This window comes from Colossoma macropomum, unplaced genomic scaffold (genome assembly GCF_904425465.1).
Source record: "Colossoma macropomum unplaced genomic scaffold, Colossoma_macropomum, whole genome shotgun sequence".
Taxonomy (NCBI): domain Eukaryota; kingdom Metazoa; phylum Chordata; class Actinopteri; order Characiformes; family Serrasalmidae; genus Colossoma; species Colossoma macropomum.
This window is the reverse complement of record NW_023494791.1, coordinates 9,077,736-9,221,914: the sequence shown is the minus strand read 5'-3', so window position 1 is coordinate 9,221,914 and position 144,179 is coordinate 9,077,736. Positions and strand designations below refer to the sequence as shown.

Below are 144,179 nucleotides of genomic sequence, written 5' to 3'. Positions count from 1 at the left end.
TCTTAGCAACCACCTGGGACAGCATAGCAGTGACCTACCAACACTTTAGTAACCACCTGGGATAGCACAGCAATGGCCTAGCAAGACCTTAGCAACCACCTGGGATAGCATAGCAATGGCCTACCAACACCTTAGCAATGACCTGGTATAGCATAGCAATGACCTAGCAAGACCTTAGCAACCACCTGGGATAGCATAGCAATAGCCTACCAACACCTTAGCAATGACCTGGTATAGCATAGCAATGGCCTACCAACACCTTAGCAACCACCTGGGATAGCATAGCAATGATCTACCAACACCTTTTGAAGTGTTATTAGCTGGCTTTGTCAAGCCAACTCAAAGTTTCCCTTTCAGGTTTTCACCTTACTTTAGTCTGGTGTGTTAAAGGAACACTCCAGTATTTTTCAACCTAATCTCTATGTGCAGCATCTGTAGCGTATGATCGACTATCATAGACAATCATTTTGGCACATTTTGCAGTATTTAGAAAAGAGCAGAAAATACATTTGTAAAAACATATTTATAATAAAAGCCAATGGGCAGTTATTAAATTCCATCAGTAAGTGTTCATGCAGCTAGTTTACCAACAGGAATCTTTTCCATAAGGAAGAATGATGTTGGGTAATTTGTTTCGTGTCAGAATGCGAGAAATCCTTATGGAAAGGAAAAGTGAAATGACTTTTTACTGTGTTACTCAAGTGCTTGAAAGTCAGATAAAGCTTCATAGGTACAAACCTGACATTCTCTCTCACTTGTCTCATCCAGGTGTTGGGATAGCAATTAAAAAAGAAAAATGCTGATTTTGTGTTTTTACAGGACTGTAAGATGTGTTGTGAGTAAGCACCTGATCTGAACATGATTGAGAAGGTAAGTTTGTTTGGCTCTGGCAAGCTTTTCTGCTGACTAGGCTAACTCTAGCTGACATTAGCTAGGCCCAGAAACAGTGACAATATGAAAACTATAGAAAAAGTAGCATGTTTGCACATCGTCCACTGAGGAGTAAACACCTCATCAGCATCTAATGTTGTACCAGCTATTAGCTCCTCCGAAGAGGCCACTTTCATTACTCACCCAACATGAAAACCTCCAATTTTATGTGGCTATTTTTTAAAAATAAAACATATTTAAAAATTTTAACCTTTAGTGCTATTATTTAAAAAGTAAGCCTACAGCTCGGCACTAATTTTAGTCAAAATCATTTTTTTCCCTTTGTTGTTTTCTGCAGTTTACCAGTTCAGTCCATTACGACTTATGAATCGTCGAATATCGAATGCAAATCTTTAGTTTTCAGTTGTTTTTTTTTTATTCAGGAAACCACGTCTAAATTATTGTCGTTGGTAATCAACTTTGTGGTAGAGATGTGACAGACAGAGATTAGTTGGCTGGTTTAAATGATGAAGTAAGTATTCATGCAGCCTCTTTCTGCCACCCCACCACTATAGTGACCATTCTACCAGTGGAATGGAAAATGACTCAGATATTTTTAATTAATATGATTTTTAATTAAATTAATATGAATTTTGAAAACTTTTGCTGTATTTAAAGAAAAACAAAGAAAAACATTTGTGAAAACTCATTTATAATAGAAGCCACTGGGCCGTTGCCAAATTCCACCAGTAAATGTTTATGCAGCTAGTTTACCAACAGGAATAGTTTTCCAAAGGAAGAATCTGTGGGAATAAATCACTATCCCTAATGATGTAGGGTAATTTTTCATGTCGGAATGCCAGAAATCCTTAGGGAAAGCAACAGTGGAATGGCTTTTACTGTGTTACTCAAGTGCTTGAAAGTGGGATAAAAATTTGTAGGTACAACTCTGGCATTCTTTCTTATTTGTCATTCTACCAGTGGTAAAAAAATCCGTTGTCAGACTAACTAGGACACTGTTGGCTCTCAATGAGTGAAATGTGTCTAGGTTGAGCTGCTAGCGAGCAACGAGGAGTAAAAGGGGACATATGTTCCTCTGAAAACAGTCCACACCTCTCCCCAAATACGACTGCGCTGCGATAAAACGAACAGCGCAACTGCAGCTGAACCCAGTTTGCTTTTGGTTTTGCGAATCATAAACATTTCCCTTTAAAATACATTATAGCAAAGTTACTGGAAAAAACATACATAGTTCAACTGAGGGACCTCCTTCAAAACAGGCAGGAGTTGGATTTTATGGCTACTGTTAAAACTAGTTATGCTAAGATTACAGAGCGTTTGTGTACTGATTGCAGTGAAGTGAATGTGAAAGGCTATATGCAGAGTGTGGTGTTGATTGTAGAGGAGAGAGTGATAGGCTATATAAAGTACGTGTGGGAACAAAAGTCCCTTATGCGGCTTTGCACTGACCCTCTCTGGCCCTTTGTAGCCGGAGCAAAGCCTGATGGGATGTCATTGCTCCTTATGCCTACAATAAACAGAGCCTTGGGCTGCCCTGAGGAACTGCTACAGCGAATATGTGTGCGTGTTTCTGTAAGTGCGATCCAGAAGTAGGTCTAGTCTATCATAGTGTCAAGAAAACCTGAGCAAAAGAAACCAAAATCATAAGCACGGCCAAAGATGGAGGCAACACCCTCCTATTTCAGCACAGAGCGTTCAATCATACTCCAGATCCAGATCCAGAGGGGGAAAAAAAGATCAAACGTGTTCCCCAAAACACTAGAATGCAAAGTCATTAATTACAGAAAAGAGAAGAGGTCACTTAGAACAGTGAAAATAAATGAGTGCCATATTCATAGACTCCCTTTCATGGTTAAAGAAATATAAACCAGATATAGTAGAAACAGTTCGATCTGGTTTATATTCAAAACAGCAGACTACCAGTCGGCCGCTTGCGGCAGGATGCAGCTTACATACCGATCGGGCCTGCAGGAAGGAAGTCTGGACTGCCAGTGGACTGGAACCTGCAATCCACCGAGCCACCGAAAGCTGGACATGAACCCCCTGACCAGTTGCTGGTTACAAGGGGATTGAAAAGCCAGAAAAGCACCTCAATCGGATCAAGTCTGTTGTTTTTAAGTAATGCCAATGCGCAAATATTGACTTGCTGTTCTCTGGACTATAGCGGAGCGCTGTGTCAAATTAGCAGCTTGTTGTGTTCAACTGGCTTTAATTTACTATTGTGGTCATTCAAGCAGTGACGTTGATCCTGCTTCTCTGTTTGGCCTTCAAAAGCAATGTAAACAACTTAAATGCATTTGTGTACATGTGCACGTGTTTGCTCTATATACACTGTATGCCTGCATTTGTGAGTGAGTCCTGGTTCTCAGCTGTGCAGAAGAGATCCTGCTAGACCATCCAGCAGAACAGCACAGCGTCAGGCTTTATGAGGTTCTGCTGACTTTGTCTTGTGCATACAACAACAGTAGCTACGTTTCCAACCAAAGGATTCTTTAGGGGAAAAAAAAGTTTTGACTTTTTAAAAAAGTTTGCTGATGTAGGTTATGGAAATTTTTTGAAAAGTGATTGTTTAAATGATTTTTTAAAAACTTTTTTTCCATTTATCAGGCAGAAAAAATGATGCCTGTTGTGTTCTGAGCAGTGCTGGGGGGTGATGAGGCACAAAGTCACACATTACAGTTAAGTGATTACCTTTCTTTTTATCAAAGCAGTGTAACGCATTACAGTTTAAATCACTGTGATCACTTTACAGGGTCCCACCATTAGGGTAGCCCCCCAACAGATTATCTATATTCTTAAAAAACTGTTCTTTAAGGGTTCCTTAGTGAAGACAATGGTTCTATATAGAACCATTAACACATTTAAAAAACAATTTGCATGCTTAAAGCATTCTTTGCAACATGAAAATGTTCTTCAGATTGATGGAGAATGTGTTGTGTATGGCTTTATGTAGAACCTTTTTAAAAAATAGTTCTATATAGCACCAAAAGGGTTCTTCTATTGCTTCATGCTTGACATCATATCAATAGCAGAACCATTTTGGTGTTATATACACACGTAAAAAGATGGTTCTTTGAGGGTTCTTTAGTAAAGAAAATGGTTCAATGTAGACTCATGAACACTCACAGAACCCTTTACATGATTAAAGGGTTCTTTGCACCGTGAAAAAGTTCTTCAGTTTGATGGAGAATGTGCTGTAGATGGTTCTCTATATGACCTTCTTGAAAAGGGTTCTATGTAGCACCAAAAAGGGTACGTCTGAAGCAATAACAGAACCCTTTTCAAATAGGTTCTAAACAGAACCATATAGAACACATTCTCCAACAATCTGAAAAATGTTGTTGCGACGTAAAGAACACTTTAATGTTCATGGCTCTAAATAGAATCATTTTCTTTATGAAAGAACCCTTGAAGAACTAACTCTTTTAAGGGTGTAGAACCATTTTCAAAAAGGTTTTATATAGAACCATATACAACACATTCTCCATCAATCTGAAGAAGCATTTTACCATGCAAAGAACCCTTTAAGCATGCAAATGGTTCTTTGAATGTTCATTGATTCCGTATAGGAACAATGTCATTACTAAAGAACCTTTGAAGAGCCTTTTTTTAAGAGTGTATATATGTTCAAATGATGACAAACCATCTAGTGAAACTCAGTTGATTCTCAACAGTGTAGTGTTTAGGGTTAGGATTAGGACAAGAATTAAGTTTAGGACCAGGTTAGGGTTAGGATTAGGTTCTGGGTTAAGGTTAAGATTAGGGTTAGAACTAAGGGTAAATTTATGGACAATTAAAGTGACTTTACTGGATATTTATTTAAATGTAAGTTCAATGCTAGATAAGCATTTGTAAAGCATTTACAGCGGGCTATCTAAATAAAGTATTACCTGCATTTAAAACATTTTTCATTCTCTACATATAATACGTGGCTGTCCTTGAACAGAATTTCTTCACAAGTGTGAATTTGATCAACAAGAAAGTAATCAGCACTGAGAATACTTTTCCAGGAAGTAAAAAGTAAAGTAACCCGATTACAGTATGAGAGAAGTAATTAGTAATTTGTGATGGATTACCTTTTTTGAGTAATTATCCCCAACATTGCTTGCAAAAGCCTAAAGTGGAAACATTTTTTCAACAGTTGAGGTTTTCAACATTTATGCATAATTTAGTGTCATATGTCTTCTAGATGACCCTCATGTGAGTCTTACAACACAAACAAGCACAAACAGCATGGTGGAGGTGAAGCTGGACTGAGGAGGAGATGAGAGCATTTTTAAAATGAATGATGCCACTTTTTGGCTCTTACAGAGACAGGTGGCCAGAAAAGACGCCAGCCTTGCTCTCTTGTGTAACAGTTCAGATAGAAGAAAAGCTGCTTTTTTTTAAAAACAGTTTTCGTTTTATGACTTGTAATTTAAGCAGAAAGTCAGTGGGAGCATCACTAACGACATACTTCATGGCAGCATACTGTGAGATCCATTTCTCTCTGAATGTGACTGTGCAGCCTAAATATAAAATATTGTTTCTGGCCCACTAGAGCTTGTAGTGTTAGAAATAAAGGTTCTGTGCAGGGACATTTTTCGCTCATCAAGGTGCAAACAATGTTAATGTTCCCGCAAAGGTACAGCAGCGGTTTTAAGGTCCCATTGTGTACCTTAAATAGGTTTTTCCAGGTGAACAGTACATATTTGTACCTTTTCATAACCGAATGTTTTAAAACAGAACAGTAAAATAAAAAGCCTGGAGACGAGACGGGGTGTGTGGAGTCAGTACAACTTAGAAAATATAATTTCGATGGATTATGGTACAGTTATGATCACTGACTAAAGGTACTGAGATGTAACCTTGAGGGTACCACCCCAGTGATAAGAGGGATACTGCCCCAGTGACAGTTTCATAGCTTTTTTTCTGAGAGTGTGGAATCAGATTTAACTGCCAGGACAAGTGTTATACTCTTGAATATAAAGCGTTATAAAAGGGAAAAAAGTTTTAATTGCTCTAGAATCTTTACATTGTGTGGAGATGCTTTAAAATTTAAAAATGTATTTCACACTCACACATCACATTTAAAAAGTATATTGAAACCTGAATATGGCATTGCTTGATTGTAAGCTTGTGTTTGTCAAGACAAGGTTCAGCTCATTCTCATCAGGAGAAGACAACTGCAGACTGTCTCTCCTGTCTCATGACAAAGCAGTGAGCCACATGTTAGAGCTGAATGTTCAGTATTTTCCTAAAAGTGTGCTGAGGTGCTGAATCGAAAATGCTTCATGTTCAGGAGTGTGCAAACCAGACAGGCTGGGGATGGTGGGCAGTATGGCAGGGTGCAAGCAAGCAAGCAAAGTTTATTTATATAGCGCTTTTTTACAACAGGTGTTGTCACAAAGCAGCTTTACAAGGAAATCAGCATTACAGAAAGAAATCCAGGTCTGAGCCCCCATGAACAAGCCAGAGGCGACAGTGGCAAGGAAAAACTCCATAAGAGCAAGAGGAAGAAACCTTGAGAGGAACCAAGACTCAGAAGGGGAACTCATCCTCCTCTGGTTGACAACAGATAGCAAAACATTGTTAGTATAAGGTATTGTAGTACACAACGAGTGCTGCACAATAACAACTAGCCTATTTGTTCTGACCAATAGAATCCATGAGAAAACAATCAATTGTTTATTCCTGCCTTCTGTAGGTTAACTGATTCATGAACAGACTGAGACACATATTTATGCTTTTTTTTAAAGTAGCTATAATTGAGAAATAATGGGCTCCCTTACCTTTTTATCCCAAACACTCCCACAGCGTAGCATAACCAGACGCCTGGCAACCCTACTCATATATAGGTCAGAGGAAAAAATGAAGATGCAAGCTTTAGACACCAAACACATCTTGACTGATTTACTACATTTGTGGCCAGAGGGAAATTGAGGATTTGATTATGGAGTTAGATTTAAGCCAAAACATATTGTATTCATGAATTGTGATAAAAATGCAAATGTAAAAAGTGAGTTAAGTGAGTAATTTTGGGATCTTGGAGCATCACTTCCATTTTCAGATGTGCAAATTTGCATTTTGCCTACATTTTGTACTTTTCATTCCTTCAGAACAACTTGTACAAGTTTGTGTTTACTATGTACAAACGTTTGGCAATACTGTTGCACAGCTACAAGAATCATAACCATACAGTGTTCCGTGAAACCTGTATCTTACTTGACCTGTATCGTACTTCCTTAACTACTTAAGTCTGAAAGGTAGATGGATTACAGTTTGTGTACATGAAAGCAAAAAGGCAGATATGAACTTTACCCACAGTCTTTGTGATACGCTGATTTGGATTTACTTACACAAGTTTGTGTCTCATTTCTTTACATGCAAACTTTCGACAGTGCTGTTGCACATCTCTCAGAATCATAACTGTACGGCCCAGAGAAGTGTGTGAAGCTGGCAACTATGGTCACTCCGTGTCATGATTGCTTGACACGATAAAAGACTTGTCCTTGTTCAATCATAGAATTTGTAATGAGGAGAACTGCCACTTGACTATGCTGTCTGGATTGGTCAGACACTAGAGGGCACTCCAGAGCGAGTCCAAAATGAATGGGTTCGTTTGGAGATTTCATGCAAAATTGTAATTTGTAAATAATCGTTCACATTTTTTGCCATTTTGCCCCATTCCCTTCATTCAGTAAGGACTTTTGTGATGCCCTCTTGCATTTTTCACAAACTTGTGAGAGTTAATCTGAATGAATGTATCACAAAGATTGTGCATATCTCCCTTTGTTGCTTTCACATACACAAACTGTAATACATCTACATTTCAAACTTTACAAGATACAGATTTCACTGCACACTGTACGGTTGTGAGTCTTATAGCAGTGCTTGTTAATGTTAAGTTTGTACATAACAGACTGAAACACAAACTTGTACAACTTGATCTGAATGAAGTTAAAAGTCCAAACTGTAGGCAAAATGTAAATTGGCACATCTGGAAATAGAAGTGAATGCTCTACGATCCCAAAATGACTCACATAAGTCACTTTTCAAATTAGCATTTTAATAAATTTACATTCAAAAGCTGATAAATGCCTTCAAATCGCTACTCACAAATCCATTTTGGCTTAAATCTAACTCCATGTTTGATGCCAAACTATCACTTTAAACTTAAGGGTTTACGAAAAATCATTAAGTTTTTCTCAATGCAACTTGTGAACTTATGAGGTAGTGGAGTAGAGGGAGAGAGAACAAAGATAGTAGAGTCAGAGGGAACGCTGTCATCTCTGGTTCTGATTTACAGGAATCCACGAAGCCTGTAAAGTTGACGCTTTGTACGCACTTTGGTTTTGCATTTAAGCTGAACAAGGCTTGTAAAATACGAACGCCCGCAGTCTGTCCAAGAAAGACAGCACCGTGACTCATCAAATCATCGATTCCAGCAGTTATTTATACGTCCTAGAATTGCTATTGTGCTCCCCTCCCAGACAGTTCACTTTTATTGACATTTATGGTCCAACAACTCCTCTGTTTTTCCCCGCAGAAGCCCATAAACACTGATGTCTGTGCGCAAACTCGTCTCTCTGTGGACAGAGCACGATCCTGTCATGAGAATTGTATTTTTCATTTACTCAGAAAGGCTAAATGCTTTATTTGTGGACGACTTGTAAAAACAATAGGATTAGTTTAACTAGATTTAATCCAGAAATCCTAGATTTAATCCTGGAATGTCAACACTGGGATTCCTGGACATTAGGCCCAATTTATTTATTTAAAGTAGAATCACACAAACCTCTTGTTCTCAGCTTCTTCCACTGTGTGTCTACCATGTGTGCAATTTTCCATAGAATATTACAGGCATCTCCAAGTCCAGAGCCTTCCAGGAGCTGCTCTGAGCGTATGTTAGTGGGTGTGATGTCGGTCAGTAACCCCAGGATTTGGCAGGAGGACATGGGCCGTATATGACGACAGCTGCTGCCTGTTTAGAGGGTGATTTATGCCTGCATGTTGCAGATCGCAGGCCGATATAGAGCCGTTCCTGTCCGGCTGGAGAGGAAACTAGATGTGCTGCGCTCTCCACTGCAGTAAATCAAACACATTCCCCCACCCCACTCCCCCCTGCTATCTCTGCCCTGTCCAAAGTCCAGAAACTCCTTCCCTCCTCATCTCTGGAGGAGAGTTACACAACTCTCTCCTGTTTAAGACTCGCCACCCAATACAGGAATTCACTTATAGTTCAGTGATTGGATATATTAGAGAAATATGTCCAAGTGTATCCAGAAGACCCTCCTGTTTAGTGAGGTCATCTGCTTTAGGGGCACTCATTGCTGACACAGGTATTCAGTTGCTCAGACAGCTTGTATAATTTCCAGAGAAAAGCACTGACCAGTAGAATGAGCGCTTCAGAACAGCTACATATGAGCTTAAGGTCACCATGCCCAATGCTACACATCAGCTAGAGAGGTACGAAGACCCCCAGCATTGGTCTGTGGAGCAGTGGAACTGTGTTCTCTGGAGTGATGGAGCTCCATCCAATACCTTTGGAATGAGCTGGAGTGATCCAGAACTGACCATCCAACATCAGTGTCTGACCTCACTAATGCTCTCGTGGCTGAATGCAATCAAAACCTCACAGTAATGTATCAACATCTAGTGCAGAGCCGTCCCAGATGGATGAGCAGGTGTCTACAATCCAGTGAATTACTGGTCGTATATTTCAGCACCCTGTGTCATTAAAATGACCAGTAAAGTCTTGCTAATTAACTGCTGTTGTGCTTTTGCAGCCTCTGCATAATCTGCACATACACACAAACACACACACACACACACACACACAAACACACACACACACAGCTGTGTGAATCCCAACAAGAGTCTCCTGCACATCAGCACTCAGTGACTCACTGTGTCCACTGCTTGTCTGGCTGGAGTCCAGTTCCAATGCCAGCTTTTCCTCCCTCTCTCCCTCTTTCCACACACTTGCTGGCTGCTAACGGTCAGAATTAGAAACGTTTATTAGCCAAGTACATTTTCACACACAAGAAAGGCTGGGGAGAGCTCACACAAAGACAAAAGAATATATAATAAACATGTAAAATGTAATTAAAAAATAAAATGAAAAAAAAAAATTAAAAGTAAGGTGCAGAAGTCAGAGACCACTCGTCCTGTACTCAATTTCCAGTGAAATGACAGTATTCAGGATTCAGGAGATATTTCAGAAGTGATTAGATATGAGATAATCCACATGCACAACGAAGGAGAAAGTCAAATTAAAAAATAAGTGAAAAAACAAGAGCTTCTAAAACAGAGTTCAGAAAATGATTAAAAGCTACAGAGAAAACGGGGCTCCTAACAACCACCTACAAGACCTGGTAGACACCAAAACTGTCCCCATCAGATAAACAGCACCTAAAGCTTTCATCTTGGAGAGAGAGGAGAAAATCAAGCTGCTTCAGATCTGAAAACATCCACAGGTGTTTCTGTCCATCCTTCCACTGTGAGAAGACGACTCAGCGCTATGGGTCTGAAGGGATGTGTAATCGTTGAAGAAGCTCTTACTGAGAAAAGGAGACAGACACATCAAACAAAGAAGCTGCTGGCATCCTCAGCACAATGGACTGACCACCAGGAGTCCAGACCTCAACATCACTGAATGTGTTTGGGATTATGTGCATCATGAGAAGCAGAAAGTGCAAAATCAACTTCTAAGACTGAACTTTGGAGGTGTGGAAAGAAAATCCTGCGGATTTCATTGGAAAACTGAAAGCTACTCTAAAAAACGAACAGAATCAGTAATAAAGACAAAGAGCAGACACACAAAATACTGAAAGAAAAGTGATATTACCTTTAGGTGTTGATGCTTCTGTGTAATGTTCTGTTAAATATAGGTTTTCTTCTTGTTTTGCTGATGCCAAAATATGAATACTGTGCATGTTTATTTATGTAATGATAAGAAGTCATAATGTCTTTTTGTTACAGTTTTAATGTTAACTATGTGACCACTAATAGCCATTAAAATCCCTTTAGTGAAGCCCCTTAAAATTCGAGGCTTGTTATACACTTAGTCTTATTATTCAGTAGCTACAGAGATTTCAGTGCAAACTGGCTGAGTTATTCTTATGTTATAGAGGTGTGTAATGTAACATTGGGCCTGCTGGTGGGTCCAGGGTTGATATCCAATTAAACCTATATTTTCTAAGTCTATGAATAGTGCAGTGGTGTTGGTGGGATGGCACAAGCCCCCCCACTGAAGCTGGTAGTTGACAGGCAGAAAAAATGACTCACATGCAGGTACAAAAGGCTACACTCAGTAACAGGTTTGACAGGAGTTGTGAAATAGCATAACCCTGTAGCATTAATGATATGCTCTGGTTTCTTTGGCTCTCAACAGTAACGTTGATTTTTTAATAAATCCCAATACATGAGTGAGTAAACTATTTATTATATGCATTTAGGTGTGTTTACTATGTACCTCCTCCATGGTAAAGGGTGGTAAAGGCTGGGTGGCCCTGGACAGAAATGCCAAGAGGTTTTGGCACCCAGCTTGCCCAAACCCTGGCCCAGAGACCCTCACACATGCCCGTGTCATCACATTGAGTGTCACACCCTCTCACATATCCCAGGAGCTTAGCAGGACATAAAGGCAGATGAAATGAAACAGATGCCTGTCTGAGAAAAGGGATGACGAAAGCAAACGCGTGCGCACACACATGCACACACCGCATTGCCTGAAATATCAGCTCCTCGCTGTCTTGTAGGAGCTCAGCAGTTGTTGGAGACAGGAAGTCTTGGCATTCTGACAGAATGAGCACTCTGGAGGATGAGTGGGACGCTTCTGTCATCGCGCAGATTAGAGACTGCATTACCCAGGAGTCACTGGGCAGGCATGGGGGAAAGCCAGATGTGTGTGTGCAGCAGGAGGGCAGCTGCCCCAACTGACCTTATTTCCTTCTCAAGAGGATATTTCCTGTCTTTCACTTCCTGGGTCCCCTGCTGCTTCTCCGTATGAGCATAGCTCCAGAGCTCAAAGGCCATCCTGTTTGAGACTAGGGACGTGCGTTCTGTCTAATTTTGATATCCGAGCATCCGCAAGAGTCGCACTACAAAAAATGGTATCTTGTCAATGAAGAATTATCTTAAATATAGTCGATAAACCTAATATTTCTCCTGTTGAGATGGTTATAAGCTTAATTTAAGATCATTTATCTTATTTCTAAAGATTATTTACTTGTTTTAAGTGAATTTGTTATGTAAATTTGTCTCACTATGTTGGCAGATAATTATGCTTGTTTTTAGAAATGTGCTTGAAACCAGCAAAATGATCTGCCGGTAAAGTGAGATCATTTTACTTGATTAAATCAGTAATAAGTTAGATAATCTTATAATAAGTGCAAAACCATATCAAAATGGGAAATATTAGATATATTGACTAGATTTAAGATCATTTCACTTGACAAGATTTTTTGCAGTGTGGTTATCTGGTTTACCAAGCATAAGGAAAAAAACAAGTGCTTCAGCCAAAATTAATGTGTGAACAGAGGGCTACTCTCTTCTGTGCACTGTCAAAACTTTTTTTGGGGGTTTTGATTTAGAAAAAGTTGATAGGGCACTCAACACATACTGTTGTTCTGTTAAGAACTGTTAAATAAACAAAATTCAGTTACCTAAACATTTTAAGGCAGCCTTTACACTAAAAATTTTAAATATATATATAATTTTATAGTGTGATAGCTCTGGTGTTAAGAGGCTAAAAACAGCAGCACAAAAATTAGCAGCAATGAGAAAAAAAAATTGTCATTCAAAAAAGCAGAGGGATATCAGTGGTTTTCATGTTTCATGAGTAACGAAGCCTCTTCAGATGTGAACTAGATCTACAGCTAACTTTGTCATCTTGTGTTGAGTAACTATAACTCAGCAAATTTTGGTACTAGATTGTGGCAAAATCTGACAAGTATACACCCCTCTAAACCCACCCCAACTTCCTCTAGCTCATGCTTTTTTCAACGTCTGAAGTATAATTGGTAACATATCAGGGTAGCTAGTGAAACCATTGTTAGCTAACGGAACTGTTTATCGCTTGTGAGAGGTAATGTTTATTTCAATTGCAAGTAAGATTATTTCCACACATCTGCATGCATAATTGGAGGTTTTGGAGACCTTCAGTCTCGCTATCTTGTGTTACAGCCATGGCCTAATGACAAACTGACTAGCGCACCATCACCCCTACCTTGAGTTCTGTCTTCACAGTGCATTGGATTGGTTTAGAAATGTCACACTCAGTTTGTTCCCACAATGATGAATCTACATTTCCGCCTACATTTACGGAAATTTCTCATAGGCTGTATCTAAAACTGCATACTACTGTTCAATGCATACTAAACTGATGAATGCACATGTAATAGTTATGCTTTTGTTGGCATACTGGTGAGTACTGTATTAAGCAGTTTTGTAAAGCCATGGTTGTCCCACAGACATTCTTATTGTGAAATCACATCTGGCCCTGTGAGACTAAATTATCACAAGACTGCCTTCCTGTTTATAGAATTTCTCTATAGGAACGAATTCAGCTAATCAGCAACTGATAAACATGACTGGAGCTACACTATGTTTCCAAATTATCCAGACATCCCTTCTAATGAGTGAATTCAGATATTTTAAGGTGCACATATTGCTGATACAGGTGTTCAACTCCACACACACAGCTCGAAAAATCTTCATAGAAAAGCTTTGATCTGGAGTAGCCACACATGAGCATGAGGTCACCATGCTTATTGCCAAGCATCAGCTAAAGGGGTATAAAGTCCCCCAGTACTGGGCTGCGGAGCAGTGGAACATCAACCTCACTAATGCTCTCGTGGCTGAATGCAATCAGATCCAGGAACAGCAATGTTCCAACATCTAGTGCAAAGCCTTAAGAGGAGTAGAGAGTGCTACTGCAGCAAAGAGGGGACAAACTCCCTATTAATGCCCTTGATTCCAATGTGTACAGTATGAATATAAGATATTCAACCATTCAGTGAGGCGCAATCACAAATACAATCAACATAAAAGTTTTTCTTCTTAAAAAATGAACCAAAGTTGCCTTTAATTTCGGGGAACACTGTGTGTCTCTGAATTTCATATGGTATCTTCATAAATCCTTCATAAGTAGCATCAAAAGTGTTTCATTAAATGCCAGAGTCTGATTCAGAGGGACTGAAATGAGAGCTGGTGGGTAATAGAGTTGTGCAGCTGTGGTGTCTCTGTCCCCTGTGGTGAGGAGCCCCTCCTGTGATCTGATGAAAAGAAGCCCGTCTCCAGCTCATTCATCATTCATAAGGTTTCGCACTGTTTTCTCTGCTTAATTGGAATCATCCTTCCTGCTAATGCAGGCCACCAGCTTCCCCCTCTCCTTCTGATTTACACCCTTTCCATCCTCATTCCTCGCCCGCCTTCAGCCTTTTCTTCTCCTTCATGAGCTGAATGTCTCCAAAAGCCATGAGTCAATAGACCAATCAACTCTTCATGGGTTTCGATAAATATGTCGTGTTTCGGAATGAGCCGTTCAATCCTTCTTCTCAGTATTTCACAATGTGTTTCCTGCACTGTCTGTTTTTCAGCAGATGTTCAGTTCATTTTTGAGCAGATGCTCAAAAGAATGATTAGAGTCTTATATGAAGAGAACATTGCTCTCCAGACACATGAGAGAAACCATGACCTCAGTCCCTCTGCCATGTTGTGTAGTGTAGTGCAAATACTACAAAATGCCAGCTAGCTTTACCACAGACAGTCACAGTGAGAGCACTGATAGACATGAGCTCAAGTTCATTTGTGCTCTTACACTGTTTTTCTATATTTAATAGAATAAAACTTTCAACATCATTTAGTGAATTTATCATGTTTGCTGAATAATACTCAATAACAAGCCTCACAGCAAGAAGGGCCTGGGTTCGATTCCCCAGCCGGGGAATTTTCTATGTGGAGTTTGCATGTACTTCCCCATGTCTGCGTGGGTTTGCTCCCACAGTCCAAAGACATGCAGTCAGGCCAGTTGGACATGCTAAATTGCCCCTAGGTGTGAGTGGGTGTGAATGCATATGTCTGTCTGTCTGCCCTGCGATGGACTGGTGACCTGTTCAGGGTGTATCCTGCCTTACACCCAATGACTGCTGGGATGGGCTTCAGCTCCCCCCGCGACCCAGAAGGATAAGCAGCTTAGAAGATGTGTGTGTGTGTGTGTGTGTGTGTGTGTGACTTCAGAGGTTAACCCTACATTTTAGTTTCAATGCAGTTACCAAATTAGCGGTGCTCATCTCTGACCTCACAGGGGTTCGATTACGATTCTTTAGGAAATGATTTAGTGCATCATTAAAATTTCACCGCAACTAAATTAAATTTTGTTATTTTGATGAAATTGGGCAGCATGATGGTGCAGTGGGTAGTACTGTTGCCTCGCAGCAAGAAGGTCCAGGGTCCTTTCTGCATGGAGTTCGCATGTTCTCCTAGTGTGTGTAAGGGTTTCCTGCCACAGTCCAAAGACATGCAGTCAGGCCAACAGGACGTGTCAAGTTGACCCTAGAGGTGAGTATATATGTCTGCATCTCTGCCCTGTGATGGACTGGTGACCTGTCCAGGGTGTTTCCTGCCTTCCACCCAATGACTGCTGGGTAAGGCTCCAGCTCCCTCGTGATCTAGAAGGATAAGCGGCTTAGATAACGTGTGTGTGTGATACAATCAATAGTTATAAACTGAATATTCAAAGGAGAACTGGAGGAGCTATTTGCATTTAACTTGGGATAATAAATGAGTGCATGTTCTATTGAATATGATTATATTTGATGATAATTGATCCCATACCTCAATATACTAAATGATGCCGCTGGTGATGTGTGCATCTACATTAAAAACAGTGATTTTGAATTTTTGCACGTTGCACAGTGCTGAGCAGTGCAACCTAATATTAAAATAAGCATGATTGATTGACACTGTATTTTAGACTACACCCCACCCCACCTGTGTTCATGGCTCACTAAAACATTATCAAGTTTTTATGTGGCAATGCTTTAAAGAATGTAAAGTTCTCATGGATCCAGGGATTATACACACATGGAACATTAGTAAAGACAGCTAGAAACAAGTGGCATACAGACAGACAGACAGATAGATAGACAGATGAGATAGCTTGTTAGCTTGGTTGTGCATGCTAGGTTACCTTTAATGCTGTTAGCTTTTTGCTAAGTTGCTCAGAGAGGAAGAAAATAAGGCCGCATGGACCACATAGCATTGTTAAAGCTGTGTGGAACAACAAGCTATATAACATCAGAGTACAATCGCCAGTTTGTTTCAAAGCATCATACATTTCTTGAGTTGCTGAGGTACATTTAGAAAGTATCTAAAAAATGTACCCCTTGAATTTTTACCGACAACTGCTCTTTCAAACTAGCCCAATTTGGCAGTAAAACCACAAATCTGGCAACCCTGCATGATATAGCACAGTTTTTCTGCTTGCTGTAGCATCCCTGAATGCTTAAACCTCTGTTAAAGACCATAACTTTTCTTAAGCTTTGCGCTAGCATTGCAGGGGTGTTGCCCCCCTAAAATTAAAGAATGGGGGTCAAAGCCTCTCTATTGCTAACACAAAGCTTGAGAAAAGCCATGGTTGACCCAATGCCCCCACAGAATTGGCACTTTTGTTTATAGGACTTGATTTGTACATGTATATTTTATGCCCACAAGATCAAGATTAGCCTAATTAGGAAGAAAGGACTTGGGTTCTCTGGGACTTTGATTAGTATAGAACCATTACATTTTTGGCTCTTTAAGCCTTAAAAAGGTTCTTCATATTCACATCTCATTTACAGTTCTTTAAAGAACCACAAATGTTTTTAGGTGATACAAAATTGGTTCTTCTATGGCATCACTGCAATGAACGTTTTGTCACCTTTAAGATGGTAAAGAGAATGATTCTCACTTTGCCATCCTACTGTGATGGTTGTGCTTCTTATTTGGAGAAAGCAGGCTCAGGTCTGTGTACTCTTGCATGTCTCAGCTTTAGTCATAAATCAACACATGTCTATCTTGGCAGAGCTGGGCAAATATTTAGACATGGATTCAGCAGCAGTTCCTGAAGCAGGTCTGGAGATGTATGAACTGGGGGGCAAGGAGACGGAGTACTGGAGATGACTCGTGTACCATACATACTCTCTGTATATAATGTATCCACAAAGATGATGTAGATAAAGGGAAAGATGCTTTGAAAAGAACCATCTGTGCTCTTAAAAATAAATGTTCCTGAATGGTTCTTGGCTTGGATGTACAGTTCGAGGAAAAACCGTAAATGAATGTAGAACTTTGACATGTAGACATTCTTTAAAACCCTCAAATTCATGTATCTTTACAATAAATAATTATTTAAAGGTGGATTCCACAGATTTGTCAAGATGTCTGTATAATCCAATGATTGAGATGTATTTTTTTTTTCTTTTTATTGACATGGTTTACTGACTGGTTGTCTTTACAGTGGTGGTGACAGGAAGCTGGGGTCACAATGTTTACAACACAAATCCAGCCATTTTATTTACTATCCAAAACCACCAGTGAACCCACACGTGTCATTTGTAACATTTTATATTTTTAAATGTAATATTGACGATGATAATAGTGATAAATATGAAAATAATAAGCTTTCTTTTTGGCAACTATTTTTTCGTGTAATGTATCTCTTCATGTATCTTCAAGGATTTAAAAATAAAATTTAGACCATAAACTTTATTTCAAATCTTTTGCAAGCAATAGTCTCAGACATCAAGCATTCATAACCATTTTGTGCAATATCTTTCTGTGAGAGAGTTTTCAGAGGCCTTCGTCTGGTTCCTATCACCACCACTGTGAGCAATTCTGACCCACTTTCTCTATAATGGAGAATTTTACATTAAACCACTCTGAATGACTTTGCTTACATTTTAATTTAATTATGCAGAAATGTAGAAAAATTGGTGGAATTTCCTTTTAAAGAACCATCCACTGAAAGGTGTTCTAAGAAACCCAAATTGGTTCTCCTAGAGCATCTTTTCAGCACTTATTCTTAAGAGTGTATTGTGTAAGAATTCCTTTCTCTCCATGCAGCTTCAAACTCATAAGCAATTGCTCTGATACAATTAGGCCATCTTTAAAATAGCCTTTGCGGCGCAGAACCAAACTGTTTCAACCCTTCGAAATCTCCCTCCGACTGCGCCGTGACCCCGCTCAGCGTGAAGACATGAAAAAGCCGAGATTAACCGAGGATGGAGGGTTTGAAGCTGGAGGCCAATCCACAGTAATCCTTTGAAAACCTCGTGGCCAGGCTCCAAAACATTCCCTCTGCAAGCCCTGGTAACCTAGCAATAGCATGCCAACAACACCTCATTGCGTTCAGAGGAGCGGAGGAGAAGTCACCCAGCTCGACGAGTAATTAAGTGCGAGAGGGAGGGAGGGAGGGAGCGTGTGATGAGGAGGAAAGAATGAGAGAGTGAGAGGTCAGGGTTTTTTTTGGAAATGGCTGCTTTCACCGTCGACACTAAGCAGAGGCGGGACGTGAAAGGGAGCGTGGCGGCCAACTGAGTAGAGCAGCCAAATCACGCCTCAGCTCTCCATGCCTTTCCATTAGCAAACGCTGGCATCAAACCGGTGCCCACAGCTCATACTGAAGTGGAGCGGCTTTTTAAAGACACTGCAGTTTCTATCCAATCATACTGAGTTGTAAGCAACAATATCAAAGAATTCATGTAAGGAGGTGTTGTGGATGTGATGTGTAGTACTGGGGAGCATTACTTTAAAGAGTGACCTGTTAAATTGGTTACAGTGTGATCTGAAAACCCCTCTGCAATGCCTCCAGTGACAGAGAAGTAATGCAATTAGACATGCTTTTTAGCTTCAGTATTATGGAGCAGTGCTTCGCCCTTAGGTGTTCAAGAAACTAGAAGTTCTTTGCAGTTAACAGAAACTCCTCCTCTGGATATAAGTTACATTTGGCCCTAAGCTCACATAAGGTAAAGTGAAAATATAGAACTTAGTTAACCCTCCTATTATTTTTAAGCCCACTCAATCTTTTATATCCTAAATAAATGACTTTTTTGTGATTCATGATTTTTTAATGGGGACAACTGGGTAAACATAAAGATGACATGATGATGTGTTTTCTATTTTCTGTACTTTTTGGGATCGATTTGACCCCAGGCTGTCTTAGCTGTATAAAACATAAGAAACAGCAACATTTTACACACATTTGTTTTGGTTGTTTTGGATGATATTGAGGTCACTATAACATACAATTTTATAATCTTCAAAAAATTCCCCTCAGCTTTAGGGCCCATAATCTAACAGAACCATGCCTGTAGAAGTGCGAGAACCACTGAGTTCATACCACATGGGGAGGGGGGGAGGGGGTGGGGGTCAATATTTACCAGAGGTCTTAATTGCTGCTGTCAAATTGACCCCAATGATAAACGGTGTTAGTAAATTTGAAGATATGTTTAATACAAGTGATAACAGGGCTGCCCAAAGTTGGCTCATAAAAACATATGATATGATACAGAAAACTACCCTAACCCCATCTGCTCACCCAGTGAAAGAACAAACATATTTTTGTACTACATGTGCCTTATTAAAGTTTTAGGTTCCTATAACCCCCTAAAATACCAGGATTCAATGCTAACTGGCTGAGCTATTCTTCGGTTATAGAAGTGTGTAATAAAACTTTTGAGGGATTAAAATTATATATTTTTTTAAGTATTTAAGTAATAAAATGATGTTTGAGTTCATCTGTCTCTTTGTCCACCATAAACACTACAATTTACTCCCCCAAGAAAAAAAAAAAGTTTTGGCACTTTTGCATCCCAACAAAATTCTAGAACATTTCTGTGGATTCCTTAGAATTTTCAGAGGGAGAGAATTTGTGATAAAAAATGTTTTAAAACAAAATATTTCATCATAGATCAAGGAAAACGGCAAATACACTTTTATATGAAAATAAACCAAGGGATAGAAGGGATAGGACCACGGGAGCAAACATCTCTGAACACTATGGCCATTATAATTGAAATGTTGAAAAATTATACAATAATTCACGCAAAAATAACTATGAAAAAATTGCAAAAAATATATGTTTACAATTTATGTTTATAATTTATGCAAAGAAATATGCAAAAATACTGATACAAGGAATGAACTGAGTAGCACAACTACTGATTTTCACTGTCATCAACAAAGATATAAGTTTGATTCCCTCAAAGCAACACATCTTTATATTTATCATTTAATATTGTTTTACAGTGTAGATACCAGCGGGGAACCCTCAGGCCTTCTAGGTCTTCAGAGAAGGCCTAATGATTTCTGTGAAATAAAAAATGCATTCTAATTTAATATATTCATGGCGTTTGTTGTATTCAAACTCTGCAAGTAATATACTACTCATTTTATTTCATTGTTACCTTTGATTGGGAACAAAAGAGTTAAATTCTCGAAACAGCCGATGGACGATGATCTGATTAGGATCATTTTTTCTCTCATGGTATCCAGGTAGATACAGCCGAGTGAGCTCTTCCATTGGTTAGGACTTCAGAAGGTGAACTGAAGGCCTAATGTGTTATATTAGCCACTATCACTATCAATATTAGGAAGTGACAGAGCAATCAACCAATCATTTTTTTGTTATACAGTATATGGGAAGAAAATTGTCACTCTGGACCTTCTGGAAGTCAGAGATACATCACTGTGAATACAGTGGTAGTCAAACCAGCTTTCAGTCAGACATCTGAATGAGCCAATTTAAAACTGCGACAAAAGTAAAATGGATGTTAATGTTTGTTACAAGATTTTTTATTTATTTATTTTTTTATTTTATTTTTACCCGATTTTCTCCCCAATTTAGTCGTCTCCAATTCCACCTGTTACAAGCTTTAAATAAAACATGGAATGTCTTTCACAAGCTTCAAATGTCTGTTTGTAGCTTTAAAAATAAAAATGTGCATCATCAATAGCTTCGCACATAGTACTAGAATCCCTTAGGGGTGCAAGCACAAATGAGCATTATTGGAGAGGGTTTTTTTTCCTCAGTTTCGACTGAGTTTTGACATTTTTTGGCCAAAAATGAAGGCCTTGCTCACAGTTCACCACTGGAATATACAATACACACACCTTTACCTTCACGCTCTGTACCTAGCATGGATTAGCTGGCTCTTATAGTAACTCTGCAAATAACAGGCCTGTAAGAGGGCAGTGCCAGGCCCATCTGTGGAGTGTGTGTAAGTGTGTGTGAGTGTGAGAGGGGGTGGCGTGTAGCTAACGGGCCCTGACGCGCAGCGAGGCGACAGCTTTCAGAACCTCATCCATCATGCCACGGGCCCTGCCACACCAGCCAGAAACATGGCCACATACCACTCAGGGCTATTAGAAACAATCCCTCAACTCACACGCACAACTGCTGCCGCACTGTTCAAGAGCTCCCACCAGAGAGTGCAGACAGGGGGGCCTCAGCATGGAGCTGCGTCAGGGGGCTCAATAGGAAACCACTCGACTGGGGCACACAGTTTAAGTAATGGTAGTGTAAGTAATGGCATTTAAAGCCGCAGCGAGGGATTTCAAAACAACAGTGGTGATTTTCCTTCACTCGTACAACAAGCACTATATTTCAGTCTTTAAATGAACAGACAAAGCTTTGAGCTGAAGAATCTACAGCCAAGAATACCTTTAAAAACTGAATTGTTTTCTTTATTTTTGCAGTTTCCTTTGCTTCCACAGGTCAGTAGAATCATTAGGCATATAAAACTATGCAATTATTTGAATCACCCTCTTGGTGCTTTTAGCAAAGCACCATTTTGAACCTTGTATGCTAAACTGTATTTTAAATCATATGCCATAAACTTACAGTGAGCTAGAGTACAGCCTCCGCATGGCACAGACAGTTACAATCTGGTTTTAAATAACAAATAAACCCAGGCTGAATCTCGAATGGCTCCCTACTCTCCATATAGTGTGTAATGTAAATGATAAAATTCTGGCTTCTACATGGAAAAGGGGCACAGTTTGTCCAGTGTGGAATCGAGCACACATGGCTGAATCCCAAATGGCTGTTTGTTAGATAGATTATGCACTGTTTGTGTGCAGGAGCCTGTATTTAAACTCTTACGTAGTGCACTATGTTGGGAGTAGAGAGGCTTTTGTGATTTATCCTCAGTGGGGAATGGGACATAATGCTGTTAGCTTGGTGCTAACTAAGACTGGAAATCTCATAGAGGCACTAATGGAAATTAGCATTGTGTTTGTGGTAGTAATTCGGTGAGCTAAAAGCAAAGGCTTTGCATTAAACAGTGCTATATTATGATATGCTCATTATTAAATGGCTGCTTCACAATAAGAGCACACTCTGAATGAATTACATTTATTGGCAGAAGAATTATCATGGTTGTTATTAATAATAACAATTTTACGTTGTCCACCATTTTATAAAACAATAAACCACTTGAGGCAGTACGTTACAGTGATTTTATCACAGGTAAGGAGATTTTAGGGGGTTCTGCTTTGCTCTGCGCCTAATAACTCCCTCACCTACCTAATGATAAAATCACTGCCTTTTGTGGCTTATTGCATTAAATGTAGGCTTTTAAAAATGTTTTGAAAGGCTAGATGTCCAGAAACCTTTTAAAGGGAGTGTGCAAACCAATATATAAGGGTAAAGGATACTGGTGCATGAATAGTGACCTGCCAGCATCCACTTTGACTGCTCACTCTGTAGGCATATGTTAAGATCCTGTGGAGAATACCGCATTCCCGAGTACAACGAGGACACTTGTGCAGGCTCTGGCACCGCGAAACAGACAGCGCAGTGGCCAGTGAAAGCGGCGGTGTAATGAGGAATTTCACGGCTGCTGCAGGGCCTGGGTCAGTGAAAGGTCTGGGCTGGGTGACCAACACTAACCACTTGGGAGGCCACTATTGTCGCAGTATAAAGGACACAAGAGGTTACATCATCGTTACACAGGCGGCCCATAGCACCCGCAGCTGTTAGTGTTGTCTGCATCCCTCTCCTGTCACTCGTTGCAGTGGAGCGACCACATATTTGAATCGCTGGTTATTGTTACACTCGCTGGAGGGGTGAGTTGTTATAGTAGTGTCACGTTTGATTTATCTTCTGACTTTCTGCCAATGGAGCTTGGCATGGGCTTCATTTTCTGCTTTCTGGAAGTGATTTATAAGGGAATTGTCTTTTGATGGAGCGTACAGCTGCTATAAAGGCACCTGATTGAGTTATTTCTCACAAAGCAAACTACACATTCATCCATTCATCAAATTTACTTGTCATGAAGCAAGCGCAGTTTTCCTTTTTGTCTCTCAGGCAGTGGACTGTGGAGGGCTGCAGGCCGCTGGGATGTATCTGCAGCTCCACGCTCTGTGACTATATGGAATGTGGCGTTGGTGGGTTGGAACGACTGTCTTAGTTGCCAGCAGTCTGCTTTGGACCCCTTTGTTGACTTAACACAACAGTAATTTCGAAAAATCACAAGACTCGAAAGACCCAAGAATAGACTTTTTGCAAATTTTGCATTTGTCCTTATCTTAGTGGCAAAATCATATTTGCAAACCCTTTTTAAGGAGTTCGATTTACTTATTATTATTTGTCTTGTCCAGCCTAAAATGCTTATTGGGAATGATACACTGTTCATCAAAAGCTTGAGGATACAAGCTTTTCAAATCTTTTTTTTTGTCGGTTTATGATAACATGTTAAGCTGTTCAGATACTTCCATTTGTTTTTATGAAATACTTCAAAATGCTAAGCTTGACTTGATGATAATGCATTATTCCACACATTATATCTCCCTGTTGTGATCTCAGTGCTCAAACCTTTCAGTTGTTTACACCTTCCTTTGAGCCAAAAGGTTTTCAGTGTGCTGTTGACCCTTTACTGCATGGTGTTGCGCTATGGCAACAATGATTAATTTTCATTTACAATGTAAGAGGAGTTTTTATTTTCTTCTGTGAAATTGAAGTTTTCCTGTGTAACATGACATACTTTTATCTGATCACACACCTTCCTTTTGCAGTCTTGCTTCTTTTTTCCACTCGTCACATACTGAGGCCTGGTTTCTAAAGCGCTCTCAAAGTGTGTGTGTAATTCGGTATTTATACACAACAACTTCAAGAAACACAATCTGTGGGAGTTTACAGTTTCTTTTTCTTAAATGAAACCAGTTTAGATGCTATTGGTTTCATATAAAACGATAAAACATAATTGTTGCCATATGGCAACAGCATGCAACAAAGAAACTGCAATCTGCAATCTGTTAAAGGACAGATTTGATATGTCAATTTTCACATTTGTTTTACATTACAATTTGATGTGTTAAAGGTGTTTTATCAGTATAATTATTTTCATATATCTATCTGTATTTCTAAAATACTATTGCGTAGATGGGCTTTATGCACATGATTTTTTTCCATGACTGGATGATGAATGTGGCTATGTCCTATGGCACTATATTGGTTCACTCCCCTTGCGGAATACAGCAATGCTGTCATCTTACAGTAAATATTTTACCCCAAATGTTCTATTAATTATGCCATTTTTGGCAGAGAAATCATTAAAACTATCAAATCATCATTTGGACAAAATCTGATCTTCATACACTTTGAAGATGAAGCTAAACGTGACAAATAGCAGATTGAGGTTAATAAAACTTTTATTTTCTTACTTTCTCACTTTCTCACAGTGACACTAAAAATCTAACATAATTAAAAACTTAGAAAAGAAGGCATGGTGTCCCCAGACAGCAGTGTATGTGTGGGTCAGTTTGTGACCGTGGGCTGTTGAGTTCCTCTGTTATGAGGTCTGTTATGGAACCAATGTCGTGCACTTTATTATTTCAGTCCTTTTACTCTAATTGCTCTCAGGCTTTGCAGGCCACTTGTTCCAGACTGCCATGCGCTGAAGCAAACTGGAGGGCGGCTTTTCTGGTGGCAGAGCAGGCCCCTCATGCATGAGGAGGCATGACGGGATGATCAAACGGTGACCTGCCCAAGCATTCCGACCCCCTTTGTCCTCTCGTCTTATACAAACACAGCCCCCCAGCCCCTTTCAGATGGCAGAGGACAGATAAGCTCGCCTGCAGCAAGCCATGAGAAACGGCTGCTCTCACAGGTGGAGAATCCTCAGGAGCTGTTTAAACACTCACTGCTGGGATTAGTGGGAAGTTCACTGACCTGTTTCAGCATAATCTGAACCATGCTAATGAAATTTAAAGTGAGTGTTAGGCAAAAATTATATTTACACAATTTTACTCTTACCCCAAATGTAGTTCATCTGACAAGACATGTTTGGCACCTGTTTGTGTTCTTACAGCCTCTCACTTTCAGCAGATTCACCCTGCATTTCTCTCTGCTTCAGTTTTTCTCCCTACTTTATTATTTCGCTCAGCTTTCATTACCTTTAATGGGCCATATTCTACATTTTCTTCTATTTAATTTTCCCTATGAGGTCCATTTGTGTGGTTTGACGTAGCAAATTTGGCACATAATTAATTTTTACGTTACAATTTTCCAACTTCTCTTCATCCCTTAGAATTAAACAGACTCTGTTTATTACTGTGCCTTTAAGACTGATATATGATAAATGAGCTCTGTTGTGATTGGCTGCTCTGTATTGTATTGTGTTCTATGTAATGTGTTCTGTAAAGAAATAGAGTTTTAGGATTAAACCGATGAAGGCTAACATTTCACTATAGCAACACCGTTCAGTGGGAAAACTTTTATGAGAAAATGTATGTAGAGTAAAAGCTTCAGACCACAGATTATTTTCTAACAGTGCACTGTTTTATATTGTTTTATATGTTGTTTGAACAGGATTTTGTTGGGCTCAGGTCAGTTTTGGACTCAAAACTTGATGATTTGAGTTGGGTCAGGCTCTTACAGAATTTTGTCAAACTCAAACTAGATGGGTGACTCAAAATGCAATGCTGGGTCAGGGCTCAGAGTAAAGGTTCTCTTGGCTGTTTTCAGGTTCTGACCAAAATTTCAGCATGGGCTACCTTTTAAAATTAACAAAAGTTTATAAGCTCCCCGGATAAAAAATGAGTCACCTTGCGTATTTAAGGTGGCAGTAACTTCAGGCTCCTGCAGACGGTGTTGCACAAGGATAATCAGGCTATAAATACTTGTGGGGTGTGCAACAGAATTCATAGATTGAGAAGAGGTGGTACAGTGTAGTGAATGTCTCGTTTGATGTGTGGAAAATGGGTTGCAAAGCAGTAGTTAATGATTAGCTAATAGGAGTAATTGCATTTGGTGGCCAAAGGCCATAGTGTAAAGGAAGTAGCTGAATTTGCAGATGTATCGAAGCATACGGTCATACGGGTCTACCAGCATTGGTAAAATCCCAGTCTACAGGAAATTCTTGTCAGAATTGTGGCCGAAAGATGAAACTGACAGAGCGGGACCATCAGTGAGTTTCATAGCTTGTTAATAAAAATTGCTTCCCTGCAGAGTGTTCTTTCAGAAATTGGTTGTGAAGGACCTGCATTGACTCACAAGCTCTTATATTTAAAACATACGAATTACAATTAAAAGCAGTCTGGTAGGTGGGTTTTAAGCACATTTTGTGGGCTGGGGAGTTTCTCAGGGTGTGACAACTCTGAATTCAAGTAGCTTGTGGGGCTTAACAACAGAGGTGCTTCCTTCTATCTTTATAATAGACAACAGCATGTTGTACAGTGTCATAAACATAAGCAAGTCTATTTAAGATTATGTAACCCCTTGACACAGTTTGAGCCACAGTGTGTGATGATTTAGATATACAGTTTGCACAGTGCTAGTTTGTAGCACACAAGCTTCTATTGCTTTTTGTCTATGTTAGCCTCATAGCTAAAGTAAAAGAGCAAAGTTTGAACACAGAACGTGGCTGATCAGGGAAAATTGTGTGAATTTGAACCAGCTTTACATTTGAGGCACATATCCTTACTGCACGATGTGGAAAAGCCTATAAAAGATAATCTATTCTGAATTGTTTCTGTGGATCTGTGCAAATACGTGTGTGTGCTAAAGAGCGTAAGAGATTGGATTCTCAGTGGTGGAACACTTTGTTTGTGTATGTGTGCTCAAACCACCTGTGAGTCAGCTGGAGACTGGGGGAACTCCATAAGCCAAGGCTGAGGCACCACAGGCCACCACAAAGCAGGGCCAGGGCTTTGTGGACGGAGCACCTGGCTGGATCAGCCTGCTGAGAGATGCGTTTGGATTTATTGCTGTGAACGTGGGGAGCCGCGGCTTACGTCCAGACCAGGAGCAGTGGTGATGATGCAATCCTGGCTGAGGATCCAAACACTGCCATCCATAACTAATCATCTAACATCAGTACCTGACCTTACTAATGCTCTTGAGGCTGCAATCAAATCTTCACAGCAGTGTTCCAACATCTAGTGTAAAGCCTTCCCAGAAGAGTAGAGGCTGTAACTGCAGAAAAAGAGGGACAAACTCCCTGTTAATACCCCTGATTTCAGAAAAAAACACTGGATGAGCTTTTGTCTAATAGTGTATAATATGTAAAGATATATAAACCATTTACCATCATCATCTTCATAAAAAAGCACCATCATAACAAATTTATTTTGTTTTTTATTTAAACACCAGCTCCTTTTATACTGAACACCTCATGATCCACTTCATAGTAAGAACATTTTTTTTTCTTCTATATTGTTCTTGAGATATGAAGTTTACATATAACTATGCTATAATGGGTGTAATATAGATTTTTCAGTAATGAGAAACTACACATTCGAATCGAGTCAATTCAATGCGTCACCTTTTTCAGTGTAACGCTGATCTAGTTGCAGGCTTCTTGAAAAGCAAGCGACCTTGTAGTGAGTCAGCATTCTCACTCTTAAGAGGCTGAGATGGTCGAGACAGATAAGGCCACGGTCCGAGAGGGGTCTGTTAGTCAAGTCAAGTCAAGTCAAATTTATTTATATAGCGCCTTTTACAACAGATGCTGTCACAAAGCAGCTTTACAGAAAATCCGGGTCCACGCCCCCAGTGAGCAAGCCTTGGTGACAGTGGCAACGAAAAACTCCCTCAACAGGAGGAAGAAACCTTGAGAGGAACCAGACTCAAAAGGGGAACCCATCCTCCTCTGGTCGACACCGGATAACAGCACAGACACAAAACAGTATAAGTGTATACAGTTTTACACCACTGTGCAGTGCACCGGCCGCACCAGTCACGTCAGACCCTCTTAGGACAGGCAGCCGCTCAGCTCAGGGAAAGAGAGGGGGAGGGGGGAAGAGGGGGGATAGGGGGGAGGGGGGGATTAAGGGGGACATAGTTAGACCTGGGCAGACAGCCGTACAGCTGACTATTTACATTTGATTTTTTTTACAAGCTCTTATATTTAAAATTCTTTGTTCATTTTTAGGTTCTGAGCAATCGGCCCTCATCTACATTATATATCTAGTACTGTGCAAAGGGCATCTGAGAAAATAGCATGGGAATTGAGAACAATAAGCATTAAAACCAGTAAAAAAAAATGGAATAAATACAAATAATTAAATAAACAAAATTATGATTTTATGTATCAGTGTTATTTCCAGACTTCTCCTTGAAGAAGCTCAGTATTTAATGTGACCATCCATTAGTTTGACTAATCAACACATTAAAGTTTCCATATCAGGGAACAACAATTATTCCTCCTTTTCCTGAAATAAATGAGTTTGATGTAAAATGTTAACATTTTAACAAGTTTCAAAATGTCTTATGACACATTTACATTTATATCTGCCTTTTCATCCTACATTGAAAAAGAACGGCGCATGATTAAGTTCACATGATTAAAATGAGTTACATCAACACAGTTCATGCCAGAAGAACTTAAACTTAAGGATAGCAAATATGTCAATGCAATATTTTGTCACTGTCAGATCAAAACCTTCTATCTCCAAAAAACAATGTTGCAGGAGAAGGACAAACATTCTTAACATTTAATGGAAGCTAATGCAACAACCATTTGTATTCAGTTCAATAGGAAATTATGCCACAATGTACAGGGCAGCCAGTATTTTCAAATTATAGAAGAATAAAAACACAGCAAAAATGGAGATGCAAGGTTTTGTCCCGACAGCGTTATTTTCTTTGTGGGCAGCCACTTGATTCCATCATAAACCATTTTTCCCAGTTTGCAGGAGATTAGCTCTGCCCACTCAGGTTGAAGTTACAAGGAGTGTTTCAGCCCAAACTGTTTTTGAATAAGGCACATTTTACATTTTATATCAATCTTAAAGGCACAAAAAAGAGCCTGTACAATTTATAAAGGGAGGATAAAGGAAGGTTTCGACTGCTTTTGCTACATAAAACCACACAAATGTTTCAGCTGGACCTCAGGGAAAAAATGCATTAAATTACATTAAATCGGCTGTGCTGAAATGGTGTTAAACATATCCATACACTCTCAGAAATAAAGGTCTGAAACTGTCACTGGGGCAGTACCCCTCTTGTCACTGGGGTGGGACCCTCAAGGGTGCATCTCTGTACCTTTACTCAGGGAACGTAACTGTACCATAATCCATTGAAATTATATTGTCTAAGTTGTACTGACTCCACACACCCCGTCTCGTCTCCAGGCTTTTTATCTTAGTGTTCTGTATTAAAACATCAGATTATGAAAAGGTACATATATGTACTTTTTACATGGAAAAACTTATTTAAGGTTCACAATTGGACCTTAAAACCACTGTTGTACCTTTGAGGGAACATTTACCATGTTTGTACCTTGATGAATGAAAAATGTACCTGCACAGAACCTTTATTTCTAACAGTGTAGAGTAACTGGAGTGCACTGAGAAGTCAGAAACCAAACTCTGTGTGTCTGTATTTCTGTTTATTTGTACTTATACAATGTGTATATACTGTGTTTACTGGCAAAAACACACAATAAACACTTTTAAACTAATCTTCCTGGCTGTGCCGTACTGTGCATGCTGCATTCTCTCCCCAGCCTGCTTGCAAATAACCTGAAGGTACCAATATTTTTCATGTATGATAGAAAAATTACATTGAGAAAAAGTGATACATTAAATTGACTTGATTCAAATGCGTCATTTCCACATAGATAAAATTACATCAACACAGTTTACTTGGCAATAATTGTGATAATATATATAATTAATGCAAAACTACACCTGCAAGTCTAGTCAGTTCAATGCGTCACCTTTTTCAGTGTAACACTGATCCAGCTGCTGGCTTCTTGAAAAGGAAGCGACCTCGTAGTGAGTCAGCATTCTCACTCTTAAGAGGCTGAGACGGTCGAGACAGATAAGACCAGGGTCTGAGAGGGGTCAATTAGACCTGGGCAGACAGCCGTACAGCTTGGAGACCTCTGACCTCTGACTGCCCTATCCGTCCGGCTCACATTCTCCTGATAAAGACGAGGAGATAAGGAGGTCAACAGGTCGCGTCTGCAGGGAGAGCGAGAAGAGAGGACAGGAAAGAGAGTGAGATAGAGAAGGAAAGAGAGAGAGAGAGAGAGAAGGAGAGAGAGAGAGGTTCAGGTGAACCTATCAAACACAGGGTTATCAGTGCTGTCAGCGAGGATTCTCACAGTGATGTTCTCTGCTTGTCTGAGTCTGTGAGGAACACATGTAACACATGTTGGTGCCTGCACTGATATGAGCTCAGATAAACTGTGTTAGCCCACCCACCCCCAGCGCCCCCAACACACATACACATATAGGTCATTTCAGGTTATTCCGGTTATATGTTGTTCTCGGAATTCAATGCTATAAACAGGAATGTTAAAAGCCTAATACATTGTATCTTGTGTACATTACACAAGACAGTGTACATTCTGTGGCAGTGGATCTGCTGGAATATGATCTCATTTCGCAATCAATATATGAATTATGCTACATACATGCAATCTTGAGGGAGATAACTGACCAATACATTACTGTAAATAAATTATTACATTACATTATTTATCAATCATTAGTATTCAATTAAATTTAGTACAATTCAAATTTGTTGAATTATTTAATCATTTACTTTATTTATATAGCTCTCTTTACAGTGGCCATTGTTACAAAGCAACACTACAGAAAATCCAGGTCCAAGCCCCAAGTAAACGTCCCTGAGTGCAACAGTGCCAAGCAAAACTCCCTAAGAGCAAGAGGAAGAAACCTTGAGAGGAATCAGGACTCAAACTCATCCTCCTCTGGTCAACACTGGATAGCAGGTAATAAAAGAGCAATATGAGTACATGAATATACAACAGTGAATGTAGAACAAAGAAAAGTGGTGAGTCTGTCATTGGACAAGAGTATGTAGATTAACCATTGATACCAGATGACCACTTTTAGAGGCCTATCAGACTGACACAGGAAAACAGATCGATGAAGACCCGTGACTGCTGTTAGAAGCCTGTCATGATGACACATTAGTATGAAAATGTAAAGATTATGGAAAAAAAGACACATTATCTAAGATTGAACAGTTGTCGTTAACATTCATACAGGCACCAATCTCATCAGAAGGTTGAGTGGGGCAAGGAGGTGACTCCATGGTGGTTGAACCCAAAAAAACCCACCCAAAAAAAGCAAACTTGAAATCTTAAAATATCTTCTAGTGTCTTATAACTGAATAAAATAACAATTATTAATATAAATGATTCCAAACTTTTAAACAGTAGTGCAATATATTGCTACTCTCAGAACAAAACCTTGTATCTCCATTTTGTCATTTTTCAGTTTTTGACATTATTTAAAAATGCCTGTTACCCTTTACATTGTGTGTAAATTTCATGATGAGTGGATCCAAAGAATCAGCTCAAAATTCCTTGGAAAAACGTCTGATTCAATGGACTTACAGAAAAATTAAAGTAGGATTTTTTCCATCTCCTGTAAAGTTACCTTTTTGGGAATACAAGGTTTTGTTCTGACAAAAGGTGTGTGTGTGTATGTGTGTGTGTGTATGTGTGTGTGTGTGTGTGTGTGTGTGTGTGTGTGTGTGTGTGTGTGTGTGTGTGTGTGTGTATATCTGTCACTTCAGCAGATTCAAATCAGCCAACAATGTGTGTTTGTGTGTGAGAGAGAGACTGAAGCAATGCTGTCACGGCTTAACACAAATTATTTCTGACTTAATAACTTTTTTTTACCTTTTATATAAAACCTCACTATACAGTGTGAGATTTCCTCTGGCACCAGGAAGTTGGAACTGAGTTCTACTTCTAAATTAACAATCAATATTTCCAAACAAGCTCCTGTTCCAACTCCAACGTCACACATTTTCACAAGCATCCAAAACACACACACACACGCTTCCCATAACGGCAGTGACGCAGCACGGCAGACTCGCCTCAGTTAACCTCTCTCTGGGTGGCATGGCCGGGGGCGCTGAGTACAGTGCTTGGCCCCCCTGCCCCCGGCCCGTTCTGATTGGTCCTCGTAGAGATGCACTCACCCGTGCGGCAGCCAGTGCCCTCCTCAGCATCAGATATGAGCCGGGGCTTTTCCGTCCGCATCCAGCTCTAAAGCATTCCTCCTGTGCGCGGAGAAAAGGACAGGCAGACAGAGAAAGGAAAGAAAAGGTCTTTTCAGGTTGTTTTGGGCACTGCCCGCCTCACATCCGTGCTGGCGTTCCACAAACAAGCTTTCCTTTGTTATGGACGGCCGTGGCTTGCCTCTGCGCAATGGTGGCTCCTTTTGTGGAGGTGCATTCCTCCCTCAGCCCACTGTCTTCTGCTGCCTCGCCACTTCAGTGCTGTACAGGCTTTGGGTAAACATGCCTGAGTCACTTTCTTCAAACGAATTGACTTCAGTGTCACAGACAATGGACATTTTTCTATTTGCTGTGAAAGCCTTTGATATAATGACTGAAACACATGGTCAGTCTGATTTATTATAGCTCATGGGACATAACTTTACATGCTGAACAATGACAATTAAAGGAGAATTCCACCGATTTTTTACAATTTCTGTATAACTGAATCTTTGAGATGTCATTGAGAGTGGTTTGATGTGAAATGCTCCGTTCTGGAGAAAAATGTTGATTTAGATTTTTTTATATTGGTGATACCAGGAGTCACAATGTGTACAAGACAAATGTAGTCATTTTATTTACTGTCCAAAACCACCTGTTAACCTACACAGGTCACAGTTTTATATGCAATGTTCATAAAGGTTCAACACCCTACATCCCATGTATCAAACACAAGGCCCGTAGGCCAAGTAAGGCCCGTGACACAGTCCTATTCGGCCTGTGAAATTATTTTAATTTTCTATTAATATTAGCCCATTTCATCGTGAGCTGCACTACAATCCCCAGCATGCCCTGCAATGTGATGTGCCTCTATGGGACAGCATCATAAAAAGAAAAGGTGCCAGGTGTCTTGTTCGAGCAAACAGGCAGGTTAAAAAACCTACCGTACATTGGGGACTTTATTTGAATAGATGATCTACAGATACTTAAATCATTAACAATCTTTCTGGTGATACTCTGTTGATTATCAACAACATTATGGTTAGGATTAGGTTTAGGAGTAGGTGTAGGTTTTGCCTTTGAGATTAGGGTTAGGTTTAGTGTTAGGGACAGATTTAATAGAATCTTTCACACTCAACTTCTGTTGCATTTAATAGAAATTTATTTGAAAGTTAGTTAAACATAGACTGAGCATCTACAAAGCATTTACAGTGGACCATCCAAATAAAGGGTTGCCCACAGCTGGCCCACAGATTTGTTGATATTTGGAAAAAGACCCTTGTAGTGGTTGAGTTTGACACCCCTGTCCTTCATGTACCCCTCCACCATGAATTGACTTAAAAAAAAGTTTTAGGCCAAAACTTTATTTTAAAACTACCGTCCAACAATATCTCAGGCATCAGGCAGTATATTCATTATCGTTCTGTAGAGGGAGTTTTTAGAGGCATTAAACTCTTCAGATGTCTGGTTCCTATCACCACCACTGTAAACGACTCTGACTTATAGTTTCTCTGCAACAGAATGTTTTATATGAAAACACTCTAAATTACATTATTTACATATTAACCAGTCGATTATGCAGATATTTGGAAAAATCAGTGCACAGAAAAGAGAAACCTAACCCATGTACTGGTGTACGTTTGGCATTAGAGCCCAAACACAAGATTTCATTGTTGTAGTTTAAGCTTCATATGTTCCATTCAGATTTACCACCATATATTTAAAATATATTACATCCACAACTAAGAAGATCCACTTGGAAACACCACCAATCTGTGTGTTCAGAAACCTTCTAATCTGTTCTATTAAAACATGAAGAAAAAACAACTCTAGAGGAAATGTAACCTGCTCTCACGCTCCACTGATTAGAATAGACTGGATTACCGAAGAACTGAACCATAAAGGACCTGATTACGGTAATGACCCCATTCATTATGAACATTGCTGTATTCAGTGAACTCATTTAGACAAATACAATGAAAGCAATTACGATATCTGTCTGCTCTCTCTCTCGCTTTCATTTCATATCCTTTTCTGTCTTTTCTACAGAGGGTAAGAGAGTCACGAGGACCTGGCAGCAAGCCACCTGACCTCTAAACAACCTCAGTGAGAGAGAGAGAGAGAGAGAGAGAGAATGAAAGTGATAGACAGAGAGGGAGTCAGGATGAGAGAAAGAGAGTCGGAGAGAGAGAAAAGAGTGAAAGACAGCCAAAGAGAGATGAGATCAGAGCCACCATTCTTCTCGGCTTTACACTCTCGCTGCTACACAGTCCTGTTGCCTTTTCAGCCCGGCGCCTGCAGGGTTCAAACGTTACAGGATCAAAGGGCAGAGACTTTTACCCTCCAACACTCTCCCTAACTCTCTCTCTCGCTCTCTCTCTCTGTCTCTCTCTCTCTCTCTCTTTCTCTGTGTTACTCTGTTCCCATCTGCTCAAACTTCACCCTGCAGTCTTCACTCTTTAGCTAACAGGAGCTCACAGTCTCTCTAAATAGGCCTTTGTCTCTCTCTCTCCCTCTCTCTCTCTCTCTCTCTGTCTGTGCTGTGATGCCCACTGGGTCAGAATCCAGTTCCTAATCTTGTCAGTCTGACCTGGGTCAGTATCTTTGAGCACTCATATAACTGATAACTGACTAAATGCTCTGCCCACAAATGTGTTGTAGCATGTGTTGCCAGGTTGCCAAATAAGAAATTATAGTGCACAACTGGTGCACTATAGTTTTGGTACAAAACTATTTAATTACTCAAATCAGAGCGCTTCACTATTGAATTACAGTCACTGCATCACATTGAGTTTCCAGTTAAAATGCTGCGCTACTGAAGCTACATTATGGTGTGGTAGATAATCAAACTATGCAGGTTGAAAATGACAATGAATTTGCCACCATGCTAACATTAACTTGAATACAGGACCAAAACGTTTTGGTTAGCTGCATAATCCAGCTTCAGTAGAACAGCATGTAAACTGGAAACTTACAGACTTTCTAATAAAGACTTTGGTGATTGAATAAATCATGCTGAATAAAATTAGATCTTATCAAACTTTACAACAGTTGCTATAAAACAACACATCTGTGACCGGGTCACTCGTTCAAATTTTGATAATAAAATCTGAGTAAGACTTTAAACCTCATGTATACTAATGCCTGCTGTCAACAAACACAGATGTCCTTGGTTGTAACTTACACCAGCGCACCAGTGGATTCCTCTCACATGCCCTGCACTCATTGGTGAAGAGGATTGGCTGGAATGCAGCTGGAGGTGCCAACATGGTCAAGCAGGCCTGCTGAGTTCTTATGGTGGAGATAAGCGAGGCCTGGGTGGAGCTGCTGTTGAGTCGTTGAAAGCCAGCAGAGACTGGCATAATCACCTACAGTCTTAGAAGACATTTGACATCAATCTTAGACATAATTATGCTTTCTACACCAACAGAAAGATAAACTGAATGCATTATTTTCATATTAATAAAATATATTATATGCCAATTATTACCAAGCATAAATAAACTGAAAGGCAAAATTTGGTTACTGTTTAATATATATATATATATAATATATATATATAATATATATATATATATACACACAGTGGTGTGAAAAAGTGTTTGCCCCCTTCCTGATTTCTTGTTCTTTTGCATGTTTGTCACACTTACATGTTTCAGATCACCAAACAAATTTAAACATTAGACAAAGATAACACAAGTAAACACAAAATGCAGTTTACAAATGAACATCTTTATTATTAAGGGAAAAAGAAATCCAAACCTACAGGGCCCTGTGTGAAAAAGTGATTGCCCCCTGAAACCTAATAACTGGTTGGGCCACCCTCAGCAGCAACAACTGCGATCGAGTGTTTGCGATAACTGGCAATGAGTCTTTTACAGCACTGTGGAGGAATTTTGGCCACTCATCTTCGCAGAGTTGTTGTAATTCAGCCACATTGGAGGGTTTCCGAGCATGAACCGCCTTTTTAAGGTCATGCCACAGCAACTCAATCGGATTCAGGTCAGGACTTTGACTAGGCCGCTCCAAAGTCTTAATTTTGTTTTTCTTAAGCCATTCAGAGGTGGACTTGCTGGTGTGTTTTGGATCATTGTCCTGCTGCACAACCCAAGTGCACTTCAGCTTGAGGTCATGAACAGATGGCTGGACATTCTCCTTCAGGATTTTTTGGTAGACAGCAGAATTCACTTGTACGCCAGATGTAATGGGACGTATACCTTCCAAAAAGTTTGTCTTTTGTCTCGTCAGTCCACAGAGTATTCTCCCAAAAGTCTTGGGGATCATCAAGATGTTTTCTGGCAAAACTGAGACGAGCCTTTATGTTCTTTTTGCTCAGCAGTGGTTTTCGTCTTGGAACTCTGCCATGCAGGCCATTTTTGCCCAGTCTCTTTCTTATGATGGAGTCATGAACACTGACCTTAACTGAGACAAGTGAGGCCTGCAGTCCTTTGGATGTTGTTGTGGGGTCTTTTGTGACCTCTTGGATGAGTCGTTGCTGCGCTCTTGGGGTAATTTTGGTCGGCCGGCCACTCCTGGGAAGGTTCACCCACTGTTCCATGTTTTCACCATTTGTGGATAATGGCTCTCACTGTGGTTTGCCGGAGTCCCAAAGCTTTAGAAATGGCTTTATAACCTTTTCCAGACTGATAGATCTCAATTACTTTGTTTCTCATTTGTTCCTGAATTTCTTTGGATCACAGCATGATGCCTAGCTTTTGAGGATCTTTTGTTCTACTTCACTTTGTCAGGCAGGTCCTATTTAAGTGATTTCTCGATTGAGAACAGGTGTGGCAGTAATCAGGCCTGGGTGTGGCTAGGAAAATTGAATTCAGCTTTCCAAAGATGTGATAAACCAGAATTAATTTATGTTTTAATGGGGATGGGGCAATCACTTTTTCACACAAGGCCCTGTATATATATATATATATATATATATATATATATATATATATATATATATATATATATATATATAAATATATAAAAAAATAGGCAGGAGGCAGGATACACCCTGGACAGGTCGCCAGTCCTTCACAGGGCAGACAGACAGACACACAACATATTTCAAAGTATCTTGAAGCAAAGAAAACAAAATGGACTCTTAAATCAAGTCAAGCCTCACCTCTCACTTGCAGCCCACACTGTCTTCATCAAGGCACAAACAATCCAAATGTTCCCTCAATTCAGTACCTTAAAAACGTTTTTCCCCTGTGAAAAGTCTGTATTTGTATCTTTTCAAAACCTAATGTTTTAAAACAGAACATTAAAACAAAAAGCCTGGAGGCGAGACGGGGTGTGTGGAGTCAGTACAACTTAGAACATATCATTTCAATGGATTATGGAGTGACAGTTTAGTACCTTTCTTCCTGAAAACCAAATTGAAGCTTTTATTTTACGTATTACTAGAAAACATAGTTATGTTTAGAACAGTTGAAGGTAAAAGAAGAAATGGACGACCACCAACAAGATGGACGGACACTGAGCACTATATAGTCATCTTAAATCCAACTAATTCAATAAAGCTGATTGTCAGCAGCTGATTTAAGAAAATCTAACTTTGTTTCTCCTTATGATTAACCATTTTTAATGATTTTTTATTTTGTTATGGCTCAGCATTCCCTCATTCCCTACTGTGTCAGTATTAAATTTATGGGTGCCATTTCACAATAAGACTACCTTTATAAAGGGTGTATGCATAGTTTTACCTTAAAAAGTATTAATAAACAGTAATAATGCATAAAATGGGCAGCAATGTGCTGTTATGTCTGATAAATATGAATATCTGATGAAGCTGACAGGTTTCATGCTGACTGGTAGAGCAGACAAAGCAAGACAAGTAACCAGCAAGACCTGAGCTTGAACAGTAGATGAATGTGGGCTCACTATTTGGCAAATAACAGATCACTGTGGCTCTTTTTATTTATGTGTTAGAACCCAAACAAAACCTTACAGTCATTGTCAGCAACTGACTTAGAATGAAATAGCCAATCAGAGTAAACATCATTTAAAAGGCCTGTCAGTATCTCTGCCTTTAAACAATACTTTTGCTTGATTAAAATTACGAGCAGCTGCTGCTGTTTAAAAATCCAGAAACTACTCGGTAGAAAGAGTTTAAAAACATATGGCTCAAATAAAATCTTCACAAATAAAATATAAAGCTTGCAGAGCTGTTTCTGAATAAAACTCTGGTCTTTGTTGGTGAGATCCTTCTGCAGCATAGAGATCTTTATCTGTCAGTTTCATATTAGCGTGATTAGATGCTTCAGCAGATTGCTTGCTGAGTTTAGGGTGTTTGCTGTGATCACTCTGCACTGCTTATCTTCACAATCAAACTCGTACAGTGAGCTGGAGCAGACAGCACAGGCACAAATTGCATACAGTGACAGGTGTGAAATATATGATTTAAATGTCTCACATGTATTTAATATTGCTCTGAGATACATAAGTTACACCAGTAAGGGTGACAGAATCAAACTGCACTTTCGCAACTAAGAGGTCATATAAGGTTGAAGATTTTTCTGTTCTACCATTCATGTCTTTGACGAGGGAAGTGTTTCTGATCAGGCCGTTCGTCTTGAGCCCTTAACGGTATGAGCTACTGACTCAAGCCACCGAAGAGTTAACGTAGTGCCAGAAAATGATTAACAGCGACCGGAAGAAGCATAGAACATCCTCAAAATCGTGACAGCTAGCTTCTAATTATCTATTTAGCAGATCCAAATTTGAAAAAACCCGCCTCCTGATTTCTTAGATGCACTGAATTCAGAATGACTACAGTGGATTTCTTTAAACACTGTCTAAGTTTGATTCATTTTGACATCAAGCTATAAAAAAATACTTTTATCAGGCCATTATGGTAGCATTTCTTTCTTTCAAATCTCTCACTTGTAGAGAACATTTGCAGCAGGTTGGTCACCAAGGTATGTTAAAAGTTGCAGAAAAATGCAGGAAAAAAGCCAACCCAGCCTTGTGGCCTAGGCTGTTTAGCTTATGCAAGCCATTCTCTAGCATTACCAGCATCACCACCTAGCTTTTAGCATACTGCCTGTTTGATTCCAAGCACAGAAGTATAACAGTGAGACTGTATCGTACCAAACAGGTTGTTTACAGATGTGACGTCTATGACGGTTGTGGTTCAGACCTCTTCCTCAAGCGGATGAATCTGATGATTGTGAGCACATTGAAAGAGTATTGAAACAGTACTCAGTCAAAACTTGGTGAAGGCTGTGTCTTCAGAGGATGAATTATCTGCTATTGTCATCACATCTTCATCAGTATGTTGTTGATTTTGCATTTGAGGCCTAAACATTGAGCCAGACCTTCTTTCTGAGCCTGTGCCTGAGACATTAATACATAAAGACTCCCACAAAAGTAGACCTAACACCTCTAGCTTTTAAATTATCAATTTCAGGCTTTACACAGTGACTCACAGCAGCATATGCACAGCATATTTTAGTGTTTTTATCACCACCTGACTCAGTAATGCTTCCTCTTTCAACTTTAAGAGAAAATACTTCCATGGTGCAAAATCTTTAAATCTGTAACTATAATGTGATTACAAGAATTTAAACTGTCATGCACTATACTGCTTTCCCAGCTAGCAGGGAACGTAACTTTGGATAATGTTATGTACAAGTTCTAATAATGTTTAAAGAAAATCTTTTAATCTGTTGTTCAAAGAACATTTTAAGGATGTTTAGCATTTCAAATAATGCTCCTATAAGGTTACATGTTAACTACAACATTTTAATAACATTAAAACAACATTTTAACTGCATCATTCAGAGGATGTTTCAAGCATGTTGTCAGGGCAACAGATTATGTTACATGATGATGTTTTTAGGGAACGTTCCCAGAGGAACATTCTGGGAACAAAAAAAAAAAAAATTCCCGCTGAAAACATTAATAGAAAATGTGGGTAATATTCTCAGAATGTTTTTAGAACAAAAACTATGTAGCTGGGTTGTAATATGAAAAAGTAATCACGTTAATGTAACAGGTTACTTTGCTCTCCCAACACTGTTCCTCAGTAATACATTTTTGCCATCTTTTAACCTAATAATTAATAACTAATTTACTACCACAGATGTTCTCACTGCAGGTTTGTTCTAAGTAGTTTGACTCTCTGAGAGATGTTTAACCCTTGGTGGTGTTGATGTGTTAGTTACTCAGTGGTCTGGTGGACCCATCGCATTATTGTTTTTTAAATCAATACAGCCATAACAATTTATGTAAAAGTACCAGATGTTTAAAATATCACAAGTGGCCAGTGTAGGGTTCTCCTTTAGCAGCTGTAGCCAGTCAGCAACCTGTCCATGTTGTCCACCCTCACACACACTAACATATAAAAACACATACACACACGGACACACACACTAACAGCAGGCCATGTAGGCCATGTAGTGAAGGGACACAGCACCTCCACACTTTTATTCCCCACCGGTTCACCCAACACTACATGTGTAATATAAAAGTGTGGGGGGTGAACAGTGTGAAGTCATTGAAAATGTGTTATTTTATATGTTCTTCACAGAAAATGAGCAAAGGACAAATAATCTGAGATTGAAATAATAATAAATTGTGTAATTTTTTTATTTTGGTAAACATTGAAAACGGGTCCCACAGACCCCAACACCACACAAGGGTTAATCATTATCACTTTCCTGGAGTGTCCAGTGGTCAAAGACAGCCCTGTTATCTGTTCTTAAGGATGTAAACAAACATCAAGCCTCATTAACCAAACGCTCCTCCATTCTCTGAGAAACGTCCCGTCTGCAGTTTCAGACAGGAGTGTTCGCTCTTGCTGTCTGAGAGACCGTCTGAGAGAACAGAGAGAGGACAGAGGTAAGCAGGTGGAGAGGGAGCGTGCGGGGGCGGATGTATGTGGGGGGGTCATTAGAGGGTTGAGGTGAGTGTTTAGCAGTGCGTCTGTCTCTCGTTAGAGCCCCTTACGGCTGACCCACGGCCCCCTCACTGCTTTTCTTCCTCTCTCTCTCTCTTTCTCTCGCTCACTCTCTCCCACTGCCTGGGGCTGCACCTCAGGAAAAAGTCCTAATCCCTCAGGGCAATAAAACACAGATGCTGCTCTCTCTCTCTCTCTCTCTCTCTCTCTCTCTTACACACACACACACACACACACACACACACATCTCTCTCTGTCCTTCCTTCTCTCTCTTTCTCTCATCTCACTCTACCTCACTCTCTTTCTTTCCTCCTTTACTCTCCCTCTCCATCTTCTTCTCTCTCCTTTACTGTCTCCCCTCAATCTCTCATTCCTCTCTCTCATTCTTTCTGCTTCTCTTCCCCCTATTCTCTTTTCCTTTCTTTCTCTCTCTTTCTTTCTGTTTCTCTTCCCCTTTTCTCTTTTCCTTTCTTCCTTTCTCTTTGCTTTTTTCTGTTCTTTTCTCTCACTCTACCTCTCTCGTTGTCTCTCCTCTCGCTTTTCATCTCTCTTCACCCTCACTCCTTCTTTTACTTTCTCTTTCTCACTTCCTTTCTCTCCTCTCATTCTCTCTCTCCCCCTCTATCATCCTCCTTCTCTTCCCTAACTCTACCTTACCCATTCTTTTCTCTCTGCGTCTTACTCTCTCTCTCTCTCTCTCTCTCTCTCTCTCTCTCATAAATCTTTCATTCAGACATGCACTTGCACTGTTACACATAAACACAATGGTGTGTCTAGATGTGTGTGTGTGTGTTTGTGTGTGACAGAGAGAGAGAGAGAGAGAGAGAGATAGAATGAGGGCATATGGAGCACAGCTGCTGGTAAAGGCAGGACAAAGGCCTTTGCTGAGGCCCAGTTTGTAGTGCGGCTTTACCTGTTTGTGGAGTCGCTTCATGTATAGCTCTGCTGGATCCTGTGGGCTAGGAGTGCCTCTCTCTCTCTCTCTCTCTCTCTCTCTCTCTCTCTCTCTCTCTCTCTCTCTCTCTCTCTCTTTCTCTCTCTCTGTCTCTCTCTCTCTCTCTGTGAGAGCAAGGTTAGCTTACTATTAAACTTCTCCTGTTGCTTTGTATATAGGCTGAACTGCTACTTTGACTCCAGTTTCTGCTTTCCCTCTGAATGCTGGGAGAGGACGGCTCTGGTGCTTCACAGCGTCTACTTAAACAATAAGCCTCATGTGTTACAGGGATTTTATCATGGCTAAAGCACTATTCAATGTGTTATAATCACATTGCCTTGAGTGACTTAATGCATTTATAAACAAAATACACCAATGTCCAATAAATGATCTATTATTAACAATAATGTCTATTAACAATTCTTTCAACAAGCAGTTTGTTAAAGTCAATGAGTGCGTTTACATGCACTTAATAATCCGACAACTGCAATAAATCAGATTTTGTCAGTAATCTGATCAACGCATTTACATGCACTTGAGTAATCAGATAATGTAAAACTCTGGGTCTGCATGAGTCAGGCAGAGTAATCAGATTTCTGCTTTGCAACCAGCAAATAAACTCACAGAAGAAGACATGACGTAAACATAACGTAAAACTCAAACTTTATGCTGTGGCTTTAAAAAAAAAAAAACATTGCGTCACTTTAACTGAAAATATGAACATACATCATCTAGAAGATGAAGAATATTTAAAGCTCTTATTTCATCAAGCACGTGTTTGGTTTCATTGTCACTCCAAAAGTGTTTCACTGCGTCTAGAGGCAACACCACTTTTTTTTCCGGTCTGTTTTTGCACATGTGCAGACTGAGAAATCTGAAAGAAATCAAAGTAAGAGTTTACATGCACTGCGAAATCTGATTACTGGTCCACTGTAGATGCTTTGTAAATGCTCAGTATATCTTATCTTATATAAGTAACATTCGACTAAATATCTATTAAACGTAACTGAACTTGAAGTTGCATGTGAAAGATTATATTAAATCTGTCCCTAAACCTAAACCTAAACCTAACCCTAACCTCAAGGGAAAACCTACACCTACTCCTAAACCTAACCCTTACGATAATGTTGTTGATAGTCAACTGAACATCACCAGAAAGCTTGTTAATGACTTAATTATCTGTAGATCATCTATATGGGACCATCCAAATAAAGTGTGACCCAAACCTGCAACAGCAAAAAACAGCCACTGAAATACTTATACTATTAAAAAAAATAGGCTTTATATAAAACAATAGGCTAGGTTTTTTGTTTTTTTAACCTGCCTGTTTGCTTGAACTAGACACCTGGCATCTTTTGTTTTTATGGTGCTGTCCCATAGATACACATTATGTTGCAGTGCATGCTGGGAATTGTAGTGCAGCTTATGCTAAAACAGGCAAATATTAATAGAAAATTAAAATAATTTCACAGGCGGAATAGGACTGTGTCACAGGCCTGACTCAGCCCATGGGCCTCGTGTCTGACACATGGGCTCTATAAGATGATATTTGATCTGCAGTCTGTTTGGACATATTCCGAGGAAGAGTGTTGATAGCAGGACTGCATCAGATTCTGAATCTGACTTTGTCCTTAAACAAGCTTTTCATTATGGCAGCTGTGATGGTGGAACAACTAAGCAAACTGAAATTAGACAGAAAATAACAAAATATTATAATAATTTGCAAAAAATGGGCCATGCAATGCTTTACATACTGACTGAAACAAAATGACATTCAGGTCAATCTGGCAAAACTGAAAAGGCTAAGCTGAACCTGATATTGTGACGGTTTATGGCTCTAAACGTAACACAGAGGGTACTACTGTTTTGAGTGGAAGGATTTGCCAACATTAAAGCACATTTGCTGCAACATTCAGGCTTTTTTGCTTTACTTTGTTCTTTATTTTGCAGAATGGTTGTGAATACTCACCCTCATGTGCTATTGCAAATCACATCACAGCTGCAATGATCTATAATCACAGCCATTATGTTCTTCGCGATAATGCACAACATCGAGTGTTATCTTGCATTTTTACAGCGGCTTTAAACATGGCTCAGCCAATCCGATTTCAGAAGTGGATCTGTCCTGTTTTATCATGTTGAACGAGTAGCTTCAGAACAGTAAACAAGTGGTCTCTCTTTGGCAAGGACACACACACACACACACACAGGGTTTAACAGCCTCCCTTCTTCTAAAAGGTCACAAGGCTCTGGGGTCAGAGGTCATGCTACTTAATGTTCCTCTAAAGAAGGCAGACAGAAGGAGGAGGGGTCTCGCTCGCGCTTTGCTTCTCCCTCACATGCACACACACATTCATTCAAAAGTCTGCCATCACTTCCGATCATACTGATTCTTTTTTTCATTTTATGTACAAGTACTTATATAATGTGGACCTAAATATTATAAAATAGACACCAAAATGTGTCTATTTAGATTATTATTTATTTTTTTATTTTATTTATTTATTTTATGCATTTATTATTTATTTAAAAATCAATACATTTAATATACACAGAAATACAGAATACATTAAACACATGTATTATTGTAGTATTTCTATATTTTTATAGAATTTATTTAATTTATAGAATTTACTCTACAACTACGGCAAACACTCCTCCCAGCCAAAACAGCCATTAAGTACAAGATATTCATTTTCAGGAGATATTTCTGAGGAACATATGAGGAAGGAAATGTTAAAGGAAAATAAGTGGAGTTTTCAAAACTGGAGTTCAAAAATTGATCAAAAACACTGAGAAAGGGGAGCTCCCAACAAGTGTGCAACACCTGGACAAACAAAGAAGCTGCTGGTGTTCTCAGAACAATGGACTGACCAACCCAGAGTCCAGACCTCAACATCACTGAATGTGTTTGGGCTTATTTGGATCACAAGAAGCAGAAAATGGAACCAACTTCTAAGACTGAACTTTAGAGGTGTGGAAAAAACATCCCTGCAGATTTGAAGAACTGAAAGCAAGTCTCCTGAAAAGAATGGAAGCTGTAATAAAGGCAAAGAGTGGACACACTAAATACTGAATAATGTGATATTATAAGTGGTTGTTGAGGTTCCCGTGTAATTTCTGTTAAATGCATGTTTTCTATATGTTTTAATGCTTGTTTTAAACAAATGGAGGGTGGTCTCTGACTTTCCCAGAGCACTGCATAAAGAAACATTTAGATTTTATATATATTATATATATTAAACTTACAGCTTTCTCAGTAAGTAATGATTCATCTACAGCTCTGTAGATTATCATATGACATTACAGTTATTTATAGCTTCCTGCAACCAAGTTCACAGCACTGATTCCATACTTTTGAATGGTTGTGTACACACACACACATACACACACACCAAACATGTGACATCCACATGCACTGATACACACATACTCAACCATGCATGCCTGTCCTCTTTTTTAAAGCTGAGTGCTGCTGCTGCTCCTCTTGGCCCACGTCCGCCCTGGATCGGCCCTCTGCTGGCCCACAGCTTTACGAGGCTGTTTCAGGCAGTGACCCAGTGCCAGGCCAGATGCAGTGAAGACCCGTGCCAGCCCTCCAGCCCCGCTGCCTCACAGTCCAACTACTTCCAAGATTGTAAAATTGTGTTTGTTCTCACAGCAGAGACACACATACATTTGCTTTCTCTCATCCTGTTTTTTTTACTGAAGAACTGATTAAAAATCAGCAACACATGTAGGAATCAGCGCAGCTACTTACGTGACATGAGTAACGTGAGTTCCATTCCCTTCACTTGTGGCATATATGTGCATGTGAGTGGCACAATACCACATAAGAACCCCTTTTGTTTCCCTAAAGAACCTTTTAATGTTAAAGAACCATCACTGTCAATGACATGTGAGAGTGTGAAGAACACATATTCTACATTTTTCTTCTGTTTGTATTTCATTTGTCCACTTTTAATGTTTGTGTTTGTTTATGTACCAAAAGCAATCATAATTCTTCAAACATCCTTCGTTTATTTTTACATAAATGATTACATGTTCACTTTCCAGCCTCTCTTTTTCCCTTTTGGCTCACTTTGTAAGTGATTCAACTTTCTGCAGTTGAATAAAGATAAAACAGAGACTATTTTATTTGGGAATAGCAATGAGAGGCGCAGACTAGCTGCCTATCTGGATTCAAGAGCCCTAAAATCTAAAGAACTAGTACGTAACCTTGGTGTACTAATGGACTCTGATCTTAGTTTTAGCAGTTGTGTTAAAGCAGTTATTAAATCAGTATTCTATCACCTTAAGAACATCAACAAGATCAGAGATTGTCTGACTAAAGCAGACCTGGAGAAACTCATCCACAGCTTTATTTCTAACAGGATTGATCACTGTAATGGTCTCCTAACTGGACTCCCAAAAAAACAATCAAACAGCTTCAGCTGATTCAGAATCCTTACACTGGCTACCAGTCTGTTACAGAATAGACTTTAAGAAACTATTACTGGTCTATAAATCACTCAATGGTGCAGGACCAGCATATTTATTTCATATGTTGCAGCGATATGAGCCGAGCAGAACTCTCACATCATCAGGAACTGGTCAGTTAGTACTGCCGACGGTGATGACTAAACATGGAGAAGCAGCGTTTGGCTACTATGCTGCTCTTAAATGGACCCATTGTGAGCATTAGAAGAGCCCCGACTCTGGACACATTTAAACGCAGACTCAAAACGTTCCAATTTGCGCAGCTTTCAGCTCAGTTTAAACACTGTTAGCATTTCTAGCTCCTTTTCCTCTATAATGGCACTTTTTGTCATCCTAATCTAATTTTTAATTTGATTATTTAACTATCCAAATTTCTAGTTTAATTTTTAATTTAATTTTTAAATCTATTGTTTTAATCATGTTTTTAATTTCTATTCTCGTTCACTTTTTTTAACTATTTTCTGACGCTTCATTTGTAAAGCACTGAATGACAGTAATGTATGAAAGGTGCTATATAAATAAACTTGCCTTGCCTTTATATTTAAACACTGTTTTTGTTACTGTGCCTTTAAGACTGATATCTGTAAATGATATCTGTTCTGATTAGCTGTGCCTCATTCAAAAAGCAGTCCAGGCTGAAACACTCCTTATGACTTCAGTGTAAATGGGCGGTGCTAAATAATGAATAATTGAATGTATGTTTGTGACATCACAAATACAATGAATTGACAATAGGCTGTGTTTGCAGCTATGTTTCCTTATTTAGACTGTATGGAGGGGAGTGAATGGCATGTTTAGAAATGTTTACATAGTACATCTTTAAAAAAAAAAAAAAGCGGGGAAAATGATAACAATTTTCTGTGCTAATGGCCCTTTAGAGAACCTCCGCAAAATGTAGTGTGTATGTGCATTATGTCTATATATTACATTTTTTCCTAGAATTGTACATCCATGTATTTAGGACCTGTTTAAAATGTATATAAAACAGTTTCCATGGAAAAAACGACCACCACAGCATCGTAAAGCCATAAGACTTTTATATTTTCATACAAAAATATTGCTTTCATCAACAGTGTCATTATATACATCATTATTAAAGCCAAAGCTTATGTACGTGTTGACTTCGGTTTCATTTCATTGCTTTCTCTGAAAGCAGAGAATCATTCAGTCCTTCACCTGTCAAGTAAAAGCTTCACATTTCCTTGGGAAATTCATAGACTGAGAAATTCACCTTGTTCACTGTGTTACAAGGGGTCATGGACACAGCGGGCACAAGCTTGGATCTCCACTGAAAATAAGACCAAATGGACACAACACACACTGACACTGATTATCACATTTGGTCAACGAAAATCCATTTGCAGGATAATACATTTCGGCTTCGTCTCCATGTTTTACAGTAACTTTCATATATTTCATAGTTGCTCTACAGAACCACCAAAAGTCCTGAATCCTAAGTTGTACCATTTCTTTGTACCATACAAACAAACCCCTTAAACGATTTGGAATCAAAGTGGAAGTTCTATTTTAAAGTTCAGCACAAGAACAAAGACCCTGTTAGACTTGAAAAAAAAGTGCTGAAGACCTAAGAGAAGAAGGGAGGGGAGTACAAGAGAGAGGACGTGCAGATATGGGCTGTACCAGACACACCTGAGATGTGCAGACCGAACCTGATGGGTCATAAAAAAGAAAGGATGTCTTTCTTGACAGGTTCTTGATGTGTGTTTGACCATGATTGAGAAGGTGCAACACTAGGGCTGCACAATACGGACAAAAATGCCACGTTGCAATTTTATTTCTACACATAACCCTGGCAATATTCTTTGCAATACATTAAAGTTTGTGTTTTTTAAAGAAGTAGTTCACACGTTGTGGGAATTCTGGTGTAGTTGGTTAGCCAAGACATGTTTAGCTCCACTGCAAAGGAATAGAAGCAAATTTCCAACAACAAACATCTTGGCTGACTGTCTATATGTGCTTAAATTGTTTAAATTTGGTCAGATAATTGTTACACGTGACACGATTACATTTAAAAATGTTTGTTGATTAACTTCATTTTGGGCATCCAGGTCTAAAATAAACATGTCACACAACTAATTGGGAATCCGGTGGCGTCAACCAGTCCTGACTGCTAGCCTAGCCACTGATCCTCAGGCCCTGGCTGTCAATTCTATTGTTATTCGGCACAAAATGGACACCAGACGGCACATTTTAACCCTTTTAGTCGCAAACAAGAAGCCAAGCTGAGGTAAGGCGTCTAGAGAGCCAGGTAGCTACCTTGCTAATTTTAGCTTTTAGCTTGCCGTCTTCCATTCTTTCATTTGAGTGACCCATTCTCTCCATTATAATGAAAATAACTGACACAATTACACAGTTCCAATAAGATATTTGGCCTCCCAGCAATAACGTTATCCATCTAGCTTCCTTCAGCAATTGCCAGCTAGTGGAAAAAACCTTTCAGCCCCCACCTCCAAAAATCCGCCCTAAAGCAGTTGTATTATTTCAGAAGTTCCCCCAACCTTCAAGTTCCATCACCAGAACGGGGGGTTTCCTACTATTTAAACTGGGAAATCTCGCTCTAGAGACTACTGCACCACTGTGTCCCTTTAATTCATCAACATACCCACAGAATACTCTTAGCAGGGTAAGCCTTCTGTGGTATCAATATTTGAAAGGTACCTAAACAGACATGCAGGTAGAAGTCCAGCCTGAACATTTAGCCCATTTGAAACATTCATGTCCACGTTCAGAACCTCAGAAGAGGAGGTTAAGCTTCAGACAGAAGATACTGATATTGCACTCTGGCGGGGCCTCAATGTGGTCAGCTTCCTCTTAGATCGTTCAGAGGAACGTATGGAGGAAGGAGCGTGAGGATGAGTTGACCACACCTTCCTCAACTCAGTCCCATGAGAGACGATCAGAGGGATGGACAGCGGTCCGGGACCAACCTCTTCATCTCTCTCTCTTTTTTTCTCTCTCCCTCAGCTGCCCAGTTTGATGTATGTTAGCTTGCCTTTAGCCGACGTCATGCTGGACGAGCCCGTCTTGAAGAGCGCAAGCTGGTGTCCTGCAAAAAAGAAGCAGAACAAGAGACGAACTGTCAGAGAGAAGCGTCCACTGCCTGAGAACATTCCTTACAAATGAGACATCAGAGGAAAGAGAAAGACTACAGTGTGGGAGGAAGACGTACGAGTTGAGACACAAGGGAAAGATGTGGAGGGGTCGACAGAGGATGACGATAGGGAAAATGCAAAAAACAGAAAATTGAAAGCAAAGAAGAGCATATTAACTCCTTAAACTCTGGACTTGTTATTCAGTTACTGATACTTAAATCATATAGTGCTGTAATTACACTGTTAGAAATAAAGGTGCTGTGTAGGTACATCTGTGTTGTAGGTACAACACTGGTTTTAAGGTCCAATTGTGAACCTTAAATAAGTTTTTTCCAGGTGAAAAGTACATATTTGTACCTTTTCATAACCGAATGTTTTAAAACAGAACAATAAAATAAAAAGCCTGGAGACGAGACGGGGTGTGTGGAGTCAATACAACTTAATTTCAATGGATTATGGTACAATTGGTACAATTATGTTCCCTGGCTGAAGGTACTGAGATGTACCCCTGAGTGTACCACCCCAGTGACCGTTTACTACCTTTTTTCTGAGAGTGTGCTATGAATTATTCAGTCATTATTATAATAATAAAAACAATTTTACAGTGAACACAAAATATTTCACAAAGTAGACAAAAAAACAACAATGTTGATGAAGCAACATTGCAGAAAATTAAGCAATGAGCCATGAAGCCGAACATTACAGTGATTTGGACACTTTTTACACACTTTATTTATGTACATGTTCATTTGACTAGGGGTCGGCAATATGACCATATTTATTGCTACTGTGATACGTTACAATCTACTTTTCTAAGCATAGTGTGGATATCGTCAGTATTGTCAGGCCTGTTTAAATGGATCTATTTCAGTGCTATATCTGAAATATTCAATAACGTTTTTGTATTTGTGATCATATTTTGAAAATGTATCACTACTGCTTCTTTTTTCTTTGTTACAACTTGTCATACCTGAGAAAAACAAAATACTGTGGTACGTATCGTATATTGACAAAATGTCTCGAAGCATTGTGATTTTATATTTGCGCAAAATAACACCCACTCCTGCATTTGACTCACCTGAATCATGTAAACTAAACGCACCATTTTTTCATGTAGTTCCGAGAAACAGGAGAGAAAATATGAACCTGCTGGCCAGTTCTTACATTTAAAAAAGTCAGGTTAAAAAAAAAGAGAGATGAGAAATGAGGAGGAAGAGAGTGTGTCAGAAGAAGAAGAGAGAGACGGGAAAAGAGAGAGAGAGAGAAAGAGGGGGAGGGTAGAGGAAGAATGCAGGACCGGTCTGTTCAAGGCTGTTTCAATAAAGATTAGTGATCGGCGTGCTGATGTGCTGCTTTCAGGCCGTGCTTTAATGAAGTGGCTGTGCGCTGCTGAGAGGGGGAGAAGAGGAGGAGCGCAGCGGAGGGAGGAAGGGAGGAAGCGACTGATGAAAGACGAGCGCGGAGGGAAGGCGGGAATGACGGCCGCAGCGCTGTTTGATCAGGAGGCCGTCTGTCAGCACACAGCCTTTACTGAACACGCTGAACACCGAACCATTTTATAATATCTGAACTACAGACGCTTCCCGCACAGAAATGAACGCTCACAATTCAGCTGGGCTTCTTACCTGTCCAGGTGCTCTGATTGGTCAGGACAAAAGCTCTGCACTGAGCGTGGCTCTCACAGACCCCGATGGCCTCACGGACGTCATAGACAGACAGCATGCATCCGTCGTGCTGATATGATGGCCAGCAGCGGTAGTTCTCTCCAGGAATCGAGGCGTCCACCACCCGTTTATATTCTGCTGGAAAAAAAAGAAACAAAGCATGTTAGATGAGGGGAAATATAGCAGTATGGGAAGATAACTGCTGGAAAAAATGATTGAAATCGGACAGATGTTCAGATTAAGATTAAGTTTGATGTTGTACGTTTCAAAATGTGATGTTCACATGCCAGTCCATATACGGAAACTAAAGCCTTGGGTACACTACACAACTTAAAATCTTAACAGATTATAAAAGACTGGGCATCTCACATTACCAGTTTTTTTTTTTTTGGACGACTGAAATATTAGATCACACACTACTCAACTTTTAAGCTGTGGCTGAAGCAAACATAATTCTAAACTCTTGTGAACTCTCGCAAACTCTCGCTTATTTCTCCCATTACTTGGAGGTCCAAATAAACAAACGGAGCGGCTCTGCGGATGCAGTAAAAAAGCAGCAGGCATATGTGTGTAAGTGAGGCTCATGGATTTGAAAATGTAATAAGCTGCAAAAAACTGTTTTTGTGATGTCGCTGAAAACAATTCATTTGCATATATTCACATATTCAGCCTACAGCAGTTTAGCCCTGCTCACGTCCATCTATTCACGCTGAAGTTAAAGGAGTGACGCACAATACAGGACAGCCTGTACATGTATCAGTCTTAAAGGCACAGTAACAGAAATCAGTTTCATCAAGGCATAAAATACTTTCATGTAAAAATGAACTATGACTGTTTTTGGTACATAAACACACACAAATGTCTTAAGTGAACATCAGATGAAAAATAAAATATATGAAAAATGTAGGGTATGGGCCCTTTAAGTATTGTATACAGTTATAATGAGCACTACGGGTGTAACACATATTTTCAGGTTTAATATGATTTTAATATGTGTTATCATGTTAAAAGTGTCTTCATTCTACAGAGATCTAATTCTAAACTACACAGTCTGGTTTGGCTCAGATACATATAAGATTTCAAACAGAATTTTTTCACCGCCTGCCGTGCCTGCACTCTAACACAATAATCTATCATAACCTCTAGAATTTAGCGGGTTGGAACAGGAAAAAAGGCCAATCATTTGCATGTGGATAAGCATAAGTCCTGCCCCCTCCCACCCATTTTACCCTGATAGGATGCACTCAGATGCCTACTTTTGATAATTAACAGTGGTTTCTATGAAAGACAGTAAATGAGAGACCCTAAAAAGAGACCGAAACTGTCTGAATTTTTTTGATACTGTATTGAAATTATTACAGTCAATACCAAAGTTCAGTCCATTAATTTTTTAAATACCACTTTGGTCTAAAGGAGCAGCGGAACACATGAGACTTTACAACACACAAAAGAAGAAAGTATTCCTGTATACAGAAAATCTTGTGTGCGCAGATCAATGCGTGGTTGCTACAGCACAGGACAAGCTCTCTCATTGTGTGAACTCGTTAGGAGTGTCTACAGACTGCTGTTGGTCTGTGCTGGACACAGAGACATTGTAAACGCCACTCATCGTGACCCCCGCCACAATGCGTCACCAGGCAACCACAGCTCGAGAACAGAAGAAAAGAAGATAAAGAGAGAGGAGGAGAAAGAGGCAGATAAAGAGATGTGAGGATGAGGAGCCTATAGAAAAATAAACTAACCACCCTCTCAATGCCGCCCACAGCGCTCTCTCCATCTGTTACCTCCCTCCTTCCCTGCTAACTCCCTCCATCTCTGCTAACTCCCTCAAAATGTTACCTGGTATTTATCCTGGCTATATCAGTACCTCAATAAATCCATTTGTCAACAGTCTTTTCTCTTACTGGATCTACTTTTTTTCAATACTGTCATCGCATTTAATTTTATCTGTAAAGAACATGTCTAGCCAAAACTTTAGACTGGGTTTACAGTGAGACTTTCATGCAACTTTGATTGCTTGAAACTTACAGCAACTAAACTGCACTTGAGTTGCATAATGTAAAGTGTCCTGCAACTCACTTGAAACGGAGTTGCAACAAATGCAAGCATTTCAACTTTATGGAACAAGTTTAATGAAACAGCCAATCAGGCCAACAGCACATCACATGAGCATGTCAAATGACATACTTTCTAACCATTGATTTCACTGGATCAGTATAAAACAGGAGACGTTTTACTGGGTGGATAAACAGAGACTGCACCCTCCCTACCAGTCTCAAGGGTGACACCTTTTCATCAGTTTCCTGAGCCATGACAACCAACGTATTTTCTCAAAGGTAAAGTAACAAGCTGTGTTAACCAGCCAGCTAATGCTAAAAGCTGTTTAACGGCTGCCTGTGCCATAGCTAGATAAATCTGCTCCTAGCTTGACACCTACTTTTACACTGAGCACAGACCCATTTGGGATCCAAAGGGTGAAAATTATTACAGACGAGGAGAGCGAGATGAGCTCCTCGATTAACTTCTTGTGCTTCTGGGGCAGGCTGACTGAAACATCAGGTAGGCTATAACTGTAATGGCTACTTAAACAGTACAAATAAAAAAAAAAATTAAATGTATAGTAAAAAACACTAGACAGAGAAGCTTTGTGTAACTGTCATGTTGCACTGCAATTATATTGTGGGCAACTCACAACATGCAACTAGTTGCATGAAAGTTTGACTGTGTAAATCGAGCCTTAGGCACGTTTAACACATACTTCTTCATCTTGCTTTTCATTTCTGTACAGTGAAATAAGCTATAAAAATGACACCAGAAATAAATATGTGAAAACAAAAAGGCTACAAAAAGGCAATTATCAAATGAAATAGCAGTTAAACATTTTGTGCTAAATACATATTTTCCAATAGAACTAAAACTGGGTAAACAGATGCAACATCTTTTAGAAAGTGTCTAAGCAAAGCAAAGTAACTGATTTGACTATTTCAGTGTAGGCCTGTTGGTCTGTTCCACACCATAAGCTCTGTATGATCAATGCAGTCACGTTGATGCATTGCTCATGTCGTGCACAGATAGTATGTGTGAAACATGCCCCAGCATAATGCAGAATGCTGTTCTGAATGTGTGTATGTCCAACCAGAAACTTTTACAGCGCATCCAACAATAAACACAGCATGGAGCTTTTTTATACAGTGATAGGAAACATGGCAGCATAAGATTAAAGATTGGGGTCGAATTAGCATTAGCAACAAAAATCATTTATTTGAACCCAATCTTCCTGAAGTCTCATCTCTCACTTCCAAGAGAAGGAATTTGTCTTCAGCCTGCTGCCGATGATGAATACACTGTGGGTCAACAGTCGCATTTGTCAAAGCAATAAAGTGGAGAAAGATTAGGCAGTGGTCTTAAGGATAATCGTTTGCTGTTCTCTTCTTGACCAGAGGAAAATATTCAGTGTATTCTGAAACATAAACCAAGAAAGAAAATCAAACAAGGATGGATGGTGGAGAAACAGGCCTCTGTAACTCGGCCAACACTCACATCAAACTGGCCATGCGGGCCAACTCTTAATGGCTGGATGCTGCACTAAATCATTGTTTTTTTTTTTCTAAAATAATGGAGAGGCTGTATGTTTCTTGTCATGGTGGTTCTATGTTTTCCACAGTGATCTTATTTATGCTGAGATACACAAAAGTGACCTGATATTAAAACTTTGTTTACGCAGAACTCCACTGTAATACACAGTTCACTGGAAAACCTCAATAAAGCTATGTCCACTCTAGACCACTCTACCTACATTCTACTAGAAGCTAAGAATGGCTTTACATGGTGAAACTTTCATGCAACTTGCGTGAAAGTTGCATGCAGTATAATTGTAATGAAGTTTGACAGATACACAAAGCAATTCAAAAACAATGAAAGTTGCACGCAACACATTTGAATAAACTGCTAGAGAGTCAAATTAGCAGCTCATATTTCTGATACACTGTATCGTTCCTAAAGTCACACACTAGGTGTTATGTACATATTTTTATTTTTGTTTTTAAATTGTAAATATATTTACTTATTTATATGGACTTCATATACTTTTTCCAGTTGTCATTTAGGTTAATTTTTCAATATCTATATTTCTACAATGAATCCAGGTATGCAGATCACCGTAACAGCAGGTTAAGAAAGAATAAACCATTTAAACAGCTGTTAGCATCAGCTGGCTAGTTAAGCCAGCTAGTTTCAGAAAGATTAGCTTTGAGAAACTCACATTCGTTTGTAGTCATGGCTCAGAGAACTGGCAGAATGAAAAACTATCAACCTTCCAGTAAACCATCTTCTGATTTATGTTCTTGTCCATTAATTCAGTGAAATAAATAGTTTGAAACTATGTCATTTGGTATAATCATGTGACACATCAGCATTTTGGCCATTTCATGAAACTTGTTCCACGAGGTTGCAACTTTTGTGGCTAAGTTTCAAATGAGTTGCACGACACTTTACATTACGCAACTCAAGTGCAACTGAGTTTCACATACATTTCAAGCAACTACAGTTGCATGAATTTTCTATATCCACAATCTCCACACAACACTGACGCATTTTACATGTTCCACATTCATTCTGGTTGCAAACCTAACGCTGCAGTTTCCTTATTAAGAGCACAAACTGTGGTTTAGATCTTCAGGCCACTGTGGAATTTAATGCTCTTCTGATCTCAGAACTGATCTTATCCATGCAAGACTCATTACACTGAACACAGCCTGAACGCTGGTCTACCACAGCGCAGCCATAAGTCATGTTTGTGACTGACACATTTACAGTGTACGATCTATTTTCTGCAATATACTTTGTCCAACTAAATGGTGGTGGAACAAACTCCGCTGGCTGTCTGAACAGCAGACTCACTCACGGTCTTCAAATGCCGACTGAAGACACATCTCTTTTTACAGCACTTAAGTGAGCACTAATATAAGTACTTATTGAAATGCATTGTATTGCACAATGTCTACTTCTGTTTCTTTTTCTATATGTATCAACACAGGATTTTTGTTTCTACAAATATTTGAGCTCAAGAGTAGCTTTTACTCTAACCCAGGAGTAAAATAAAGCTCTGCTGATCGCTTATAACACAGTTTTAGCAATAATGGTCGCTGGAGTTAAAGTAGCCTCTAACTGCTAATTCACCAAAAGCAAAGAGAAAGATTGAAGGAAAACACTGATAATTTGGACATGAATGGACTTATTTGCGTTTATAAGCACTCAGCTGGTTTCCTAATACGCTAATCTGGAAAGGGAAACTGTCAAACTCTAAAAAGTCATGAAGCTGAAGTCAGATTCTCATTTGCCAGCTTCTCGTTCGAATTGTCCCGTTCTACCTTAAGTGGCGCAGCATTCTGGCGCCTCAGGCACCATTTAAGGTGGAATGGGAAAATTCAAACAAAGCTGGCGAATGAAAAGCGACTTCAGCCTCATAAAAAGTCGAACGTTGAGAGACATTTCACAAGAAACTGTTCCACTTTTGAGGATAAGTTTCCTGCTGGAGATGTGAGAAAAGAGGCCATAGCTGAGCTAAAGCTTAAAGCAGAGTCTGGGTTTTCGATTTTCTAGCCTGTATTAGTACATTAGCACATACTGAGACATATTTACAGCCATGATGGTAAAGTGGACATAAAATGCTGTGGCTCCCAAGGTGGTTTTTTTTTTGTTCAAAGGAAAAAATGGTTGCCGTCCCCTGGTCTAACCTATTCGTATTAGTAAATATTTGTATAGGTTCTCTGAGTAGACAATAAAGCACTTTTGTAAGTCACTCTGGATAAGAGCGTCTGCTAAATGCTGTAAATGACAATGTGAATAAATGGTATTTCGAATGTGGGCCGTTTATGAAAATGAACCCTCATTTTGTGTGTATCAGAGAAAAGAAGAGAGCACTTCTGTGTTTGTAAGTGGAAGAGGAGAAAATTAAATTTTGATTTGAATCTGATGAAAAGTTACTGTTGTGTGTTCAGCCTAGTTTAGTGGGAAGGAAAATATGCTGTTTGGTATGTTTTGACTTTGAAAAAAATGGAAAAATGTCACAAATGTAAACTGAAACCTGTTAAAAACAAAATGTGAATTGAATGTAAATGTAATTCACTGCGTAGATATGTGAATTATATGTGAATTATATGTGATTATGTAATTATAATGTATAGCTATATAAGGATCCTTATATAGCTATACATTATAAGCTATATACTATATTATACTACATTATAAGCACGTATTTACTGTGAATCGTATAAAGCAAACTGACAGTAACTGTAGAAATGAAATACAGGACTGTGTTCAGTTGATTCTGTGCTGAGGCTGTGTGTGTGATCAGTGTGTGTATATGCGGGCTGGGTTTAACTCGGGCGTGTAGAACGAAGTGCCGTCTCCAGACTAGTCTATCAGTTCAGCTTCACAACACTGTGACAAGAGGCCTGATGAGAGGAGAACTTCTTCAAAGCCTCCACATCCCCTATAACTAAAAACCCCCCAACTGCTCAACCATGAATCACTCAGCCTCTCTCTCTGCCTCTCTCTCTCTCTTTTTTTGTCTGTCTGCCTCTTTCTCCATCTCGTTCTTTCTTTTTCACTTTTAATATTGCTCTCTCTCTTTCTTTTTCTCTTTCTGCCTCTGTCTCTCTATTTCTCACTCTCTCTTTTTATCTCTTTCTCTGTCTATCTTTCTGTTTCTCTTTCTTTTTGTCTCACTGCCTCTCTGTTTATCTCTATCTTTCTTTCTTTCTGTCTCTCTCTCTCTCTCTTTTTATGTCTGTCTGCCTCTTTCTCCATCTCGTTCTTTCTTTTTCACTTTTATATTGCTCTCTCTCTTTTCTCTTTGCTCTGTCCTCTATTTCTCACTCTCTCTTTTTATCTCTTTCTCTGTCTATCTTTCTGTTTCTCTTTCTTTTTGTCTCACTGCCTCTCTGTTTATCTCTATCTTTCTTTCTTTCTGTCTCTCTCTCTCTCTCTTTTTATGTCTCCTTCTGTGTCTCTCTCTCTCTACCTTTCACTCTATCTCTATCTCTCTCTCCAGAGGCCGTGGTTTGGCTGGTTGATTTACTAGTGGTCTCAGCCTGTTCTCTTAAAGAGAGGGATGGTTTCTGAATGGGGGTCTCAGGTCCCTCTGTCTGTGCTGAATTTAGTGCGTGGAGTGTGTCTCGGTGGTGTTATGGACGAGGGGGCGGGACATACACCCCCTCATGTGGCTCTGAATACGAGGGAAGAGTCAGTCAGCAGTAAATAATGCAGACTATTAGATGCTTTATGGGCCTAATGAACGCTTTACGGAGCTCTCGCTTTCGCTAAATGGCCGAGTTATATGCAGGAGGGATGGCAGGGAGGAGAGAGAGGAGACACACTGCCCTGTCTGGGTCTATGAACAGCACAAACACTGACACTGAGCAGTTTTTTTACGAGAGCCATGTCACTTTACAAGACCTTTTAACAAAGAACTATCAGCAGAAAAGAAACACTCACTAATCCTACTGTACACACACAGCACCTGCCAAAAGTTCAGACCCCTACTCAAAGAAGGGCTTTCCTTATTTCTACAATTTTAAACACATTACAGTTACAGTGAAAACATCAAAACTATGAAATAACATGAAAAATTATTTCAATTTTTAAATTCCCTTCACCTTGATGCAGCTTTACACACTCTTTTTCTCTCAAGCGGGAGACACTTGGGACCCTTTACACAAAATTGGTTTGGAAGGTCAAACATAAAAGATCAACTACACTATTTCTGTTTGTCTTGGATGTAAATTTTATAAGCATTCAGATCAAAATGTCTTTAAAAAGTCCATTTCAAAACCATACTTTTCTCCTTTTTAGAAATAAAGAGTTGTTGATGTACTAGATCAGGGGTGCACAACTCCAGGACCGGAATTATGCACCCCTGTACTAGATGAACACTATCAAAGTGTAAAATCTACCATTCCTTCCACATAATGTAATATGTAAACCAAACAGCCAATTCTGAATTACTGTTTTTGTGATGTCACATAAGTTTCCTGCCGGAGATGTGAGAAAAGAGGCTATAGCTGAGATAAAGCTTAAAGCAGAGCGAAGTAAGCCTGGGTTTTTTGTTTATTTGATAATTTTTAGCCCATACAAGGACATTGTGTGGAACTGCGGAACTGAGCCAGGCTTAATTTTGCTGATACAGTCCATTCAAATATGCTAGGATCAGCCTTTGGATCGGATCCACAGTTCTCTCATGAGCGCTGTGCAGTGTAGTCTGCTGAAGACGTCCTCCAGTGCTAATGATACTGACATTACTGATACTGCAGCATTAGCGCTGTGTTCTGCCTACTTCAGACGCAACATCTTCAAAGATAAACAAAGTCACCTTGGCATCTAATCAGCAGTGGAAAAAGCTTCTCTCATTTTATCAAAACAGACATCAATGGAACAAATACATACATATTAAAAAACTATATGAATGAGAATGAGACTACAGTTGTGGACTCACAGCAATAGCAAGCAAGCTAATACAAATGGTTACAAGCGTCAAACAAGGGAAATGTGTTAATGGCATCAAACGCTGTGCCATCAATAGTTTACTGCACTACTTTGTAGCTGCTCTGTGTCAGATGAAGACGTACGACTTGAAAGAGTTAAAAAGCCTGGCTGTTGAGATTCTTTCTTAACGCACTCATCAGTCAACAAGTATCTGTGCTTCTGCTTTACACAGCCAATGGAGTGAGGAGAGGCGACAGAGAGAGAAAGAGAGCGAAAGAGTGGAGCAAGAGCTCTAGACTGTGAAGGAGAAAGAGGGAGAACAAGAGCAGACAGAGTGGTTTGAAGAGGAAAGTAAAAGCGAGCGGGTGAATGAACAGAAAAGGGTCAAAACAGAGAAACAAATGAGCAAGTGAAAGACAGAAGAGGACAGACAGCCAGGCTTCCCTTTGTTTCTCTAGAACCATCCAAAAGAAAAAAAGAACAGCCAGTCAAAACTCTCACTGGCCTCTTTTCCCCCAGTTACATAAACTCTAATCTTTTTAATCTCGTCTCATTTGTCCCGAGTTCTGCCTGCTTTGCACACAGACACACACACACACACACACACACACACACACACACACACACACACACACACACGTTTTTATATAATGCAAGGATGCAAAGTCATATATATTATATATGCCACATATGTATTATGTTTGTGTAATTATCTATATATAATATTATGTGCCATGTGCATCTTATAAATCATTGGTGTTGAAACAAAATCTTATATCTCTATTTTTGTTGTTTTTCATTTTTTGGCATAATTTAAAAATCACGCTTTAGATTGGGACAAAATTATATAATTGGGACCTCATATCTCCAAAATGGTAACTTTACAGGAGAAGGAAAAACCTACTGTATTTTTAATGTAAGTCAATATAACCAGACTTTTTTCCAATTCATTTTGGATCATTTCTTTTGGTCCATTCATCATGAAATTTACACACAATCTAAACGGCAACAGGCATTTTCAAATTATGTCAAAAACTAAAAAATGACAAAAATGGAGAAACAAGGTTTTGTTTTCCGACAGCAGCAATATGAAAGTATTCATGTGTAATAATAAAATATTGCAAGTTTTAATACCTATAAGTCATAATAAGTTCCAAAATAATTATATTTACAGCTACATTTATGTTCCACTCTGATTATATTTGTAATTACCTATATATAATAATAATAATATGTGGCATATGTATTATAAACATTACTCCTTACACAGTTACATGGCATACTTTTTTTTTTTTTATTCGAATTTTACAGTGTGTTTTGGCTTAAAACTGTACTGGCTTATGATCAAATATGATTATTTGGAATGTGATGATTTGGCTACCAGACACTTTCATATTCTGCAGTGAAATCACTTCACTATACACTCTGAACTGATACATATTGTTTTTTGTGGACTACTTATGTGAAATCCAGTTAAAACCAGAAAACAGCTGGTAAAGCAGAACCTCATGATAGTGATAGTTTCATTTTCAACTGATCAGGACTGAAAAACATGCAGTTGCTTGTGGTAAGAGACAAAAAACAGACCCAAACTATAACAGCCAATCACTCACTTTTTACATGCTAGTGTTTAGACAAGACGGGCATCATACACAGTGAAAACACTGGTTTTAATATTCCACCGTTAAATAGTTCCACACTGCAGGCATTTAGATCTCTTTGTAAACGTATATAAATGCATCCCAGTGCTGCAGGGTGTGGATAATGCCTGTTTACGTCAGTTCAAGGTCAATGGTCTAAGTAAAACGCAAAAAAAAACATGAATCAAAGGATCAGAACAGAATTGAATATAGTATTGCTGATAGCAGATCCGTTACAATATGCTAGGATCAGCTCCGATATCCATAATACGAAGAACTTCTTTATCCCTGACCTTAACATCAGTAAGCAAAAAGAATCGGTTTCACTCCTTCAGTTATAAACAATGAAACAAGCAGCTTTTATAAAGAGCACTTTGCAAAGTCAGAACCATTGTGTTCTGTTTACTTGTTTTCCTCTCTCACATAAACACAAGCACAGTCATCCCCACCTCTCATTCTGCTCTCTATTCACCTCCTACCTACCCAACGTATTTATTCTCATCCTCTGCCAGAATGTAGGACATATGTTTGTTCAGTACATGCTGAACATTTTGAAAAATGCAGCAGGAACAGAGTGAAGCAGGGTGGGAATGAAAGAGGAGAGGCTTTAATAACCGCTACCACTAATCAGTCAAAACAGAGAAATATCTGCTGAATGTAATCACTTAGAAATGTTATCAGATACTGTGTGGATAAGAGGAGACACAGTGACTTGCGCAAGAGCTCAGAGTTTCTCAAGCCTGTTATAGCAGGAGCTGCGCATACGTCAATAGGGGTGATACAGTCTCTCTGCTCTGATTCACTCCCCTACACATATTTTGGGCATGTATAATACTTATTACTCTCATTTTCCTATAGATTCAGTTCAAACTATTATTTACATTTGATTTACATTGCTATATTATTACTACGTAATACAACATAAATGTAAAATGTATAACTATTTCTATGTAATTACCACATAATACCAGATCGTTAGGCAAATAATTGAACCCTTAGGAATCTAGAGTTATTACAGCTGCATTGCTATACTATTTAAATGTAATTACACTGTAATTATTGAGTAATTACACTGTAATTATTCCTTATTTATAAAGTGATATAGTCAGGCAATGAATTACATAGCTATTATCCATCTGAATTGACAGGTTTGAGTCTGCACTTCCACTTTTGTCTTTTTCAAAGTCAATTTAAAAATTATTAACATGTGGCAGAATGTAGAATGAAGTATGTTTTTGTCTTCCCATAAAATTAGACTGTACAATCAAAAATAACTGTTTGTCAAACTGACATAATATTAAAGTATATTCCCTTCTGTTTACTAAGCTGAGAGTTTGGAATCTGCAATTTCCACACAATTTCTACACTTGATTTTATTACCTACAAATGAAAAATGACCAAACAAAAGATAAGAAGCATTTTAAGATGTATATGCAGACGAGGGGGCTGTGTACAGATGGCTGATCTTAGCTTTATGTGTTGTGTCAGTGTGTGTACCTGTTTTATGCGTCTGTGTGTCGTTCATGAGGTACTGTCCACTCCTGTAAACGTCCAGCGCCTTCTCGAGGTGAGCTAGGGTCTCGTCTGTGCCCCACAGCAGCTCCCCTAAAACACACATTCACATCACAGACTGTCAGTACATCACACTCACACACTGATCTCAGACAGTTCACGGTCAACATTCAGTCTGCTAACGCTGACCCACTCGGTTTACTGCAAATGAAACGCAGCGTAATTGTGCATGCCAAAGCCCTGCTGAATTACGTTAGAGCAAGGACTTTTTACGAGGAAAGAGAGAGATATCATCAGCGCTAAAGCCCACCCACGTAACCCGTGGCTTCATGGCCTGTTTTGCCCAAGATGAGCAGATTTTAAACTCTACATGACATACCATCATCCTGATGAACAAGCTGATACAGAGCACACACAAAGCAGCCTGATCAGGGAGAGATTCGAGGGGGAGGGTGGTGAAGAGGTAAAAAAAGAAGGGAAACAGAGGACACAGGAAAGGAGACAGAGTGCTAGCAAGGACATAAAAAAAAGATTTGTTGGAGTTCGACTGCCAAATACCTGCATGAACTCATAAACTTTGTTTCTGGACGTTGTGCACATGCCTTACAAAAGCGGTTCCCAATCTAGCTCACATTTTAAGTGTTTTCCTTGTGGATCACATCAAAACATCAATATATGCAGGACTGATTAACTCCAGATACAGCCTGAAATATGTGTCTAATGTTGGGTTTGATGTCCATGAGGCCTACACTCATGAGTAAACTGATGCGCATGAAATTCAACAGCAAATCGATTCAGGGAAGTACAGCTTATCGCAGCCAAAAGAACATTACTTAATTTGCCTGGCAAAAAAAAAAAATGTAGCACCTCACAGAGAACAGCATGTCATGGAAAGTTTATCCAGACTAAAAAACTTTGGAATGTTGTTTAAAAGCACTGCTTTCTGAAAAAAAAATGTTAGCGCGGGATTTAAACTTAATTTTGGATGCTGATTATTTGATTATATCATATTATTTGATATTATTTTTAAATCCATGACTTAATGATGGCTAATATTGTTACTATGCTGTAATTTAACTGGCACTATTATTAGAAGTATCAGGTTTTATTCAGCATTTTGAGTGACGGGTGATGATGGATCAGTTCGGGGTCAAAATTTTCTTGAGGATTTTCTTTCTCAGGTCAGGTTCGGGTTCAAAACTTCAAGCCATGTTCGGCTCAGACCGAGGGTTCTTGGGATGCATTCAGGTGTCCAACCAAAATTTCAGGCCCAATTAAATCTCAGAACCCAGGACCATAATTCTGCTTTACTGCTATACTGAATAACGCTCTGTATGCATTTAACACCACTGGTACTCAGCCAGATCTATTCCTGACCTTCTGGCAGTCTTCGGGTTACCAAACAGATCTGTCATCTGTCTAATCTGAGTGTCTTTATTTAATCTCACTTGCAAACTTGTATTATTTTTATCATAATTTGACTATCCGGTCAACCAGAGAATATCTGTGTCCCCTTTGTGAGCTTTGTTTCCTTTGACTGTTTATTCTTCATGCTCTTAGATAGTCTTTCCTGCCACTGGATCAGGGTTTTGGTGTCCATCCTACACATGTGCTGTGTGTGAGAGAGCACACTGACCTGTGGAGTTGACGATCTTGTCGAGGAGAGGCCTGAGGGCAGTGGGGGCACTGTGAGGGAGCAGGTAGGTAAAGAAGAACCTGCATACAAGAATAAAAGGTCACCTAAAATAAGCCTCAGGGCACTTAACAAACCACAATGCGTATTTACGTTCCCTTGAGACCATCACTAGAGTAATTAGCAGCTCAGACATCACGGCATATTGGTACAAATATGGGAAAGTATTCATGCAGCAAAGAGCCGTTTACCCTAAATGTAGTTTATTTTAAATGGCACCAAAAAATACCTAAAATAAACATGTCTTAGCTAAGACTTGTCTGATGTCCAAGATTTCTGTTATCTATAAAGATGAACAAAAGCAAGGACTGCTGCTGTTTTTAGCTACACAACAGGGCTGCTCAGTTATGGCAAAAACCATGATAACGATTATTCTGTTGATATTGAAATCATGATTATTTAACAAGATTAATCATTGACTTTAAAAACATTATGCATTTACTGATGTTTTTTTAAAAAAACTTGTCTTTTTAACAGTGGATTCTATTGAGTTTTCACTAAAATTCAACTGAAAAACAAATAAAAAGTATAAAAAAGATAAATAAATAAAATAAATGTTATAAATAAATAATAGACAAATGCTAAATCAAAATAAATCATAATCAAGATCATAATAAATAAGATTAACTCTGTTGTAGTGTAGTTCCAAAACCTACTGAAAACTACTAAACACATATTAATATTATAGATAAAAATAAATTAGACCAAAATAAAGATGAGAGCTTTTAGGGAGGGGTGAAAGGAAAGGGGTGCACTGGATTATAACACAAAACAAAATGAGAGCATTATTGCAAAATGGAAGGCGGCACAAAAATCGTTTAATCTCGATTATCTTGTTTTTGTATTTCTTGGAAGCCAAAATTATCACTGAAAATAAAATTCGATTACTCGCCCAGCCCTACAATAGCCCTAATATACTGTTTGTCCATTTTTATAGAAAATTTGTGTCAGAAACACAAATGCAAGCCTATTTGAGGCAATCTGTAATGATGTATGCTAACAGTTGTCTATAAGCTTCCTTTGTTGTCTTCATTAGTAAATCAGACTATTCCTTTAGCTTTAGTTATGATCTGCAGTCCATGTTCCATGCTCACCTGTAGGCGTTGTACAGGTTCCTCTTCTCGTTGATGCCCTGGCAGCGCCCACTGCTGCACTGGAGGGTGAAGTTGCGGGCAGGGAACTCCAGCAGGCAGTCTGCAGAGGAGGAGCAGGGCGTCTCCTCCACACTGGCGTCATCCAGGTCCGTCACCTTGAGCTCTCCGTCCACCAGCACAAACTGCCTAGGCCTGAAGTCCAACAAGGTGAGAGAGCCCAGCGGAGAATGGGCCAGATAGTGCAGCAGCCGCATCAGACTCAGACAGATCTGCAGGACGGAAACAGAGCAAAAAGACTGTTTGAGAAGGTGACTCTGGATTAGAGTGCCAGCAAGAACGTGAGTCTGAATTAGCATGCTAATCCTGACTCACACTCTCAGACGTTACTCTGTGCATTGATTTGTGCTGGACGCAGCTTCAGGACACAGTAAATCCCAGAAGTTTTTGGTTAGTGACTAATCCCAAAGGCCCAAGCCACTCAGTGTGCATGTGCATGATTGTGGGCGTCTGGGAGCAACTGCCTCAGCACTACAATCACCACTTAATCTCTCAAAGCACCACTTCAGTGTGTGTGCGTCTATGTGTGAGTGCCTTGGGAATTAGTGCTCTTATTGTGCATGAGGGTGTTAGGGGTCAGTCTGGGGATAGCAGAAGGCCGCTGGTGTTGAAGAAGAGACCTGGCACGCAGGCCACAGCCAAATCCCTACTGCCAGCGGAGCACTGAAAAGCAGGAGGAACAAAAGCAGTGGGAAGGAGAGGGAGGAGGGAACACCGCGCCTGCCTTTCACACCACACAAAAGCTGTTTTTAATGTACTCAGGATTAGGAGCCACTGGGAAAGGTCAGAATCTGCCCGGTGGACTGTGTGTGCCGTGTGTGTGTGTGTGTGTGTGTCTGTGTAGTTTTATTTTATTCAAGCAATGTTTTTTTTTGCCATCATGCACTGGTTTGGTACAAGTGGGAAAAAGCCAACCAAAACCAGAAACAGACACATTGAACAGGATAGTTTTCATCACATTTTAATATTCTGAAATTCTTGAAAAGCACACAGTTCTCCAATTAAATTCCTGGTGACAAAAACAGATCTTTCCCAGTCCTCTATTGTTGCTGACGATAGAAAAAAAACAGTAGGAGAAGAAATAATGTTGTAATGCAGTGCCTGGTGATGGTTAACACAGTAACAGTAAAAGAGTAAAAGCTAGTTTACCACATGCTTCAAAACTCGACACTCATTTATTGATTTATGTCATGCAAACCAAAGGAAGACACAAGTATTCCCACATAAGAGCATAACTGAACTTTTAAAGATGTTGGGTGATGTGATTTTCTACATTAATAACATATTTATTGTATTGAACAGAGATTATTGTACAAATGTAGCTGTTTAGCGACGTTGGCTGAACGTGCTCAGTGCAGCAGGCAGATATTATGCCTAAAAAAAGACCTACAGTCACTCTGTGGACCACAGCGTCAGGTTTTAGACATCATACAATCAGATGAAACAGGCTGTTTAAAATAAAAAGGCATCAGAGAAGAAGGCAGGCTGAACTAAGTGGCCACAGATGGTAAAGTCTGTGTGACATTCACAATTCCAGTATTTATTACTAGATTAATTACAGTTATATGGCCAAATTAAAGATGACAACATACTACAATCACAACTTATACTGAACCGCTCTGTCTCCAACACTAAGCTTCAACTCACACACTACCACTGTTCTTGCTTCTGTGTCTGCTCAGTTCCTTCTGCGTTAGGGTCTCAAAATTCCTGGAAAAAAGTGTTGCTGTTATTTTTATTATCATTATTATTGTTGTTGTTGTTGTTAATAATAACAATACTAACCCACCCTGTGTTGTATTTTTAATACAGTTAACTGAATAAGAGGCCTCAGGCCTGATGTAATGACATTTTGTTCCACCTAAACTCTGAAAAATAAAATACAAGGCTAAAACATTTTTAGGAGCCATGACACAGCAGGACCACCACTGGTTCCCTAAAGTAAACACATTCACATGCAATGAGTAGATGTACATGTGTGTGTCCAGTGTAACTGTCCAGGTACGGAAACCAGTGCTCACAAATCCACATCTTCACCTGTCTGGTTTAATTCGGTGAGGCCGTGCGTGCTCGTGAATCTCTGGCTGGTGTTTGGAGGACATGGCTGAGCAGGCCTAGCTATGAAAGCCTTCGTCAGCGCGCAGAGGAAATGGCTCTGGACCTAAATGAGCCGTTTGGTAGTCAGCAGTTTCGTCTGCCTCCCCAGAGTCTATTAGTGCCTCATATGCAATTCAAATCTTGCTAAAGCGTTCGCTGTGGCGGTTTTCTCGTCCGCCTTGGCGGTTCCTCTTTTGTTCAACGCGCACACGGCTGGACAGAGCATTCCAGACGAGAAGGAAGGGAAAATGTACAGGATATATAAACGAGGCTGGTTTCGAGGCTTTAAGTGGAAACTGAATAATCAGGAATTTGGGGAATTTAAAGTCACAGTCAAGTATATTTATGTAAATAAATACAACACCTTTAAGATGCTACTTAAAACTAGCATATCATATTGTGAGCTTATAATAACTAAGTGCTGTTTGTTGTGCCACTGTATTCCATTCAGAGCTAATTTTGTCATGTGATTATGTTCCAATCTGTCCCTGTTTGTATGAATATATTGCTGCTGTCGGAACAAAACCTCGTTTTTTCATTTCTGTTGTTTTTCAGTTTTTGACATAATTTGAAAATGCCTGTTGCCCTTTACATTGTGTGTAAATTTCACAATCATTGGACCAAAAGAAACGGCCCAAAATTACTTGGACAAAAAGTCTGGTTCCATTGACTTACATTAAAAGTAAAGCAGGTTTTGCAGTGATAAGCAATAAGTTATCCTCTACAGAGAACATGAAAACATAAGATGTGACCTCTCTGAGCACTGTTGTCTATTCTCATTTATGGTCGTATGCGACTCTTGCTGGGCCAGTAAAATAAAACATAAAGTGTGCCACGTTTTAAGTGGAATTTGACTGGAGGTGTACAAATTTTTTGCATATATTTGGAGTTCAAAATTAGCACGCTTCGCTTTGTTCTTCTGAAATTTCTGACTGTGTTTATAAGAAGTTTAAAGTCATTTAATTAAAACCTTTCTGAGTTTCCTGCAGTTGAAACGGCTATAAAAGATCTAAAAATAGAGAGAGAACATTGAAAAAAAAGGAAAAGAGGAGCAGGTTTTTAAGAGCCCGTGACAAATTATATAATTCACAGCAGCTTTTCCACAGCCACGTGTCAGACATGGAATTTATTTTATATTCATCCTCTTAAAAAGCCTTCATTGTTCTGGGCTCAAGATTAATTTGCAATTGCTGAGATGTCAGGAAATCGAACTAGAAAGTTAACTTGGCAGACGCGCTTCCCAGAACACTGAAGTCTGTGGTGAGGCGGCTCGAAAGGTCCTAGTCCAGGCCTTCATTTGAGGGAAATTGGAATTGGTAATGCAAAGCCTTTCTCGAACTTGAAAAGCAATCAGAGTGTTGAAGGGATGACGAGTCCGCGCTGAGTTCAGTTATGAATTGCTCTGTTGAGTTGTGCACTGCTGTGATGACACACAGATGAGTGTGGCGCACTCCGCAGTACAGCACGGAAATCGGCTTCCACCACTGCCCAGTGTGTGTGGGAGCGCTCTGTACACCAGAGAGCACCTACAGATCTATGTACAGTCGTATGCAAAAGTTTAAGCACCCCCGGTCAAATGACATTGGGTTGATTTTCTACTTGAAAACAAGTTAACAAATGCTTTATGGACACACGTGTAAATATGGCAGTATTTTGCACATTTTAGTGTGCTATTTTTAGTTATTTGAGTTTAACATATTGGGAAAAAACATAAAATATTAAATGTGCCATAACCTTCGCACTTATCACATTTTGTGTTTTTTCTTTCCCAATATATATATATATATATATATATATTAAAATTCAGCAAATAAACAGCAATCGTGCATTAAAACGTGTTCTCTGTGGAAGATGTGTAACTTATTTTCACTTAGAAAATCAACAAAACATGTAATTTGATTTATTGTATAAGTTCATTCCTAAATGCATCGTGAATAATATCACAAAGGGATTTCCTCTTTATATATGACTCACAGCTGAATTTATGTTCAATTTTGTATTATGAAATGACATGAAAAACTTAACACTTAATTGTAGTATACGGCTCATAAGGCTACATGCCACCTACTTAGGCTTGTCATGACAACTGACATAGACCCACATACATGTTTATAAATGCTTGTTCAAATGGGCGTAATTTGCTATAAATGTTACATTTGCCAATTTTGATCAAATTTCGCTAAAACAGCCTTTATGATATCTGATGCCTATTGGAATAGGCATTTATAAACATTTATGTAGGGTTCTGTCAGTTGTCATGACAAGCTTAAGTACGTGGCATGTAGCCTACAGTAAAGTGTTACCAAAACATCTAAGTAACAGCACATAGTGTTTTCAAGATTAAACAATAAAACAATGCGATTTCAATAAAATCAAAATGTGTTCAGTGAAATCCTTTCTAAAATAAACATTTCATTCAAAGGCAATTTCTGGTTATTAATAATATGCAAATATTTGCATATTTACATAGCTTCATTCGCATATCTAAACTTTTGTTTTTTTGGCAAAGCTTCCAATCAAAAAACAACTTTTAAGCATTAGTAATTACTGGCAAAGATTCATTGCGACATCTGTTTTAAACAATTACTCTATTCATGCAAAACTGCTTAACATGAGTGTGCTACTCTATAATAGAGATGAAACAATGGTGCTTCGACTTGATTCAACATTATTCAAATGCAGCAAGGGGCAGCACACGAATGAAACATATCACAGCAACTCTTACCAAAAGAAGTGAAAGACAGTAATGTGTTTTATTCATGTGTAACTGACTGTCACATCTACATTATGTAAACTCAAAGCTCCAGTGTCTTCAGTGTACTAAGACTCTCTTGGGGCTGTGATTTTATGTACTGGGGTCATTTCTGCCTCCCTGAGGAAGACCTGCTACAGTCTCAGGAAATAATAGGAAATAATTAGCATGGGTGGCAGCGCTGATAAAGATTAGTAGGGTCAGCTATGCTGCCCGTCAGGGGAAACGGGAAGCAGAGAGAGTGCTGAGAGCTGGACGTTGCCCAGGCACTTTACCAACATCTTCCAGACTGAGCGAGCTGGACAGAAAGTGCCATATTAGCTATTTACAATTACTTAATCTCATATTAGTGTTTGATTTTGGATTTTTCTGTTGGTCTAAAAACTGACCTGTTTTTCTGTCATTGTTGTTGTTTTTCTCTCATTTTCAAACAAGGGTCCCAAAAAGAGAGGAATGCCATCTAACAAACTGCAGTTCCTATGCTGATAGATGCTGGTTGTATTAAGCAGTTCCTCTGCAGTTCTATAAGTTACTCAGAATTTAAGTCATTTTTTGCCTGATACTTGTATTCAATTTCTTTTGCCAGGCTAGGCTCTTTTTGAGTCATTATTCACTTGACTGTGAGTTTACCTCTCTCACTTTTTTTTTAAATATTAGTATTTTGATATAGCAGTATTGCATAATACTTTTAATACTATTATGAATATTTGTAGATCAATTTGTGTTAGATATAAATGCTGAGTTGCTAATGACCCAAATGGTTGGAAAGGTACCCATTTAAGGGTTCATTCAAATTGCTTGTTAAACTGGAATTTCACCCATTTTCAAAAAAAAAAAAAAATCAGCAAAATAAAATCATTAAGATGTAAATAAAGACATTTAGAGTGGTCTGATGCGAAATGCTCCGTTCCAGACTAAACTCCTTAAACCTAGGGAGATTGTTCACAGTGGTGGTGAGAGGAACCAGAAGTCTGAACAGTTTAATGACTAAAAGCTCCCTCACAGAAAGTTACTACATGAAATGGTTATACTTTTGAACGTCTTAGATATTGTTTTGGTAGTTTTGAGACAAGCTTTTGGCCTAATGTACATACATTTTAATTCATTTATGGCAAACAGGTATATGCAGGGTGTTATAAGGCCAAAAACACCCCTATTTTTCACGTCTACCACTATTTTACCATCATCAACATTACACATAAAAACTCTGAAAACACATGTAGGCTCACTGGTGGTTTGGATCATAAATAAAATGGCTATATTTGAGTTGTTGACATGTGACCCCTGCTTCAATTCATCACCACTGTAAAGAGTCAGTAAGTTTCTCTCCAATGAACAATGCACTTGTTTGCATCTCTGATTATGTAAAATTATGTAGAAATTTAGAACAATTGGTGCAATTTCCTAATAATTAATTAATCTCGAACCAGATCTGCTCTCTTTTCCAGGAAAAAGAGATGTTTCCATGTTAGTGTCCAGTTTGTTTGTCTACAAACACCTCGACCTCAGTGGTCTGACTACCCGTTCTCATAATTGTTCTTATGTACAGTATAAGCAGTTCCCCGAAGCCCCTCCCACTCTTCCTCCAGCAGCAGACAGACAGTTGATGGAATGTGTGATATGGTGGCTGCCGTGGCTGACTCACCCTGAATCTCTCCTCCCAGGGCGTCTGCAGCAACTGGATCATCTCCAGAGGGCTGCCCAGCTCCGTGATGGCCGTCACAGTGTCCTTAATGTCGTTGCTGTCCTGGTAGCAGTAGCCATATAGCTGCAGGAAAGAAAGAGACAGCGTGAGAGAGAGAGAGAGAGAGAGAGACAGAGAGAAAGAGAGAGATATTAGACCATCAACCACTGTGCTCCAACTGGGTAGATAACAGCACTGTGTAGAATTTCACTGTTTTGACTCAGACGGGGTAGATTTGCGTGTGTTACTAAGGGCAGGCAAGGAAAGCGCAGTATCAGGTTAAAGATAAGAGTAAATCTACATGGCTTTAGAGTCAGCGCCTGTCCACCACTTTAACAAAAAAAAATAAAAATAACGTACAGTACTAGCCACTCGTCCAATGCATGGAATTCTAATTAGGAAATCTGATTGTATGGCTCTTAGTGAATGAAGTGCGTGGGTCTCTGGAAATATATCCAGATTCGCCAAGGGTCTCTTTCTCCCAATACTGCCGAGGCATGCTCACTGCTACATTTGGCGCTTTGCTTACAGAAACATTTTCTTAAGCTAATTTGAGCCAAAGAAGCTAGTTAAAATTAAACAGCATGAAATTTCATCTGAAAGGAAAACAACCTATGGCAGCGTGACCGGCTCATACCACCGCCAGAGTCTCCGGCAACAAAGGGGAAAAGCTGACCGCGTACATTAGCGGATCAGGCCCAAGGACGAGGCCATTCTTCTCTCTCCCTTTTATTTTTTTTTTGTTCACCTAAGCTGCAATCAAACCCTCCAAAGCCTATTAGAGCACAGAGTTCTCTATTACATTAGAACGCTTCTGAAGTGAAGGGCTGAAAACACTCTCCTTTGTACGTGTTTGCGTCCCACTTTATTTTAGGAGAGAACACACATGTAAATCTATACTCTTCCACAAGGCTGGCTAATCCATGATATTCCGCCTGCGGACGCGCTGACACCTGCAAACAGAATGTAAACATCTATTTCAGGAGTAATTCTTCTCTAAATGCGGATCGGTCACTCACACTTTCTAACAATGCCTGCCCTCGTTTGCAGTGGATACAATGGCACGGATGCTAAAAATGCCCAATGCCAAAGCCATGCATCCTAGCGTTGCTTAGTGAAGGCACACATGCTTTGGGAGGACATGGTAGCCACAGTTTGGGTGCGCCTGGGACATTTTTAGCATGAGGTAAAACGTTATAGATGACTCTGTCCATGCCAGCCATGTGGGCTTAGAGGAACTCTGGGCAGATGTTGACAAAGTGCCCTTGCAACAGCACCAAGCCCCCCGGCACTGAGAGAGAAAAATGAACACACATTTTTTTGGAAGCACGCACTTTTCCAGCAACGTTTCGAGTACTTTAATGTTAAGTACCGGCTGTTGATTTGACCAGTGTCATGGCGTACTACTGCCAGGTATGGGGGGCGGTGCTGTTATTCATCACACTAACACAGTGCCCCAGTCTCATACCGGACTCTGCTGCCTTGTCCTTCTCACACTGCGTCACTGTTGTTTTTTTATCTGTGATCATCCACATTCCAGCATATGAAATCAATGTTCTGTGTCTATAACCGTTAATTATGCAACTTCCTCCATTCCAATGATGCACACTAAAGCTATTTGAGCATTAATAGCTCTCCCTTATGGACAATCTTCAGCCTGATACCCTGTGAATGTGAGTTACAGTCCAGGTCCATGAGGTGCACACAATGAAAACACATGATAAAAACAGCTGGACAGTCAAGCATATCAACTTAAGAGATAAACAGCACAAGAACAACAGAACCTCATCATAATCAGTGCAGCATTCAACAAGACCACTAAAATATATGAGATCTCCAAAGTAGCACAATGGAAATCTAGCCAGTTGACATGCCTCTAGCAAAAGATCATAACAACCAGAAATACATAAAGTAATGAACATGCTAGACGGGTAATGTAAATATATGACAGCATACAATCACAAAATCTCACGTGGGAAAATTCACCAAAACTGGTCTTTGTCCTACTTTAACATGATTTCTGTCCATTTAATATTTAATTTTTCAACATGAGTTTTCTCAAATGGTTTAAAGCGTAAAACTAATAAAAACTGCCAACTCTATTAGGCAATGTTAAGCTAGCTATGTTTACTAAAGCTGGTGACTGAAGTTTTTCAAGAGGAGAAAACATGGCCAAACTTTTTAAAGCAAAGTTTAAATTCTGCCAGCAATCATTCGACTGGTCAAGGTCGTTTTCTCCAACTCCCTGAGCCAGGGTTTTTCTACGCTGCTGATTGGCTAACGTCCATGCATTGGATCTAATGGAGAGTTAGGAATCCACAAAGCAGACAGAGACCACTGCAACTGCTTCTAGCTGCTGTAAATATGATTTATAACCTGGAAAGAATGTTTTAAACCTCCAGACAGTTTTACAGACAGATATCAAAGCAAAACCGTAAGTATAAAAAAATATATTTTATATATATATATATTTAAATATCATATATTTCAATATGGTTATGTCTTTTTTTTGTTTTTTGGTAGGGTGGCACCCCAGTGCCCATAACGGATGAAATGCCCCAGATGTGGCTAACAGTTACTTTTAAATGCGGCAGTAAAATCACATCATCTCTAATACAGTCATATGCAAACACTTGGCCACGCTGATCAGATTGTTTTATTGATTTTCTAAGTGGAAATAAGTTAACACATCCTCTACAGAGAACACACTTTTAATGCACAATTACCATTTATTTGCTAAATTTAACATATTGGGATGAAAAATAGCACATAAAACATAGCCTGTATAAAAGTTACGGCACATTTCAAATTGTATGTATACAGTCTGATCAATGCATTACTGTGAGATGCAAGAAAGAAAACCTGATATGATATACAGTAAGAAAGAAAAAAGGGCTCGTTTTGAAGCTCAATCTGATCTCAGACCACCGCAGGCAGGCAAACGGGAGCGTTCCCAGACCAGGCCAGAGCTCAAAGGCTCTATCTGAGATTAGACCCTCACATTTGCCAGTTATCAGCCTGATTCATCTCAGCAGTGAGTGTGAGTGTGCGCATGTGTGTGTACATGTTTATTTGTTTGTCTTCAATCCACACGAGCGACCGTGTGGCTCAGTGTGTGTGGTAGACTCCTCGGCTGCAGCGAGCGCTCTGTAAGATAACACTCCTCTGCGTGAAGCAGTGCTCTTCGTCTGCTCAGCCACGCGGTGCCATTTCGTCTGACCCAGGTTCACAGGTCATCCTGCCTGTCCTGCCCAGAGTCGTTTACCACCAGATTCGCTGCATCTCGCCAGTCCCAGTCCTGCTCAGCCTGTATTCAACAGCACAAGCATTCCATGACCACAACTGTAAAAGCGCTGGCATTGCTTCAGCTGCACTTTGAGGAGAATGTAAGAAAATATTTTTCTAAAGCAGAGTTTTCTTTTTTTCAACACCGTAAATACATTATTCTCCACTCAGCTGCTAACAAATCACCAGGCTACGTCTCGGGTTCATGTAACGAGACAAACTGATGTACACTTTTTGTCCAGAAAGTCCTCTAACACAAACAAACACAGACTTCAGTCACAGGGACTAACTTAATCACTGCTGGAACAGTTAAGATGAAATTGAGCCCTAAAACAAAAGAAAACACAAAAACAACTGAGACCGCTTAGTTTTTATGGCCTGCATTGCAAATAAAATAAGATTCATGCATGCTTGTAATTACATATGTGTAGGACAATCGATAAACACATTAAGAAACTACATGGTGAGGTAAGTGTGAAAGTATTGGCTATTTTCAGGATGTTTTCCAAGCACAAAAGCAGCATTCTCCCTCCAGCAGTTCAGTCATTTCTGAGAAAGATGGGGGAAAGTGAGTGTGGACAGCTGGAGAAGAAAGAAAGCATGCACTCTTACAAAGGGCCCACATCATGGAAAACCAAATTTACCTCACTTTTTTGAAATAAAAGATTTTGATGCAGAATATAAACACTGCTAATGCTTCAAAACGTGTTCACTCCCCAGTCCAGTCCTCACAGCCCATATACAGAAATTAAGCTGTAAAAACAGCCTGTTTTGAATTCGCTATTTTTACGATGTCACAAAAACCAACGCATTTATAAATATCAAGCTATTTAACCCACAGCCGTTTAGCCCCGCCCATTCACACTGAAGTCATAAGGAGTGTTTCAGCCCTGCCTTTTGAAGCAGACACAATACAGGGAAGCCAGTCAAAACAGAGGTCATTTACATATATCAGTCTTAAAAGAACAGAAAACAGCCTGTTTAACGATAATGAAAGGTTGGAAAATGTAACAATTAATTATGGCTGCTTTTCGTATGTTTGATCACAATAAGTGAACCTCAAAAATGCAAGAAAAATAGAGGATTAGAGCTTTTAAGAACATACACTCTTAAATGTAAAGATGACATTGAAGAATCACTTTTGCTTCTCTAAAGAACCTTTCAATGGAAGGTTCTTTGGAGAACCATTTTTTGCTAATGAAATATGTTAGTTTGAAGAATGTTTTTAGAGTTTAAAGAACCTCCAGAAAATATACAGGTTCTAGAAAAAACCCTTAAACTGTTAATTGTTTTGAATGGTTTTTCATACTTATGAATCTCTATTTAAACATGGTTCCTTAGAGAGCCAAAAGTGGTTCTTTTATAGTACAAAGAACGCTTTGTGGCACTTTGTCTTTTAAGAGTATTCTAGAAATCTAGTACCTGCAGTGTTGTGCTTTATTTTCTTTTATAAATGATGTGCTTACAGTGTGCCATAATATATATATACTGTTTGGATGCTTTTGTTAATGTAGAGATTTTGGTCCCATAATCCTCTGAGACGTCTCTTTCCTGAAAGTGATGAGGAAAAACCCATGAATCATGGCAGGCGTCATGGCATCCCACGCATACAGTAACAGAGTGGGGGGTGAATTACGACACTTCCACAGTCCAGCCGGAATCAAGAATGTAGGATTTTCAGTCCTGAATATTTCTCCACAGTGCTCGGCCAAAAGGGTGGTCAGTGAGTTCAGGCCATTCTTGCGTATAATTAGCACAAATTAGGCTTCTGTTCATAACTCACATTTTACAGGCAAGAGTGGCTAATATGGCAAAAATATAACATTCCCATATTTGAGGGCTTTTTCAAACTTGTTTCTAAAATATGCAAAGCTGGAAAAAAACAAAATGCGCCAGCAAAACATTTGCCACATCTAACCTTCACCACATTTACAAGAAAGCTGAAAGCTGAAAATAAATGACTTTTTAATTTGAATTAAAAAGAATTCATGAAAAAATAAATAAATAAAATAAACAGTTTATGCAGTTACTATAGACTGGTTGCTGTTGTTCTATAATTGGTCTATTTAGTCACATTTTTATGATACATGCAGCTGTTTAGTGTTCCAGAAGTACTGACCAAACCCATCATATTGGAGTTGTATGCAAAGGACTGAACACCTCATGGCAGTTATTTTCTTGATTTTCTTGGAAAAAAATAAAACATAAAATATAAAATGTGCCATAATTTTTGCACTGTTTAATTTTTTTCTCAATATGTTAAACTCAGCAAATAAACAGTGATTTTGCATTAAATTGTACAGAAGTATGTTCTCTGTAGAGGATGGTTTTCTTATTTTCACAAAACGTATAATTTGATCTGGGGTGCTCAAACTTTTGTATATGACTGTTTGGTTATAATGTCCACTCCTAGTTTCATAAGTTCTAATGCTAAACTATACAGATAGTAGTACATCATGTACAAGAAGCTCATTTCGTGCATATTAACCCACAGTAAATGAGAGAAGGCACTGCAGATGAATGCTCACATATCTGCAAGCTTCTACCCAACAGTCCAACAGCCAGTCCAGCTCATGCGCCAACGCTGCTGCGTCTGCACAAAAGCATTTCTGTGTGAGGTGTTATTAATTTGTAAATACACACCGGCCCTGACAGCCTCGGCACACGCGCGCACGCACGCTCTTTTAACGAGTGTGCCCTGGCAGCGCATCAAAACGGTCACGGAGATGGTGGTGTTTGTGCAGGCACGTAACAGGACAGGGCAATGGCAGCCAAGCGTCCACGGCTCAGGGTCACTGAACGAGCGACTGTCCGCTAGAACAAGAGAGGCTCAGTGAGAGGAGCACGATCCTGATCGCATGACCTGTACGAGTGGTGATTTTCAGGTTTGTATTGAGTGTAACTGCTGCCTCATTTTCATCAGAATCTGGACAGAACACGCCTGGAAAAATTTCTGAGTCAGTTCTCCCTAAATTGAGAATCAAGCCTATCTTTGAGACTCGCTGTGCTTTTAATAGAGCAATTAAAAAAGCATTAAAATAGAGCAGAAGTGCGCCAGAGCCTCCAAACTTTCCAATATGAGCATACGCTCCTTTTTGCTTTCAGTAAATCTTTGAAATGACTCTGAGGCCTTCTTAAAGGGGAACTGCACCCATTTTTCAAAATCTCTGTAATCGTTGAGATGTCATTCAAAGTGGGTTGATGCACTGTTAGAAATAAAGGTTCTGTGTAGGTACATTTTCCATTCAAGGTGCAAACAACGTAAATGTTCCCTCAAAGGTAACAGTGGTTTTAAGGGTCCAATTGTGACCCTTAAAGTTTTTCCAGGTGAAAAGTACATATTTGCATCTTTTCATAACCAAATGTTTTAAAACAGAGCAATAAAATAAAAAGGCTGGAGATGAGACGGGGTGTGTGGAGTCAGTACAGCTTAGAACATATAATTTCAGTGGATTATGGTTCAGTTATGTTCCCTGACTAAAGGTACTGACATGTACCCTTGAGAGTACTACCCCAGTGACAAGAGGGGTCCTGCCCCAGTGACTGTTTAGTAAAAGTGTGTAAAATGGTTCATTGTAGAGAAGCTTACTGACTCTGATTTCTAACATCTAACACAGATTTTAATTTATTTACTTTCCAAAATCGCTGTGAACTTTCACGTGTCTTTTGAGCTTTATATGTAATGTTTATGATGGTAAAATGGTAGGAAAAAAGTCCTCTTTGGGCACTATTGTACCTGTTTAACACCCTGCATGTACCTCTCTGCTATTCATGAATTTAAATAAATACATTTCGGGGCAAAATCTGATCTCAAAATTATTATAAAATATGTCTCAGATATCAGCATATTTGTAACCAATTGCATGTAATAACCTTCTACAATGTAGCTTTTAGAGGCCTTAAACTCTCCAGATGTCTGGTTCCTATCACTACCACTGTGAACAACTCTGACTCTCTAAGCTTCTCTTGAACGAAGCATTTCACATCAAACCACTCTGAATGTCTTTCTACACATCTAAATTATTTAATTACACATTTGTAAAAATGTATAAAATTTCCTTTTAAGAAAGTCTCCTTAACAAAATGGCCAAGGGTATAGGAGCTTAAACACACATTCAGATGAAAGTGTTGTGACTGCAATGAAACATTGGCTCAAGTAGAAATAAAATGAGCCTAAAAAAAAGTACCAGCTCAAAAAACGACTTAAGTAACATACTAAGTAACTTATAGAACTGCAGTTGAACTGCTTAGTACAGCCAGCATCTATCAACACTGGAACTGAGGTTTGTTAGAGCTTCTCGTTTTGGGATCTTTCTTGTCTAAAATAAAATGATAATGCTATAAAAGTGATGCTAAAGTTTTCCAGCTGCTGAACCAACAGAACAAAATAAACAGAACTAAATGTGAGTGAGTAAAATGGAATTAAATTAAAAATTAGATGAATTTTCCTCACAAATACACTACCAGTCAAAAGTTGGACACATCAAACTGAACATGCATTTTTGCAATACAGTTTATGCGTAAAAATGAAAGAAATTTGTTTTTAAATAAATAAATAAACAGATAAGTGGATGGCGATGCATAGAATTATCTGCAAAACATTTAAATTAAAATTCAATGAATGAAAACAAATGTTTTTCAGCAACAACAAGGTCTCAGCATATCCTCACTGTCTGAATCTCAAAATTCAAAAATGTAAGCTGCCTTTTACAACGAGTTAAAACAGTACGACGAATGGAGCAACAGTAACGCTCCAAAACTCTTGAAAAAAAAAGTTACGAACATTTTTTTGCTTCTCCTATAAAGTTACCAGAGACACAACATTTTGTTGCCACAGTAACAATATGTATATCATCTTTAGTCCTGCTGGAAAAGCATCTCAGGAGGCTCCTCATGGCTGCTCGAGAGAACGATCAACAGTGTGTAAAACTGTTCAAAGTTATTTTAACAGTTTTTTGGTCTTTGAATATTTCCATCTGTGTTGTTTCATACGTTTAATATCCTCACTATTATTCTAAAACAAGGAAAATAAATACACTCTTCTATGAGCTGGCCCAAACTTTTGCTAATCTCTTGAGAATAAGTAATAGTATTATAATCTGTAAATCTTCAGAGAAGTTTGAATTTCATTTAAGTACATTGAACTGAGCAAACACAACCCACCTCTGTAAACAACACTTAATAAACTCGAGTAAAAATAGCTTTAACCCGGTGATAGCATCTGAATGATAGCATCTAAACCTAATATGCCCAGTCTCCCACTATTTCTGAATTTGAAGCCGGAAATTCAACCATTAAGAACAATAAGGACCTTTGAGGGCGCAGGCAAGCGCGTGTGAAAGCGAGAGCGTGTAGGCGAGAGTGAGATGGTAAGAGAGATATCAGCGTTCTCCTCAGCTTGTCCCTGTGGCCACAGATCCTTCCCAAACAATCAGAGTGCAGAGCACAGCAGGTTAGGAGGATAAGCAGCCCTGCGATGTAACCGGGGAATTGAGGCCTGTCTTCAAGAGAGCTCCACTCATTTCCTCCTGCGGCTCTGGAGCTGCTGTCTTTAGCGCACCGCACCCAGATGAGCACAGAGTAAGAACTTTCACTCAGGCATTCCAGCATGTTTAATCATTAGAAGACACCCCTGCCAGATTCGGCGCGTCTCTGTTTATCATCTGAGGAAATCTTCCGCGTCGCTGACGGGCAACAAGCTGGCACATTAGGTGCGAAAATAAACTGCACACTTTAAATAAAGCTTAATTTCAGTTTGATTAACTTATAAACTGGTAGAACGTTGTTTTAAAAACAACTTCCTTTTTGCGTGTGCGATCCTGGGCCTGTCTTTAAACTAAAGGTTTCCAAATGGTTCTTGGCTTGGACATACTGCTCTAGAACAGCCTGCACTCACAAACGAAGGGGGTCAATTGACTATTACACTGGAAATATGTGAATAAGGTGAATTTCTTTGCTTTTTTTTATTAACATTTCTGTGTAATTAAGCAAACAAAGACATTGAGAGTGGTGTGATGTGAAATGCGTCACAGTGGTGGTGAAGGGAACCAGACATTGAAGGGTTTAATGCCACTAAAAGCTCCCTCACAGAATAAGCTGCCTGGTGCCTTAGGCATTTTTACAGTAGTTTTACAGTAGCTTTACAGTAGCTTTGCAGTAGTTTTAGGTTCCAGTGATGGTGAGATACATGCAGATGGTTTCCATCACCACCACTGTAATGAAAATCAGAGTCAGTAAGTTTCTCTATAACAAACTGTTTCACATCAAACCGAATGACTTTATATATATTATTGAGAGTGTGAAATACATTTAATGTTAAGGTACCAATGCCTTTCATTGCTGTTGGAACAAAACCTCATATCTCCATTTTTTCGTTTTTCAGTTTTTGACACGGTTTAAAAATGCCTGTTGCCCTTTACATTGTGGGTAAATTTCATGATGAATGGGCCAAAAGAAACGGCCCAAAATAACTTGAAAAAAAAGTCTGCTTCCATTGACTTACATTAAAAGTCAAGTCGGTTTTTTCCTTCTACTGTAAAGTTACCATTTTGGAAATACAAGGTTTTGTTCCGACAACAGCGAAATACTGACTAAATCAAATTCAATTTGGTTGAATGTAAATGTGTGGCATTAAATTCATCTGTGTTGCACCTTTATGCTGTAAATAACGTGAGTCTGGTAAGGCACTTTAAATGCTGCTGCTACACCCGTACCAAAATTACTGTAGCTTATGCATGACTCATTGTGTTAAATGACCAGTTGCCTCTTACTTTCAACTTATTTGATTCAAGTTTTTTAAAATAGACATCTGATTTAAAAAGGAAACATTTAAAACGCCAGTTTGGTCAATTAAGGAGCAAATTATTTTGTTTATATTGCAGGTTTGGCTAATAAAAGGTACTAGAAATGTGCTACTGTCTTTCATGCGTCTCGGCCAACGTGGCTGTAAAGAAATCAGAATTGAAATCGCCCATAAAAAATCATAGCTGGTGCATCTCTGACCTGATCTTCAGACTATAAGAGGGTTCTTCACCTTCATTCACCTCATTTACTAAACAGTTCTGAGGAACCATTCACTGAAATGTTCTTTAAGGATCCAAAAGTGCTTCTTCCTCCCTTCCCTTTCTTGCACCTTTATTTTTAAGAATGTAGAGGGGGAGGCGTGGGGGAGAGTGGGGTTAGACGGGGGGCGAGTGTGCCTCAGGCGGAGCTGCCTGACTCCCCTGCCCTCTGCCATGTTAGCGCCAGTGTGAACAAGACGGATTGGAGCAGATCAGAGGGGCAGATAACGGCGGGGGCTGCCGGGGAGCGCTCCCAGAAACCTGCTCTGTTTGTGCTCCAGAGTTTCTGTGTCGAAGCGCAGAAGATAAACGAACATCAGTCTTGGCTGTAAGGTGAGGGGCATATCGGATGGTCCATGAGGCGCTTCTAGCGCACTACTCGGGGGCCTGATTAGGGGTCTTGTACTGGGATTATATTTACGCTGGCATGTCGTTTTGTTAGCCCCTCAGATCTTGGGTGAACTCACACATGCACACACGAACTGACAGACGGGTAATCAGTAACCTGCTAGTGTTAATGTGAAAGCTACATGTCCTGAACACAGAGGGCCCCCGGGGTCTTTTTGGGAACGGGATAGAGAAGGGAGAGGGGCCGAGCGCTCGCTGTAATTAAACACGGGTTAACACTTTAACCCCCCACTTCCGCAGGAAGGAAGTGGACAAAAGGAGAAAAGCTGGATTTTTTTTTTTCCTGATTTGTCCTGGAAATCTAAAAAGCTTCTGATGTAGGCTTCACCGATTCAAAGCATCCAATCTAGTTTATCAAGAAAATTATTGTGAACATTTTAAAATACACTGAAAATTGTTTATGGTGACCAACTGCAACTTTCTGTTTTGAGAAAACAGTAAGCAGTTGTGACACGACTCTAATTTAACCCCTTAAACTTTCGAATAGTTATTAAAGGTAAGGTTTACTAACTAGTATGAATGCTGCTTTATAACTGCTACGTAACTAATGTTTTGTATTTATGGGGTGAGGGTCTGAAGTGTGGGCAGTTTGAGGGATTAACCCTATCTTACCGTTAATATTAACTCATTAAATGCCGTTCCCAGAGTAGCTGGACTGCTGGACTCCACTGAATGTCCGCAATGGACATTCAGTGGTGTCCAAAAGTCTGAGACCACATTGAAAATCTGGGATTTCTTTTTATTTAAACCTGAAACAACAGAAACAAAGACAAACAAAGAAAAGTACTCAAGATTTTGCCCAGTTTCTGGGTCACTATTCACCTTTGCGACACTGACCATGACCATAAGGCCTTTTTACACAAAGCTCAGATTTTTTAATAGCATTATCTCCTTCACTGAAGCCTGTGTTCAGACGACTCTTAGACAGATTTGATCTACTCATCAGAGGCTTTTACAGAAACTTGTGCCGGTTTGAGTCATTAAAGCAAAATGAGGCTGAACGCAAGATTTTACTTTTCACTCAAATTGTGATGCTTAAAAGGTTATAATGAAAAAATGTTATATTAAATGTTTTACTCGTTTTTGTTATTTTATTAAGTAAAAATATCTCACTATACTGGCAGACAATTTTGCTGGTTTCAAGCACATTTCTTAAAACAAGCAAAATTATCTGCCAATATAGTGAGATAATTTTACTTGATAAAATTACTTAAAATAAGTAAAAAAAAAAGTCTAGAAATAAGTTAAATAGTCTTAAATTAAGCTTACAACAATCTCAACAGGAGAAATATTAGATTCATTGGTAAGATTTAAGATAATTTTACTCGGCAAGATAGTATATTCTGCCATGTGGAGCTGTGTTGCTGTGCTACTGTGTTTCCTATCACTGTGTAAAAGAAGCTTGATGCTGCCTTTATTACTGAATGCTGTTGCAATAGTTTATAAGTGAGCATGCACACATTCAGAGCAGAGTAAGAGCGTGTTACTGATTGGTTTCATCAGGCTAACAATAAATAAGACTGAATTGTGAAGCAGATTCCTGTTCATATTTTCTTGCTGAAAATGATGCATTCAGAATGTTCAATCACGTTCTTTATCAAAATAAACGTGACAACAGCTTTTTTGCTTGGGCATTACAGGGTTAATCATCAGCAGCTGCTTTTAATAAATATGTCTGAAGAGAAAATGTTGAAATTGATCAATAAATAACGTTTTGGCGAGTAATGTGACAGATTGGAATCAATGCTAAATCTCAGTCTTAATCCAGATATTTGGGCAGAATTCCAGGACAAATCAGGAAAAAAAGTTTTTCCTGGGGCATTTCACGCATACCTCTTCCTACAGCAGGTGTACCTTTCCATCAGAGGCAAACCTCAAGGCTGCTGCCCCCTCCTCAAAAGACATTATTTCTGCACGTGTGGTTGTGAGGCTAACCAGAAGCGTTGGTGCAGCGTGTCCTCCCTGTGCCAGACGCAGAGAGAAGGCCCAGCAGTGCGGAACTCCGCTAACGTGCACTCCTGATGAACCCCAACCTGGCTTTAATCAGGCCAACATATCACATCTTTTCACCTCTGACCCCACCGGACTTATAAAACAAGTGCCACACATTTTTGTCTAACGAGGCGTTCGCCAAAGCCAACGAAGAACAACACTTGGGTTAGGGCCTGATTGGTTAGGTTAAGCTTTAGCTCAGGGAGTACAGCAGCCAGCACTGCCTCTGTGAGTCGGTGTTCAAATATGGGAAATATCACGATATACAGTCGTGTGTGAAAGTTAGAGCGCCCCTGCTTAAATGACATACTTTCGTTTACATGCTGAATTTAACATATTGGAACAAATGTGGCCTGTGCAAAAGTTATGGCACAGTTTATAATTTAAAAGTTTATTAAAGTAAATGTTAAAAGCAAAACAAACTGAAATTTGCATACAAAAGGTATATTTAAGTGTCATTGAAAATGTCATTTAACTGGGGGTGTTCAAACTTTTGCACACAACTGTATGTGTAATCTTTTGCTTTTTCCAGAGGTTTTATAAAGAGATTATTAGCTGAATCAAATCACTGGCTCATTCAGCCACGGTGGCTGGCCTGCTCGGAAGGAGTGCAGTGCATTCGGAATGAGACGTGGCGCTGGAATCAACCCAAGCACTTACTGAAGTTAAATCTAATAAACAAGGAATGTGACTCTTTATATGAAGCCCTGTATGCTAGTCAGCAATGATTAATATTTCTGATTGTCTGTGATGGAGAAATGATTATCATTTCCCGTACATAAAACAAAACAATACATTTTGCATGGAAAAAAAGTCAGTTGAATTAATGAATAAAGGGAAAAGTGTGTGATTTATCTAACAAGTGATGTCTAACCTCAGCTACACTCCACCGAGACAAATTATGGACTTACTAAGCACAAACTATCAGGTGAGAAGTGTCAGTGTAGAGTTAAAGTCTGCTGAATCCAATCTGAATAAGCAGCTCTAGGAAAAAACCCATGGGAGTTTGGCTGACAGTCAGAGAAATTTCCCCTTCTGGCTGAACATGTCGTGTCCCTGAAATCATTTCTGATTAAAATCAAACCTTCAGGTTCCAAGGAACTTTACAAACTGTACTCTGGAGACTATTGTCCCTGATAAATGAAAAATCTGGGTTTATTTTTCATTTGAACCTGGGCATAAACACTAGAAAGTTTTAGAATTTTTAAACGGTTCATGAAGTTATGACAAGCAACATCAAGAAGAAATATTCCAGATTCTTCACCTTTTCTAGGTCTTTATTCAAATTTAAGGAATTTTCTGACACTGACCATGTTAAGGCCTTTACACAAATATGTCAGATTTTTTTTTTTTAGTTTTGTCCCTTCAATTGAAGTTTGTGTTCAGACTCCCAGATGGATTTGATCTACTCATCAGAGGCTGTGGAGTCCATGCCAGTTTGAGTGCACACCGTCATTTAAGCAAAAGAGGGACATACCAAATAATATAACTTAGAGTTTGATAATATAATGTGTAATAAAAAAACTTTGCATTGAATTAGAAAAGAATGCAAAATATAAGCATAGAAGCAACATGTGGAACTGAAGCGTTCCATGTGCTACTGTGTTTTCTATCACTATATAAAAGATGCATTTCGCTGTTGTTGGAACAAAACCTCATTTCCAAAATGGTAACTTTACAGGAAAAGAAAAAACATACTTTAATTTTAATGTAAGTCAATGGAACCAGACGTTTTTCCAAGTCATTTTGGGCTGTTTCTTTTGGTCCATTCATCATGAAATTTACCCACAATATAAAGGGCAACAGGCATTTTCAAATTATGTCAAAAACTGAAAAACAACAAAAATGGAGATACAAGGTTTTGTTCCAACAGCAGTGATTTATTGATTCATGCAGTTGCAATGTTTGTGCCACTTTAAAATGCAGAATCTGTCCCTGATAAACAAAACATAGCAAAAGAAATAGAACCAAAAGTACTTTCTTCAAAGAAGTAGGCTGAGAAACACAATAAATATTTTAAAACAAGCCTAAAGCTACAGCTCTCATATTAATACTCACTGAACCCAAAGTGCAGTGTTCAAAGTCAACATTGGTATTTAAATAAAACATTAAAAGATAATTAGGTTCAATCACAAACTAAGCTGCAAAAGCCATTTTCAGCTTTGAAATGAAATTCAAACATTCATTAAGATTCAAAAGACAGCAAGTTCATGTGCATATTAATCTTACATACGATACACTTCACAAATGTATCTCGCATTTGACCTCCAAAACCCAGCAGAGGAAAACTCCCCAAGACTAAAGGCCTTTATTTAGATGTATATGATATAACAATGTGCTTGTGAACTGCCTGAACAATCAGAGCCAACTGAACACTGATGTGCTCTGTATGTTACAACACAACCACAACTAACTAGCAGTCTGGCACACGCTGCTCACTATGCAAGCCTCAGGCCAGAAAAATGGATTTTCTGGTCTTTTTGGCAAAGTAAACAGACCTGGAGCTTAATTTACAGAAAATAGTCACAATTTATTTAAATGCTGTCACCATATTGGTCAGAAAAATCACAATTAGATATTTTTCCCAAATTGTTCAGCCCTAATTCTGACTTCACTCTTTGTCTTCACTCTTTACACCACACTAGTGCATAAAATACAATAATTAAGGGCAGGCTGCCAGCACCAAAGCATGTGTTTTTCATATAGCCTCATTTTTGTAATTTTTTTAGGCATTGATTAGCTGCTACTGTTCTACAGCTGCTCTACCGCTGATTTTATCTGTAAGGCCCTAAAGACAATTTAAAACAAAACAAGTTAATCAAGGATGAAGCTTGTGCAGTGTGTGTGTGTGTGTGTGTGTGTGGGTGTGTGTGTGTTTAATAGAGGGAGTTGGACTGTTTTCCATGCTCTCCAACACTGTGGTTGAAGCTCCTTTTGGTGGGGGATTTTAATTGGGGCCCATGTTGAGCTCGTCGTAGCGGCAGTCAGCGGGATGGTCTGGATAATATTTATGTGGAAAGAGTTAACGTCAGAACTCTATCAGTGCCGTACAAACCAGCTCATCCTCCGAACGGGATTTTAATGAAATGGAAAAGTTTGTTTAGTAAGCAGTCAGTCTTAGTGAAGATCTGCGGAAAAGATTTGCGCTAGAAGTTCCTTTATTTCCTCAGCAGTGCTCATTTTTAAGACGAGATGTAGAACAACTTCCTTTTTTTCCAATAATGTGTACAATGTGTGGGTATTTTTGTAGGTTTGTAGTGTTATTTTCCAGGACTTTTCTGAATTTTCTTTAGTACAAATAAGTACTATACTTATAGGGCTGCATGATTTATCATTATTTAATCTTTATTGCAATACTGACCTTTGCAATACTAGTATCACACAAAAGTACGGTATGTAAATGAGATTCCAATGGGATTCGCAATATGCAAATGGGATTATGAATGCTATAAGTGTACTGACCCAATTAAGTCTACTGCAAGTTTTAATAAATCAAGGTATTTATATGATCCAACAAAAGTAAATCTAAATAATATAATGCAAATCATCACACACTGAGGGTTCACTGATATATATCCTATTAATATTTCCTAATCTCAACACTCAGCAATGTAACCTCCATACTATTGTGCGGCACTAACTATTAGCACTGATGATTTAGGCCCGCAGCTGCCTTTGGTCAGCAGACACTGATCACCTTCGGACAGCTTTACTGCTTAAAAAGTTGAAATTCATCACAAGTATCTGCAGTTACCTAAAAACATCACATTTATTCCAAGCAAAACCAGAAGCCAGATGACACAACACAGATGGACGACGGCGAAGAACAAAACCAGCTCAACGTCTCTCAGCTCAGATCCAGTTATTTCTATTACATGTAATAAAAAGAACGAAGCAATAACAGTTTGCATGATTTATCCACATTAGAAGCTCACAGCTCATGTATTGATGGTCTACACAACCCAGAGAAAGCAAACAACCTCAGAAACCCTCTCCCTGTAGGCTGTAAGAGCTGATTAGGGTTTTTCGGATGATCAAAAAGCTCCAACTCCCCTAAGCAGCACACACGCTCTGCAGACCGGAGCCCAAACGTGTGCGTGCTCAGCTGATCGCCTTCAAATCCAACAAATAACCACAAAACAGGAAAAAACAGCACAGCAGAGTGCAGCAAACTCAGCACTGTAATACAGATCACACAGAATCCATTCAGTCCTGCTACACCAGTCAGCCTCCATGAGCAGTGCCGTTAAGGCTCGGCTGAGGCAGCTGAGAGGCTGTAGATGATGCAGGGTGCTGCACTGCTGGAGTGGGGAAACTAAATAAAGGCGCTAAATCTGACACGCTGTGAGTAAATGTTCACACTACAGATGCTGATTCAGCAATCAGCTAAAAAAAAGAGTGATTAAGGATGCTGTGATCACTTTCCCAGCCTTAGCACAACCCAACTGTGATTGTATTGTTTTGTAGGAGACAAAGACGGCTGCTAATATTAACCTATAATATTCTAATGATTTATTTTATTTAGCTCAGTTTGAACTACTAAAATGACTACTAATATATTCCTAATACAATAAATAAAGAGAGCAATAGACTTTTTAATAAAATCAATAAATTAATTAATAGAGCTCTGACGCAATAAACAAAGAAACTAACAGTTATGTCATATAATGAGAAATATATTACATAATTAATTAACATATTTATATTAAAATAATTTAAGCACTAGTAGCCTTTGAATATAATTACCAAAGCAATTAAAAGATAAAATGGTATAAAACCACTAATAGGTCTCCAATAAATAAATATGTCACAAGACTTTTAATATAATACATGACAGGATATTTAAGACAATTAACTATGCTACTAAAATCTGAATTATAATAAAAAAGCGGGTATTAATTTTTAACGTAATAAATATTTCTCAAATACAACAAACCAAGCAACTAATAGATGCTTAATATAATAAATATAGTTACTAAAAGATTTGTAACATAGTCTAATAAAGAATTGGGTCATGTATTTTTAATGTAATAAATAATGTAACTCATAAATCTGTAATATAATAAATAAAGCGACTAATAAAGGTCTAGTATGTTTAATAAAACACTATGACTCATGAATAATTAAAACACTAACAGCGCTCTAATATAATGAGTAAAGCATTAATAAAGGTCTCATATTGTAAACTGATGTTAGGCTTTAATTCACGGCTACATTCTTAAAAAGATGGTTCTTTAAGGGTTTTCTAGTGAAGACAATGGTTCTATACAGAACCACGAACACTCAAAGAACCATGTGTATGCTTAAATGGTTAGCGTGGTGAAACCGTTCTTCAGATTGATGGAGAACGTGTTATGGTTCTATAGCACCAAAAAGGGTTCTGCTAGTGTTACAAGCTTTACATATAGAACCCCTTTTGGTGCTACATAGCACCATTTTCAAAAAGGAACCATGTTCACGTTCTCCATCAGTCTGAAGAACCATTTAACCGTGCACAGGGTTATTTGAGTGTCCGTGGTTCTATACAGAACCACTGTCTTTGCTAAAGAACCCTTGAGGAACCCTCTTTTTTAGGAGTGCAGTGCTCTGGTTGATCCTGTGTGCTTTACCTTGAGGATGTTGGGGTGCTGCAGCCTCTCCATCAGCGCCATCTCCTTCACCAGTTTAACGGAGGCCAGTCTGTAGCAGTCTCCCGCAGAGCCGTACTTCCTCACGCACTCCTCCATGTCGTGACCGCCGAAGTCCACCGATTTGAGCGCCACGGCGAAGCTGCCGTTGAGCGCGGCGCGGTACACGGCCTTGGTGTATCCGGAGCCCACGAAGCGGACGTCGCTCGCGGCGTCCACGCTGCTGCAGCCGAGCCGCCCCGCGCCCCCGTGCTCCCGCTCCTCGCGCTCCTCCTCCTGCGCGCGCTGCAGGTCCATGAGGCGCCTGCGCTCGAGCGGCGGCCGCGCGCCGCGCTCGGGGAACGGCCCGTAGCGGAGAGCCTCGCGCAGCCGCGCGCGAATCTGCTGCCGCAAGGACTGGAGCTGCGCGTGGCCGCTGGTGGCCGCGGCGGTGGTGGGCTCGAGACTCGCCTCGAGCTGCTGCTGCTGCAGCTGCTGCTGTTGTTGTTGTTTTCCGAGCTGCTGGTGCTGCTGGTGCTCGAACGCTGGCACGGAGAGCAGATTGAACAGCGTACCGAGGAAGAAGGAGAGACAGAAACCGGCCGCTACGACGACCTTCCGCCGCTTCATCTTCTCGGTTACGGTGGTTGCGATCAGGCAGAATAAATGAAGTGATCTGTTTCCCTCTCCAGCCCTCGAGGTCTAATGTAACGGCGCCGGTTCTGCTCGCGACTTCATCGCTGCTGTGTGGGATTTCGAGATCCACCCCATTTGAAGGGCTGATTGCGGGTGACACTTGGCTCGTAACGGCTCCGCGCCGCTGTGTGTGTGTGTTTTTTTCCCCACCCGTATTCACACAAGCTCCGCCTCCTCTGAGCTGGAATTGGCCGGTATCGTCGCCCCTATGTGCGCTGGGATTGGCTGGTAGGTCATATTCACAAGCAGTGCTGTTGTAGACCAATCGCAGCACGGGAGTGGGCGGCGTTTTGTCGCTAGACGGGTGGGGAAAAAAACACAATGCAGTAAAGCAGTGCGGAATACAGGTGGAGACAAGAGAAATGGAACGAAGGTGACGTCAGAGTGAGTGACGGTTGACTCACCAGTGAGCGCTGAGCTTTTCTGGAACGGTTTAAGAAAGCGCGTCAACTAGGCCTACATTTCCCGGCAAACCTTGCGCTGAGAGGTGTTGCCGGGGAAACGCAGCGGCTGCCGCCGCAGGGCGATTACAGAGATTCGTTGCTAATGAGGTTATATTTCTGTAATAGCTTAAAAAAGAGAACAAAAAGGGGTTTTATCGGTGTCGACGCTATTTAAAATTCGTGTCTGGGCTTGGCTTGATTAGGGTGTTCATCCGTGTTTGTGTTAACTTATCAAATTTTCTTTCCCCGATCCTGTAGCCTGAGGCTCTGCTCTTCTCATATGGTCTTCATTTAGTTGGAAATGTTTTTGCTATGTGGGTGCAATGAAAGATGAAAACCGGAATATTTCACATTAAATCTACCGTTACGGATTTTCACCCTAACGTAGGCTGTATATTTTAATACAGCGTTGCAGAGAGTTTAGAGGAGTCTGTCAGTTCAATGCTGTGCTAGTGGCTGTGGCTGTAGGCTATATGATAGCAGACCGTGCTATAATCGATTTCCCCAAAGTTAAAGGGGAACTGATTTTTCATTTTTAAAACAATTGAAAACATTTTTATGCATAATTGCGTCGTTGCGATGTAAACAAAGTAATTCAGGGAGGTTTGACATGAAATGGTCTGTTGTGGAGAAAGTTCCAGACTTCATTTCTTTATAGTGGTGATGATTTACCAGGGATCACAATATCTACAACACAAATAGGGCCATTTTATTTACTATGCAAAACCAGAAAGCTACTTCTTTGTGCGTAATGCTGATGATGGTAAAATAGTCGGAAACCTGAAAAATACGTTTTCTTGGGGACTATTTTGCCGTAAGACACTCTGCATGTACCCCATCTGCCATCTAAAACATTGTTTTACCCAAGCAGCATATTCGTAAACATTGTTTAATAACCTTCTGTGAGGGAGCTTTTAGAGGCGGACGTCTGGTTCCTATCACCACCACTGTGAACAATTCTGACTCAGTAAGTTTCTCTAGAACGGAGCATTTCACACAGAACCACTCTGAATGACTTTATCTACATCTTAGCCATTTAATTATGTGAAACTTTTGAAAAATTGGCGGAGTTCCCCTTTTAAATGAATGCTGAAAGGCTGTCGAGCATCTCGTCCGCTGTTCTGGATCTGTTCTTTGCGCAGACCCCTCCTGCCTTTCGGAGAGATGAATGTCTGTAATTATGTCTCTGGGGTCGGAGAAGTAAAAAAAGCTAAATTAAAAACAGACCCGAGGAGAGGGGGAGAAATAATGAAATAATGGCGTTACGGGCTCAAGCTTTGTTTAACTCCGACGAGGTGAGACTGGAATAGTCACCGAAACGAACACGACCAAAATAAAACTGTCTACTTTAAAGACACAGCAAATAAATATTAATCAACAATAAAAGTCCCTGTTTCTGTCTATTTGCAGAACGTTCCTGCTTTGTTCTGATCTGTTGTGCAGTGAGCAAACCGAGTAAAATGTAATGAGTTGATTTTAACTTATATTATTGATAATAAATAAATAAACAAACCGGTGAGTGAATGTAAATGAGGAATTAATGTGAGGTTAATGAATGTGTGTGGGTGAAGTGCAACAGTAATAACAGAGAGAGGAGCACTGGTGCTGTTATAGTGACTAAAGGGGCTGCAGGGAGAGTAAACAGCAGCAGAGCAACCTGAAGGTCCACAGTCCTCTCATTCACCCTCATTAGGGTCAGTACACGACAGTGACGGACAGAACGGTTCGATCATCCGTAGAAATATAAATATCTGTCGAGCAGAGTAACCATACCCTGTTATGCATTTTATATTATATTATATTATATTATATTATATTATATTATATACTCTTTTGAAATATCTTTGTTTTTGTCTGAATCTTTCTTTAAGCCAAACATCACTGTTATTACACTTGGAAATGTCTACTGAAACATATGTACTGTGTAAACCTTGAGTTAATTGAAGTTCTAATATTAAGCTAACAGAGAATTAATTAGTGTCTTATGCTTTATTAGCTTATTATTTGAAGTAACTAACCTTTTAAAGTTAAACCCCCCATATATTAATATTTTTGTATATTTTTTTTATATTTTTACACAGTAGAGCAAGAAGCCACTCACCCAAACCCTACTTTATTACACTGTTAATAACATAGACAACCATTAAGGTGTCATCGTGGGTTTTTTGTATACATCCTTTGCAGCTTTGCAGTCCATATGTAGCACGCAGAAATATAGATGAGATGTTTAGCTCCATCTTCCGGACACTGAGTAATAATAATAATAATAATAATAATAATAATAATAACAAAAAATACTGACTTTGAACATGTTGAGTTGCTTTAGTCCGGCTCTACGTCACACGTGCGAAAAGCTGGTGTTTGTGGAGATGTTAGTTTAGGTAATGGGATGATAAGCATGAGAATTGGATTTAACACACAGTGTTATCAGCGGCGCTGAACAGCTCATTACACTGAGGAGGTGTGAACACGAGCCACAAACAACGGCCTTAACGCACAGAGAGAGCAGGACAGTGCGGAGCGTCCAACAGACCTGCACTCTGTCCGCGCTGAGCTCAGCGGTGCCGTATCTTCTCTACCGCAGCTCAAACCAAACCTGCTCTCAGCTCCGCTCGCAGCTTCAGCCGCTTCTCACCAGGTAGATTGAAACGGGGAGTCAGCAGCTCTGAGCAGCAGCGCCTACCTGCTCTACAGGATACAATGAGCTTGAGAGACTTGTGTGTGTGTGTGTGTGTGTGTGTGTGCGCGCGCGCGCGCGGAAACGCTATGTTCCTCGTGGCTGCTCGGCTCGGAGGATTCTTTCATATTTCCTCTGGGGTTGGTCAGCAGTGAGCTCGCCTCAGGGGACCTCACAGGCACTAATCCCATTTAAATAAGTTCATTAGCGGAGGGAGGAGGGGGGCTCTCTCCTGGACAATGGCGAAAACCTCTGTGTTGTTAAACCTGTGTTCTTAAACCTCGGGGTCGCCATTGACATGTAGGCCCACGTTTCCATGTGAATTCAGTCGGCGGAGTGAAGGATTATGGGTCTGCGAACCACCTTGGCGTAATAGGGGGGTTAATCCCTTTCTGTTCTCTTCTCCATGGGCGTTAATTATACTCTGCAGGTAGCCGCATTCATTAAACTGAAGGGGGAGTGTGTGTGTGTGTGTGTGTGGGGGGTCTGTTCATTACTGTAAGAAATGCATTGCATTTCACCCAGAGGCGCTGATAAAAGACCTGTCAATCACTGAAGGGTGTAAAGGCAGTTAAGCCAGGCACGTTTTGCTGATTTACTTACATGTAATAATGTTAATTAAGCTGTATTGATGTTTATTAAGACGTAATAATGTTTATTACTCGGTATTCAAGTTTATTAAGATGTATTCATGCCTATTAAACTGTATGTATTAATGTTTATTACGCGGTATTAATGTTTATTACAATGTATTAAGATTTATTAAGACGGATTAATGTTTATTACGCTGCATTAATGTTTATTAAAATGTATTAAGATTTATTAAGATGCATTAATGTTTATTGAGATGTACTGTTGTTTATTAAGCTGTGTTAATGTTTATTAAGCTGTTTTTATGTTTGTTAAGCTGTATTGTTGTTTAATGTTTATTAAGATGTATTTATGGAACCAAATGTTTCAGTAATGTTTTAGGCATGAGCAATCATACTGAAGTCATATTGGAATCAGCAGACAACTGTGTAAAAATGATCAAAAAGATGTTTAGATTTGATTGATATTTTAATACCAATACTTGTTGATGTATTTATTTAAATTTAGAAGATCAGTGTTTACTTGCAGTAATATGTCAGCATTTTATTAATTTTACTGCATTTGTAACCTAATCCATATTAGCACTGTAGAGAAATGTAATCCAAATAGATCTAATCCCAGTTTCTACATTTTATATGTGTGTATGTATCATCATCTGCAGATATGCACATAATAAACAAGAAATATTAGCCTATAGCTCCCATAATGGGGTATCTCTACTTTTTTCATTTAATCACAAATTATGATAAATGCTCAGAATTTCCAAGTAGGCACAATTTTTTTTGAAATTGCATTTATTAATGTTTATAAATACACTCACATATAATAAGTAATACATTCTCAACAACAACCTATTGGTAATGGTTTTAAACTAACACTTTTCAAACATATAATAGATTATTTTAGTCCAATTCCAGCAACACTCATAGGGACAAGAAAATAAATGCATCAAGCTATAATGAATCCAGACACTAGAGCTCAAACAGCTCAGGCCAAATCTGTTTTAGCAACACACCAAGAGTAAAGCATAGCTTTAGCCTGTTGCTTATAAAATTGATCTAAATCCTATGCATGTCCAGCATATTCACATTCTGTCCTGAAGAATTTGTTATCTGTGATCTATCTATCTATCTATCTATCTATCTATCTATCTACCTATTATCTTTTAGCAGTAAGGTGCTATAAGCACATCACTGTTCAAGTCTGTGTCTTCAGACAGTGAGTAAACTGTATTCCAATTACAATTTCAGAACAGATACAGAAATAGAGAATTCGTATGAAAATGCTTCGACAAACAGCGTTCATGCAGAGTAGGTGCAGCCACATCTGGCTCAGGAGTAAAAGGTATCAACTGAAGTCAGTGAGAGGTCGTTTATGGAATCTGCAGTTGGCCGTACGGTGTGATCGCTGATTATGTTAAAAAAAGAACAGTTGGCTTCTGGTTTGAAGCTCTGCTCTGTTCCAAATGAGTCCCGTTAAACAAACTTCTAAAGCTTCAAAACTGTGTAAAGAAAGTGAATCTGGTTTCGCTGCATGTCATCACCCACAGCTGTGTTTTCAGTGCTCTTCTCTGGGGGGAGAAGGCCAGAGCCATACGTTTTATGGTGCGTAAAGGTAGAAACTGACTCTGTTTCCATCTGAACCTGAAATAAAGATTAACCACAAGGTTTTCCATCCATCTTCTATCTTGATTTGTATCACTAAAGTGAAGGTAGGCACTCTAATAGAACTTTTTATGCTTCTTCTAGTGCTAACAACAACCTACAACCCATTTTAACACTATTTCCTAGGACAACACCAATATTGTCTGCTAATACAACATTCTCTATCTGTTGGTAACCTTCACATAAATGTGTAAATGCAAGATAAGTAATTAGAACTTTCATCTTTGAGACATATGAAGAAAAGTAAGTAGAAAATCAAGCTTAGATGTTTCTGTCCATCCTTCCACTGTGAGAAGACAAGTAACACCATGGGTCTGAAAGGATGTGTAGCTGGCAAGAAGCCCTCACTGAGAAAAGAAAAAAGACAAAAAAGAAGAAAATTAAAAATTGGGAATCAACCAAAGAAGCTACTGGTGTTCTCAGAACATTAGACTGACCACCCCAGTGTCCAGACATCAATATCAATATGATTAATGATTGGGATTAATTTGGGAAGTGAAAAGAAGAAAATGCAACCAACTTCTAAGACTGAACTTCGGAACTTTTGAAAAGAATAAAAGCTGTAATAAAGGTACAGAGTTTGCAAACAAAACAGAAAAAGTGATATTAGATTTAGTTTTTGAGGATTCTTGTGTAATTTTCTGTAAGAAATATGTTTTCTGCTATTTTTCTGATGCTGAAAAATGAATAACTTCTAGGTCGTTTTGACTGGGAATGAAATACTGAAGTTTGGTCTCTGACTGGCACAGTACTGTATATGTGATTTTCTCTCAGTCACTTTTGGGGTGGTGGTCTATCAGTTTGTCGTTACTCATGGGGCGCTAATGGTGGGAGCTTAATTCTGCGTCACTGTGCAAACATGTTTTATATGGAGACGCTGGCTCTGTTTCTCCTTCAGCTGAGCACTAACACAAACACTGTTAGTTTAGAGCTCATGCATCTCTTTACAGCTCCTAATGGCTTCCGCTGATTAGATCAGATCATGAGTTTTTGGGGTAATGAATGTGTTTGTGCAGCTACACTGGAAAAATGCTTTAAATTTGTATGATTTAAATGTGTCAAACAGTTGCGTGTGAATAAGCTGTTATATCAACACAGAAGCAAAACTGAAAGAAAGCAATTATACTGATGTAAAAGCCATATAATTTATAAGACTGTGCACCAGAGTGCACAAGATTTACAGTATAGTTACCAGTTACAGAGTTGTCAGGTAGTTACTGTAATTAATAGTTATGGCACTGTATTGTGGCAATGTTTGTTTGTACAAGCAGGAGCTGTATAGTATTGTACTCAATGCGGGAAAGTGAATGTATACCACCATTAGCTTGGCACTAATATGACATTGCAAATCACAAAGAGATATGCAGAGATATTATTGTAGCAGTGGTGATAAGATACTGACAAAGATAAAGCATAATTGGAAAGTTTGTACATTAAAATCTGCTAAGATCATGCTTTGTTTTATGTTGGTGCAGGTTGCGCTAGGTAAGCTAGCATGTGATTAGATGTTAACTAACTTTACCACTAAATAGTTATAAACTTGTTGCACATGTCCTCACAGACATTAATACAGATCAGCAGCTCCTTTCAAATTTTTATTCATGGAAAACTGAAAAAAGTAAATGAAACTAAATGTAAAATGATGGAAAAAATACTAGAAAAATATTTTTTTGTAAATTTATGGAAAAAATCTGATTAATTAATGAAGGAAAACTCTGTAAAATAACTGAAAAAAATCAGAGCAATAAAATGGCAGTACATTTTCTGTAATTTTACAGATTTGTTTTACAGTGTAGGCTATATGAGAGTACTTTAAGTGCCTAATATTACAGTTTGATAAGCTTTTATTACAGGTAAATAATAAACATTTTAGGAGGAACCTTACAAGATATGATGCTTAGCAATTTGACTTTATGCTCTCTGACTGTAAAACATTACAGCTGAGATTATCATGTCACTTCACTGTGCTTGTAAACAGATATTCATGTGAGACAGGCACACAGGCGATCCTCTCTCCTTCTAAGATTTAATAATCTTTCGAACGCACTGAGCCAGCTCCAATTCTGACTCCTAATTGTCGAGGAAACTGTTGTTTTGTGTATTGTTGAGGTTGGCCCCAACATGACCGACACCTACACGAGGAGAAGAGTAGGAAAGGAATTCCTCTCTCAGCATGCGTGGCTGTGTGCTGCGGCTGCGTTCAGCTGTTTCCAATCAGGAGTGTCTATTAAAGAGGTCTGCTTAGGTCACTGTATCTGCACACGGTATCACTTCACTCTGCTAGTGAGCCAGAAAATTGGATAGATGCTCTCTCTCCACGCCCTCTTTTCTCTGCCCGTACTGATTTTCCAAAATCATGTAGAAAAGAGGGCCCGGCTGCTCCAGAGCCTGCACTGACAAAAGAGGTGGATTCAATTAACTTGATTCGACTATATAGAACCTGTACATGAATAATATATGGCTGCTGTTAGAACAAAACCTTGTATCTCCATTTTTACTATTTTTCAGCTTTTGACCTAATTTGAAAATGACTGATACCCTTTACATTGTGTGCAAATGTCATGATGAATGGATGAAGATAAATGGCCCAAAATTACTTGGAAAACCGTCTGGTTCCATTGACTTACATTAAAAGTAAAGTATGTTTTTTCCTTCTCCTGTAAAGTTTCCTTTCTGGAGATATGAGGTTTTGTTCTGACAGCAGTGATATATTACACCCCAATGTTGTCTTTCAGTTTACTTTGGCAGTAGTTGTGTTGATCTAATACACAGTGAGGGGAAGCAAGTATTCAGACACTATTGTTTTTGTTATTTAATATACCTCCAGTGCATATATCCACACAAGTAATGTCTTTTGAAATTGGACTGTCTTCAGTTCCTCAAGGGTTATGGTTTCTCTGATGAACTTGCAATTTGAAAAATCCTCCATTAGTGTTTAATGGGTTTCAAGTCAGGAGATGCAGTCCATGCAATCACATTCACCTTTTTTGGAATCCAGTCTTGAGTGATTTTGGTTGTATGTTTGGGGTCATTGTCTTGTTGAAACATCCATCTTCTTCCCAAATTCATTTTCTTGATTGATGAGATTAAATTCTCCTCTAATATGTCCTGGCACCTCGCTCCATTTGTGTCCTTCAATGACATGTAATGCCCCAGTACAGTTTGCATAGAACCTGTCGTTGATATATGATCTTTATATTATATGGAACTTTAAAAAGGTTTTTACTCTCCATATCTCAACTACGAAAATGATTCTTTCACTGAAAGGTTCTTTAGAAAACCATAGGTAATCCAGATAACGCTTTTGGCACCCTTATTTTTAGGAGTGCTAAATGTGTAAATGATAGTTAAATCTGTACTTAGAGCTTTCATTTTTGAGAGATGTGGAAAACAATGCATATATAAATCTTAAAAATTATAGCTTAAAGAAGCTCTTTAGAAAAGACTGGTTCTACATAGAACCATGAACACTCACTCATTTGCATGCTTGAATTGTTCTTTACATGGTGAAATGGTTCTTCAGATTGGTGGACAATGTGTTGTATATGGCTCCATTTTGAAAAGGATTCCATACAGCACCAAAAAGGACTCTACATTTGTTGGATGTCAAGCTTGTAACAATGCAAGAACCCTTTTTGGTTTTATATAGAACTATTTTCAAAACGATTCTATACAGAACCATATTAAACATATTCTCCATCAGTCTGAAGAACAATTTCACCATGCAAAGAACCCTTTAAGCACATGGTTCATGATTCTATACAGAATTTGTCACTAAAGAACCCTTGGAGAACCGTCTCTTTTAAGAGTGAAAATTAAGCTCCACTCTTGCTTCAAATCTGAGTCCACAGGTGTTGTGGGTTATTTCTGTTTGAGTTGTTTTCATTTTTAAATCTTCGACACTTTCTTTAGCTCTCAGCTCTGAACTCATTCCCATTTACCTTCTGCTGTCACTCTTTATCCACGCTACGCATCGCCCATTATGCTTATTCATGTCCACTATTAAATTATACTGTTTCAAGATGTTCTCTAAAAGACTGTTGGCATGTAGACTGTCTTTCCAAATGACCGTTTAGCCTAAGCCTTACAATAACATTGGAAAAAAGAGACAGCATAAGGACTCTCCTTTGTATCTGAAGTGCATGTAAGTTATTTAAATCACCTTTACAGTAATATCTGTATCCACTACAGAGGCACTGAAAAAGGAATCACTGTTTCACAGATCCAGTCCGTTTCAGAGCAGTGCTGTAGAGCTGTCCAGCTCCTCAGCAGAGAAACGTGATCGTTGTGAGCTGAAGCGCAGTCCTCATTCTCTCCACCGCACGAATTATTTGTTTTATCTCTATGCCAGTAGTCTGCGGTCAGGGGTGTGTCATCCACCCACACCCACGTTTTCTCTGTAGCAGCTTTTTAGGCTCATGTAGACCTACTAACTCCATCCAACCATAGATTCCCCTTGTTTATAGATCTCAGAGGTGGAAGGAGTTTGAAAATTCATACTTAAATAAGACTAATGCTACCTTGGTGAAAATAGAGTATTATTAAAAGGAAACGACCCAAGAAAATAATCACTTTGAGTTACTTGTATATGTCCAAAATGAAAATTTTACAGGGGAAGGAAAAACCCACTTTACTTTTAATGTAAGTCAATGGAACCGGACTTTTTACAAGTCAATCTGGGCCGTTTCTTCTGGTCCATTCATCATGAAATTTCCACACCATATAAAGGGTAACAGGCATTTTCAAATTATGTCAAAAACTGAAAAACGATGAAAATGGAGATACGAGGTTTTGTTCAGACAGCAGCGATATGTGCGTAACAAACTGAAAATGTTCTTATATACAAAACTAAATCAAAGATTGAGCTGCTTATTAACCTACTTTGAATGTTACTTTACATTAGTTAAAGTCAACCTGGCCTTTTTACTGTTAGTTCATGTCCCTATTCTTATTACGTACGATTCATCCTATCATTTAAAAGACTAAGGCCTTTATCATTTAAATGGCTTTTGCGTACCCTGGGACTCCCTGTTAGTAGATCATCCGCTGCTTGAGCATCTGAATAACTTTAATTCAACTGGTTTGGATTAGGATTGGTTTCATACTTGTATCATTTGTTTATTAAAATAAAAAAAAACCCACTATAGGATCAATTTCTGTTTGGAAGAGGGAGTTTAGCGCTTTCAATGTAATTCTAGATTGGGATGTGATATGGCATAATATTTTCGCTTCATCCAAAAATTTGTCTCATCAATTAATTCATTTCAAATTAGCTCACAGGATCTATGTAACGTCATGCCGTGCCTTTCTGATGAAACCGTCCAGTGAAAAAAGTAGTAATACAGATAGTAATTCAGGCTCTGCTGGGGATTATATTCATATGTTCTGGCTGTGCCCACATATTATGTCTTTTTTGAGATGTGGTACAAATGTCTGTTCTCCTAAATGTTGATATTCCTTGATGTCCAGGTTTGCTTTTACTAGGTGATGATTCTAATGTATCTCTTAATTTACAGCAAAAGAGTTTTAATGGCAGCGTTAACAGCTTCCAAGAAGTCTATTTTAAAGGACTAGTTTGCGTCAGATATTCAGTTGTCTTCATCTTGGTGTTGCTATTTTTTTTGGATTTTCTTATTTATCTTTTATTATCAGAGTGTTCTAATTTAATTTAATATTTCTTTTCAATTTCATTGTTTGATTGCTGGTCTATAGGCATGATACGGATACGAACATAACAACACCCCCCACCACCACACACACATCTGTTTGTGTTTTTAGTGTTGCATTTTAGGCATGTCTGTATATTATCAAAAAACAATAACTATTCATTAACAATAAAAGACTAAATTCTTGTTTTCCATAATTCTTCTAACCAATGTGATGAATTTTGTCCATCCTTAAAACATCTTCTGATTTTTTGATGACATCACCATGCACTGGTGGGCGGGGCAAAATAATATTAACAAATAATACTAGCACATCGGCTTGTTCCTCCCTGAAACCATGTTTCATTCAGAAATACATCACAGTACAAAAGCAAAATGCATTATGATGTTTTTATTCACGTTGACTTGAAATAAGCCAGATAACAAGCACTAGATAGTGATAGAACACATACAGCTGCATGCTTGTTATTCTAAAATAACAAAGCCAGCTAATTGCTTCTCTACATGGTTCCTCAGGCTGGACGTTGAGTTGTGAAAAGCATGAAAAGTGTTATGTATAAAGCTGGACAGCTAAAAAGAAGCTAAAACAGCAGCGGTCATCTTGAAGCCTGAATTTTGCCTGTGCTTATGTCTCCTTCATAGACACTTCATATGGTATCAGAAAGCACATACCCAGGCCTATTAACAGCTCAGTGTGGTTTGAGGCAAGTGAGTGATGATTTAGGCATGCAGTCTGCAGCAATGCTAAATGACGTAGCATAAACTTCAATGACTCGTTAACTACATTAGCTTTGTAGCTCCAGTTCAAAACCACAGCTGAACATGTCTGGTCTGATCAGCTCCATTTGGGGGAAGGGAAAACTGCATAAACTTAAGTTTTGTTCTGTCACTTTAATATTTGGTCATTTGGTTATTTGAAACTCTTATTTAGCTCAATTCCTCACATTTCAGACATCTGCTCTCATTGTAACAGTATCATTCCCAGTGGTGTGGAGAGTGGCACTGACATCGAAACTGCACGCGGCCATCTGGCCTGACCAGTGGCGGACCTCCGGGTAGGAGCTTTTTACTATCAGACGGCAGGGTCAGGGGCCTGTGTCGGCTACGCTACAGTGCCCAGGGGGCTAAAGAAAAGAGAGGGAATGGAGAGGAGAGTCCAGCAAGAGTCCAAAGAAACTGATCCTCAGAGAGTGAAGCGTCACAGTGGACGCCCAGAGAGTATGGGCTTACAATGGAGCTTCTGAACACTCATACACGAGGGAGAGAGAGAGAGAGAGAGACAGAGACTCTAGAAAAGGGAACTAGAAAAAAGAAGACATTGTTGTCATTGCACAGGTGTCCAGAAGGTGAAGGTGCTGGGTAAGAGTAAGGAAGAAAGAGTGCACACCTGCAGTTTAACACATAAGTTTAAAGGAATGCTCAGATGATTTTGGACTCTGCTACATCTGCATCATATATCATCAACTGCTTTGGACTATAACTTTTACCCCAGCAAAGAACAGAAAACCTACCGCCTGATTCACTTCTAATAGAAGCCATTTGGCAGTTGCTGAATGCAGTTGCTAAATTTATGTTATTGGACGTCAAAAATGTGTTATTGTCCATAATAATTAACAGTAAAGATGCAGCCCAAATGTTAAGAAGAGCCATTTCAACAAAAATCTAACCACCTTGGGAGCCACAACATTTCATGCCCATTTTACTTAAGTAATATTTTACCATCTTGGCTGTAAATATGTTTCAGTATGTGCTAATAATGTGCTAATATCGTAGTATAGGCTAAAAAATATAATACAAACAAACATGCAGACTTACTTTGCTCTGCTTTAAGCTTTAGCTCAGCTATAGCTGCTTTTCTCACAGGCAGGAAAATTTTCTGCAAAAGTAGAAAGTAGTAAAATGTCTTTTAGCATTCGACTTTTTACGAGGCTGAAATCAGCTTCTCATTCGCCAGCTTCTTGTTTGAATTTTCCCGTTCCACCTTAAATGGTGCGCAAAGCATCAGAATGTATCTACTGCCATTTAAGGTGGAACGGGACAATTCAAACAAGAAGTTGATGAATGAATAGCTTCCCATCACTCTGTTCTCCTCAGACATGGCCTGCTGTTAGTGTGTCTATGTGTGTTTGTGTTCATATATGTGTGTGTGTGTGTGTATGTGTGAGGGTGGACAACATGGACAGGCTGCTGACTGGCTACAGCTGCTAAAGGAGAACCCTACACTGGCCACTTGTAATATTTGAAACATCTGGTATTTTTAGAAAAATTGTTATGGATATATTGATTTAAAAAAACAATAATGCGATGGGTCCACCAGACCACTGATTAACAACAACATGAACACCATACAAGGGTTAAGGGAGAGCAAGACAGCCCATTTCATTGTTTCATTGCTGTAGCAGTAAAAGGGCTCTTAAACGTTATGCTAGAGCGTGTGAGTCATTGATAGGTGTTTTCTTTTAGTCCTCACATCCACTATTATCAGCCGCTGTCACTAGAGATTAGGATAAAAAATGCAGAAGAATTCCTTTAAAGAGAAAAAAGAGAAAGAGACAGATAGTGAGAGAGAAAGACGGCGAGAGAGAGAGGGGTACTCATTACTCTCGAGGGAACTGTTTATGTGTGAAGGTAGGGAACATTTGCTGGGGCCCCGTCTTACCATTCAGGGAAGATATAAAGACATTCATTCTGTGTGTAACATCAGCCACCCCAGCCCCCCACCCACAGGACCACTACACACAGGTGCAAAATTTATCTTCAAACTATTTCACAGGGCCTCCAAGATTCTCCTTACAGATATGAACCTCAATTTCCTTCATGGAGTCACCTCCCTAATCGTCCCGCACGACAGAGCCTTCCTTTTCCACTGTGTTTTAGCAGATGTGCCACAGATCAGGAGGCAGCTCTGGGACATTTTTCCTCACTGAGAGGAATTCCTAACAGTTTTACTCTGACTCCTGATTAACATGTGCCTAATGTATGTTTATGGAGTCAAATGTTTGGCCTGTCATCGTCAGGTCGGCCAAGTCCTGCTGCGTGATTGACTGCAGCATCAGGGTTAAATTCAGCCAGATTTGACCCCGTCGCTCACTGCAGTCTGACGCCAGGACTCATCCACAGCACATCTGGCCACAATGTGGAGCGGAGATCAGACTGAGCCACCACAGTGTGAGCTGTCAAAGCGCCTGACATGACACGGTTCCTCTCTCGACCTTCCAGCCCAGCCTAGGATACAGTCTCTCTCTATCCTTCTCTCTCTCCTTTTCTCTCTCTCTCCCTCTCAACCTCCCCTCTCTCTCTCTCTCTCTCTCTCTCTTTATTTTTGTCTTTCTCTTTTTGTCCCTCCCTCCATCTTTCTTTATATCTCTTTGTCTCTCTCTCACTCTCTTTCTCTCTCTCTCTCTCTCTCTCTCTCTCTCTCTCTCTCTCTCACTCACTCTCTCTTTCTCTTACTCTCTCTCTCTCTTTCTCTCATTTTGTCTCCTCGTCTTTCCACTCTGCCTTTCCCTCCTTTCTCCTTTTCTTTGTTGCCTGTCTCTCTTTTTTATTTTTCCTCTCTGTCTTTCTCTCTTTGTCTCTCCCTCTCTCTCTCTGTCTCTCATTTCTATGTCTCCCTCGCTCCCTCCCTCCCTCTCTCTCTGTCTCTCCTTATTTTTCTCTCTATCTCCCACTCAGCATCTCTCTCTATCTTTATTTTTTCTGTCTTTCTCTTTTTGTCTCTCCCTCCCTCCATCTTTCCTTATTTCTCTCTCTCTCTTTCTCTCATTTTGTCTCCCTCATCTTTCCTCTCTTCTTTTCCCTCCTTTCTTTTTTTATTTCTCTCTGCCTTTTACTCTTTTTGTCTCTCTTTTTTATTTCTCCTGTCTTTCTCTTTTTGTCTCTCCCTCCCTTGCTGCCCCTTCTCTCTCTCTCTCTTTCCCTCCTTATTTCTCTCTTCCTCCCTCTCTCTCCCCCTCTCTCCCCCTCTCCCCCTCTCTCTCTTCCTTTTTCTCTTTCTTTTTCTTTCTCTATTCTTCTCTCTCACTATTTCCCGCCCCCCCACTCTGTCTTTCTGATCATATGATGAGGACACCCTGCTGTGACAGACAGAGGCGCTGTGAGCTGTAGGGTTGTGGATGTTTCCCTCACGGAGCTACACAAATTCCTTCATAACGTTACACATATTCCAGAATCACAGGATATTGGGTCCCCACAAAGAACTAAACACATACACCAGCCTATATCTACTCCTCTCATAGAGGAAGGCAGCTACAGATTAACTGAGAGTTGTGTGATACAGCCTCATAGACACAGACACAGAGTAAGACCCATACAGAGACGTTGGACAGACAGAGTCATACGGAGACGTCTCTGACCTTGATTACTGCCCTCTCAGCCCTGAACCAGTGAGTCCACACCAGTGCTGCAGATAAAACACTTAAAGCACTCTGTGATCTGCTTGTAATTCAAAGAACTCTGTATGTTTTAGGACTGCTTTCAAAAGACATAGCAGAGAGAATCGAGAGCTACTGTAGTTGTTTTGCTGAAGAAGAAAAATCTAACATAAAAATTATTGCCTTCACAACTAACCGTGATAGCAAGAGGATAGTGGACCACTGTCGGCCCACTGACGGCAAAGTTGGCGGTCCACTGGCATTGTGCTCAGCATTTTCTGGGTGGCCCACCAGTGGTTATGCAGAGTAATAGATAAAATTCCACTTATTTTTGCTAATTTTCTGCTCACAGTCCAATTTACTATCTAGTGCAGTGTCAGCAACAACGTTTTCTGTAAAATCATTTTATATCAGGCCTAGTCTTTTTTTTCTCTCAGTTGTTTGAGTCTATTTTCTAAAATGAAAAGTCTCTGTACATTTAAAATCTGTTTGAGAAGATTAAAAACTAGTTAAAGCTTGTACACAGGACAGTGATCTGGGTGGTCCGAGGGTGGACCAGCAGCGGCAAACAGTCAGTGGGGTGACGACCATATCAAGACAGTGGACCGATAGATGCTTGCTGTCTGGGAATATTCATCCACTTTGCTACAATCTGTAGGTGGTTTACCCTTTTTTATCTTTATGGTGTAAAATAAAAAATAGTAAATTAATTACAGAAATGTTTTAAAAAGAGAAAATATACAGTGAAGTCCAAAAATCTGAGACAATATTATAAATATTAGCTTTTTATTCTCATTAAAACCTGGAAATAAAGAACAGAAAGTTTTAGAATTTTGAAAAGATGAAAACAAAATTAAAGTTATGACAAGATATTCAAGATTCTGTGCTATTTCACTATTGTATCATCACTACTTCACTATTGTATCACTATTGTATTGTGTCATCCTGTCTTGCCCCGTCCTTGTCTTTCTCTGTTTCAGCCTGTTTTTGTTTTCTTGTTCCATGTGCTTTTGTTGTTGTTTTGGTCTTTGTCTCCTCCTCGGTCCTGCCTTCTTGTCATCTGTCTCACCTGTCTGTTGTCTGTAGGCCCGCCCTCTCATTAGTCCCAGGTGTTTCTAGTTTGTTCCATGTGTATTTATACTCCTGCTTGTGTGCTTTGTCTTTGTTTGGTGTTTTGTTCTCTCAGGGCCTGTTTTTGTCATCTCTTGTTTGTGTTTTTTTTTAGTCCACTTCATGGTTTCCTTTCTGTTGTTGTATTTTGTTAATCAGTGTTCTCATTGTTTTGTTTCTTTGTGGATTCCTTCGTCATGGCTTTCAATAAAACAAGCACTTGCATCTTGCCTCTTCGTCTCCCTCGACAACGATGCTCAGGTGGATTTAATCTGCTCATCAGAGGCTTTTGCATGAACTTGTGGAGTTCAAGTGTCATTTCAGAGAAGGTGGGTGCACCAAATACTAAAAACATTTATGTAAACATTCAAAGATTTTACTCTTCAATCAAATTGTTATGGTGAGAATACAGTGTGTAATGAGTGTATTAAATTAGAAAAGACTGCCAAATAGAAGTGTTTTCTCTAGTGATCTCAGACCTTTTGACCCCAATTTATTATATTATATATTATGTTGATTGTAGTTAGTAAAAATAGCAGTCAGTTATATTTTGATATGATTTCAAGGCCAGGGAAAAGTAATGCTAGCTAGCTGACATGAAGCAAAGAGTTGTGTCCTGATGTGGGTGGGCCTTGTTGGCTCATTGATTTTGGGGTTGGTTGGCACACAAACAGTCTGTCTAACAGTGTGTCCCAATTCAGGGGCTGGATCCTTCGAAGGACGTGGTCTACAAAGGCGTGTCCTTCGAAGGATGCTTAGACCCACAAAGGCTAAACCGAAATGAGGCGGTCTGCTCTACGGCCGATTTCCTGTTTGTGTCACAGCACCGCTGTTCCTGCCCTTACCGCTGCATCACGAAATGTCACACCTTTCAAGTTCTTTAGATGAAGTCAAACTTTGATTTTATGATTTTATTTTTTCATTTAATAGAGCTGGAGATGCTTCTCTCTGTCGGCTCCTTGCTCCCTAAAACAAAACGAAATATTAGCATAAGTTTTGCTTCAGACCACATTTATTGGCTTTTAACATTTGTATCGTTCACTATTCAAATCAGTTCAAACCCAAAACATTAATTTAAAAGTCAACTCCTCAGCTGCCATTCGCTCCTCTGCTGACTTCGCCATGTTCATGAATCTTCGCCGGCACACAATGAACCTTGGCATATGCTGGCTGACGAAGGATCCACCCGTTGTATCCTTTTCCATGGCAACGAAGGATCCATTTCTCGGCCGCATATGAAGGAGGCTTCGAAACGGGACAGCCTAGTCGCGCCGCTGTGATGCAATCGGCCTTCAAATGCAGCCTCCAAAGGATGCAGCCCCTGAAATGGGACACAGCTTAAGTGTAACACTACTGTCACAAACAGATTATTTAATACTTACACTGCACAAATACTAAACATCATAATTAACACTGCTAGAATGCAGAACTGTCCTGCATCACTGTTAATATTAGCTTTATATAACTTTGAACATAACTTCATATTTAATGCATAAGTTTATAAAATAAACAGAGCACCTCTATTTTACCTTAAGTGATATTTTCACTCAAGTACAAGAGTTTTGGAGGACTATGTACAAGAATAACTCATTCAGATCATAATACAGTGCATTCTCCTCTACAGACAAACACAAATTTGTATATACATTATCATATATATTGAATACTTATTAAATATCAAATATATTCTGAGGCTGAGCCGTGCTAAAGGCAGAGGATCAGAGATGGATGTGGCACAGCTGGGGAAGAGGGGGTGAGCAGAGAGAGGGAGGAGAGGGTGTGTGTGTTTCGGGGGGGGGGCATTTTTAGAGGCTCTGCAGGGTAACGGTTACAGTATCAGCTGAATCCGGCACCCAGGAGCTGAAATTACACACCTGAGCTGAGTACAGTGCCACCCTGCTGGGCTGAGGCGCCCTAAAAAAAGTACCCGCAGAGAGTGTGCATGTGATTTCACTGTCACACTGACAACAAAGAACACCACACTAGCGATGGGTGATATAAGCCATCAGATTCCTCAACTCCCATGGGCTGAATCGAAGGACACCCACACATACATAACTATGAGACTAATTCACTCCCTTCTTGCAGTTCCAAATCATGTCTGCAACACTATTTAAATAATTACTGCATTTCACTGAAATACTTCATTTGATATGACTGTAGATCTGAATACTTGGAGTTTTGCACATTTCATCTCCACAATATCTGACTGCATTTTTGCACATTTTACTTTAACAATGTTAGCTGCTAGAATTATTGTATTCCATTGCTTTTCTGGTTGCTACCTCAGTGACTGCTGTGCTCATATATGCTAGGCTATCTGCTAAGCTGCTAATATGTCATAGTATGTTACATCCTCTCTTGCACAGCTCCACATACTCTCAGTACCATGTACTGCCTGTGTTCTGTTTTGCATTTAATGTAAGTTTTTTGTATTTATTTATTATATTTTATTGTCTGCATTGTGTTTATTGTCTTGTCTTGTCTTGTGTTCCTGTGTTGGTCCTGGAGGAATGTTCCGTTTCACTGTACTTTTATATAGCTGAAGTGACAGCCTGACTTGACTTAATCACTATTTTCCAGTCTTTATTAATTCAGGGAATCCTGTTTAAATGGGGACTTCTGGCACATCCACAGTTCTGTTTACGCTGTTTATTAGGTGACACTCTCCAGGACCAAATAATAACAAAGATGCAAAAAAAAGATGCCTACCCCAAGTATATCATTATATAAGGGAATTAATCCATGAAATGAGAATGTAACATGCACTACACACAGTAGTGCATCTGTATGGCTCTGTTTGTCATGTTGAAGACCTTCAGCAATAGTAAGCATACTTTACTATGAAAATTCTTGGGCTTAAATGGAAGCTTAACAACATGGAATATTTCTATTTTTGAATATTATATGGAATATTTTGATTTCATTTTTGATAATTTGTCAAGTGGTCAGGTTTTTTTAATTTTTATTAATTTTTTATTCGTTTCTTTTTGGATTTTGGGAATGTTGAATAGAATATCTTGAAAATGAATGGCAATAAGGCCCTGAACACAGGCATAACCACAACCCTTTCAATGGGATGGCCAGGTTAGAGGATTTTATTTTGTTAGGGAGAAAAAAGTTGTGTGAGATAATATAATGAGAGAAAAATATTGGGCTGGGTAACAAGCTAACCTACTGTAGCATTAGCAGGAATGTATACTCAGTATTGGATTTATCTTTGATTTAATCTAGCATGTACTATTAAACACGTCTGTTCTCAGCTGTAAAAAGTATTTAGCTTACATGATAAACAATAGACATTACTATAGTAGTGATAACACCCACTCATTTTTTGTGACTTTGTCTTACTTTCGTATAGTCTACTTTAACGTAGCTCATAGAGCAGTGCTGCATAAATTATTAGTGTGGTCAACCCAATGTTTAAATACAGTTCTACTCTGGAAAAAAAAGCTGTAAAAAATAAAAATAAAAAATTGGTTACTGCCCTGAAGGCAGATTTTGACTATAGAACTGTTCATAGAAAGTACCAGAACTTTTCTATTGTGAGTGCTTCATTGATGATAGCTAATTGTCTCATAATTAGCTAATTCATAATTGGGGTGGCCAGAGGTGTGGATACACTTCCTTGGCAGCAAATGTCATCTGACTGTTTATGCCATTCTAGTACCTCATAATTTGAATTTATATTATTTTCAGAAATTTGTCCCATAAGAGGGACATTTTAAGTGTAAAATCACAGGGAAAAGTTGGACACAAGTGGGTTAACATTAACAAATCAATAACTACTCATTAAGGGATTAGTTCATATTTATGATTATAGGCTTACTTTTAAATGCTGCTTAATCCAGGTGTTCATTTACATTTTAATAAACATCAGTTAATATTAACTTGTTAATTTTAGTTAACATTGTCATTAACAGTGTTTATAGTTTTTGGAGTTTTAATGCTGAAGTTCATGGTTAATATTAACTTATACAGTAAATAAGGTTAGTCAAAGGAAACTTAATGTAAAGCTTTATTTATTTTTAACTTATTAATCCATCTTGAGCTTATAAAACAAAACAGTGAGACACAGTTTGCAGCTGAAAAGCATCTTTTCTTTACTTTGCACATGCCACCTCTGCTCATACTCATTTATGCACCTATAGTTTTCAGGTGGTCAGAAAATCCACAGGTGATTCTATCTTCAGTTCTATGTAGTGCATTTGTGGCTCGCTGGTTTTGGGCTCAGTCCTACTGACCGTATATACTCATACACATAATCCTCTGAATAAAACCACAATCATACATCATCCTCAGATCTTATATGGAGTGCCTGAATGGGTCTACTGTACTGAAGTGCACACTCTTTTACAGCAGATGACGTCCGTTCAGTGTTCATTATCATCCAAGTAAGCGGTTCATGTTTTTGCAGTAATGGAGATTCTCTTTGGAGGTCCAACACTGACCACTAATTTGTATGATTACACACAGACTTTGGTAACTCAGTCGGATACAAGTGGACAGACACAAGCAATATTAAAAGATGTGTAATTGAAAACACACTTTCTGTAAGTCTGCCATGGACACAATCAAGAGACACTGGTCTGGTGCACTGGTGAGTCCTGACAGCGGAATTCAAAGTCAGAGATTTGCGGATGTGTACGTGTGTTTTTGGCGAGTCGTGTGGATTAAATGATTCATCTGAGGGTTTTCCAGCTTTTAGCTATAAGGCCTAGAAACACTGAAGAGATGCAGCAAGATGCAGTAAAGTCATGACTAAAAAACACAATAGCTTGCGTCATAGCTTATGAGTGGGAACTGGCAATGACTAATGAACTGAGTAAAAACCAGCAAAACATTTAAGCAATTTCAGCTTATAGGCAACCACATTGTTTGGCTCAACATAGGCGACCACATTGTTTGGCTCAACTTAAATGCAGTACTAAAAAAAGTAAGTTAGGAGAACATTAAAGTTGAGAAAATAAAAACAAAATGCTCCCATGTGAAAGAAAAATTTGTTATTTTCAAAGTGTGTTTAATATGAAAAGTACATATTGTTTAATATTTACACTTTAAACAGATTTTTATACATGCTAAACATTATTTTGGAGCAAGCGGAGTGTCTTTAAATTGAAATTAAGATCTGATTAAATATTTATTAAATCACTAGTGCCTTTTTGAGTGCTTTTTCTGAACAATTTAAGCTGCACTCAAGTAGGTTTAAGCATGTAATTTGTAGACATAACTGTTATTACAGTTGGAATATATTATAAAAATACAGTTGCATGTGCTGATACACTTCAGTGCTACTTATTGATTTATTCTGCAAGTAATATGTGCTTAATGTATTTAAATTACAAACTCAATTCCAAAAAAGTTGGAATTGAAAATGTAAATAAAAACATCTTACTCTGATGCGCTCCAAAAAGTTTGAATAGGGGCCATTAAAGACTAGAAACATTGTGAAATGTTCACAAAACATCTTAAACAGGTGCCATCATGCTTAGGTAGGAAAGGAGGATCCTTTATGAGCAAGGATAGGTCGAGGCTCGCCACTTTGCCAAAATGCATAAGCAAATAATTCAATAGTTTAAAAATATTCTCAGTGACCTGTCATGCTTCCCTCCGGTGCCGCTGTTAGTACTTTCCAGCCTATGGGCTCCAGCACCTCACGTGACTCCACCATTCCTCTTCACCTGATTAGTGATTCAGCTCACCTGTTAAGCTCTCCATATAACCCCCCTCAGTTTGTTGGCACTTTGTGAGGTATTACCTTTGTTTCACAGAGCCTTGCTGAGCTTTCCAGTCTGCTAGTTCGGTTTCCTGTGTATGACCATTGCTTTGTTTGTTTTTGACCTTGTCTTTAGCCTAGCCCTCTTGGTATTGTAGGTATTTCTGGTTTGACCTTCCTTTCTGTTTTAACTGGTTACTGTTTTCTGGAATTGGCTTTTGACTCTGGACTGACTGACCTTGATTTTGGATGTTCTAAAAAACCTATTTTACTTCACTTTGGTCTGCAAGCATCTGAGGTCTATCTGAACCTGACATGACCAATTGAAAGGACTTTAGGTATTTCACCCTCTACAGTGCATAATATCAGGAAAAAAAAGGGAAAACAGAGTAATCTCTGTGCATAAAGGACAAAGCCGACCACCACAACTGTAATAAAGTCTAATTTAAAATGCACTACTTTTGAAAAACACAATGTATTTTAGCGGTATTTCCATCAAACAAACACACAATCTTTGCTGCTTATCCTCCTGGGTCACTGGGCTGAAGGTAGGAAACAGCCTGGATAGGTCACCAGTCCATCACAGGGCAGACATTCACACCTAGGGGCAACTTAGCATCTCCAATCCACACAGAAAGGACTCTGGTCACCTGGCTGGGGAATCAAACCCAGACCCATCTTGCTGGGAGGCAATAGTGCTGCCCACTGCATTACATATACTGTTGATGTACTTAAGTATACTTGTTTTTCAAAGGGCTCTTCAGAATGACTGCTTAAAAATTTAAGTAGATCTGACTTTACATTGTACAAGACTGAATAAGATGTTGAATGTAAAATTGAGGCAGATTTTTCCCTAATCCACTGTAATCACATACACATCCAGCTCAGTGCTCATCATTTTGAAATAACTGGAATTCCTGTGTGTGTGTGTGTGTGTGCGTGTGTGCGTGTGCGTGTGTGTGTGTGTGTGTGTGTGTGTGTGTGAGAACAGTTCTGATAACCAGTCAATGTGGAAGCGTTTTATTTGAATAGTAGATACATCTATAAAAGCCCAGCGCAGTATCAGTTACATATGTGCAGTGTCAGCAGTGTTTCTTTTGATCGGTAGCATTTGAAACAGTTGGATGATTGGAACCATCCGTAAAACGATAAAAGCCACTTCTTTTTGCATTCTTCAAACACTTTTAACTTCATAAACAATAACAAAGTGTACCAGTGTGTTACTATCTACACGCTTGTAGTAAAGGTCAGTGTGAGGTCAGCTGAAATCGCTCAGGTTTCATCCTGCTTTTCTCTTCTGTTTTCTTTATTCACTTTACTTTTCTTCTTTCTTTTTTTCTCTTTCTCTACTCATTTGTCTACCAGAGCAAAGTTTGCTTGTCCAAATGAATGATTATGCATGCGGTCTTATGCCTTTTCCCAGCTGCCCTCTACGGTAGGCTATTAACCGCTTCAGTGGGTTTTACTTTTCCAGTAAACAGCGTCCACTTCTGCTCTCCTTTGCATATTCAGCAGGCATGGAAAGTCCTCGCTTTGAGCATAAATTTTGTTCATGTTTGTGTGTGAGTGCTGGAAAAGCGTTTTCCTCGTGCATTCCCGCTGCTGTGAGGGAGCATTCCTGGGATGCTGGGGGGTGTGGCCTGCAGATCATGTAAACGCACAGCAGCAATTTACAGTCACGCTTAGGCTTCCAGATCAGCTCTCCACTGCACTTTCTCACCTTTATGATGCCATTTTCAATTCAAATTCTGAATAAATCAGTGGTTGGGATTTGAGATGTAAACAGTCATTCAGAGTGATCTGATGTGAAACGGCTGATTGTAGAGAAGTTTTTGCAGGCCAGATTTCAGTGGGTCACAATGTCTACACTGTTAGAAATAAAGGTTCTGTGCAGGTACATTTTTGGTTCATCAAGTTACAAACAACGTAAATGTTCCCTCAAAGGTACAACAGTGGTTTTAAGGTCCAACTGTGTTCCTTAAATAGGTTTTTCCAGGGTTTCCAGTACATATTTGTATCTTTTCATAATGTAATGTTTTAAAACAGAACAGTAAAATAAAAAGCCTGGAGATGAGACGGGGTGTGTGGAGTCAGTACAGCTTAGAAAATATGATTTCAATGGATTATGTTCCCTGACTAAAGGTACTGAGATGAACCCTTGAGGGTACCACCCCAGTGACAAGAGGGGTCCTGCCCCATTGATAGTTTCATACCTTTATTTCTGAGAGTGTATCATGCAAATATAGCCATATTATTTACTATCCAAACAATCAATTAACCAACATATGTCTTCTGAGTTTTTACATGTTGATGATGGTGAAATAGTGGAAAATCTGAAAAATAGTTTTCACAATGTCCTGCACGCACCACCATTAATGTATTTATAAATACTCAGACATTAGGCAGTAAACTCATAGCAATTTCATAAAATAACCTTCTGTGAGGCATTAAACTCTTCAGACATCTGGTTCCTATCACCACCACTGTGAACACGTCTGACCTGGTATGTTTCACTAGAACAGAATATTTCACATCTGAATGACTTTGTTTACATCATGGCTATGTATTTATGCAGGAATGTTTTGGTAATTGCCAGTAAATTCCCCTGTAAGAGAAAAGCTTTTTAAAGTGTATTTCATAATGTGCCATCACTGAATTAAAGAGCAGCATGTCACTGAATTAAATAGCCTTTAAATGCACGATTTTGTGATGATGAATGAAGAAAAAACACAGGTATCATATTGATTTCATTTTTGGTTTAGAAGCATTATTCATTTACTGCTGAGAATTTAAGTTCAGTACATTGATTTTCTGTTGGCACCATTATATATGAACCATTCAGCTTAGCGAAAACACCATCTAGTTTCCACTAAAGCCTGGATGGCCAGAAGTTTAGTCATGATCATGCTTACATGACAAAAGTGGTGAAGAAGTGATTCTTATTCTTATTCTTATTCTTATTAGTAGTAGTAGTAGTAGTAGTAGTAGTAGTAGTAGTAGTATTATTACTCTAAAAAAATCTAGGGGCTCTTCAAGGGTTCTTTAGTAAAGACAGTGGCTCTACTTAGAACCATGAATCCTATATATAATCATTTCATGCTTAAATGGGTCTTTGCATGGTGAAATATTTCTTCAGATTGATGGAGAATGTGTTGTATATGGTTCTTTTTGAAAAAAAAACACCAAAAAGTGTTCTTCTACCTTTACCATGTCAAGCCTGTAACAATAGAAGAGCCCTTTTTGTTGCCACATAGAACCATTTTTAAAAAAGTTCTATTAAGAACCATGTATTACAATCTGAAGAACCATTTCACCATGCAAAAAACCATTTAAGCATGAAATGATTCTATATAGAACTCATGGTTCTAAATAGAACAATTGTCTTTACTAAAGAACCCTTGAAGAACTATCTTTCCTAAGCGTATAGTAGCAGTATTATATGATTAGAGGTCATAGTGATGTATTTTACAGAATTGATTTGGGCTACCTGAACATGAGCTCTGTGTTTGTAACATTAACCTTGTAGCTCCAGTTCTAAACTAAAGAAGCAAAAATTGGACCCCAAACATGTCCTGGCTGATCAACTGCATCTGGAATGTAAAATAGGGGCAAATGGCAAATTTCCTTTAAACTGTCTGTAAAATGTGTATTTGAATTTTAAAAGGTATACTTGAGATGTAATGCGCATATACAGGGCAAACCATGCTGAATACATTAATTGATTTGTTTTTTTAATAATAATAAATTAAAATTAAAAGTCTGGTAAAATGAGTTGCATTAATTTTACAGTTATGTCAAATGACATGAGACAAATACATTTTAATTACAGGTTATTACTGTAAGTTTACAGCATTAAAAAGCTACACTACAATAATCTTGTGGTCCAGGTGACTGTAAAGTCACAGTATACAGTTATTTTACTGCTGTTTACTGTTATTGTCATGCACTAATAATATGGTACAGTTAACAACTGTGAACGTTATGCAACTAGTAGCCAGCAATTTATTGTACTTTACATAGTTTTTTTTTTAAAGGATATGATTTGTAGAAACGAAGGTTTGTGCCTTAAAAAGACCACTGAACATCTGGCGAAGCATGACACCCTTTATGGAAGAATGTTTAGTTAAAATGTGTATGTTACCCGAACACTGGAAGCTTTTCCTGTCATCACGTCTCACATAAAGGCCCATTTTCCTCAGATACTGTTATATCACTTATATATATTCGTAAGGAACAGAGTTGTTTTACATTGTTATCAGAGCTACCACTGTACAAACACACACACAAACACACAGACTAAATTTTCAAACAGTCTCGTATTCTAACATTTTTGTCTCCAAAATGCTTGTGTGCATTTGTCGAGCAGTCCATCTTTTTAATGGCTGGTGAAGCAGTTCAGCAGTGACATGCAAACAGACAAGACAGCTCAAAGCAAACAGTCATTAATGGGGTGCCTGAGACACTAGCCTCCGTCTGTGTTTATGAAAGCACGCCTGTGATAGCACCATGCGGCTTCTGTAAAGAGACTGAGTATTGTCTGTAGAAAAGCTCCCATACACCCTCACACTTTATCAATCTTTACCAGGGTCTTCCAGCCTGCTGTGAGGACCTTTAGAGCAATGTGAAGTTAATGATAAGATCCAAATGGACTACATGCTGAGAATGAGATGGTATGGCTTATAGTATCAGGCTCACACACACGCATGCAAAAAAAAACAAACACACTTGTTCTTATACAATGTCAGGACATGTGTTTGGATGTGTGTGATATGTTCCATATTTATTACAACTCCAAAGTTTCCAAAAAAAGGTGAGACAATGTGCAAAATGTAATTAAAAACAGAATGCAATGATGTGCGAATCATTTCATTAAGTAGTACAAAGACAACATATTCAACGTTGAAACTGAGAAACGTTGTTGTTTTTTGAAAAATACATGCCCATTGTAAATGTAATGCCAGCAACATGTTGAAAAAAAATGTGACAGGGACAATAAAAGACCAGTAAAGTTGCATAATGCTTAAAAGAGAGAGGCTGACAGAGGGGTTCACCACTCTATGACATGGCATGGCCAAATAGTGCAACAATTCAATAATAATGTTTTGCAACATAAAATAGCAAAGATCTTAAGGATTTTACCATCTTCAGTACGTAATGTCATTAAAAGATTCAGAGAATCCAGAGAAATCTGTGTATGCAAGGGACTAGGCTTAAAACAAATATTGGCTGGTGGTGATGTTTGCACCCTGAGGTAGCACTGCATTGAAAACAGACGATGGATTCTATAGTGTAAATCACTGCAAGAGCTCAGGAACACTTCCAAAAACCATTGTCTGTGAACACAGTTTGTTGCTGTATCCACAACTGCAGCTTATAACTCTTCCAAGTAAAGAAGAAACCATATATAAATAGGATCCAGAAACGCTGCCACCTTCTCTGGGCTCAAGCTCATTTAAGGTAGTCTGAGGTCAAGTGGAAAAGTGTCCTGTGGTCCGACGAATCAAAATTTCGAATTCTTTTTGGAAATCATGGACGTTGCTTCCTTCTAAATAGGAGATGAACCATCTGGCTTGTTATTGTTTATAGTGGTTGTGATAGCAAATAAAATGGCAAATATAGCCATTTTATTTACTATCTAAAACTACCAGTGAATCTACACGTGTCTTCTGAGTTTTCATATGTAATATGATTAAAGGTAAAATAGTAGGATATGTAACGTTGGGAGAGACAGAGGCAGGATGCAAATGAAAGTCCTTGGTTTCATTAAAAATCCATCACGCAAAGGTGAAAAAACAAAAACAGAACACTACTGAACAAAATATGAGAAATGATAAAAACAGGGCCTTAGAGAGCAAAACACCAAGCAAACACAAAGCACTCAAGCAGGGGTGTATATATACACATGGAACCGACCAGAAACACCTGGGACTAATGAGAGGGTGGCGCTACAGACAACAGACAAGTGTGACAGATAACAATAAGGCGGGACCGAGGAGGAGACAAAGACCAAAACAACAAAGTAAGAACAAGGCTGACATTAACAAACACATGGAACAAGAAAACAAAGGCTAAAACAGAGAAAGACAAGGACGGGGCAGGACAGGACGTTACAGTGCGTAAGAAAAAAAAATTACATAACCCATACAGATCACTCTGAATCTCTCCACCATGAATGGCTTTTAAAATTGTCTTTTAAATCATATCCCAAAACTATCATAAAACAATGTCTCAGACATGGTTTGTGTAATAACCTTCTGTGAGGGAGCTTTGAGGCATTATACTCTTCAGACGTCTGGTTCCTATCACCACCATTGTGACCAATTCTGAATGGCATTTGACATCAAACCACTTTGTTTACATCTTAACGGCTGAATAATGCAGGAATTTTGAACAATCAGTGGAATTCCCCTTTATGAAATACAGTAGATTTCTGCAGTGTTTCTACTGTAAATGTTAGGCTTGTTTTTCTCTGGCTTTCCTACAAAGTCAGGACATTTGTGTCCTGCAAATATACAAAAACACACACACACACATATACTCACCGGGATGATAGAACAAGACCAAGAGCACACACTGCTGGCTCATTCTTTGGCCGTCACGCTCTCAACTCATGAGTGTAATGAAGACTCCATGACCAAAGAGTTTGACAAGCGTCTGAGCACAAGCGGGTGTGTGGGTGTGAGAGAAAGGGTGCGTCTCTGTGATCTGCAAGACTTTCTGAATTGACTGTGACGATTTCCATTCCAGTTCGGCATGCTGACCCAACACAAAGAGCAGTGCGCATTAAGAGCCATGTCTTTGCTCTTCTACATCACTTACAGAGAATGCTAGAACAATGGAAAAAACAGCTGATGATGTAAAATATGCTGGAGCCCTGCTTTTACATCATCTGCTCCCCATTTCTGGTCAGCTGAGGTTATCCAGGATTACTTAGATGCCTGTTATCAGTGCATTTCCAACAGAGTAATTTGGGTGTCATTAAAGCGAAGCAGATTTTATGCATTCACATATGTTGCATATACACTGCTCATCTTAGGTTTGGAGAAACATACAGCACTGTGCAAAAGTCAGAGACCACTTTTCATTTATGTGAGAAAAAGTTATTCATTTTTCAGTGTCAGGAAAAAAAAACAGAAAACATTTTTAACAAAAAATGACAACACAGGTATCAGGTAATGGCAGGTAAATGACAAACTTAGTGTGTCCACACTTTACCTTCATTATGGCTCCCATTCTTTCAGGAGACTTAATTTCAGTTTTTAAATAAATCTGCAGGGATGTTTTTCTACACCTCCAAAGGTCAGTCTTAGAACTTTTCTACTTCTCAGTAATCCCAAACACATTCAGTGATGTTGAGGTCTGGACTCTATGGTGGACAGTCTATTGTTCTGAGAACCCCAGCAGCTTTTAGTCTATTTTCTTTTCTCAGTAAGATCTTCTTGACAGCTACACATCCTTTCAGACCCATAGTGCTGAGTCGTCTTCTCACAGTGGAAGGATGGACAGAAACACCTGTGGATGTTTTCAGATCTGAAGCAGCTTGATTTTCTTCTCTCTCTCAAAGATGAAAGCTTTAACCTCTTATTCTCCAGGGTATATTTTGGTTTGTCCATCTGAATTTACATGACCAAATTGTAAGGCAAATTATTCAGTAACTGCATGAAATAAATGTAAATGTTTATTTATTTATTTTGTGTAAAAGCTCCTCTCAAATTAACATAACGTGTTTTATGATCATACACATATTGCTTTATGTTTACAATTTACTGCTGAAAGCCAAAAATCTTAGACGCTCTTTGTATTTTATAAAAATAATTTTTACTGAAGAGACACCATCTGTTTATAGCCCAGATTGAGTCAAAATGGGTCAACTATCAGTAGACAAAAAATAGAGTTCAGCTTCTTCTATTATAATGGTTTAAAATTACATTACCCTATCTATTTGACTGGAAAGAAGACAGTTACAGCTCTCATATGACACCCACCTTTTGAATGTAGCTTATGAAATATGAAAGTTATGAAGAACATGACAAAGTGCATTTTGGAACCTCTGGTGTTCAAGGAGTTGAAAAGGTTAAGTGCTGTTTATCTGATGAGGACAGTTTTGGTGTCTACATGGTCTTGCACTGTTGTTAAAAGTCCCATTTTTTAAAATGATTTTGTCGAACTAGTTACAGAAACTCACATTCCCTCCGCTTGTTTTTCGTTTGACTTTACTCTTTCCAAGCAAGTAGATTATTTAACGTCTAATCTTCTCAGAAATATGAGTAATTATAATGAATTGGGAGGCAGTCACGGGCCGGAGGTTAGGGAACCAGCCTTACTACCGGAAGGTCGCCGGTTCGACCCCTTGAGCTGACAGTACATGACTGAGGTGCCCCTGAGCAAGGCACCTAACCCCCAACTGCTCTCCAGGTGCTGCGGATAGGGTCGCCCACCGCTCCAGGCAAGTGTGCTCACTGACCCCTAGTGTGTGTGCACTCACTAGTGTGTATGTGATGTTTTAGTGCATGGATGGGTTAAAATGTGGAGGTGAAATTTCCCCGTTGTGGGACTAATAAGGGTCTCTTAAAAAAGAATATTAAAAAGTGAGTACCTTGTACTTAATGGCCAGTTGACTGGAAATGAAACAAATGAAGGGTGGTCTCTGACTTTTGCACAGTACTGTAGAAAACTATCAAATCATCACTTAGGCATACCAAGGAAGACACTTTGATGATCTTAAAGCTGAGCACTACAAAATATACATAAATTATATGTTCAAAAGTATCCAGACAGCCTTTCTCATTTGTCAGTTCTCTTTTGTCAGCTAGTTTAAAGTTCACATATTGCACATACATAGCTTGTATAATCTCCATAGAAAAGCAGTGACCAATAAAATGGGATGCTCTGGAGCACCACACATGAGCCAGAGGTCACCATTCCCAATGTCAAGTGTGGGCTAGAGGGATATGAAGCCCCCAGCATTGGGCTGTGGAGCACTGGTACTGTGTTCTCTGGAGTGATGGAGCTCCATCCAGTGCCTCAGGGATAAGTTGGAGATCCAGAACTGACTATCCAACATCAGTACCTAACCTCACTAATGCTCTTGTGGCTGAATGCAATCAAATCCTCACAGCAATGTTCCAACATCTAGTGTAAAGCCTTCCCAGACGAGAAGAGGCTGTTAATGTAGCAAAAAGGTACAAACTCACTATTATTACCCTTGATTTTAAACGAAATGCTGGGTGAGTTTGTATCTATCTATAAACGTTTAAACCTGCAGTGTTTGCATTTAGTGTCCCCAAACTTTATATGGACAATGTACACAAATGTCTCTGAAGTTCCTCTGCCACGTTGATAGCACTGAAGGTCAGCAGGGGGTCAGTGAAGCTCAGGGCAGCAGAAGAAGGGTGCCGAGAGGCTCAGCAGGGCAGCTGCTGTCTGTTTCAGCCGTCGAGGTCAAAGGCCAGCGCAGGCACAACAGGAGACCCCTCAGCGCTGAGTGATGTGCAGTAAGTGCATTTGGTTGAACAGCCGTACAGGATAGTTTCCATCCAGTCAATCTGTCAGTGCTCTCACTCTCACTACCAGGCTGACCCATGTATTTGTGTACTACTGACATAATAGATACGTTCAAAAAAGGGCAGAAAAAGGATTCTTTGGAGTGATGTGACAGAACCACTTTTGACTTCCTGAAGAACCTTTGAATGTTGTTAGACACATTTTTGCGCATAACAATGCAAGCATGAAGAGTCTTTTTACAGTTTATTAAGCTTCTACATAATGTAAAGGTTTTACATGTGCTGAAAAATAGGTTCTGTTCCTAAATCGTTCTTGGCTTGGAAGTATGGTTCGTAGAAAAATCTCTAATTGCCACAAAACTTTTCACAAAATTTTCAAAAGCTCCTTCACACTCAGACATTTCATTTACAAAAATGGTCACTTACAGATGCATCCAAGAGGTACCACTTTTGGTTCCTGTTAGATGCATCTGTAAGTGATTGTCTTTTATCATGGAATGCAGCACTGACACACAGGCCGAGGTGAGCTCAGTCATAGCCAGTGTAATGAAAATAGTTGACACTGTAAAAAAGTCGACACCTTAAGCTTAAACTTGCATTTGCAGAAATTTGTACATGTGCAGAGTACATATGACTAAACTTGCATAAAAAGTTGATCATATCTCACACTGATCCTCAAAAACGTTACATTCAGATTCACCTACATACTAACACATGTAGTATACACCGATCAGGCATAACATTATGACCACCTCCTTGTTTCTACGCTCATTGTCCATTTTATCAGCTCCACTTACTATATAGGTGCACTTTGTAGTTCTACAGTTACAGACTGTAGTCCATCTGTTTCTCTGCATACTTTGTTAGCCCCCTTTTACCCTGTTCTTTAGTTCTTCATCAGTGGTCACAGGACGCCGCCCACAGGACACTGTTGACTGGATATTTTTGGTTGGTGGACTATTCTCAGTCCAGCAGTGACACTGAGCTGTTCAAAAACTCCAGCAGCACTGCTGTGTCTGATCCACTCAGGCCAGCACAACACACACTAACACACCACCACCACATCAATGTTACTGCAGTGCTGAGAATGATCCACCACCCAAATAGTACCTGCTCTGTGAGGGTCCGTGGGAGTCCATGTATTTACACATGTACATACACATATTAGCAACCACCTGTGATACCACAGCAATGATCTAGCAACACTTCAACGACCACAATGACCTAGTAACTCCTTAGCAACCACCAGTGATAACATAGCAATTGCCTAGTACACCTTAACAACCACCTAGAAAAGGGGTGTTTAGTCTTATCCGGTAAAGGGCTGATGTGGCTGCACATTTTCATTACAAACAATTGTTTTCCACTCATCAGTCTTCAAACAGTTGATCATGTGTGCTCCTGCATTTTTGGAAAGAAAACCTGCAGGCACACAGGCTCTTTGTGATTAAGATTGGACACCTCTGACCTAGAATAACAACCACTTTGGATTCCATAGCAATGGCCTAGCAACACCTGAGCTACCACCTGGGATATCAAAGCAACGGCTTTATCAAGCCAACTAAAAGCTGGTTCACAAACTTACCCCTTGTACTTTCTCCAGGCTGTCCATGCCACTCACTTTGTACTGAATCAGTAGTTTCACGCTCAGCTCCACCAAATGGTGCTTACAAAAGATTCCATTTCCTTAAGGAACCTGAACCGCTCATGTTTTGGTGACCGCTATTATTGCATTTAACTTCTCATGCTGTTCGCTCGAGATAGGTGTTGGGTTTTTCGTGACAGACTCGTTTGTTATGGGTCTCAGAATTCACGGGTAGCAAAGGGTGCCAGCGCCTCTGACCCAGCTAACAATGTTTGGGTTGTGAGACCTGCACAGCAGGAGCAGGGACAGAAACGCTGGCCTGAACGGTTTTGCAGGGCTTGGTAGCGGTTCTGGTAGCGCTGATGTCTCCAGGCAGACTATTCTGTAATGAGAAAGGCTCATGGGGGGCTTTTACTGGCTGCCTGAAGGTTCAGTGGCCTCTGCTAAAACGTTCAGAGCCAGTGCTGGCACAGGCCAGCCTGCTAAGTGGACGGCTGTAAATATGAAATTGATGAAGGAAACCCAACTCCAAATCGCACACACGCACGCGATGACAGATACACAACATATCCAACTTATTACTCAACATATTACAACATATTCACATGTTAATGTCTCCACATCATGACCATTAAATTAGAATATGTTTTTTGAATAGTTTTAACAGGTTTTGTGAAACTACATCTCACATTCTCACAACTCTACACGTAAAACAACTGCTGGCTGTTCTGTAAACGACACAGAATCAAATGCAGTAATCCGATCAATGTGTTCTCTTCTTAAAAATGTGTGTTGCATTAATGTGAGAGATACAGTTACAGTGCAAAAGTTTGAACAGTTTGATCAAATAATGTTTTGTTGATTTTCTAAGTGAAAAAAGTTCCCACATTCTCTACAAGGGACATACTTAAATATGGCCTTTTTCTGCAGTTTCATAGTGCACAATCTCTAATTTTAACATTTAACTCAGGGGTGCTCAATCCTGGTCCTGGAGATCTACCACCCTATAGAGTTTAGCTCCAACCCTAATCTAACACACCTGATCCAGGCAATGAAGGCCTTTAGGAGCGTCTGACAATTAGAGCCAGGTGTGCTGGATCTGAACTCTCCAGGGTGGTAGATCCCCAGGACCAGGATTGAGCACCTCTGCTTTAACATTTTAGCATCCACTGGCCACATTTTGTATATATATGTTAAATACAGCAGGTAAACAGTAATAGTGCTGTTCTCTGTACTGATTTTCACTTATAAAATCAAGGAGGTACTCAAATTTTGCCTGTGACTGTATATATTCTAAATCAGGAGTGCCCAATACATTAACAGTGCATGTTGGTAGATCACACCTCATTCAAACAGACTATCAAATTTCAGCACGTTCTTACAGCTTCTGGTGGCAGGCAGGTCAATGTGATTGACTGACATGAAATGTGGCCTCGGTCTCTTTAATCTACTGCTTGTTCCTGTAGCTACGCCACAGCCCACCTAAAACTACTGAGTTTGCTTCTTTAGCGATCTAGAAAGTTTTATTCGGTAGCTAGTTTATGTAGTGCCATTTTTGCGTTTTCCTTTTGTAACCTACATTGACCCTTTTTAGAAGAAGAGTGTGAGACCGAGCACAAAGAAACCGAAAACTTCTTCCATGCAAAACAGGAGGTGGACTAATTTTTACAGTGTCAAACTCCAATGCATCTGCTCAATTTGCCAAGTAGCCATCGCACTTCCAAAGAAGGGGAACATCGGGAGGCATTTTCAAGCTATACACAAACTATGGAAGAAAAAAGTGGTCCAGACTACGTAAACCAGGCTGACACCATTCAGTGCAAGTTATCTGACCTGTCTGTTAAAGTAGATCTCAAGCCACAAAAGTATGTTCTAAATATACCAGTATGACCAACAATGGTGCTCCAAGATAGACTATTTTAAATTAAAATCGTTGATCCATGTGAAATAGATAACATTTGACTAAAATGTTAGCTAAAATGCATTGCAGTCAGTAAAAATAAATCAAAATCAAGTGGTTTGATGAAATACATGCACTACAAAAAACTGGCGGCTGCAGAGCAGAACCCTGGTATGGGTGGACGCAGTAAAAAGACTAGCCTGATTCACTTGCTGACCCCTGCACTCCTTTTCCACTTCAAAGCTCACAGGTATGTGAAAGCTAGAATACTTTCTTCACTGGGGGTGCAGAAAGCCAGTCGGTCTGAGCTCCTTCTTCTCTCTCACTCAGGCAGGAGGACAGAGCGTACAGGTGGAATCCCTCATGCGAATAAGATCAGCTCACCTCTGTAACACAAATCATACTCTAAATGTTACCTTTTTTTCAAACACTATATGGCCAAAACTATGTGGCCACCTGACTATCACACTTATATGAGATGGCCGGACATCCCATTTCAGAACCATGAGCATTAATATGTAGTTGCCCCACCCCCTCCTCCTCTGTGGTTATAACAGCCTCCACTCTTCTACACTCTTAAGACGGTTCTTTAGTAAAGAAAATTGTTCTATGTAGTGCCATGAACACTCACAGAACACATCATTAAAGGATTCTTTGCATCATGAAAGGGTTCTTTAGATTGATGGAGAATGTGTTATAGATGGTTCTATATAGAACCTTTTTGAAAATGATTCTATTTAGCACCAAAAAGGTTCTGCTACTGTTACGATTTTCAAAAAGGCTCCATATAGAACCATCCACAACATATTCTCCATCAATCTGAAGAACTCTTTCACAATGCAAAGAACCCTTTGATCATGCAAATGGTTCCTTAAGTGTTCATAGTTCTATACAGAACCATTTTCTTTACTAAAGAAACCTTAAAGAACTTTCTTTTTTAAGTGTGTAGGTTAGATTATGCAGTGTGTTTGTGGGCATTCATGCCCATTTAGCCAAAAAAGCATTCTTGAAATCAGGCACTGATGTTGGATGAGAAGGTCTGGCTTGCAAAATCGACGTTCTAATTCATCTCAAAGGTGTTCAGTGAGGTTGAAGTCAGGGCCCTGTGCAGGCCACTGAAGTTCCTCCAGACTAAACTCATCAAACCATGTCTTTATGGACCTCTTTTTGTGCACAGGGGCTTAATGATGCTGGAACAGGAAAGGACCTTTGTCAAACTGTTGCCACAAAGCTTGAAGGATATAATTGTCTAAAATGTATGCTGCTGCATTAACATTATATGCTGCTGCATTAACATTATCCTTCACTGGAACAAAGGGGCCGATCCCTATTCCCTTGAAAAATAGCCCCAGACCATCATCCCACCTCAACCAAACGTTACTGTTGGGACTATGTATTCCAGTAAACTGTGCTCTCCTGGCATCTGCCAAACCCAGATTCATCTGTCACACTGCCACACAGTGAAGCATGACTCACCATCCCAGAGAATGTGTCTACTGTTTCCAGTTGAGTCCAGTGGTGTTGTGCTTTTACACCAACACATGACAGTGCCCAAAGTGATCTTAGGTTTGTGTGCAGCTGCTTGGCTATGGAAACCTATTTCATGAATAACAGTTATTCTGCTGATGCTTCCTGAGGCAGTTTGGAACATTATAGTGAGTGATGCAAAGCGCTTCAGCACTCAGCATCCCTACCATGGATGAGGTGTTACTGCTTCTAGATGCTTCCATTTCACAATAATGGCACTTACAGTTTACAGTACTTACAGTTGCAGATCTGGAAAGGCAGAAAATTTCATGAACTGACTTTGGGCAAAGCTGGCATCCTATGATGGTGCCACATTTAAAGTGACTGAGCTCTTCGTTAAAACCCATTCTACTACACACTTAAAAATGATGGTTCTTCAAGGGTTCTTCAGTAAAGAATGATTATATATAGAACCATGAACACTCAAATAACCCTTTGCATGATTAAAGGGTTCTTTGCATCATGAAAGGTTCTTTGCATTCTTCAGATTGATGGAGAATGTGCCGTAGACGGTTCTATATAGAAACGTGTTAAAAACTGTTCTATATAGCACAAAAAGGAGTTCTTCTATTGTTACGATGTCAAGGTTGTACTAATAAAAGAACCCTTTTTGGTTCTATGTAGAACCCTTTTCAAAAAGGTTCTCTACAGAACCATGAACAGCACATTTTTCATCAATCTGAAGAACCCTTTCATGATGCAAAGAACCCTTTAATCATGCAAAGGGTTCTTTGTGTTCATGGTTCTATATAGAAACATTTTCTTTACTAAAGAACCCTTGAAGAACCATTATTTTTAAGTGATTACTAATGTTTGTCTGAGGAGATTGCAGCACTATGTATTTGATTTTATACACCTGTTAGTAATGGGTGGGACTGAAACACCTGAGGGGTGTCCACATACTTTTGTCCATATAGTGTAGATTATACAAACAAAACTCCTTCTGAGTGTTAAGATCATCTGGAATGTTCTTTAGAGAAATAATGTCTGAAATAAAAATAACTGAAGTAAGTGAAGTGATCTATGTTTTGCAGTTTTTCATTCATTCATTTCAGTTCATTTACGTTTCATCAGATCCACTAATGGGGATTGGAAAGGGATCTGTAGAGCTGGTCTTTTGTGTGGCTTTTCTCAATTTTAGTGTTTGAACAGCTTGACAAAATGAAATTAAGTTGTATGAGTCACGTTTAAGCAGTTAAAAAGCTTTAATCCTCCCACTAAATCGTTTGGAAATGTCTCTTAATTGCTAACACTTGTAGGATTATGGATTATTTGCTGTCATCAGCTTTAGCTGGAGTGCCACTAAATATAGGCCAAGACCCTTGACATTGCAGTAATTACAGACATGATAACTGATACATTGTGTTTTTCCATTTCAAAGCTACAGTAATGGCTAAACAACAGCTGAATTAAGATACAGTCATGAGGACTCCTCTTAGATTAAAGTCTTCCTGGAATACTCATTACCCTCTTCTTAGCTCTTATCACTCAGTGCTTTTGTTAACAAAAGGGATATTAAATTACTGCCACTGAACCAGCGGCAGCTAAATCAAATGACTGCCTGGCTCCGAAGACTGGGGGGTTAGGGGGGTTCATCATAACTTAATAGTCTATTTTTACTCCCATTCACATTCAGTTTGGGCCTCATTGGTTCCAGCTGAGTTTAGTCATCAAACCATGAAGCTTTCAGAAGCCAGATAACAGATGAACCATGCCAGACACTGTGGCATCACCCCATCTGTGTGCATTATAATCACTATGCCTGTGTATATGTGAGAGTGTGCTCCTGTACATACCACTACAGATTCAATCATTCATTCAGTGCTCAACTTCAGTGTGGCTGTTTCTTTTCCACCATGATGTATTTGTTTGCATCTAGTTAATCCTTTAAAATCCCAGGCTTATTATATACTAAGGCTTATTAATCAGTAACTACAGATGCAAACTGGCTGATGCAAACTGGCTGAGTAATTCTTAGGTTATAGAAGAGTGTAACTTTGGGCCCATTGGTGGGCACTGGCTGTTTAAAGGGTTAAGCACATTTTCCCTCTATTGCCTGTACACATCAACATTCTCTCTGCTTTTTATGTGCAGTCGTGATCAAATGAAGAGAGCTATCAAAAGAGTTGGCTCTGAAACTTTCATTATTTTCACACTCTCTTCCTCTCTCTATAGACTCGACTTCCTGTGAGAAATCCCACTGTTATTAAAAAATGATTGGATTACTGGCACAGTCCTGACACCCTGCTGACTATCTACACATAAGTAGATCATGTTAGGAGATTTTATTCCAGGCAGTTTTGGAGCATTTCTATTGGTTCAATCATATAGTGATAGCTGCAGTGCTCGAAGTATGCTGAAAACTGAAATTATTATTATTTTGGACAGTGACGATTTGCTTCCTTTGCTGAAGAAAGATTTTGCTGATATCACCGAGGCTGACTACAACTAGACTTTCTCATCCTGGTTGCTCCTAACATGTCTCACTCCAAATTTCAATGAAGACAATTTGACATGGAGGCTTATGCAGAGCTGACATTCACTGTTCTAAGAAAACCTTGCATCCTCAAAATGGTAAACGTGTAGAAAAACATGTAGAGAAAAAAAAGGGGCTTCATTCACAAATACACCGATCAGGCAAAACATTAAGACCACCTCCTTGTTTCTACGCTCATTGTCTATTTTATCAGGTCTACTTACTACAGTGGTGTGAAAAAGTGTTTGCCCCCTTCCTGATTTCTTATTCTTTTGCATGTTTGTCACACTTAAATGTTTCAGATCACCAAACAAATTTAAATATTAGACAAAGACAACACAAGTAAACACAAAATGCAGTTTACAAATGAAGATCTTTATTATTACGGGAAGGCCCTGTGTGAAAAAGTGATTGTCCCCTAAACCTAATAACTGGTTGGGCCACCCTCAGCAGCAACAACTGCAATCGAGTGTTTGCGATAACTGGCAATGAATCTTTTACAGCACTGTGGAGGAATTTTGGCCACTTATCTTTGCAGAATTGTTGTAATTCAGCCACATCGGAGGGTTTCCAAGCCTGAACCGCCTTTTTAAGGTCATGCCACAGCATCTCAATCGGATTCAGGTCAGGACTTTGACCAGGCCGCTCCAAAGTCTTAATTTTGTTTTTCTTAAGCCATTCAGAGGTGGACTTTCTGGTGTGTTTGGGATCATTGTCCTGCTGCAGAACCCAAGTGCACTTCAGCTTGAGGTCACGAACAGATGGCCGGACATTCTCCTTCAGGATTTTTTGGTAGACAGCAGAATTCATGGTTCCATTTACCACAGCAAGTCTTCCAGGTCCTGAAGCAGCAAAACAGCCCCAGACCATCACACTACCACCACCATATTTTACTATTGGTTTGATGTTCCTTTTCTGAAATGCTGTTACTTCTACGCCAGATGTAATGGGACATACACCTTCCAAAAAGTTCGTCTTTTGTCTCGTCAGTCCACAGAGTATTATCCCAAAAGTCTTGGGGATCATCAAGATGTTTTCTGGCAAAACTGAGACGAGCCTTTATGTTCTTTTAGCTCAGCAGTGGTTTTCGTCTTGGAACTCTGCCATGCAGGCCATTTTTGCCCAGTCTCTTTCTTATGGTGGAGTCATGAACACTGACCTTAACTGAGGCAAGTGAGGCCTGCAGTTCTTTGGATGTTGTTGTGGGGTCTTTTGTGACCTCTTGGATGAGTCGTTGCTGCGCTCTTGGGGTAATTTTGGTCGGCCGGCCACTCCTGGGAAGGTTCACCACTGTTCCATGTTTTCGCCATATGTGGATAATGGCTCTCACTGTGGTTCGCTGGAGTCACTTTTTCACACAGGGCCCTGTAGGTTTGGATTTCTTTTTCCCTTAATAATGAAGATCTTCATTTATGAACTGTATTTTGTGTTTACTTGTGTTATCTTTGTCTAATATTTAAATTTTTTGGTGATCTGAAACATGTAAGTGTGAAAAACATGCAAAAGAATAAGAAATCAGGAAGGGGGCAAACACTTTTTCACACCACTGTATATAGGTGCACTTTGTAGTTCTACAATTACAGACTGTAGTCCATCTGTTTCTCTGCATACTTTGTTAGCCCCCTTTTACCCTGTTCTTCAGTGGTCAGGACCCCCATGGACCCTCACAGAGCAGGTACTATATGGGTGGTGGATCATTCTCAGCACTGCAGTAACACTGATGTGGTGGTGGTGGTGTGTTAGTGTGTGTTGTGTTGGTACAAGTGGATCAGACACAGCAGTGCTGCTGGAGTTTTTAAACACTGTGTCCACTCACTGTCCACTCTATTAGACACTCCTACCTTGTCAGTCCACCTTGTAGATGTAAAATCAGAGACGATAGGTCATCTGCTGCTGCACAGTTTGTGTTGGTCATCCTCTAGTCCTTCATCAGTGATCACAGGATGCTGCCCACAGGACACTGTTGGCTGGATATTTTTGGTTGGTGGACTATTCTCAGGCCAGCAGTGACACTGAGCTGTTCAAAAAATCCAGCAGCACTGCTGTGTCTGATCCACTCATACCAGCACAACACATACTAACACACCACCACCATGTCAGTGTTACTGCAGTGCTGAGAGTGATCCACCACCCAAATAGTACCTGCTCTGTGAGGGTCTATGGGGGTCCTGACCACTGAAGAACAGGGTAAAAGGGGGCTAACAAAGTATGCAGAGAAACAGATGGACTACAGTCTGTAACTGTAGAACTACAAAGTGCACCTATATAGTAAGTGGAGCTGATAAAATGGACAATGAGCGCAGAAACAAGGAGGAGGTCGTAATGTTGATTGGTGTATCTTCCTAAGTTTATTCTTAAAAGTGTTCTTGAAAAAGATCCTAAGAAAAAGTCCACGTCAGATTCATGACGTGTTCTTAAAGCACAGAATTGTTCACATCTTTATGCTCTTGACTGTGTGTAGATTCTGTTCTTACCTAAGAACAAATCCCAAACAAGAAAACACTGGTGAATGCCAAAACTGCATAAGTGGGTTTTAAGAAGAAATTTCTTAGGAACGGTTGGTAAATGAGGCCCTTTCTTAACATATTGTCAGTCCATTCATTAAAACATTCACACAATTTAAAGGGCAGAGTTTTTAAGCATTATAGAAACATTTAAATCAGTTTTGTTTTGACCTGTCTATTTAATACCGCATACTAACCTGAGCTTTAACTCCAAACCTAACCTAACTACGCTTAGATTGACTAAGACCTTAGTTAGGCCTTTACAACCATGTTGTTTACATGATCTTAGCTTAATTAGGCTGGCAGTCTTAGTCAGACTAATATTGAACTATTGGTGTGCATGGAAACGTAGTAACTGTTAGCTTTGCTGAGGTGTATTTCTTCCCCCTTGGATCTGTAACTCTGGTAGACAGCACAAACAAAAGAACAGACTCTCTTCTCTTCCTTCCTGTGTTTCCTTAATTGGTGGATGGGATGGCCTGTACCAATTTTCCATTAGTGATGGCAGCAGAGGCAAATTGCATTAAAGTGCCTCTCACATTCAGCCCCATTATTGCTGCCACTGGAAACAAAGAGACGTTTTCTTTCACCGTGAAATGACTTCCATAGTCTGCTGGAGATGTGTCGCTGGCTCCAGCGTCTGTCTCTGCTTCTAATTTCACCCTGCCTCACTACTCACATATACACTTTGTCTGTCTGTCTCTCTCTCTCTCTCTCTCTCTCTCTCTCTCTCTCTCTCTCTCTCTCTCTCTCTCAGACAATCACACATGTTGGGTAATACCATTCTGGCATCCAAATGGATCAAAGTGCAGGCCTGTTGCCATGGCAGTGCCACGTTTGAATAAACACAGGAGGCTCCTTTCCGGCACTCTGTCTCATGACCCCTGACCTTTTGACCTTAAGGTCGCTGACATGACCTCACCTCTTCTGCAGAGGCCTTGTCCCCTTCGCTCTAGATTATAAACAAACAGCCAGGACTGCCGAAGCCACACTGGACGCAGTTCTGTCCCAACGTGTGTTTTTAGGCTCAAAACAAAAGAGTTTAGAAACAGAACTGCTGTTTTTCTTCTTCTTCTGCTGGATTTCTGAAAGGCTGTGGTCAGAGCTTTCCTACATTCAGTGCCATCATTTATAGTGCTTTTTTGCATCATACATGGACTGAGCCATGTTAATCATGATAAAATTAACAAAAAATATGATCGATCTGGTTCTAAAATATCTGGTTCAAAATATCTCCATTTTTGTCTTTTTTTTCTTTACATAATCTGATCATGACAGCTGCCTTTTATAAAGTGTTAAATATTATAATATTATGTTATATATTAATGGACCAGTATAAATGACACAACATAAAATCTTGTTCTAACTTTCAAAGTTAAGGACGTTTATTCCTCCCCCTGTAATGTTAGCATTTTGGAGATACAAGGTTTTGTCACAGTGCAGCAGTGTGCCATATATACATCCATACACACAATTTAACCATGCATATCAGTTTAACTGTGTTAACATAGCAGCTATTTAGAAAATGTGCCAATGTACTGGTAGAGCACTGTTTTAAATCAGGCATAATCAACAGCAACATCCAAATTCATTTCAACAGTCATCTTTTTCATCAGTGAACAGGTTTCCATTCGTCTGTCAAATTAATCAAGCAAACAACTGAAAAGTCACAAAAAATCAATCAAATATATTTGAATAAGGCTGTACAAGACAATCAGTTTTTCATGTCATGTCTGTAGAGCAGCTTTGAGAAATATGGGCAAAATTTACGATTAGACCTTCTGTTTTTATGGCTTTATTATAATTTTAAATCATGTGAGCGTAGAGAGAAAGAACGCACCAGCACACTTAATGGCTCAGTAAATGTCCATTAATCGGCCGTACACACCTTATGTCCATTTATCTTCCAATATCTCTGTTTTTTTTTCTTTGATAAGATGAAGATACATTTTAATTTCATCTACAGTCCACCTTCTTTCATGTTTGTTTGCTACAGCCAGGCTACAACATAAACACTTGATCAGTCATGTAACTGTATTTTATTTGCATAGTATAATGTTTATTTGGCAAAGCCATGTTTGTAGTAATTTATTTCATTTCTTTTAATCTTTTAATCTGGTAATCCATATTTTAGCAGTTCCATTCAACATTTGCCATTTACATCAAGCCTTTTTATTCTATATGCCAACGTTTCCTAATATGTGGCTGGAAACTGAGCTAGTTCTATTTTCATGAATAAACTTTGGGTGGTCTTCCACCACACAAAGAATTGGAGCATTTGGCACTGAAAAATTGGAACTATGCTTTTTCCAGTGGTCATTGGTTCTAGTTTTATGGTCTTTAGTACTTGCTCATGATTGGTACATCAATACCTAATGGCACTGGATGGGGTTCTCCTCTGTCTTTGGTAGCACTTGCAGGTGAAGCCAATGGTAGTTCCAGGAATTCTTCACTATTCCAGATGAAAATAAATTCACTGAGCACTGCATGACCAATAAGTGCACCAAAATGTAAACATAAATGGTCTGTTGATGTGCTGTGTTAATACTTTCCAAAGAGTTTGCTAAGAAGTAAGCTGGATAAGAACCTAACACTATTAGCATTCATGCTAGCCATCACAGAATGAGTGTTTTGCTCATATTTTTACACTTATAAGAAAAAATAGAGGCTTTGTTCCATTCTGCGCACGATTTGGTGAAAATGTCGAATTTTTGTGAGAACAGTGCAGTATATCATTTTATATCAGCTAATAAGTAAGTTAACTATAGTTAGGAAGCATGGTAGCCAATTAGCCAAATGAGACACTTCAGAGTAGCACCAAAAACAATTCAATCATTAATTGCAGTCATTATAGTGGTTCCAGCTGTCTTAAGTAAGTCAGGTCCTGTTTGGGTCTTGTTGTTGAAAGTGCAGTGGAAAAATGTGCTTTGATTATGTTGCTTGGCAACCAAAGCCTATTATGCTAATGAACTTTAACTCTTGTCAAAAGAACAGTTTGTTGTGATTATTATTAATAATAAATGAAATACTTCACTTTACCATACTATCATCTTTTGTTGTCTTTTTGCACTGTGCCTAACAACACTTCATCATGGTAAAAGTTTGATGAATACAGGCCATTGTCTCCTTTTTCTCAGGTTCAAACAAGTTTACAAAAACCGATCTCGGGTCAGCGTTCGCACTCAACCTTTCCTTAGATGTCTCCACTAAAAACCATCTGCCTGGGCCTGGCATGCAGCTTCTAAAAGGCCCATATGGCTTGAACATCTGGCTATGTTAGGAGCTCTGTCTCTGTGATCGGTGGCCACCATTGAAGACTCATTAGAGAAAGACCCTCTCCCAGCAGCACCAGAGCCAAGGCCAGAAAACCACATGAACACCTCTCGCTCACATAAAATATATACCAGACGTATTGCTCACCATTAAAACAATGCATGACTTCATTCAGGTGGAACATGCACATTCAGGGAAAAGAGTACAGCTGTATGAACTCGACATGTAATTATGTTAGTGTACATCTATATGTACTTCTATGTAGACGACCATCAGTCCAAACATTCTCAGAACAAATGTTATCGGAAGGTGAGGCAATGGAACAGCAGGTAATGATTTATTATCTGCATAATGCAGGAGGAAGTGTTTACGCCTAATCCTCCATAATGGAATAATTGATTTGCTTGTTGCAGCTCAAGCTGTCTACTTAAACTGCGCTTCATTTGCACAACAATTTAACAAATAGTTTCCACACTTGGAAGACAGCGAAGCGCTGAGCGAGCGGCGGACGCTTCACCAGGTGGGTTATAACAAATGACCTCTGGAGGGGAAAAAACTTTTACAAAGTCCAAGCTGCCAACACAAAGACATTATACTCTTTATGATAATGATTGCAATTTCGGTTCTGGCTTCTGCCTCTTGTCCAGGACGATTTCCAACTCCATCGCTGAGAACAATAGGTCAGCACAAACGTACTGTTCTAGTCTGGGACAAACCCCTAATATATAACAGATGATATTATGATACATTAAAGGGTTGAGTGCTGTAATTTTTAAATAATTGGCATAAATTAAAGACGCTCATTTTCATTACTGTAGTTTCTACTGTTCATGAGAAGAATTTGCTGTATAAAAGTGGAGGAGAAAGAATGACAGAACTGCATGAAAGAGTGTGAGGATGAGAGAGTGGCCGAGAGCGGGAGCAAGAGAGGGAGCCAGAGAAGCAGAACAAGATCAGGTGCGGGTCCAATCAAATGCAACATGTCCTGTTTAGATGACTTGAGTTGCGAGGTTAAGCAGCGAAGCATATCGCCTGCCTGAACACACACACACACACACACACACACACACACACACACACACACACACACACACACACACACACACAGGGCCGTAACTAGGATGAAAATTTTAGTGAGGTTCCGTTTGCAAAAGGTGGTCTACATCACTTACTAAATAAAATAACTGTTGATTTTTTTAATATTTTTATGTTCTTCACCATTCATTGCTCCCTTTTGCTCCCTTTTTTATCCATCCATAATGTTTACCTTCTCCTTTCGTTTATTAATTTCCCATCTGTCCATTCTTCCAACTACTAGTACTGTTGATTGATTTATTTTGCTGTTGATTTGTTGAACAGTTCCACTCTTTTTATTTATTTAACTATTTATTTAGCCAGTTATTTTCCACTAAATACATGCTGAAACCTGTATGGGTCAATCAATTGAATGGATTTAAAGTCAGAGTCAAAAATGCGTTTCAGACTTCTAACTGAGTGTGACTCAGTTGGAAGAAAATCCCTTTGCTTTGAGTGACCTTATGCCTTAATTATGTTTATTTTATTAAAATAAATGATTAAATCTTTGGTTTTGTCACTACCAAAACAATCATACCACTACTGGAACTTCAGCAAATATTTTGTTAGTAACTCAAAAACGCTGACCAGAACATTATTATTATTGTTTGCTATCCGATGTCGACCCGAGGAGGATGGGTTCCCCTTTTGAGTCTTGGTTCCTCTCAAGGTTTCTTCCTCTTGCTCTTAAGGTGTTTTTCCTTGCCACTGTCGCCACTGGTTTGCTCATGGGGGCTCGGACCCAGATTTTTCTGTAAAGCTGCTTTGTGACAACACTGTTATAAAAAATGCTATATAAATAAACTTTGACTTGACTTGACTAGCTAACACAGCTTTGAACAGTTATTTTTCAGATTTTTCAGCTTGTGCATTAAAAAAGTAAGTAAACTTTTTTATGCACGAGCTGGGCTGGGCTTCAGGCTGGAACTATGGATGGTTCAAAGGGCAAACTATGAAAATACATTTAAAAAATGTGGCATTTCTACCTTTTCACATTAGCGAGTTAGTAGCATGTTAACTTGGACACTACTTTTTTTTTTCTTTCTTATCAAACCACCAAGCCAGTCGAATTTTCTAACATTCACTTTCCTTTCACCCTCCTGCACCATGGCCATGGCCTGTTTGGACATGATATTAATAGCATAAATCAGATTTTGTCAGAATTCATCAACAATAACATTAACGTTTCCATCGTGATGGCTACCATGACAACAAGTGACAGTTCCAAGCATTTCTTCACAGCTTTCTGAGATGGCTGGGTTATTCAAATATGTTTTCTTTTCAGTGTCAATGATATTCTGACCACAAACAAGAAAAAAAAAAAGAATTAGAAAGTTCCGAATTCAACACGAGCGCTCCTAAAGCACAATGATCTTCAGCAATCTTAATAACAAGCTGATCAAAGCCTGATGATGATGGAGGTGGGTCAGCAGGATCAAAACACAAAAATCTTTAATCTGGCTTTGAAAAATGAGGATTCCTTCATGTCATTCCCTGGTTTGACTGGTACAATAACAAAAAAAAATAAATAAATAAATAGAAACAACATCTGTTTGTTTTGTGGTACTGAAGCATGCTTGTTAATTATAAATGCAATGTATAAATGATTATTTCTATAATTCTGGCCACAAATTCGTAATTTTTTGGCCGATTAACTGGGTGATCCAAGTGGCCAATGATTTCTTTGTATCTCTACCCCTGCTCACACACAAGAGTATGTATTCCTGACTTTGTAGTGAATTTCCATCGATTTCTGTGTTATTATATCTAAATAGTGCCGTGCTACATCTAAACCAAGCTCTGTTTCCAAACTTTAACCTCTGGAAACAACTGCTTCTTTTATTTTTTTAATTTAAACTTGCATTATTCATCATAGGGAGCAGCCAAATGTCTCCACAACATAAAAATGTTCATGTTTTCCATCATCCTTAGGACATCTGGTCTCCACAAAGAGCTAAACGCAACACATGCAAAGGTGTGTGTGGGATTCTACCTTGTCATTAAACTGCAAACCTGTGCATTTTTATCAGTTTCTCATGGAGCACTGTATCTGCTGGCATAGGCCTCAACTCATCCATCAAAACTATACACAGTACATAAAACTTCACATATGCTTTGAAAAAAAAAACATGCATTTTTTCCACATTGTTTCACAAAGAATTTCAGGGAGTTTTCAAGCAACGTCAGCCCTCATAAAAAGCACAGTGAGTTTTCACAAGTGGTTCAGGAAGAGGACGTGTGAGCTTCAACCACAAAGGAATGTGTGTTTTTTACTCAGTATGAAACAGAACGTTTACAGTGTGTTTCCTCGCAGAAACAGTGAGTAAGCAATCATGAAAAACTGTAAAATTTACCAAAAAGTTTAAAAGTTACCAAAGGCCTTTAAACTGTTCCATGCATGTCTTTGTATCATTAATCCATCATTTTTATCTGAGATTAAAATTCTTCTTACTCTCTTCACAGTTGAGCTTCCTTCATTTGGTCAATGCTTTAAGGTTGTGAACACCCATAGCAACATACAGCAATGAGCCAAAACATTATGGCCACTCACAGGTGAAGTGAATACTGTTGATTATGTCATAATGACAATGCATGTCAAGATTGGGGGAAAATAGATGGGATTTGAACAGTTGGTTCTCATACACTGTTAGAAATAAAGGTTCATGAAGGTACAAACAATGTAAATGTTCCCTCAAAGGTACACCAGCGGTTTTAAGGTCCAATTGTGTACCTTAAATAAGTTTTTTCAGATGAAAAGTACATATTTATACCATTTCATAATCTTAAGTTTTAAAACAGAACAGTGAAATAAAAAGGCCTGGAGACGATATAAGGCCTGGAGCAGATATAAGGACCTGAACGACTTTGAGAAGGACCAAATTCTTATATCCAGATGACTCTGTGGGAGTATCTCTAAAATGGCAAGGCTTGTAGGATCTTCCCACTCAGCAGTGGCGAGTACCCCCGATGGCAGTTGCTTCTATCAGCCTCTTTCAGTGCCCTGTAACTTTGCACACATTGTTTGGGAAGTGTTTGAGGAACATGACGAAGAGTTCTAGGTGTTGCCCTGGCCTCCAGGTTCCCCAGATTTCAATCCAATCAAGTGTCCATGGGATGTGCTGGAACAGCTCCATATTGCAATTTACAGGACATAATGGATCTGCTGCTAACAACACCAGGGCACCTTCAGAGGTCTTGTAGCCTCCATGCATTGGTGGGTTATGTCTGTTTTGGCAGCACACGGAGAATCACCAGCATATTAGGCAGGTACTCTTAAACCTTTGGCCCATGAGTAAAGTTAAAGGTGTTCTGCACCACAAGCTATTCATGCATTAAAGAGCTAAAGGTAGGCTTTTATTCTGTAGCCTGTGTTGTTACTGGATGATTCAATTGCACCACTGATTATGTGGTAACACTTTGTATGAAGTATAGCCCCAAAAGGACTTTATAACACATGAATAAGCTTTGAATAACATACATAAAGTGCCTGTAATTGCAAGATGATTTGATAATATTACTAATATAAATTAGTAGTAAATGACATTGTATTGACATTGAATTAAACTAAAGTGATGGACATTGTTTCTATTTATATTGCATTTATGCAGCTTCATATCCAGGTAAAGGAACTTTACATAATTTCCCATACAAATGAATATAAATACACCTATACAAAACTACTGTACCTGAATAGAAGTAGAAATACCCTGAGTAAAGTTCCCTAAAACGTAAAAATGGTAAATGCACTTAAATATCAAAAGTAAATACACACACACACACACACATCATCTAAACCGCTTATCCTTCTGGGTTGTGGTGGGGTGCTGGGGCCTATCCCAGCAGTCATTGGGCGAAAGGCAGGACACACCCTGGACAGGTCGCCAGTCCATCGCAGGGCAAAAATACATACACTTTTTAAGTTAATATGTTACGTTATTTTGATGAAAACAGCCACACAGTTCTCCTTAAAAGCGTATGCTCTTTTTTACTCAATTAGGCCTCTCACTTCTAAGTTCCTTCACTTGGGAATGGTCCTTTATAACGGTGTTATAAACAGAAAATGTACATCATTGTACCTTAAAAGCTCCCATTTTAACACAGTGTCATTTACTTCATAAAATGTCTTGCGATTACTGGCATCACCTGTGTATAAATACTTAACTATTGCTTTATAAATGTTATTCATCATTTCTGCCTTTGTTATGAAGTCTCTATGTAGGCAGCCTTGAAATAAAGTGTTTCCAATAGTTTTGAATGCTTTACCATGTGTTTATGTGTTTTATGTAGTCTATTCTGTACAGACATGTAAGGAAACCTCAAGGAACCTTTTCCATAATGGTGAACAATAAAGTCTATCTAATCTAACATGGCATTGCATAGAGGGTCAGGTTTAAAGTAACCAACCCTGAGTTTACACAAAGATAAATCCCTCAACATTCATCTCGGTTCTCCTGAGCTGGTCAAGTGGTTTAGCTGGTAATCTCTATTAGATGTTTAATCTTCCTATTGGGAGTTGTACATTAAAAAGATATGTGAATCAGGGATCATCTATTTTATGCCTGTTTTGTACTCTGAACAACTTCAGCTGCAGTAGGTGTGCACACACACACTAACACACACACACACTCGCAGTCTCTTGGTCTCCTATGCAGCATCTGTGAAGCTCGTCTAGGCTGCGGTGTGTCTTTTGTGGTTTGTGTGAGCCCTAAGCCTCTGTCCAGAGCTGACAGGGTCAGCAATGATTCCCCTCCCCGGCATTTAGCTGCTCTGACTCTGTAACTCTGTGTAACGAAAGCCTTCAGCAGGAGAAAAAGGCCCAAACGGGTGATAGTATACAGTATAAACAAATGCATAACAGAATATTTACTTATTGTTATATGAAAAACTCATCCTAAATAATTTCCTCAAATTGGCCTCTATGCGGTTTATGTATGGTTTATGTATTTTTCTGTAGCCTCTTAGGTTTGACAGAATTCATGATTTTGCACTGTTTTTCCATTTTTTCCATCGTGTTCTCTCACTACAATACCCAGCATGCATTGTGTACAACCACTGGGGGTCAGTTCTCAGACAATCCTGACATCTAGCCTAGCCAATGATTAGAGGCTAATAAGTATATCCTTGTTGATAGCAAGGCAGTGGTATAAAGCTCACTTCAATTGGACATGAGAACCTTCATCTTTATGAAAGGCTTAATTTAGTTTTACCTAAGAGTGCAGCATTTTCCTACCAAGAGGTTAAAGCCATGTTAGAGCAAAAACACTTGGTTAGCTGAGTACAACAAAGGAAACAACACTTTGTCCAGGCAGGAATGTACCTAACACACATTTTCCTACTTATCTCGCTGTAAAAGAACATCGGATAAATATTTAAAGGTTGTTTTTTTACCATTTCCCTTCTGCATTATTGTCATAGTATTGGCCAGCTAGCAAAAAAATGAAAGCATGCAGGTATGTTTACAACCAATGTAGTGGAGGTTAAATTCTTCATTTTGGTGCTTTATGTCGCTTTATGTTAGCATACACTGTTAAAAAAGATTCTTTAGTAAAGAAAATGGTTTTATTTATAACTATAAACACTCCATTCAAATCAAAATCAAATCAAGTCACGTTTATTGTCGCATCATATTTACACAGGTGTGAAGGTGAGTGAAAATCTTAGGTGTGTAACCCCCTTGTAGAACTTAAATAATAATAAATATATATATATATATATATATATATACATACATACATATTAGACTCTAAATATATACACATATACACAATATATACATTTGTATGCACACAGTGTTGCACCATTCCAACGTACAGTTTTTGTACAGTAAAATAAGTTATGAATACAGCTATAATATATACAGTTGTACACATTTACATACGTGCGATGTGTGAGTCTGAAGTAGATAAAGAACACTTTGCATGATTAAAGGACTCTTTGCATCATGAAAGGTTCTTCAGATTAATGGAAAATGTACTGTAGATGGTTCTTTATAGAACCTGTTTTTGAAAAGGGTTCCACTATTGTTACAAACCCTTCTCTGGTACTATATAGAACCTTTTTTGCTAAGAGTTTAGCATTTAACCAAAGTATCTTTTCTAAACCTATTTAGTAGTATTTAAATGCCATTAAACATCCTTCAGTAGGTCTTTGCTCGCCATACTGCACACTGTAAGCTATTTTTCTGTAGGTCTATAGGTAAAGTTACAAGAGTGTTTGAAGCTCATGTAATTAGAGTTAATTCTTTTGTTCCCTAAACAAATGCATGAACTTCAGATGAGCTTCCCTAGATTTGCACTGAGGAGTGGTCTTAAAACCATTTAAACTTCAGCATCACAGTAAGTTATTTCATGTGCTCAGCTTATGTGTGACTGAGTAGAATGAATCTTTCAAAGAGGTGAATTAGTTTAAATTCTTTCACCTATAAGATTTTTACAAAAAGGAGTCGGTTGTGAGTGTCACATAGCTGATATGGAGCAGTGTGGCCCAGCATGGCAGGAGACGCTTCCCCGATGTCTATCTCAGGGTCTCAGGTGGCCTGTTGGGATGGAGCAATGCTGTGAGGTCAAAGTCCCAGACTGCAGGGGATACAGAGCTGCAGTCAGC

At 39.2% G+C, this 144,179-nt stretch overlaps 1 protein-coding gene across 2 annotated transcripts; it reads right to left on the bottom strand.

The window, feature by feature from the left end:
• Positions 1-47,676: 47,676 nt before the first annotated feature.
• Positions 47,677-91,600, bottom strand: pkdcca (protein kinase domain containing, cytoplasmic a). 2 transcript variants are annotated; one of them, XM_036573795.1, is made up of 7 exons: positions 90,802-91,600; positions 72,408-72,530; positions 65,857-66,125; positions 64,706-64,785; positions 63,055-63,162; positions 51,395-51,571; positions 47,677-49,723 (listed from the first exon to the last, which is right to left on the bottom strand). In XM_036573795.1, exons 1-7 carry the CDS (start codon positions 91,426-91,428, stop codon positions 49,638-49,640), a joined length of 1,470 nt encoding a protein of 489 aa, XP_036429688.1. In that variant the 5' UTR covers positions 91,429-91,600; the 3' UTR covers positions 47,677-49,637. The 2 variants fall into 2 exon arrangements, with proteins under 2 accessions (XP_036429688.1, XP_036429689.1); XM_036573796.1 differs by having other exon boundaries at positions 51,395-51,568.
• Positions 91,601-144,179: the final 52,579 nt, after the last annotated feature.

What these genes read in the sequence shown, in the direction of transcription:
- pkdcca (XM_036573795.1), bottom strand. Translation starts at nt 91,428, where the DNA reads ATGAAGCGGCGGAAGGTCGTCGTAGCGGCCGGTTTCTGTCTCTCCTTC. An exon ending in CCTGGGAGGAGAGATTCAGG is followed by an intron (nt 66,126 to 72,407) that starts GTGAGTCAGCCA and finishes TCCGTCCTGCAG; the next exon opens with ATCTGTCTGAGTCTGATGCG. An exon ending in CAAGATCGTCAACTCCACAG is followed by an intron (nt 63,163 to 64,705) that starts GTCAGTGTGCTC and finishes TGTGTGTTTTAG; the next exon opens with GGGAGCTGCTGTGGGGCACA.